The 144,179-nt window shown below is 39.1% G+C and overlaps 1 protein-coding gene and 2 non-coding genes across 4 annotated transcripts; all 3 read left to right on the top strand.

Annotated features, from left to right (window-relative positions):
- Window positions 1–31,549: 31,549 nt before the first annotated feature.
- LOC126177142 (myosin regulatory light polypeptide 9-like) lies at window positions 31,550–133,571 on the top strand. Of its 2 annotated transcripts, XM_049924412.1 has the most exons (6): window positions 31,551–31,761; window positions 72,356–72,802; window positions 98,603–98,725; window positions 123,024–123,160; window positions 124,768–124,816; window positions 133,255–133,571. In XM_049924412.1, exons 1-6 carry the CDS (start codon window positions 31,729–31,731, stop codon window positions 133,399–133,401), a joined length of 936 nt encoding a protein of 311 aa, XP_049780369.1. In that variant the 5' UTR covers window positions 31,551–31,728; the 3' UTR covers window positions 133,402–133,571. The 2 variants fall into 2 exon arrangements, with proteins under 2 accessions (XP_049780370.1, XP_049780369.1); XM_049924413.1 differs by lacking the exon at window positions 124,768–124,816 and having other exon boundaries at window positions 31,550–31,761.
- Window positions 109,351–109,424, top strand: Trnat-ugu (transfer RNA threonine (anticodon UGU)). The gene has a single exon. It is a non-coding gene; the product is annotated as a tRNA-Thr (tRNA).
- Trnat-ugu (transfer RNA threonine (anticodon UGU)) lies at window positions 109,899–109,972 on the top strand. Its single transcript has one exon. It is a non-coding gene; the product is annotated as a tRNA-Thr (tRNA).
- Window positions 133,572–144,179: the final 10,608 nt, after the last annotated feature.

Genomic DNA, 144,179 nt, shown 5'->3' with positions numbered 1-144,179 from the left:
AGATTATCTTGGTGCAGTGCTAAAAGCTAAGCTAAAAGCTGCTAAAAGCTGATTCTACAGAACAGTTCGAGAGTGGTTTTGTAAGGTTTCCCACATTCATCTAGCCGTATATTGGCCCTGGGCTACACTTTAACTAACCAACCCCCCAAATGTGCTTTCAAAGCACATTTTGTTCAACGTCAGTTATGCTTTCCTTTCCTTTCTCTCCCCTTCACCTTCAAGTTACATAACAATAAATCATGGTTTTGGAATGCGACAAACGAACAACTCAGACTGTATGTTTTTCCTTGTTTTGTTTACACAGATATGTTTCGCAATCAGTGTTCAGTCTTATATCGGTAACTACACTCCTGGAAATTGAAATAAGAACACCGTGAATTCATTGTCCCAGGAAGGGGAAACTTTATTGACACATTCCTGGGGTCAGATACATCACATGATCACACTGACAGAACCACAGGCACATAGACACAGGCAACAGAGCACGCACAATGTCGGCACTAGTACAGTGTATATCCACCTTTCGCAGCAATGCAGGCTGCTATTCTCCCATGGAGACGATCGTAGAGATGCTGGATATAGTCCTGGGGAACGGCTTGCCATGCCATTTCCACCTGGCGCCTCAGTTGGACCAGCGTTCGTGCTGGACGTGCAGACCGCGTGAGACGACGCTTCATCCAGTCCCAAACATGCTCAATGGGGGACAGATCCGGAGATCTTGCTGGCCAGGGTAGTTGACTTACACCTTCTAGAGCACGTTGGGTGGCACGGGATACATGCGGACGTGCATTGTCCTGTTGGAACAGCAAGTTCCCTTGCCGGTCTAGGAATGGTAGAACGATGGGTTCGATGACGGTTTGGATGTACCGTGCACTATTCAGTGTCCCCTCGACGATCACCAGTGGTGTACGGCCAGTGTAGGAGACGCTCTCCACACCATGATGCCGGGTGTTGGCCCTGTGTGCCTCGTTCGTATGCAGTCCTGATTGTGGCGCTCACCTGCATGGCGCCAAACACGCATACGACCATCATTGGCACCAAGGCAGAAGCGACTCTCATCGCTGAAGACGACACGTCTCCATTCGTCCCTCCATTCACGCCTGTCGCGACACCACTGGAGGCGGGCTGCACGATGTTGGGGCGTGAGCGGAAGACGGCCTAACGGTGTGCGGGACCGTAGCCCAGCTTCATGGAGACGGTTGCGAATGGTCCTCGCCGATACCCCAGGAGCAACAGTGTCCATAATTTGCTGGGAAGTGGCGGTGCGGTCCCCTACGGCACTGCGTAGGATCCTACGGTCTTGGCGTGCATCCGTGCGTCGCTGCGGTCCGGTCCCAGGTCGACGGGCACGTACACCTTCCGCCGACCACTGGCGACAACATCGATGTACTGTGGAGACCTCACGCCCCACGTGTTGAGCAATTCGGCGGTACGTCCACCCGGCCTCCCGCATGCCCACTATACGCCCTCGCTCAAAGTCCGTCAACTGCACATACGGTTCACGTCCACGCTGTCGCGGCGTGCTACCAGTGTTAAAGACTGCCATGGAGCTCCGTATGCCACGGCAAACTGGCTGACACTGACGGCGGCGGTGCACAAATGCTGCGCAGCTAGCGCCATTCGACGGCCAACACCGCGGTTCCTGGTGTGTCCGCTGTGCCGTGCGTGTGATCATTGCTTGTACAGCCCTCTCGCAGTGTCCGGAGCAAGTATGGTGGGTCTGACACACCGGTGTCAATGTGTTCTTTTTTCCATTTCCAGGAGTGTACTTATTGATTTCTTAGTTCACACCCTCAATATTTACCAGGGACGCACCGAGGGCATGACGAGATAGTCCCCTGCCAAGGGCGCAAGCAAGAGGGGGCGCAAGCAAGAGGAGGCGCAAAAACTGATAAGAAAAAAGGAAATAGCAAGAAAGGCAAATATGAGTTTTGCTATCCCTCGTGTTCCTGTGTTCTGCCTACGAGAAGAAGCCTTTCCCTTTGCCCTAGACTGTAAACGCACGTTGTTGTCATAGTGCCATTTCATACAAGTTACATCATAAAGAACAAAGGTCTATCCTTAACATGTTTTATGTGGAAATACAGCTGCCGCCTGTTCATCTCGCTCATATTCGACAACAATGTTCTTACTGCTACTTCGCTAGGGTGTCGTAGGATCTCAAAGGTTAACGAGTGGGTGCTGAAGTAAATTTGCTATTTGACCGAAAGCTTCGTATTTCTGCCGACTGAGGACTGGAGCGAGGCTGTTACACCTGGAAAACTTCAAGGTATTTATTAGAACAGTAAATGAAATGAAAACAGATTTCACACCGTTTAATCTCACTGACAGGAAACGCCTTAAGTGAAAGCACTACTCTTATCTCGAAAAATTTGCTGGTTTTTGGTGCCAAATGCAGTAGAGATATCGAGACAGCGTAACCAGTTATCTAAATAGCTGCTTTCAAGTTCCAGGTGAAAGAACAGATAAAGATCATTTACAGGGCTTCCCATTTGTATGTTTTGAAGGTTTTTCACGATTATCGAAATAGCTCTGAGGATACATAGGACAACGCCAGCGACTACACCTTGTGAGCGCAGTTGCAGCAAATTGAAGAGAGTGAAAACTGCTTGCTGTTGACTGTGGGTGAAAGCAGACTGTCACTAAAATAAGGAACAGCTGCGAAACTCGATGTCATTGACATACGGAACTGTGATCAACAAGTCTGCTACGCTCCAACCAAGGAAATGGAAAGTAAAATTATAGTACAAACGCTAGTCCTAGACTCTTTTTCTTTTACTTCTCGTTAGAAATTTATACACTATTAATAATTGATGAAGAACAAATAAAATCTGTTCTTTATTGCACACCATACTAAAACCAATGTACAGTAGTTACCATAAACATTCAGATATATGTTTTGTTTTACTTCCAGCCGTTTTAGAAATTTATAAAACTTGTAATTTATTCGCTGCAATGATACATTGAATTTTTTGGCTGTAAGATTTTACATTAACCTCGTTCGTGTAACAATATTTTACTGTAATGCTTCATTTTTGTTAAACGGACTTACAAAAGTATACAACTGACTCAATCTTTTGAGGTAAAATTGCAGAAAGGTGGCTTTATGGGGAAAGGGGCGAAGAAGTGGGAGGGGACACAGCTTTGGCTGTTCTGACAGGGGCGCAGGATCTCCTCGACACGGCTCTGACGTTTACGCAAAAGGCGTATCATGTTCGTGGTTGGACTCTTAGGATTAACACTGTGTAACTGCTTTTGTAATTATACATTGTGTGTCCATTGTGATATGCAATCCTTCATGGATGACGAAGAAGATAAAATACGGTATAACAGTGTGAGATAGGAAATTGTAGTTACAAACGAAAATGGGAGCATATCAAATGAGCTGTTTGTGTGATCACGTGGATAATATATAATGTAATTTGGTACTTTTATTTCTTTAATAACTGTATCTACCTGGGCAAATTAGGCTACACAAGGTGCTGTATCCACAACAGTTGTCCTCCGTTCTTACACAGTGTTTACCCAAGACTTTCCACAAGAGGATATGAAATGGGGTCCAACAGACCACGAAACAGAATCCCTTATCTTGCACACCTACCGCACAATGTTATCAACAATGTTCATTATGAAACAAACAACGATATACACGTTCCCATATTCTGTTGGCGAGTACGTATGAATTCATTATCAATTTGAAGAATATCGAACATGTAATGAATATTGCCTAGTAGCAAGTGCATCCAGAGCAATTTGACGTAAAATCTCAAAATTCTTTGGCCATTAACGTCTCTTCTCCTTGCAGCGGAAAACGAAAGATGGTAATAGGTTCTAAAACTTTCAGTAGTGTAGTACCTTCAGTATTACCAGGCAGTCACAAACAACTAAACTATAGCATGCAGGCTTCCATGGTCGATACTTGCGTCCGTGGTGAATTTTGTTTTATGGGCATCAGGCCGTAATCTAACAGATATTTCTGTGCCTTGGACCAAGGCTTAATGCCCATAAAACAAAATTCATCAAACATTAAAACTATACTTACTCGGTTAAGTTAATTGAAGGCCGTAGATACCTGTTATAAAATGGCAGCATTAATATGTATGATGATTAATAAAAACAGTTTTTTCAATAGTTTTCAGTTTTGTTTTGTAATAAATTGTCCTTTATTGCATCCATTACCCCAATCTACCACGAAACTGAGTTCCTCTCATCCTAGCTCAGGTCCTGGATATGTGCTTTCCACTGTTAGAATCAACCCACAGCACGTTTCGCTTCATATTTCGACTCACAAACAGTCGTTTCCAGATGAAACTCCCTTATATAGAATTGATACGTTTGTACTTTCCCACTGCCTGCCCCTTTATACAGTATATGTAACTTATATATACGAGCGTTGCTCAGAAAGTAATGCACCGCATTTTTTCTTCTTCAACTATTCTTTATTGAACATAATGAGAGTTACACACATGACAGAATGGTGTTTTATCTACAAACTCTATTTTTTCCACGTAATCTCCACCCCGTTCTACAGCCTTCCTACAGCACTAAACAACGGCGTGTATGCCCTGTCGGTAGGTACCAATAATTGTCCTTATGGCGGAGTTAGTGCTTCATTATGCGAATCACCTACTCATCGTCTTCGAAATGCCTTCCACGTAATGCGTCTGTCCTCTCGAATGACATCAGCTCGCTGCAACATGTCAGGTGTGACAGCCGTGGATGGTCTTCCCGACCGCTGCAAATCTTGGAACTCCGCCGAACCGCCTTCCGATGACCTCACCCTCCGTGCCCAGCGACTAACTGTACTGCTGTCGACAGCAGAGTCTCCATAGACTTTGCACAAGCCTTTGTGAATATTCTCCACAGTTTCTTTCTCTGCAATGAGAAATTCGATGACGTCATGTTGCTTGTAACGCACGTCACCTACAGACGCCATTTTGAAACTGTCCTGCAGCTACGCTGTCTGTCGGAAGTGACGGAAACTTGGTGCGCTCACTCAGAAGACTTCAAACAATAGATACATAACGTTTCGCTTTCGTAGCATTGTATTCGGCTGAGAAAAAGAATGCGGTGCATTACTTTCCAGGCAACCGGTTGTTCTGGACAACGCATGACCGCGAATGCTTTACCCACCGGAAATCGCGATGTACCCGCTACCCGGTGGTAGCGCGCCATCCACTCTGGAGGCCTGGGGGCGAATCCGCCAGGGTCCCGACGCATCCATTGTAGTTTCATGATATGACGTACTGAGAACAAACCTGTCAACAGCTGTTAGTTCGAGTAGAGAATGTCTCTTACAAATTGTGTCGGCACTGAAAAGGGGCTTTTTTGTAGCTAGGAAATTGTTTACTTAAAGCAGGTGTTCGAACTGGCGACCCTCTGATGCGACACAAGCTTGGTAACGTCGAATGGTGTTTTGCCAAACTCTTTCAAACATTCCTGGCATTGTCGTGATGCGATTTGCGGCATGTTGAGAGCGATCAAACTAGAACCTTGAAGAATCCCCAGAGGAAAATGTCCGGTGGTGTGAGGTCTGGTGATCGTGGGGGCCATGTCCTAAGAGCACCTCTACCAATTACCTAGCCATCAAAGAGTTCATTTAAATATCAGCACACAGCAAGACTGTTATGTGTGGGCACCTCATCATGCTGCAACCACAAGCGTAGCCGTATGTCCAGCGGAACATCTTCCAACAGGCCAGGTAGAGTCTCTTGCAAGAAGTAGAGATAATTTGCCCCAGTAAGTCGAGGAGGTAGATGGAGAACCCCAATCAGATGGTCACCCATAATGCCTGCCCAAATGTTGAACGAAAATCGTTTCTGGTGTCCGTGGACGTAAGTGACATGATGATTTCCCTTACCCAGAAATGAACATTTTGAGTGTTGTAAACACCACCCCAATGGAAGATGCAACCGTCGCCAAACAACATAATGTTGGGGAAGTGTGGATCTCATGCAACACGTCGCAGAAACCACCAGCAAAACCCTAGCCTGTGTTCATAGTCCGGCACAGGATTTAGGTCTTGGACAAGGTGGAAACTATATGAATGCTGGCCGTCATCCCTCAAAACCTCCCAGTGACCGCCATGTCGTGTCCAACCACTCGAGTACTTGTCGTAGGTACTTCCTCGAATTGCTCGAGAACAGTCTCTTCAAATGCAGTATCCTGTCATGTTCGAGGTCTTCCAGCATCACCATGATATCCTGCTAACGAGCCTGTTTCGCCAAGTCGCCTGTGAATTGCTGTAAGCGTTTGCGGCTGTGGGTGGCGACTTGCTGCCTACCATTCCTCATACAACTGTTGAGCTTCATGCGCATTACCATCTTATACTCCACAAACAAAAACCATATCTCACTGTTCTTCAAACTGTGCCACCATGCTTACTGTATGACTAAATTGCAGGTAATGTGTGTGTGCTCTGAAGCGAAGCTTATGTGTGAATGGCTCTGACGTGAGGTGGAGACAAACAGCAAGACCTATTCGACATGTTTGCGTATCACGTTGGGGCCATGACAGGGCGAGGGACGTTCGTATGTGTGAACCAACAACCATAGCGATGCTCGTCAACTGACGAATGGCAACAAGGCAATTCCACGGCCAATCGGAGCGCGTGGCGCTAAGTTTTCGTAGTTTAAAAATGGTGCGTTGTCGCTCTACACAACATTGGTAATTTTGGTTCCTACTGGCATCAGCTATCCAGGCTTAAAATTTCACGAAATATATATATATATATATATATATATATATATATATATATATATATATATATTGTTGTGGTCTTCAGTTCTGAGACTGGTTTGATGCAGCTCTCCATGCTACTCTATCCTGTGCAAGCTTCTTCATCTCCCAGTACCTACTGCAACCTACATCCTTCTGAATCTGCTTAGTGTATTCATCTCTTGGTCTCCCCCTACGATTTTTACCCTCCACGCTGCCCTCCAATACTAAATTGGTGATCCCTTGATGCCTCAGAAGATGTCCTACCAACCGATCCCTTCTTCTGGTCAAGTTGTGCCACAAACTTCTCTTCTCCCCAATCCTATTCAGTACTTCCTCATTAGTTATGTGATCTACCCATCTAATCTTCAGCATTCTTCTGTAGCACCACATTTCAAAAGCTTCTATTCTCTTCTTGTACAAACTATTTACCGTCCATGTTTCACTTCCATACATGGCTACACTCCATACAAATACTTTCAGAAATGACTTCCTGACACTTAAATCTATACTCGATGTTAACAAATTTCTCTTCTTCAGAAACGCTTTCCTTGCCATTGCCAGTCTACATTTTATATCCTCTCTACTTCGACCATCATCAGTTATTTTGCTCCCCAAATAGCAACACTCCTTTACTACTTTAAGTGTCTCATTTCCTAATCTAATTCCCTCAGCATCACCCGACTTAATTCGACTACATTCCATTATCCTCGTTTTGCTTTTGTTGATGTTCATCTTATATCCTCCTTTCAAGACACTGTCCATTCCGTTCAATTGCTTTTCCAGGTCCTTTGCTGTCTCTGACAGAATTACAATGTCATCGGCAAACCTCAAGGTTTTTATTTCTTCTCCATGGATTTCAATACCTACTCCGAATTTTTCTTTTGTTTCCTTTACTGCTTGCTCAATATACATATTGAATAACATCGGGGAGAGGCTACAACCCTGTCTCACTCCCTTCCCAACCACTGCTTCCCTTTCATGTCCCTCGACTCTTATAACTGCCATCTGGTTTCTGTACAAATTGTAAATAGCCTTTCGCTCCCTGTATTTTACCCCTGCCACCTTTAGAATTTGAAAGAGAGTATTGCAGTCAACATTGTCAAAAGCTTTCTCTAAGTCTACAAATGCTGGAAACGTAGGTTTGCCTTTCCTTAATCTTTCTTCTAAGATAAGTCGTAAGGTCAGTATTGCCTCACGTGTTCCAGTGTTTCTACGGAATCCAAACTGATCTTCCCCGAGGTCGGCTTCTACTAGTTTTTCCATTCGTCTGTAAAGAATTCGTGTTAGTATTTTGCAGCTGTGGCTTATTAAACTGATTGTTCGGTAATTTTCACATCTGTCAACACCTGCTTTCTTTGGGATTGGAATTATTATATTCTTCTTGAAGTCTGAGGGTATTTCGCCTGTTTCATACATCTTGCTCACCAGATGGTAGAGTTTTGTCAGGACTGGCTCTCCCAAGGCCGTCAGTAGTTCCAATGGAATGTTGTCTACTCCGGGGGCCTTGTTTCGACTCAGGTCTTTGAGTGCTCTGTCAAACTCTTCACGCAGTATCGTATCTCCCATTTCATCTTCATCTACATCCTCTTCCATTTCCATAATATTGTCCTCAAGTGCATCGCCCTTGTATAGACCCTCTATATACTCCTTCCACCTTTCTGCTTTCCCTTCTTTGCTTAGAACTGGGTTTCCATCTGAGCTCTTGATGTTCATACAAGTGGTTCTCTTAGCTCCAAAGGTCTCTTTAATTTTCCTGTAGGCAGTATCTATCTTACCCCTAGTGAGATAAGCCTCTACATCCTTACATTTGTCCTCTAACCATCCCTGCTTAGCCATTTTGCACTTCCTGTCGATCTCATTTTTGAGACGTTTGTATTCCTTTTTGCCTGCTTCATTAACTGCATTTTTATATTTTCTCCTTTCATCAATTAAATTCAATATTTCTTCTGTTACCCAAGGATTTCTAAGAGCCCTGGTCTTTTTACCTACTTGATCCTCTGCTGCCTTCACTACTTCATCCCTCAAAGCTACCCATTCTTCTTCTACTGCTTTTCTTTCCCCCATTCCTGTCAATTGTTCCCTTATGCTCTCCCTAAAACTCTGTACAACCTCTGGTTCTTATATATTGCCAAAAATCTGAGTTTCTGGTGTTAGGCATCCCAGAAGGACGTTCTCCTACTTATGAAAAACTCTATTGTTCACTGAGCATATCGTGAATACACCCGCCAAAACCGATTGTAGATCATACCATTTTGAACTGCACTGTTATGTAAAAAATGCTGTTTTGAAGAGCGCACCGCAGCGTGTAGTGTGATGAAGTCGCCCTCCGTTTCTGGCAGTGGCGCCGCTGTGGAAATCGCAGCTTTGGTGTCTCCCTCTGGTGGGAAAGGGGAAAGGTTGCCTGTTCACGTGCATTTAAGGGGCGCTATGAGCTCGCCAGTCGGTCAGTTGGTCAGTCGCAGTCAGTCTGAGCCGGTCAGTCTGGGGGGCAGTCTGGAGGCAATCTGGGTCTGTCTCTCGTCCGAATTTGTGAGGCAGTTAGTGTTTGTCTGTCGGTCGGAGTGCTAGTATGTTTGTCGTTCGGGTCAACCTTTAAGGCTGGCAAATTGAGAGTCTTTCAACTCCGCCAATAAGAGAACGCAGCGAGTGGTCGCCCGGTTGGGGCGTAGTTCCTGCATCTGAGTCTGCGCGTTAGGCCGCCAGTCTGCTCGAGTTTCCTCAGACAATGGTCATTGGCGATTGGATCGATCGGTTGGTCGGTCGCGCACTGAGACACAAGATGACTTATCCGTCTTGAGCATCGGCGCATGTGAGGTCGCCACGTGAGACCAGTGGGCCGCAGCGTATAGCGAGGGGTAGTGATTTCGCAGTCGATAGGAGAGCAACAGGAGGCAACCCACGACATCAGTCTGGCCGGCGCGAGCTGCGACGCCGTGGTGTAACTGTCTCTCCAAATGCTTCTGGGCCCCTTCAGTTACCATCTTGTGGAGCTTGGCTCGGACCTTTCCTGGTGCAGGGATGTCGTTTTACCAGTGGCCTTGTTTCCTCTGCATGATTGCGTCCGAGCCAATATTTCCGCCGTCGTGTGTCTGGAAGTGAGTGAGAGACGTACCGACAGTGCAGCCGCGACGGAGCAGCAGTCGCGGACGGAGCAGCGGGCAGTCGGTCGGTTGGTGCGGACCAGGAGAAACGGGAGATCGGCGCGCCTTCCAGCGTCTGTTGAAGCGGCTGGCCGTGGACGGTTAGGGAGAGCGATTTGGGGGTGCTGCGCCAGGTCGTCTCCAGAAACCGCAGTTTATTAGAAGTTAAGTGATTGGTGATATGTTGTTTCATTCACTTGTTAAATTCTACTTGTTTTCTTGGTCAGTCTCTCGTCCCCAGCTTGCTCGTCTGTCTCTCGTTCGCATTTGTTAGGCAGTTAGTGTCTGTCTGTCGTTTGGAGCTGCCTCTGTCATGTTTGTCGGATTCGGTGTGTTAACGAATTTATTGCTCGGAGTGCAACGGCCTAATTCCTGAAATATGTTTTTATCTTGCCTATCATCTTGAGAAAGGGCGTAGGTGTACTGTAGAGCATGTTTGGCCAACCCTGTATAATTTTATGTAAGATTGCATTTCATGGCTTTTATTTAAATGGTCATTTTAGTATATAAAGTTGCCACCCTTCCACCGTAAGACTTTTCAAAAAATGGTTCAAATGGCTCTGAGCACTATGGGACTCAACTGCTGAGGTCATTAGTCCCCTAGAACTTAGAACTAGTTAAACCTAACTAACCTAAGGACATCACAAACATCCATGCCCGAGGCAGGATTCGAACCTGCGACCGTAGCGGTCTTGCGGTTCCAGACTGTAGCGCCTTTAACCGCACGGCCACTTCGGCCGGCGTAAGACTTTTCTTAGAAGTTAAAATCATGTTGCACCTTTGGTGGCAAGTTAATCTTTTAATTTTACAGTTTTGTACCATTTCCATCCCACCTATGGGGTGCACAGTTTGTGTGCTTGTGTGAATTGTTAAAACTTTTACTTTAAGGCAACCTGGTGTGTTGCAGATTTGCACCTGTGTAGTATTTCAGAGGTTGTTTTGAGCGCTCGTGACTACGGCCGTGTCAAAAGGGAGCGGCAAGGTTCTAAGCCCGAAAGCTCATACACTCAAAAATTTGATTCTTTCTGCCTCTGAATAAATTGTAACTTGATATTTAGTGGGTGCTTTGTGCTTATAATTTTAAATCTGTTTCTTAAAAAAAAAAAAAAAAACACAAAGCTAGCTAGCCCAAACCTTACATCTTGCTACAGTTGGGCTCCAAATGAAGTAAAGAATGTTCACTCTAAAGTTAGAAACCGAAGTCTGCGAGCTCAATTCGAAGTGTTTCTCCTGCAAGCAGAGGCTGAAGTGTCTCTTTAGCATCCTCTGTCCTCTCTCGTAACATTCACCACTTCTTGGCTAACCAGTCGAAGAATTCTTACGAGCAGTTATCCAGTGACAAGGATCAATTTTGCTGGTGCGTTCTCCCCCTCAGTAAAATTAAAAACTGCCCGAAAATCCGGCTGGAGAACGTCTCCCACTTTTCAATAATTTTTCAAAAAGTACTACGTCAGAGCAGTGTGTCTAGTGAAACTCCCGTATTTTCGTGTCCACATGGCTATGTGACTTCACCTAAAGACAGGAGATTGTTTTGGTTCTGTCCTGTTGGTGACTCAAAGAAGCCCATTATTGAACGCAACAGTCCGTTTCCCAAACCTCCAAAAAATTCCTATTTACTTTTTTTTACGAGGGCTCGATAGAAGGATTTTGGGACGAGAATGCTGCAGTCTGACACTTTATGAAACCTTCACTCCTCTCGTAGCGTGTTCTGCCGAGAGTGTAAGGTCGTTAAGTACCTTCAAATCTCTCCCAGTTGCTTTCACAAAGGCCGTGGTGCACAGCGTTGCATTGTTTTCCTATCCACAGTCTGACGCTATGCTCCCACTGCGTTTCTGCGCAAAGCCTGTTCCTGCGTGCTAGCCGAGACATAAAGTGTACTTCACAAAATTGTTTACTAAAGGCCTTTCGCCAAAGGAAGCTGCGTTACCGTGGTTTCGTATTGTCTTGCCTCTCCACAGGCGTCTTTCCAGCCTCCTCAGACCAGCCAAAAGCAATTCTCTAAAAATAAAACAGCTTCAAGTATTTGATGTATTAGCAGTCATTGTTGGTAAGACAATTAAATGAAGTGAGTATGTGGGTAATCTTTAATAAAAATAAAGGAATACGTTATTTGCAAATAAAAGTAATTCGATGCAAATATTTCGGTATATAATTCCGTACCAGACAATGTGCAGAGAGTTAATGGTGACTGCTGACAGATGCATCTCAGTGAACGAATTGACACGCTACGTTGGGATAGGGGAAGGAAGTGTTGGGGTTAAAAAAGGTTTGTGCCAGGTGGGCTCCCAGGATGTTGACAGTGGCTCACAAAGAAACAAGAAAAACGGTATGCAACGAACTTTTGGAACAGTACGAGAATGGTAGAGATGAATTTCTTGGAAGAACTGTGACAGGTGATGAAACATGGCTCCATTATTTTTCACCAGAGACGAAGAGGCAATCAATGGAGTGGCATCATGCACATTCACCCAAGGAAAAAAAAAATTCAAAACCACACCTTCTGCTGGAAAAGTTATGGCTACGGTGTTTTTCGATTCCGAAGGACTCTTGGTTGTGGACTTCATGCCAAGTGGAACCACCATAAATTCTGATGCATATGTGACGAAACTGAAGAAACTTCAAGCTCGACTGAGTCGTGTTCGACCACATCGGCAAAAGCAGGATGTTTTGTTGTTGCACGACAATGCACGGCCACATGTCAGTCAAAACACCATGGAAGCGATCACAAAACTCGGACGGACAAAAATGAAACACCTGCCTTGCAGTCCTGACCTGGCTCCATGTGACTATCATCTGCTTGGGAAACTGAAAGACTCTCTTCGTGGAACAAGGTTTGAAGATGATGACTCCCTTGTGCACGCTGCCAAACAGTGGCTCCAACAGGTTGGTCCAGAATTTTACCGTGCGGGTATACAGGCGCTGGTTCCAAGATGGCGTAAGACAGTTGAGAGGGATGGAAATTATGTGGAGAAATGAAAATATTGTTCCTAAAGGATGTATCTAAACACATTAAAACTTTCAAACATGTAGAATAAAAGATGGATTTAAAAAATAATAGTGTGCATTTCTTTTGGAGTGACCCTCGTATGAAGAAAAGGCCAGAGCACAGAAGTTCATGGGAGGTGTAAGGTACCAAATTTGACGATAACTCTGGCCAACGTCACTGTGGACGTGTCACACGATGGGAAGGTCCTCACAGCCCTCTCTTACCCACAATTCACCGCTTCTTCTGACGCCTATGCGAAGGAGGTCAGAGCCGGCGCGTCATTGAAACCACCTCTTCCCTGTTGGCGTTGATAGCCAGACATTTCGCGGTCGAAAACAACAGTTCGCAGTTTGATCACCAACAGGACAACTTCTTGACAGCGTTCGACATTGCCGACAAGCCCTGGAGGATTCGTTCCTTCTCTAAGAACATCGTGGGGCTACAGGTCTGTTGAACGTGATCTGACACTTTTGAAGTCTACCGCGACCACAGTTTTTGCTCAATCAATCACAATTTTTGCTCTGGTATGCAGGGAGGAGCCACTAGCGACCGTTCAAAACCGTTCCACGAAATTTGAGCGTGATCTGAAGCAGCAAAGGGTGCTTACGATTTTTCAGTCCTCCTATTTTGCTCCCTCATGTGGCGTGATCAGATGGGACTGAGGGAGGTTGGAGGGGAGAACGCAACTTTGATACATGTGTGAATAAAACGGCAAAGGGTCCTATAAAAATCTGCAGTTTGACAACATACTCAGCACCACCCGCGCACCTACATCGAGCAGTTTAAAACTGTGCCTGTCTATACACTTCAACACCCATTCAGCTGAGTGGCACTCCACTGCTGCTTCAGCATACCTGCTTATAATTATCCCCATTCTTCCATGGGAAGTCAAATATTTTCAGTATTTATAAATGTTTGATTGGACTTGTCAATATGTATTCACGTCACATGTGTGTTCCTCATAAGTAATACGTGAAGATAGGGCGGTGGCAGGGGCTATAACTACTCGTGAAAGAAGCTGTATTTAGCTAGGTGCAGAAAGAGGCCAAAGAAGAAACTTCACTATCAAAGCTAAGCTGACGCAGTTTAAATTCACCTGTGTATCTAGACATAATTTTCGCTAGGATCTGCTGGCAGGGACTGTTCAGGAAACAAAACTGGCATTCTGCAGGTCAAAGTGTGGTCTCTTAGGTCCCTTAATGGGGTAGGTAGGTTAGAGTATATAAAAGGGAAAATATAGAGGTTGAAGTTAGATCTGGTGGGATGGTGGGAGTTAGTGAAGTACAGTGACAGGAAGAATAGGACTACTGGTTAGGTTAGTATAGGGTTATCAATACAAAACCAAAAAGAGTGCAGGAGTTGGCGTAATAATTTGTTGTACTGGGTGATCAAAAAGTCAGTATGAATTTGAAAACTTAATAAACCACGGAATAATGTAGATAGAAAGGTAAAAATTGACACACATGCTTGGAATGACATGGGGTTTTATTAGAACAAAAAAAAAAACAAAGTTCACAAAATGTCCGACAGATCTCTTCGTTTGGTGATGATCGTGTGCTCAGCCACCACTTTCGCCATGCTTGGCCTCCCAGGACCCCAGACCTCAGTCCGTGTGGCTATTGGCTTTGGGGTTACCTGAAGCCGCAAGTGTATCGTGATCGACCGATATCTCTAGGGATGCTGAAAGACAACATCCGACGCCAATGCCTCACCATAACTCCGGACATGCTTTACAGTGCTGTTCACAACATTATTCCTCGACTACAGCTATTGTTGAGGAATGATGGTGGACATATTGAGCATTTCCTGTAAAGAACATCATCTTTGCTTTGTCTTACTTTGTTATGCTAATTATTGCTATTCTGATCAGATGAAGCGCCATCTGTCGCACATTTTTTGAACTTTCGTATTTTTTTGCTTCTAATAAAACCCCATGTCTTTCCAATCATGTGTGTCAATTTGTACCTCTCTATCCACAATATTCCGTGATTTATTCAGTTTTCAAATTTATGCTGACTTTTTGATCACCCGGTGTATATAAAGCAGAGTGTATGTATGAGTGTATGTCCGGACTCTCCTCCCAAGCCCCTGGATTGATTTCAAAGAAATTTGACACAGAAACAGCGGACCTCACGAGAATCAACACTATGGGTTTTATAGCCTCTTAGCTCCAAGAGGAGCCGAGATATAGCAAAACTACATTTTTTTCCCCCAGACCCTGGTGCATAAGCTGCCATGCATGACAGTCAGGTTGGGCAGGAACAGTACCGGCCTGCCAGATCAACCCAGTTTACAGGGCAGCCATCATATCAGTGGCTAGAAATGGTTTTATGTGTTTTGTTAGGGTAGTATTGGCCTGCTGCATCGACTTGCCCTCCGTGGTTGCCTGTACATCAGGGACCAATAAAAGATTTTCAAGTCTCTGATGTGATGTTAGTCAAGAACGCCTTTAAGGCGACAAAGACTCCATTTTCTTTGTGGTCAGGAAGATATACAGTCACAAGATGATCGGGCCCAGGACGGCCCTGTGGCATTACCGATAGGGAACACCATCATGTTTGGCATATGGCTATGGCACATCGTATTGCATCTGCAGCAGCAATCTGAGCAGTACTTGGCACCACAGTGACATGACAAACTGTTACAAATCGGTTACTTCAAGGATTGCTCCAAGCCAGACGCCCTGTCGTTTTGCCCTTGTGAACTGGAGGCTGTAGCACAGCTTTGATGACTTCACGCTTTGAGTCGGTAGTGAGGCAGCTGATTCATAAGCAGACGTAAATTAAATTCGACTACTGTGATTGAACTTTCTGACAGAAAATTTGAAATTAACTGCAATTTGTATGGTTTTGCATTCACAATGTTTTGAGTTACTGATAGTAATTTACGTTGGAAATTAACAACATCAACTTACAATGACAGACATTATAGGATAACTCGCTCTGTTTGTCATACATAGTATACATGTATGTTAACTACGTTTTTCGTGTTTATATGCGATTTGATATTGAATACATATATGCGCACATTAAAAAGGAATGGTAAAATACACTTGACAAAAATGGTATATGATTTACAGAACAGTCGTTAGCAGGTCAAGTAAATGACAAAAATTTCATAAATGTGATTTTTCAGGGAAGGCTAAGAAGCATTTATTTGTATAGATATATGGCAAGATTATTCGAAATTTTCGTAGAAGCTTACTAACAGGATTCTGCATGTCCTTACAATACGTACTCTCTCCAGACAAGGGGTAAGGCAACGGACGTTTTGGGTAGCAATTAAACACAAATAAAATTAATAAGACATATTACATGTACATACTCGCAGTTGCTGAGAACTAACAAAGAGTAAACGTAAAGATGTACCACGTGGCTCCATCAGTAAGCTACGTTTCAAATTATTATTGGTAGGCATGCCCATATAATGATGTAAATAAACACCAATTACTTGTCCTTAAACTTTTCATCGGACTTATGGGTCTGTGCATTGTATAAGAGGAGAAATATGCAGGTAAATTTGTAAATAAGCATGGAACATCATTACTTTACAAACTCAACATTTTAAGAGGGATTACTAGTACAGACTCTAAAAAAGAATAAGCCTACGTTCAGTACCAATATCCGTGGTGCTTGTACCTCCGTAAAACGTTGTGGAAGCTAGGCCCCTATTAATAATTATTTACCATCATACTGCGTTGCTCTGATTTCCCAAAAAAATCGAACTTCACGACAATGTAGGATGCAAACTTCTGTGTTCTCTGCAACTACCAGCCGACCGTAGTGGCCGAGTGGTTCTAGGCGCTACAGTCTGGCACCGCGCGACCGCTACGGTCGCAGGTTCGAATCCTGCCTCGGGCATGGATGTGTGTGATGTCCTTAGGTTAGTTAGGTTTAAGTAGTTCTAAGTTCTAGGCGACTGATGACCTCAGAAGTTTAAGTCCCATAGTGCTCAGCGCCATTTGAACCATTTTGCAACTACCAGACTTCCCGTCGGAATTTTTTTATCCACACCTTCCTCTATTCTTCATCAGAAGGAAAAGAAGAAACTAACACATATTTCCATTTATAATAATTAGATTTACATCCGGCTTATACCAAAGGAAAAGAACGCAAAACTTTATAGAAATGCACGCTATTCAGCACGATCCACAGACTCAATGCTTCCGCTCATTTCGTTACTACCATATATGCGCTAAGGCTTGTATTTATCACGAAGGCAGTGCCTGTAGAGTGCATCCCACTGACCCCAAACGCCGCTTTTTGCGACTTCAGTGGTGGCAAGCAAGAGCTCATTGGAGGACGAGGTGCAGGTCTGTTGTGTTTTCTGATGAAAACCGGTTCTGCCTCGGTGCGAGTGAGGGCCGCGTGCTAGAACGAGACCAGTTGGGGGCCTGCAAACAACCTGTCTGTGTGCTAGATATACGGGACCTACACTTGGAGTTATGGTCTAGATTGCGATTTCGTTTGACAGCAAGAGCACACCCTAACTGCAAATTTGTACGTCAATCTAATGATTCGACCTGTTGTGCTGCCATTCGTGAACAGCATTCCAGTGAGTGTTTTCCAACAGGATAACATTCGCCCACTCACCGCTATTGTGACTCAACACGTTCTACAGAGTGTCGTCATGTTGCCATGGCCTGCTTGATGACCAGATCTGTCTCCAGTAGAACACATTTGGCACATCATCAGACAAAAGCTCCAGTATCATCCACAAGCAGCATTAGCTGTCTCTATATTGAAGGTCCAGATGCATCAGGCATGGAACTGTATCCCACAAACTGACATCTAGCACCTACACAACACAATGCATGCACGTTTTCAAGCTTGCATTCAACATTCTGGCAGTTATACCAGTTTTTAATGCACAAGCGTTTCACATTTGCAATGGGTTATCTTGCGCTTACATTACCTGTCATCTTGCAATGCTAATCACTTAAATACAGGGTGTTTCAAAAATGACCGGTATATTTGAAACGGCAATACAAACTAAACGAGCAGCGATAGAAATACACCGTTTGTTGCAATATGCTTGGTACAACAGTACATTTTCAGGCAGACAAACTTTCGAAATTACAGTAGTTACAATTGTCAACAACAGATGGCGCTGCGGTCTGGGAAACACTATAGTACGATATTTTCCACATATCCACCATGCGTAGCAATAATATGGCGTAGTCTCTGAATGAAATTACCCGAAACCTTTGACAACGTGTCTGGCGGAATGGCTTCACATGCAGATGAGATGTACTGCTTCAGCTGTTCAATTGTTTCTGGATTCTGGCGGTACACCTGGTCTTTCAAGTGTCCCCACAGAAAGAAGTGACAGGGGTTCATGTCTGGCGAATAGGGAGGCCAATCCACGCCGCCTCCTGTATGTTTCGGATAGCCCAAAGCAATCACACGATCATCGAAATATTCATTCAGGAAATTAAAGACGTCGGCCGTGCGATGTGGCCGGGCACCATCTTGCATAAACCACGAGGTGTTCGCAGTGTCGTCTAAGGCAGTTTGTACCGCCACAAATTCACGAAGAATGTCCAGATAGCGTGATGCAGTAATCGTTTCGGATCTGAAAAATGGGCCAATGATTCCTTTGGAAGAAATGGCGGCCCAGACCAGTACTTTTTGAGCTTGCAGGGACGATGGGACTGCAACATGGGGCTTTTCGGTTTCCCATATGCGCCAGTTCTGTTTATTGACGAAGCCGTCCAGGTAAAAATAAGCTTCGTCAGTAAACCAAATGCTGCCCACATGCATATCGCCGTCATCAATCCTGTGCACTATATCGTTAGCGAATGTCTCTCGTGCAGCAATGGTAGCGGCGCTGAGGGGTTGCCGCGTTTGAATTTTGTATGGATAGAGGTGTAAACTCTGGCGCATGAGACGATACGTGGACGTTGGCGCCATTTGGACCGCAGCTGCAACACGGCGAACGGAAACCCGAGGCCGCTGTTGGATCACCTGCTGCACTAGCTGCGTGTTGCCCTCTGTGGTTGCCGTACGCGGTCGCCCTACCTTTCCAGCACGTTCATCCGTCACGTTCCCAGTCCGTTGAAATTTTTCAAACAGATCCTTTATTGTATCGCTTTTCGGTCCTTTGGTTACATTAAACCTCCGTTGAAAACTTCGTCTTGTTGCAACAACACTGTGTTCTAGGCGGTGGAATTCCAACACCAGAAAAATCCTCTGTTCTAAGGAATAAACCATGTTATCCACAGCACACTTGCACGTTGTGAACAGCACACGCTTACAGCAGAAAGACGACGTACAGAATGGCGCACCCACAGACTGCGTTGTCTTCTATATCTTTCACATCACTTGCAGCGCCATCTGTTGGTGAAAATTGTAACTACTGTAATTTCGAAAGTTTGTCCGCCTGAAAATGTACTGTTGTCCCAAGCATATTGCAACAAACGGTGTATTTCTATCGCTGCTCGTTTAGTTTTTATTGCCGTTTCAAATATACCGGTCATTTTTGAAACACCCTGTATATTACCTAGACAAATGTATTTCAGAAATTTAATTACTCTATATTAGTTATTTTTTGGTGTTGCAATTTTTTTCCGTCACTGTAGTCGTAGTATCTGGCTATCGTATGTTTGTGAATTGATAGTGTTGTGCCTCGTGTAAGAAGGAAAAACGTTTACACAATACGATCATCTGTAGCTGGCAATGTCGGTAATGTGAACAGCCATCTTTACATTTTTGACATTCTTGAGGTCTCCGTGAAGTCATCTTTTAAGAAGATAACGAGAGACTGTATGTTGCCAGTGTTGTCCTGAAACAGCTCGATGCAAAAGGTGTTCGATTGTTGCTCTGTTGAGCACGTACTCTCACCCGTTGAAAACATACAGATATGTGTTGCTGAGTAACTGGCATGACACCAGTTACTATCCACTGTAATCGATGAACTCTGGTATATTTAGTGAAGCGCGAAAGAAACTGGTATAGCGATTCGTATTCAAATACAGAGAGGTGTAAACTCCCGTTGCGGAGGCAAACTTGCGGGCCGAGGAAGAGACGCCCACCACTTCCTCGCAAGACGAGGAAGAATCTGAGGAAGAAGACCTGCCCCAGTGCCTGCCGCTCCCAGACGCCAGACGAGCACAGCCTGCAGCCCTTCCTAAAGAAGATCGCTGCGTCTCTCAGGGATGGATCGTACGCTCTTTGGGACAATCCATACCCATTCACACCAGCGGACACCCACAAGCCTCCCCTTCCCCCACCATCCGTATGACCTTAGCCACATTCGTGGCCTGTTGTATGATGTGGTGTCCAGGAAGGAACTACGCATAATCAACGCCCTCCCGATCTTCACCACCCCCCCCCCCTACCCCAGGACTGGGAGCACATCTACCAGTCTCGGAGAAGTGGGTGAAGGAAGAGTGGCGCCCAGGCTGGGAAAAGCCTGCTCCCAGAAGAACCTGCCGCCGTCACTTACTTCAACAACCTGAAGAAGCAGAGTTATGGCAATTCACAAGAGAGGTCATCACATCACCAAAGGAGGAACAGCAGCAACGACCAGTCCGTTAGTTAGTGCAGTGCAGTGCAGTTGTTAGATCGATTACTGCTGCTACAATGGCAAATTATCAAGATTTAAGTGAGTTTGAATGTGGTGTTATAGATGGGACACAGCATCTCCCAGATAGCGATAAAGTGAGGATTTTCCCGTTCGACCATTTCACGAATGTATCGTGAATATCAGGAATCAAGTAAAAGTCAAATCTCCGAATCGCTGTGGCCGGAAAAAGATCCGGGAAGAATGGGACCAACGAAGACTGAAGAGAATCGTGCAGCGGGACAGACGTGCAACCCTTCTGCAAACTGTTGTGGTAGATTTCAATGCTGGGCTATCAACAAGTGTCAGCATGCGAACCATTCTACGAAACTTTTGGAGCCGAAGGCCCACTCGTGTACACCTGATGACAGCACAATACATGGCTTTACGCCTCGCCTGGGCCCGTCAACACCGACGTTGGACTGTTGATGACTGGAAACATGTTGCCTGGTTGGACGAGTCTCGTTTCAAATTGTAGCGATCGGATGGACGTGTACAAGTATGGAGACAACCTCATGAACACATGAACTCTACATGTCAGCAGCGAACTGTTCAAACTGATGGGGGCTCTGTAACAGTGTGGGAAGTGTGCAGTTGAAGTGATAAGGGACCCCTGATGCGTCTAGATACGACTCTGACAGGTGACACGTACGTGAGCATCCTGTCTGATCACCTGCACTGAATGCCGCAATATATTATGACTCCAAAGTCGCTGCAAAGCTGTCTATAGTCACGACCAAAGCTACAGCAATTGTTAAAAATATTCTTGCACCACACTCCGAGTCTGAATGCATAAAACAATTTCAAGAAGTTTCATTTTAAGGCACAGGCACAGACGCGTCGAACCACAAGGCTGAAAAGATGTTTCCTTTAGTGGAATCCGGCAGGATGTGTTGAAGTTTGATTTGCTTAGTAACGAAACACCGGAGACAATTGCAAAGTTTTGTGTAGTCATTTCAAGACAACTATAAATTCCATTAGATAAATTAACCGCTTTTTGTGGAGACAATAGCAATACCAATTTCGGAGGGCTTCATCGACGTGGCCACTCGAATGTGTTTCACCAAACTGAAGAAGAAACAAGGAAAAAAAATTTGGAAGGAATTGGACACCCTGCCCATATTCTCTACAATACTGTATCAAGCGCTGCTGGAGTCTTTAACTGTCGACATTGAAGTAATCGTCATGGATATATTTAATTATTTTCCAATATACACGCCGAGGACAGAGAAGCTGAAAGAGATCTGCTTATACGTTGATTTCAATCATCAGACTCTTCTGTTTCATTCAAACACAAGATGGCTGTCATTAATGGCCGCACTTGAGAGAATTCTTAAGCATGGATTCCATTAAAACAATTTTTTGACGCCGAAGTACAATTTTTTGAGGCCGAAGAGGGACCACCTAAAATAATTTCAAATTTTTTTCAGCAGTCCGATCAGTGAAATTCATTTCAAGTTTCTGCAATCAAACTTGGTTCTGTGTAAAAAAAAAAGAAAAAGTATTATAAAAAGCATGAAGAAAAATAAAGTCTCGATAGTTGAAAACAGAAATATACTAATCGACACTCAAAAGATATCACAATGAAAGGGAGACTGCCAATTTTATTGGCATGCAAACCAAGATGAATTTGAACAAATTAAGGAATGAGAAACGTAACCAAGAAATAATTTGGTTTCCAAATTTGAGGAAGACACAATGGCTTTCTAGACCATAGCATTTGATTACTTAGAGAAATGGGCTAGTTCTTTCAATAACTATTAAATAATTGATTGGATGATTGTATCTGAAACTCCAGATTGGGTGATGATCGAAAAATACACTAAAAAAGATGTGAAAATGAGCTTTGTAGAAACTAAACGTGACTCGGAAGAATGCAAGTCGAAACACTCCTTGGAAGTAAGGTGGTTTTACTTACACTGAAAATCTGTGGCAAGATTATTTTTGCTGATGTCGGCCCAGGAGACTGAAGAAAGAACTCGGCTGCTCCCAGGGACTGTGGAATAAATCTTTCAGTGCCAGTTTAAATGCAAGCTGACTTGCATGGGGTTTTATAAACAGAAACAGTATGGAAGGGGAAAAAAGACTTGCTGAAAAATGTGAAATCTCCCAAAAAATATAGTGTACCAACTACTCCTGCCGCAACAAACTTCCATGTAATTGTGCTCTAAATAAAATGTAACTGTATTAAATAAACTTTTTACCTCATTTCTACAACCCCCATCTCAGAGTGTCCCGACAGGGTCCCAGCTAGATATGTCAACCCTACCATTTGGACATCTTCGCAGATTACCCGGTGTATTTATTTACAATAATAGACAAAAAGTTTATTTTGAATAAATATGGTGAAACCAAATCGCATTCAGTGTGTAATTTCAGTACAAGCTGTTCAATCTGCTGTAATTACAGATCACATCCGCATGGTTTTCCGGCTACCACTTCCGCTGCAGGGCTTCAGCAGTATTAGTTTAGAGCAGGGGTCTCCAAACGTTTTAGTCTGCGGGCCACATTGATTCCTCCACAAGTTATAAGGGCCAAGATCTACCTAGTAGGATTAAAGAACCCTAGCACTCTACGATCACCGTAATGTAAGGCTAAAGGAAAGACGAAATAGCAAAAATCTAAGGTTGTGGGAATAGCTAGCACTGAAACGAACTACGATTTTTATTTAATTACATTATTTTGATTGGTGGACGTACCTGACCAAATTTCTGGCATGTTTCATTCTGGCGAATTTCACCGACAAAAAAATATGTCACTGCACATTCTTCACGAAAACGTCCTGCAAAGTTAACGAAATCTCAAAATCATTGTTAGCAACACTATTACTACCAGACGTAACAGAGGTAGAGTATGTCAACGCATTGTTATTTCAAGCAGCGCAACAAAAAGTTTAGTTATGAAGTCTTGTAGCAAGTAGCAGAGCCAGAGCATATATTTGATAGTTCTGTTGCGTGATAGTGTCTGTGTTGCGAGTGTCTCACGAGGTTTTTAGTGTTTTATACGCTGTACTATTTGGTGTGCGACGATTCAAAGTTTGTATTCGAAGAGACAAGGAAAACCCGAAAATCGAAATACGTAAAGAAAGTGAAACCTTGCTTAAGAAGCATCTTCCATAATGATTGATTACTAAGGCTAGTCGCCGAAGTGGCGTCCATTTGAAAGACTTGCACCAGACTCGTGAGTAGAATAAAATGCAAAGAATTTTTTTACTTAAAATGTTTTCGCCTAACTAGTCTGTTAACCTTTTTTTTTCACTATCGCACGGAGAATGGTCTGTCTGTTTATTGTGGATAGCCACAAGTTTAACCATGACCTTCCGCTTTGTAAAGATAGAGCTCCGACAATGTCGCGGTGTATTGGTCACGATAGGCCTCGAAACTCAATTGTTGGCAGTATAGGCACCACCTCAAATATTCGGCGGGCCGGATACCGGGGAAGTCCGGCCAGCTAACGCGGGCCGGTTTGCCGGCCCTAGCGTGGCGGTTTCGGTCCGCGGGCCCTAGTTTGGAAACCCCTGGTTTAGAGCAACAGCCGCTGCCTCATATCTCTGGGCTTCAGTATCCGTTTGCTAAAGCGGAAGAAAAATGTGCGAATCCTTCGGGTTTTTTTTTTCTGTGTTTGGCGGTGGAAGCACGGAGAGAGAAAATGACGTGTCGCAAGTCGGTGGACTTCATTTGAGCGTGGCCTCGGCAGAAATAAACGGAGCATCGAGCGAGGTGCGCGCGCGCGTGGAGAAATGTAGCGTCCGGAAAGATACGGCCGAGGCGTGCTGGAGAGGGACGGAGGGAGCAGACGGCGCTGGACAGGAGGCAGGCGAGGTCAGCTGGTGCGCCGGATCTCAGCCCACGCGAAAGGGCCAGCGGCCAGCGAAACCCGACACCGGGGAGGCACTCTCCTAACTCAGGCACGGCTTCTACCTCGCTTACTACGTTGCTGTACTTGTAGAAAAGTTGGTTTCTAATTGCTTATACTGTGTTTGATTCATCATTTAATTCTGCTTTCATAGAGCTCTCACAATGGAAATGTTGGCCCGGACTTGCCCATCCCAGACTGCATCCAAGCTAGAAGGCATCATCTTCCCTGTCCTCTGTTTCTAGCAGCTAATATGTACACGAGAATTGAGGATTTCTTGGGAGGGAGGGCGCAGCGTATTATCTCGGATGGAAAGTCGTCGATAGATGGAGAAGTAACTACAGGTGTGTCCCAGCGAAGTGTGTCGGAAATCGTGTGTATTAACGATTGTGCAGATAATACCAATATTAATAGTCATAGTAGTCATCTTAGACTTTTTGCAGATGATTTAGTTATTTGTAATTAAGTACCAATAATGTCTGAGAAAAGCCGCAAAGACTAATTATGGTACACCCGGAGACAGTCCGTATGTTACTGGAATGGGAAGAAACCCTAATAACTGGTACAGTGGGAAGTGCCCAGTGTCGTGCATTTCAACAGTCATCTGCAGAATATGGATGTAAATGAGGAACTTTTAATAACCTCCTTCTTCCACTTTCTTCTTTTGGTTAGACACATAGCCTGTACCAGCTTTAAGTCATATCTTCCAATTCTTCAAGTTCCTTCACCAGTACTGCAGCTCCGCCTGTGGTAGCCAGTTTTCTGACATCCTCTGTACGTGTTGCAGCCACTCTCTTCAATATTCGTTCATTCTGCTTAGTTACTGCAACCTACATCCATTAGAATTTGAATTTCTCTCTCTCTCTCTCTCTCTTTTTTTTTTTTTTTTTCCCTATGGGACTTAACTGCTGAGGTCATCAGTCCCCAATGAAGGGATCACTTTGTACAATTGAGTAACGTATGTTCAAATGAATGTAGCATGCAGGAGTTATGTAGGAATGTAGAGACGTGTACAGGGTATATTAGCAATGAGAGCTCCATCAGACAACTCTCTGAAGTGAAGATCTCAACAACGATTCATCATTTACTGTTTCTTTCTCACCTAGTTCTCACTGTGTTTCATGTGGAGCCTTTGGCTGTTCTCATAGTCCTCATTTCCATGGCTTTAATTCATCTTCCATAGTTCTTTCCATAAACCCATGTCTCTGCCATTCAACAATGCTGATAAATGCTGTGTGTTATAGGACTTCTAGAGAGAATTCTTCTGGTCCTACTTTTTGAATTTTAAAGAAGATTTCTCTGTCCACTCCACATGTTGCTTCACATACCAAATATTTAGAATGTCTGACTTGGTCTAAAATTTGAGTTTGAAGTAAGAGCATTCTGTTCTTCTAAAGGCTATGATTTCTGTCTTTTGTTCTAGGATTTTCAGATCATACTCCAATAATAACTTTTTTAGTCTATAAATATATCTTTACGTATTATACTTTATTTCTTATAACTTGATCGTCATTTTATAGCAGTGTTGAAGTGCCTCCCATTACACCAGTGTATTTTTATTGCCTTCCATTTTTTTGTAATATACCTGGTGTATATGCCAAAAAGAGGTGCACTGCTGGCATATTTAATGGCAGTGTAGACCATTAAACAGACTTGGAATCGTACTACCATCTTTGGCCAATTTCTCCATTGAAATTTTAATTAATGGTAAAGTTACCAACTACTGTCATGTTCAGACTATGTGCAAAAATCACAGGTGCAAACTGATAATGGCGGTGATGATGACAATGATGATGGTGCTGACGATGATGTAGTTTAAAAGAAGGAATCAGAAGTAGTTAACTACTTGTTTTGTTGGCTGTTGGAGACATAAAAAAATATAGTGACAGATAAATAGCCCCTGGGAGTTAGTATAGTTCTCTCCCAGCCTATATGTAGCAGTAAGAGCATTAAAAGATAAATGGTTCAAATGGCTCTAAGCACTATGGGACTTAACATCTGAGGTCATCAGTCCCCTAGAATTAGAACTTCTTAAACCTAACTAACCTAAGGACATCACATGCCCGAGGCAGGATTCGAACCTGCGACCGTAGCAGCCGTGCGGTTCTGGACTGTAGCGCCTAGAACCGCTCGGCCACAGCGCCCAGCTCCGTTAAAAGACAACCACTGTTATTGAACAAAGCCACCTTTTGCATGAGAAACCTTTTTTTACACAAACATGTATAATGTCCTTGCAACTGAACCACTTTATTAACCATATAAACACTAATCGAAATAAAAATAACCGAAAAAGTGTTTAAGGGATTTTATGATAATGTAATCTAAATAGCGTAGAGATCATTGGAAAATTATCCAAAGCAAGCTCTATATAAAAAAGAAAAAACATTGCTCATGTGAAAACTAACCTAAGGGTAAGTCTACCAATTGCAATGCCTGTTATCTATGCAAGTGGGAATTAAAAGATCATTATGTCAGAACATTATTAAAAAGAATGTACCTGTTAATAGTTACTAATCTGCTGTTCTTTGTGAACTAAAGCTTGCAGACTAACCTCCATGAGTCATGTTCTATTAGTTATTTTTGAATGAAGTAGTATCGGGTAATTTGGATCCTCAGTTTCTTTAGATGAAGCCTGGCTCAGCCTGTATGTGTACGTGAATTCACATTATTCATAAGAAAATGAGTTGTAGAATGCAAAGTTGCCTTCAAATTGCTGTAGACAGAGGCTTCAACTATACAAGTGTTCAGAGCATGATTTAAAATATCTAAACATGGAGATAAGTTCTAGAAAAGACTCACTTTCCATGATAACAATATTAATTTACAATGTATAAACAAGAACATGCATTCAGTCAACATAACATGTGAATACAAATGTACTATCGGATAATGCTGGCTTGCACCATTCTGTGGGCTACCTATTGTATTGTATTGTATTTTTATTGATCCAGGCAATCATAGTATTGTACAGCTGTACATACGATATTGGATAGGTCAAGAGAGCTATTTATAAGTAATTTTTACAAACTGATTTTTACATTATTTTGTAGCAAGGAAATTATCTATCTTAAACAAAGCAGTTAATACAAATCATAGAATTGTAAGGTTGTACATACCATATTGGACAGGTCTAATATGCTGAGTGTTTACAAGGATGGTTTGATAAGTCTGGTAAATTTCCATGAAAGGATGGAACACTTTTGTTGCACCTAGATGGTTGGTAAGCCTGATTGTTCCATGGATCATATAAAGAATTTCAACAACATACAGCATACGATTCATCGTAGACAGCTGTATGAATTGGTCAGTGTGTTGATTGCACAGAATTGGACTAAGTTCACAGGGACTCAGCACCATTACTGAAGACCATTTAATTTTGGATTAATAAATTTAAACGTGGTCAGACAAGCACTAAAGACAAAGCACACTCTGAGCAATCAGTTGAGGTAACCATGAAGGAAACTGGTGACAAAATCCATGATATGGCAATGCAAGACCACTGAATAAAAATTGGTGCAATTGCTGACACTGTAGGCATCACAGCTGAGCTAGTGCATAATATACCTAATGGTAAATTGGCTATGAACAAAGCTGTGTGCAAGATGGGGGCCACGATTGCTCAGTCAACCAAAAGCACATCTGGCACAACATTTCAATACCACATCTTGTGATGTTTAATCATAACCCACAAGACTTTTTGTGTCAATTTATGGTTGTTGATGAAATCTGGATCCATCATTATACAGCAAAGTGAAAACAGCTGTCAAACCAATGAACAAAAGATGGAGAAAGTGTACTGAAGAAGAAAAAGATCATTTTGTCAACTGGCAATGTGATGGCCTCTGTTTCTTGGAATTCCCAAGGAATAATTCTCATAGATTACTTGGAAAAAGGCAGAACCATAACTGGATCAGATTTTGCTACATTGTTGGATCATTTGAAACTTGTGTTAGCTGGAAAACACAAAAAAGTGCTCTTTCACCAGGATTATGCACCACACCACACATCAGTAATAACAATGGCAAAAGTGCATGTATTGGGCTTTGAACTGGTTCCTCATCCACCCCATTCACCAGTGTTAGCCCCAGGTGACTTTTTCCTGTTCCCTAACTTGAAACTTTAGCTTGCTAGGAAGAAATTTTCACCAAATGAGGAAATGATAAGTATGTTGTAGAGTCTGACAAAACACATTTGTCTGATGAAATGAAAAGTCAGAGGATCACTGGGTCAAGTGTATATTCCTCAAAGGAGACTATGTTGAGAAGTAAGGTGAACTGTTTATTAAACAAAAATATTTTCATGCTTTTTACCAGTCTTATCAAACCATCCTTGAAAATCCTTAATAATGACATTTTTAAACTAAAGATGGAATAAAAATGTGACTGATTTGAGGAAAATGAAATATGTTTTGAAATTCAACTCACATCATTTACGTGAGAACAACTATAAAATAAAATACTGCTTTCTCGTGATCAATCCTGCTGCAACAGTAAATGGCGATATTCTTGCACATATCCAGAATTACTTGTTATGTTCATTTTAAATAGGACATCCGTACACTTGGTCTCATACAATGTTCAATAATTAAAAACCAGTTTGAATTCACAACCTACACTTATGTTTGTGCCCCTGAGCTCCAAAAACACAAATAGATTGTGAGGACCAGTTACTGGAAAATCTGTGATACCTACTAACTAATTTTGCCACTGTGTGATTACATCACTACAAAAATATAGTCTTCCAATAACTAGATGTCAACCAAGAGAAGGGTGGATGTGACAGTGACGGCACAATTGTTTTGCAAGGCTACATATGGAGTTAGTTATTCATATGCTCGGGACAAATAAAAAAAATATATACAATATAGGACCTGTTACAGTCCATAGCACAAAGAAAATGGAGCATTCTGAGTATACAGCACCAAAAATAATTCCAGGCATTATATAGCTACTACTGCTAGCTGCTTAGTGGGTGCCATACTTCACAGACTGGAGCATGTCAGTGTACATAGAGAAAAAAGGAATATATTGCCAAGAAAATGAGGGCACATCATTTTGAAAAACTTGTAATTGTCATTTCAATGACTAATAAAAAATGACTTCCACTGGTGTAATACCTATTCCAATGAAAATATCATTTTTGTTATAATGTTATGCGTGTGCTTCACTAAGACAATCTGAAAAATTACTATGGACGGATTGTAAATAACTGTTTAATTTCCTAAAAACATTGTTATAAGACATGCCTCAAGTCTGCTCACTGCAAACCTTAACAATCAAAAATTACAATGCAGCATTCCATTTTCTTGTTGAATATTCGTGTTTATTATGTAGAGTGCGTGTTCAAGAACTTGCATCCACTGTAAGTGCAACTAACAATCACCTTCTTAAAAAAGAAAGCTCTCTCGACTTGCAATTTAACTAGTGTGCAGAATTTACTTTCAGAGATATATAAACATGTTTTAGAGTGTCAAAGGGGTACTGCAATAATGGACCAGTGCCTAAAACAGCCTATTTCCATTATTCTTATTTTCACTGCAGATACCAGTTCTAGTTTCACAGCTCATGTTGTAATACAGCAATTGTCTTGTGCAGTTTCGTCACTTCAGCAACAAAAGTATGATGTAACAACACAACAGTGAAATGTATGTCATTCAGAACCATATATTCTTCTGAAATGAAATGATCATAGGACATTATTGGACAGGAGACCCTATCCAGGATTGTTCAGCTGCCTGTTGCAAGTCTTTCTATTCGAAGTGACTTCAGCATTGTGATGAAGATGAGGTGAAATGATTGGTACAACGCAGACACTGAGTTCCAAGTCAAATGAAACCTTTGACTCAGCCTGTAATAAAACCTGGGATCCCACAATCTAGAAGCAGTGATAATATCCACTAGCCCATGAGCTGAGGAATATATATTCTTGTAATTCCATTTCACAGTTGTCAAAACATTGCATGTCTATCCTTAATTCAACACTCTCTCTCTCTTCCTGTGCCTTTATCCTACCAGTTCTGGGCCGGGACTAGTATGGTAGTTCTCCAGTTGTGCAGAGAACCCACCATATATGTCTGTACCTGTAGGCTATTATTGTTATGTGGTTGCCACTTCCAAAGGCAGTTTAAAGTTATCGCCATCTGCCCCCAGGAAGGACTTTGTATATTCCTCCTGTTTGCATCTAGTGTTTTGCATAAAATGTGACATTTTTAAAATTGTTTGTTTATTGTGTATCTGAGTCAGGATTTGGGAAACAGCCCTTTATCAAGTAGGTGGATGTGGTAAACCACCTAAAAATACATCTGGCTGACGAGCATACTGGCTCCATTCTTAATCCAAGATGCAGACTCAATCCAGGCCCAGCACACCTTCCCATGTCCTGGAAGTGAGCACTTTAACATGCTCGGCTATCCAAGTGAACTCCTTTATTCAGTTATTCAGTTATCCTCACACAAAGGTTGTAAGGTGATACAGTGTTTCAAGTTGACAGGTAACAATAAAATCAGCTTCCCAATTTCTGGAAGCATTATAAATTTTGTTGCCTGTGATATAAAATTACCATATATGAAATCAGCAAAACACTTTGTATTATGTTTTTGCTAGAGCAAAGGTAACAATAAAATCAGCTTCCCAATTTCTGGAAGCATTATAAATTTTGTTGCCTGTGATATAAAATTACCATATATGAAATCAGCAAAACACTTTGTATTATGTTTTTGCTAGAGGAAAATTATTCACAGATCATTGACTGGACTTGTAAATTACAAAAGCAATCCACAACTCTCTTCACATGACCTATTTCATTTGGGAAAGGAGATACAGTAGATTCTTCTACCAGTGATAAATGTATTATTGATACAGAAAATGAATAACTACATCAAAGAAAATTGGAAATGATTGGGAAGAAGCTGTAACTGTTATTTTGTAATTTTGTATTTTTGTTTTGAACTTCAGTTTTGGAATAGTTTTAGAACATACACAAGTAAACATGACATTACCTATATTAAAAATGGATTTCTGGGATAATAATTATCATCACTTACATTAGTAATAATTATATTTGCCAGTTTTACATCATTAAAGAAAATACTTCATAAATTTTCAGCAAATAAGATGTATCAGGTTAAAATATTCTACAAGTCTGGGAACAGATGCATGAAATTAGCAAACCGTCACAGGAGGGGATTGGAGTCTGGATGGGGGAGGAGCTGGAAGGCAAGAGCAGAAAAGAGGGGAAGTTACGTGGAGAGTGATTCACAAACTGAGTTGGAGGGGGTAACATCAAAACTGCTGTTTCCTCCAAAAACCTCTGATTTGACTGCAAGCTGTGGAAAGTGACACCCAGGGTCTTCCAGCCCTTGAGTTTTTTAATGCAGTGAAAAGTTCAGAAACCACTAAATACAGATTCATAGTAGAAGAAGAAACAGATTAGTTTCTGCTTTATTCATTCATCTGCATTTGAGCCATGGCTGACGCAGCAGAGAAACCAAAGGAAAAAGTGAGTAATAATTTCTGGTTCAGCATAAATGTGAGATTCCAGATTTCTCCTACATTAAGCTACACTTGGTGTCATCACAGTTTACAGGAAATTCGTAATGATTTTTTCAAAAATTGTGTTTCTTACTGACTATTTTCTGTAAAATATTATTAAGATATCTGATAATAAATCCTCACAGTAGATAGATGAAGGCTACAGAGAGTTACCATTGTTAGTATTATACCATATCTTTTCAAGTTTAAGTACTTTAAATTTAGAACTGAGATAGATGAACATAATATTGTGAGCCATTATCATCATAAGGTGCGTTATTTTGACATGCGTTGCATCATTTCTTCCTGTTCCACTTATGAATTTTTAGTATTGCAAATAAATGTCATGAATTCTACAAATTGTTTTGTTCTCTCATGCCATTTGGCTATTTCAGAATAAAAATTCACTTTTCACTATTAAGAGACTCATTGTTTTTAGCCATACATTTTATGTAAGATATAAAAGAGAATGATATAATGAGAAAATGAAACTCAGAGAACTAGTAGGAATAAAAGACTCTGAGACTTTCATTTAAACTGAATAATGACAGCTGCACCAAGAATGGTAATTTCTTCTTATTTTTAATTCAACTTTTTGCATAACTTGCAATTCATGCAAAACTATAGAAACAATCTAAAATTGTACCTACAATTTAAAAACTGTTCATTCAATGCACTAAATGCTAGCTCCATCACTTTCTCAGATACCCAGTAAAAATCATGGCTTCTGTTTTTTCAATTGGTTATGATATGCCTATTTTGTATGAGCTGATTTTTATCATATTCCCCATCACCCTTCCTGCAGATTTTACAGTTTTGCTGTTTTCTGACTTTTGTGCAATGTTTATTCATTTATTTATATTCCTGAGAAGTATTTGTCCTTACCAAATTGTCTCCAGTTATAGCTCTCAAATTCTTTCTTCTTTTTGGACCACCATGAAAAAACTTTCATTGCAGTTTTGATTCACACAAATACTTATTCAGATGAGATTCTTAATCTGTATGTTACCAACTAATTCTGAGTGTGAAATTTGTCTTAGGTCTCTCTCTTCCTTGTTTGATTATCACATCTTAAGTTGTTCTCTTTGTCTGAATTTTCTGCTGTTGAGAAATTAGAAGGAGCTATCTGCTTTACATAATAAAAAGTTTTTGATAGCCAAGATCTTTTGACAGATATAACTGTCATCTCCAGACAGTTATATTTGTTGAAGTCTGTTGTCAAAAATAAAGATGAATCTATGTGGTCTTAGCTACTGAAAGTTTTCTACCAATTGTTCTTTTCGATTCATGTGTCTTGCCTGAAAAACCTGAAGTAGTATATTATTCTATCCAACATCTACTAGCTTCATTCTGCTGTTATATTTCTTTAACCTCACTGTTTTAGTGAAACATAGTGTGAGATTGGTATCTTTTGAAACATATTTCATTCTGTTATTTCTGTAAGTGTCACAATCACTTATAAGAGTGAATTCTTCATTCAGTATGTGTCGTAGCCACACCTAACACTGAATGAATTCTTATAGATATCAGAATCACTAACTTTCTTAGTGTTTCTTTGATTTATACTATTAATGCCAATTGCTAATGCCACAATGAAAAATGTATGCCTAAATTCATCTTTCATTTCTTGCCTCTCACTCTGTGCCATGCCTTTTGTCTTGTATCAGCATTTCTTTTGTTTCACACCAGTACTCAGAAAATACATTTTCTTGTTCATAGTGTATCAATAGTATAATACCTCGCTCATTTTGTGAATATTTCTTTATATAATTTTGGTTCATTGTTCAGTAGTTTTCATTGCATGAGGACACCTGATGTTTTTCGTATTGAATTAATGTGTGTGGTAGGCACATAATACTAAATCACATCCTAGTGACATAGTTCCACTGCAGTTTTTAGCTCAACTGTTTTCAGGGTCAAAGATCCTCTATTACTTTGGAATTAATTACTTAGTTCTTTTGCACCCATTCTCACTCCCACATTCAATAGTTTCTTTCTGTTGCCAGGCAGTATTACTATGCTAGATTTAGGCATGTGTAGCAATGTGATCATGGATATTATACTTTCTTGAGGTCTGCTGCTCTTGTTTATTACATTCCTTTTAGAGAATGTAAGAGTTTCCATAATATAGATGAATAGTAGAGGGGAAACACCTGAGATTTTAAAGAGTGGTTTACATGAGATTCATTGTTTGTATCCTCTCAGGATTCTAAAGCTCTTTTCTATTGCAATTTGAAAGTCCTGCATTTGAGGTTGCCCTAAATATCATATCATATTTGTTATGACAATGAAAATAGGTATGATAAGCACTTTTTAACTTTCCCACTACATCAGACTTTCAATGTGGCAGCTTTTACTTCTACACTTACATCTATTCTCCACAGTCTGCCTTATGGTTCGCAGTGGACGGTACTTTGTGCACTGCCGTCACTTCCCCCTTTTCTGGCTGAGTCATGTACACTTTGTTTGAAGAATGATTGCTGGTACGCCTTGGAGTCAGTTCAAACCTCATTACTTTTATCTTCATGGTCTTTTTGCAAAATATATGGAGGAGGAAGCATTATACTGGTTGACACTCAGCATTTTAACAGTAGACCATGCTGTGATGCAAAATGCCGCTCTTGCAGGATCTGCCACTGGAGTTGACTTAGCAGCCACTGTAGTTGACTTAGCATCTCTGTGAGGTTTTTGCACTTACGAAATGAACCTGTAATGAAATATGCTACTCATCTTTGGAATCAATCCTATCTGGTGTGGATCCCAGACTGACAAGCAGTATTTAAGTGTTGGTCAAACAAGTGTTTTGTAAACTGTTTCCTTTGTTGATAGACTACATTTCTTGGGGATTCTCCCAATGAATCTCCATTTGGCAACTGCCTTAGCCACAGTTAATTTTATATCACCATTCCACTTTAAATCACTCCATAAACATACTCCTAGATATTTTATGGAAGTGACTGCTTTCAGCAATTGTTCTGCAATCATGTAATCATATAATAAAGACCCCATATTAAGAAAACAGTCTTAATCGCAATTTTTTATTTATTTAATGCTGACCGGTTTCAGCCCATTGCAGGGGCCATCTTCAGGGCAAACATATGGTCGACTGCTGGTGGTGTCACATCTACTGAGGTGTCGCAGGAGACTGTCTCCTGCCACACCTCAGTAAACGTGACGCCACCAGAAGATGGCCCCTGCGATGGGCTGAAACCGGTCGGCACTAAATAAATAAAAAATTGCGATTAAGACTGTTTTCTTAATACTGAGTTAATTTATAGCAGTCACTGTTTCTCCACAACAACGTTGTCCAAACATATAGTAAAGGTCTTTATATCTATGTATTCACATTAGATGACATTATTCAATTTTAAAACACTTTGGAATTATAAGCCCATATGAAATTAGTATCTTAACAGTTACCAACTGGTTCCTCATAGACAGAAAGTATGGGAAATGTGGACTATCATTTTGAGCAATGTGGAATTTTTGTGAGACAGTTTTTTACTGTGCACCCCTAATTAATTAGTCTACGAGGTGCAACAATAAAGTAATGAGACTGATTTTCTTTGCAAAATGTGGCAACCCTAGGCTTACGCAGGCACAATATCTTTGACCTTGGCCTATAAGCTGCTTCTAGTCCAAGCGGCACATTGATGCAATTGCACAGTCGTGAATTGTGCTGTAATAAGTTAACATGTGTTTGTGTCTCTCATCATGGAAATGGAACCGCATAGTATTGCACAATGGTATGCCATTTCTTATTGGGTGAAAACAAGACAACAACTAATGGTAAGCTTCAGAAGGCTTTTGGGGAGGAGGTTATGTCAAGAGCTCAAGTTTTTCGTAGGCATAAAATGTTTAGTGAAGGCAGAACGAATATTGAAGATGAATAATGCTGTGGACAACCATCAACCTCACGGATGGATGTCAACTTGGCCAGGGTGTGTGATCTCGTATGATCTGATCGAAGATTACCCATGAAAATTATTGCTGAAGAACTGAACATCAATCGAGAAATGGTTCATGTAATAATAACTGGAGATCTTGGTATGAGAAAGATTTGTGCAAAATTGGTCCTCAAAAATCTCACACCAGAGCAGTGAGAAACAGGGGAAAATGTGGCAACCAATCTGTTAGAGCAAATGGAAATCAGTCCAGAATTGTTGAACCGTGTTATCACTGGTGATGAAAGTTGTTTTTTTTTTTTCAGTATGATCCAGAGACAAAATGCCAAAGTTCGCAATGGTGCTCAAAGGGATCACCCAGACCGAAAAAGCTTGCATGTCAAAGTCAAAAGTGAAATGCGTGCTTGTGTGCATCTTTGATTCCAAGGGAATTTGTCATAAAGAGTGGGAGCCTCCTGGACAAACAGTTAACCAATATTACTACAAAGAAATTTTAGAAAGACTTCATAAAAGAGTTCTTTGTGTCCATGCCAACATTGCTGATAATTGGGTTCTGCATCACAATAATGCGCCAGCCCATACTGCTCTGTCAGTGCAGCAATTATAAACCTGAAAACAAATTTTAGTACTACCACAGCCACCTTATTCACCAGATATCGCTCCGTGCAACTTTTTTCTATTTCCAAGAGTCAAAACAGTGGTCAAGGGACACCAGATGTCCAAAAAGCTGTGATGAGGGTCTTGGAGGGTATTACAGAAGATGAGTTCCAGAAATGTTATAATCAATGGCAGAAGCACTGGAAAAAGTGTGTGCAATCAGAAGGGAACTACTTTGAAGGAGACAACACTAAACTTGACTAAAACGGTAAGCAACATGTTTTTTCACATCAGTCTCATTACTTTATTGTCACACCTCGAATGTCTAGTTGCGAAGTTGTTTTGTGAGAGTGTTTATTGATTGCTGTAAATACTTTGCCGGCCGCTGGTGGCCGAGCGATTCTAGGTGATACAGTATGGAACCGCGCGACCGCTATGGTCACAGGTTCGAATCCTGCCTCGGACATGGATGTGTGTGATGTCCTTAGGTTAGTTAGGTTTAAGTAGTTCTAAGTTCTAGGGGACTAATGACCTCAGAAGTTAAGTCCCATAGTGCTCAGAGCCATTTGAACCATTTTTGTAATTACTTTCTACTTTCTGCATTTGCTAGAATTATGGTACCATCAGCAAACATGATAAGTTCTATTGCAATGCCGGCCAGTGTGGCCGAGCGGTTCTAGGTGCTTCAGTCTGGAAGCGGGCGACCGCTACGGTCGCAGGTTCAAATCCTGCCTCGGGCATGGATGTGTGTGATGTCCTTAGGTTAGTTAGGTTTAAGTAGTTCTAAGTTCTAGGGGACTAATGACCTCAGATGTTAAGTCCCATAGTGCTCAGAGCCATTTGAACCATTTTGAATCTATTGCAATGCCCATTTAAACTTAGATCATTAATTTGTAGAAGGAACAGGAGGGATCTCCATACTGATCCTTGAGGCACACTATATTTAATTAAATGATCACCTGATAAGCATTCTGTGACAGTTTTAAGGCTTTTATCAGTGTGGCTGATGTTTTCTGCATGTTTATGATAACTCAGGAATTAATCCAACTACTGCACAGGCCTTGATCTACATACTGTTCAAGCTATGATAGCAAAAATTTATGATCCGCTGCTTCCAAGGTTTTGTTAGCTCTGTGTATATTTCCATTTACTGTCTGTCAGGCTCAGTATACACTTAATAAATAATACTTATTCTTGATCTCTTATTCCTGAATCTGTGTTGTTTCCAGAATGAGATTTTCACTCTGCAGTGGAGTGTGCACTGATATGAAACTTCCTGGCAGATTAAAACTTGCGCCGAACTGAGACTTGAACTCAGGACCTTTGCCTTTCGCAGGCAAGTGCTCTACCAACTGAGCTACCCAAGCACGACTCACGCCCCGTCCTCACAGCTTTACTTCTGCCAGTACCTTGTCTCCTACCTTCCAAACTTTACAGAAGCTCTCCGCAATATCCTTTCTTTCAGGAGTGCTAGTTCTGCAAGGTTTGCAGGAGAGCTTCTGTAAAGTTTTGAAGGTAGGAGATAAGGTACTGGCAAAAGTAAAGCTGCGAGGACGGGGCGTGAGTCGTGCTTGGGTAGCTCAGTTGGTAGAGCACTTGCCCGCGAAAGGCAAAGGTCCCGAGTTCGAGTCTCAGTCCCGCACAAGTTTTAATCTGCCAGGAAGTTTCATATCAGCACACACTCTGCTGCAGAGTGAAGATCTCATTCTGGAAACATTCCCCAGGCTGTGGCTAAGCCATGTCTTCACAATATCCTTTCTTTCAGGAGTGCTAGTTCTGTAAAGTTCGCAGGAGAACTTCTGTAAAGTTTGGAAGGTAGGAGACGAGGTAATGGCAGAAGTAAAGCTGTGAGGATGGGGCGTGAGTTGTGCTTGGGTAGCTGAGTTGGTAGAGCACTTGCCTGCGAAAGGCAAAGGTCCCGAGTTCGAGTCTCGGTGTGGCACAAGTTTTAATCTGCCAGGAAGTTTCAATCTGTGTTGTTCTTTACTAAGGATTTTATTTTTGATATCTTATAACAAGATAAATTTTTAAAAGGCCTATAGTTATTTACATTATACCTCAGATTTTCAAAATCTCAGAAAAAAATACCTGCCTGGAGTGAACAGTCACCTAACTGAGTCAGTGGTTCAATTAAGTTAAAAGTATTATTCTTTAAGATTGTTTATACACCTTAAATACCTACAGAGTTTTCTTTAATATTTGAGCCAAATTATTGCTTTTGTTACTTTGGCTTGTGTGACAGTGCTGATGTACACTATACTACAACATTTCCTTATTTTATATTTGTTAGGTTGAGTACAACTGTTTGTTTTCTTTCACCATATTTTCTGTGACTATACAAATTATTACTTGATTTGCTACCTCTAACATGTTTGATACTTTTTTTTTAATTTTCTTGTGATGTGATAGTATAATATTTTTACATTATGTTCCACTTCTACCAATTTCTTTGTAATGTTCCACATGGTTTTTGCTTTATTTCTTGAGTTGTAACATGTTTTCATTATCTTGCATTTTTCTCATTTTTCTTGTTACTTGGATTGATATTTTGTAATATTATTTAAAGTATATCATTGTAAAATTATTCAGCTTACATATTTGTGTATTAGTCTCTCTTATTCTGGCAGAAAAATTCATGTTCCACTTCCGATGAAGACATGCTTCTAGAATACTCCTTATGGCAACAGTTTTCAATGAAAACACTATGTTTTAAGTGGTAGGTTATGCTATCAGAAAATTAGCTGAATTTTTTTCTTAAGGTCTTAAAGCTGGAGTTTATGGGATTCCCCAGGGTTACACTACACAAAGGACTCAGCTAGTTGGGTAGCAGAATACTTGTGGAATGCACATGAGGGGGGTTTAGAGTAGGCAGTAGCTTGACGTACTCTGATAAACACTTACCAGTCAATACATAGCAAGGAAAGACAGACTGTATCTATAGTAAAGCCACTTTGTGAAATTTTATCAGTAAGTTGTTCAGATATTCATAACCAAGTTCCCGAATTTATTGGCCTCCAGGAAAGTTCTCAGGCTCAAATTATTCTCAGGACTGAGAGCTGAATTAAACCCAAAGTGGAAAGCTCAGAGACATTCAGCAAGTCATGGGACATGTATCAGAAAGACAGATTAGAGGCCATAGGAGGGGGAGTGTTCATTGCAGTTGACAAAAATATTGTTGCAAGTGAGGTTGAAACTGAGTGTGACAGTGAAGTTATCTGGTCACTTATAAAAGGTCTTGGTGAAACCAAGTTAATTGTTTGATGTTTTCATTGGCCACTCAGTTCTGCTGTGACAGTTCTGGAGGCATTCAAAGAAAGTCTGCCATTTATGTGTAAATACCTAGATCATGCAATACTTGTTAGAGGCGACTTTAATGTACCCAGTACAGATAGGGATGTCTATGGATTCATTGAAGGAGGCATAGACAGACAGTCGTGCAAAATACTTCTGAACATAATGAGATTTTCACTCTGCAGCGGAGTGTGCGCTGATATGAAACTTCCTGGCAGATTAAAACTGTGTGCCGGATGGAGACTCGAACTCGGGACCTTTGCCTTTCGCGGGCAAGTGCTCTACTGACTGAGCTACCCAAGCATGACTCACGACCCATCCTCACAGCTTTACTTCTGAACATGTTTGCTGAAAACTATCTTGAGCAGCTATTTCAACAGCCCACATGCAATGGAAATACCTTAGACTTTGTAACTACAAACAGGGCAGACCTTATCAACAATGTCAGTATAGAAATGGGGACTAGGAATTACAATGTCATTATAGCTACAATGGTTATGAAAGTTAATGAATCAGTCAAGAAGGCCAGGAGAGTGTCTCTGCTAGAAAGGGCAGATAAGCCTTTGTTTGCGTCTCACATAGGCAGTCAATTGACATCATTTAGTTCCAGTGAAATGGACACAGAGGAATTATGGGCAAAGCTTAAGCAGATTTTAAATCATGGTCTTGGGAATTACATGCCTAGTAAGTGGATTATGGATGGAAAAGACCCATTATAGTTTAATAACAAGGTTCAGCAATAGCTGAGAAATCAGAGGCTGTTGAACTCTTGGTTCAAAGGAGAATGCACAAATGATGAAACCAAGTGTTAGTAGAGATTCATGTACCTGTGAAAAGATCTATGTGCAAATTATACAACTACTAGTATGATCATAATTTAGTAAAACATCTGGCAGAGAACCTGAGAAAATTCTGGTGCTATGAAAAACTGCTAAGTAGGTCTAAGGCTTCCATCCAGACACTTGTTGACCAGTCTGGTGTGGCAGTTGAAGATAGCAAAATGAAGGCCAAAGTTTAAATTTCACGTTTAAGAAATCATTCACACAGGAGAATCATACAAACACACATTGCTTGACCGCCGAACAGATTACCATATGGGCAACAGATTAATAAGCATCCCTGGCATAGGAAACAACTGAAAGGGATTCGAAACAAATAAGACATCCAGTCCAGATGGAATTCCAATTGGGTTTTTCAAAAAGTACTCTACAGCATTGGTCCCTTACCTAAATTGTATTTATCATGAAACTCTCACCCAGCACAAAATCCCAAACAACTGAAAAAAATGCAGGTGACTCTTGTATATTAGAAGTGCAACGCATTCTCAGTTCTAATATAATAAATTTTCTTGAGGCCAAGAATCTTTTGTCTATGAATGAGACATTTAGAAAGCATTGCTCATATGAAACTCAGCTTGCCTTTTCCTCACGGGGTATACTGTGAACTATGGATGAAGGGCAACAGGCAGACTCCATATTTTCAAGAAAGTGTTTAACACAGTGCCCCATTGCAGGCTGTTAAAGAAGTTACAAGTATTTGGAATAGGTTCACAGATATGTGGGTGGCTTCAAGACTTCTTAAGTACTCAGTATGTTGTCCTCAATGGCGAGTGTTCATCAGAGCTAAGAGTATCATCAGGAGTGCCCCAGGGAATTGTGATAGGACTGCTATACCTCTCTATATACATAAATGATTTATCTAAAAAGAGAGATGATGAGACTTACCAAACAAAAGCGCTGGCAGGTCGATAGACACACAAACAAACACAAACATACACACAAAATTCAAGCTTCCGCAACAAATGGTTGCTTCGTCAGGAAAGAGGGAAGGAGAGGGAAAGACGAAAGGATGTGGGTTTTAAGGGAGAGGGTAAGGAGTCATTCCAATCCCGGGAGCGGAAAGACTTACCTTAGGGGGAAAAAAGGACAGGTATACACTCGCACACACACACATATCCATCTGCATATACACAGACACAAGCAGACATTTGTAAAGGCAAAGAGTTTGGGCAGAGATGTCAGTCGAGGAGGAAGTACAGAGGTAAAGATGTTGTTGAAAGACAGGTGAGGTATGAGCGGCGGCAAATTGAAATTAGAAATTAGCGGAGATTGAGGCCTGGCGGATAGCAAGAAGAGAGCATATGCTGAAGGGCAAGTTCCCATCTCCAGAGTTCTGACAGGTTGGTGTTAGTGGGAAGTATCCGGATAACCCGGACGGTGTAACACTGTGCCAAGTTGTGCTGGCCGTGCACCAAGGCATGTTTAGCCACAGGGTGATCCTCATTACCAACAAACACTGTCTGCCTGTGTTCATTCATGCGAATGGACAGTTTGTTGCTGGTCATTCCCACATAGAAGGCTTCACAGTGTAGGCAGGTCAGTTGGTAAATTACGTGGGTGCTTTCACACGTGGCTCTGCCTTTGATCGTGTACACCTTCCGGGTTACAGGACTGGAGTAGGTGGTGGTGGGAGGGTGCATGGGACAGGTTTTACACCGGGGGCAGTTACAAGGGTAGGAGCCAGAGGGTAGGGAAGGTGGTTTGGGGATTTCATAGGGATGAACTAAGAGGTTACGAAGGTTAGGTGGACGGCAGAAAGACACTTTAGGTGGAGTGGGGAGGATTTCATGAAGGATGGATCTCATTTCAGGGCAGGATTTGAGGAAGTCATATCCCTGCTGGAGAGGCACATTCAGAATCTGATCCAGTCCCAGGAAGTATCCTGTCACAAGTGGGGCACTTTTGGGGTTCTTCTGTGGGAGGTTCCGGGTTTGAGGAGATGAGGAAGTGGCTCTGGTTATTTGCTTCTGTACCAGGTCGGGAGGGTAGTTACGGGATGTGAAAGCTGTTTTCAGGTTGTTGGTGTAATGGTTCAAGGATTCCAGACTGGAGCAGATTCGTTTGCCACGAAGGCCTAGGCTGTAGGGAAGGAACCGTTTGATGTGGAATTGGTGGCAGCTGTCATAATGGAGGTACTGTTGCTTGTTGGTGGATTTGATGTGGACGGGCGTGTGAAGCTGGCCATTGGACAGGTGGAGGTCATCAAGGAAAGTGGCATGGGATTTAGAGTAGGACCAGGTGAATCTGATGGAACCAAAGGAGTTGAGGTTGGAGAGGAAATTCTGGAGTTCTTCTTCACTGTGAGTCCAGATCATGAAAATGTCATCAATAAATCTGTACCAAACTTTGAGTTGGCAGGCCTGGGTAACCAAGAAGGCTTCCTCTAAGCGACCCATGAATAGGTTGGTGTACGAGGGGGCCAACCTGGTACCCATGGTTGTTCCCTTTAATTGTTGGTATGTCTGGCCTTCGAAAGTGAAGAAGTTGTGGGTCAGGATGAAGCTGGCTAAGGTATCCTCAGAATCTTCGTGGCAAACGAATCTGCTCCAGTCCGGAATCATTGAACCATTACACCAACAACCTGAAAACAGCTTTCGCATCCCGTAACTACCCTCCTGACCTGGTACAGAAGCAAATAACCAGAGCCACTTCCTCATCTCCTCAAACCCGGAACCTCCCACAGAAGAACCCCAAAAGTGCCCCACTTGTGACAGGATACTTTCTGGGACTGGATCAGATTCTGAATGTGGCTCTCCAGCAGGGATATGACTTCCTCAAATCCTGCCCTGAAATGAGATCCATCCTTCATGAAATCCTCCCCACTCCACCTAGAGTGTCTTTCTGCCGTCCACCTAACCTTCGTAACCTCTTAGTTCATCCCTATGAAATCCCCAAACCACCTTCCCTACCCTCTGGCTCCTACCCTTGTAACTGCCCCCGGTGTAAAACCTGTCCCATGCACCCTCCCACCACCACCTACTCCAGTCCTGTAACCCGGAAGGTGTACACGATCAAAGGCAGAGCCACGTGTGAAAGCACCCACGTGATTTTCCAACTGACCTGCCTACACTGTGAAGCCTTCTATGTGGGAAAGACCAGCAACAAACTGTCCATTCGCATGAATGGACACAGGCAGACAGTGTTTGTTGGTAATGAGGATCACCCTGTGGCTAAATATGCCTTGGTGCACGGCCAGCACATCTTGGCACAGTGTTACACCGTCCGGGTTATCTGGATACTTCCCACTAACACCAACCTGTCAGAACTCCGGAGATGGGAACTTGCCCTTCAGCATATCCTCTCTTCTCGCTATCTGCCAGGCCTCAATCTCCGCTAATTTCTAATTTCAATTTGCCGCCGCTCATACCTCACCTGTCCTTCAACAACATCTTTGCCTCTGTACTTCCGCCTCGACTGATATCTCTGCCCAAAGTCTTTGCCTTTACAAATGTCTGCTTGTGTCTGTGTATATGCGGATGGATATGTGTGTGTGTGTGCGAGTGTATGCCTGTCCTTTTTTCCCCCTAAGGTAAGTCTTTCCGCTCCCGGGATTGGAATGACTCCTTACCCTCTCCCTTAAAACCCATATCCTTTCGTCTTTCCCTCTCCTTCCCTCTTTCCTGATGAAGCAACCGTTTGTTGCGAAAGCTTGAATTTTGTGTGTATGTTTGTGTTTGTTTGTGTGTCTATCGACCTGCCAGCGCTTTTGTTTGGTAAGTCTCATCATCTTTCTTTTTAGATATATTTTTCCCACGTGGAATGTTTCCCTCTATTATATTCATACATAAATGATTAGGTGGACAAGGTGGGCAGCAATCTGTGGTTCTTTGCTGATGACACTGTGGTGTGTGGAAAGGTGTCTAAGTTGAGTGATTGTAGGAAGAATCACGGTGACTTAGACAAGATTTCTAATTGGTGTGATGGATGGCAGCTAGCTCCAAATGTAGAAAAATGTAAGTTAGTGCAGATGAGTAGGAAGAATGAATCCTTAGTGTTCAGATACAACATTGGTAGTGTCATGCTTGATGAAGTCACATCATTTAAGTATCTGGGCATAATACTGCAAAATGATATAAAAGGAATGAACATGCAAATATTGTGGTAGGGAAGGTAAATGGTGACTTCAATTTATTGGGAGAGTTCTAGGAGATGTGGTTCATCTATAAAGGAGACTGCATATAGGATGCTAGTACAACTTATTCTTGAGTACTGCTTTGATGTTTGGAATCTGTACCGAGTCGCATTAAAGGAAGACGTCAAAGCAATGTAGAGGTGGACTACTAGATTTGTTACTGGAAGGTTTGAACGATATACAAGTGTTATGGACATGCTTCAGGAACTCAAATGCAAATCCCTACAGGCAAGGTGACATTCTTCACAGGGAACATTATTGAGAAAATTTTAAAAACCAGCATTTGAAGCTGACTGCAGAATGATTCTACTGCCTCCAACATTTATTGCACATAAGAACTGCAAAGACAAGGTATGAGAAATTTGGGCTCATGTGGAGATGTACAGACAGTCATTTTTCCATTACTCTATTTGCGAGTGGAACAGGAAAGGAAATGACTAGCAGTGGTACATGGTACCCTCCTTCAAGCACTACACAGCAGATGTAGATGCGGATGTAAAGTTTGAAAATGGTTTTTTAATACTTTTGTTTTTGTAGTAAGCTCTCAAAATTTTACACATAACATTATATATACATTATACATATTCTGTAGTTTCTTTCATATGTATGAGACACTAGGATGAACAAGATAAAGAATACACAAATGTAGATTACTTAGAACATAGTTATTCTATAAAAAGGGTTGCAAGGAAATTACAAAACATATAATTACAACAAAACAGAAGGAAAGAGATGAATGAGATCATGCAAGGATTAACATATTGTACAAAACCTAACAAACACACAATAAAAATATGTGCATATGAAGTCTATACTTCTCAGTTGAAAAATTCATCTCATGAAAAGAAAAGTTTTTCCAGGTAAACACAACTTTAATATGAGGTCTGTTTAAAAACTTGTGGAACATTTACAATTTCATGCCAAAGGTGTGTTGGGAGCAAAATGCGGTTGTCATCCCTGCAGATGCCTGTGTTTAATGTGTAACTGCTGGAAGCTTCATTGGTTATGTCTTCTAGTTATTGTTCAGTGATGTACTGAGTAGAATGTTGTGTCTCACAGTTTGTGAATTTTGAGACAGCAGAGTTGCATTAAATTTTGTGTGAAACTTAAGAAAATCCTTACAGAGACACAATGATGCAGGAAGCCTATGATGAAGAGTACTTAGGCCATATTCAGTGTTATGAATGGTTCACAAGATTTAAAAATGGCTGGACGGAAGTTAAAGATGACCTTTGTTCAGGATGCCCTTCAACATCTAACAAAGATGCTCAGGTCAGCAACATCAATGAAATTGTGCATGAAAATTGAAGACTGACTGTCTGAGAGATTGAAGAAGAATGTACATTTCAGTTGGATCAGGCAATGAAATCATGACACAGCATCTTGGAATGCGGCATGTTGCCACAAAGTTCGTCCCACGGCTCATAAGCTAAGACCAGAAAGACCTTCACCTTGCAGTCTGTGAGAGCTTTTGGATTGCCTAAATGAGAATGAGGTGTTCCTTAAGAGAATCATAACTGGTGATGAGACATGGGACTACAGTTTATGACACCCGCATTCCTCTCCAGGTGGTAGGCTAATTAAAGAATTACTGTGTTGCTAATGGTTTGATATTAATTTTTGATGGAGCATCAAATACAAAGTCACAGTATTATCTGGAAGAAGTCAGTGCTGTCATAACTTGATCAATATTGTACTATTTACTTCACAAATAACAATTGGTGAAATAAAAAATACACAAAATAATACAGAAACTAGCTAGTGAAATTTTGATCCAAAATGATGAATTGATTTTGACTCTGTTTGGAAAATTAATGTAAACAAACAGTTGCCAGCTCACTTAGTGTGAGCAAAATCAATTAAAACTCCTGACTTTGAAATTAAATTGCGTAACTATTGTAGAATGTTGGCAGGCGTGGGCAGTCGCAAAGGCACTAACTCACGTTCATTATCAAAACACAATGATAACTCAGAAAATTTCACTCATGCACAAAAACAAACCTGCAACTACTTCATGAAATTAATTGATAGATCTTTACACTACCAATTATATAATAACTGAACTGCGTTTCTCACTGTAATGCTAATTGCTATTAAACTGTTTTGCAAAAAGAAACTTTTCAAAAAGAATAATTATAGTATTTAAATTAAATTGTGCACAGTAATAACTGGATTTTAAAATGATTACAAAGTCTGCTTCTTTGACTTATTGTCATGTGAATTACTTCTCATATAAAATTGTCTGAACATGAAGTATTCATAAATAAATTACTTTGTCAAATTACTTGTCAGTAATCAGCATTTAATTAGCAAGTCCAAAAAACTAAATTTTTCCTACATAAATTACTTCTCACACAAAATTGTTTGAACATGAAATATTGTTAACTGGTACTGCTTTGTTAAGTTGTTTGTCAGTAATCAGCATTATATTAGCAAGTCCAAAAAAAACTAACTTTTTTGTTCACTTTCACTTAAACTATTAATCAATTTGATAAACTTCACTCTTCTTATCATTTATTTGCAGTTCATTAATGACACACTCGATTAATTATGGATGTAGAGAGGATCCATCAGATAGTGTTACTGATGATTACACACATTAACACATATAAGTTGCTGAAGTATTTGTTACTGAATGATTTGCAGGTGACACTGGCAAGGCTTTTACAATTCTAAATGATGAACTGGTCAGGTCTTACTTCATAGCAGTGCAGTCGGTGCGACAAGGTCCATCATACCACTATAATGTATGGCCACAGGCTCGTCACCACAATTGACTTTGGGCTCCCAGCACTCTTCTTAAACACTGGTTAACCGTGATGCTTTATGCTGTGCTCAATTACTTCTCCACATTGTACCTGGTCATACTGTACTTGTGATTTTGCAGTAAAACAAGTCTTGCTTCCTCTTGCAGCAGAATTCCTCCTTTGTGTCCAACCCTCTCACTCGCTACTAACTGACTCTTGTTACCACCTGACAGACACTGCGCGACTGTGCTGTGCTCCTGTACCCATTGACAGTATGACAAAAACAATAACCTCTTTGGTTTACATAACGATATTCCCTGACTTGGACAGTGCATCTAATACAATTCTTTACATTCTCTTTCATTTGTTACTTTGCATACAGGAAATTATTGAAATGTATATATGTCACAATAATTGTTGTTGTTGTGGTATTCAGTCCTGAGACTGGTTTGATGCAGCTCTCCATGCTACTTTATCCTGTGCAAGCTTCTTCATCTCCCAGTACCTACTGCAACGTACATCCTTCTGAATCTGCTTAGTGTATTCATCTCTTGGTCTCCCTCTACGATTTTTATCCCCCATGCTGCCCTCCAATACTAAATTGGTGATCCCTTGATGCCTCAGAACATGTCCTACCAACCGATCCCTTCTTCTGGTCAAGTTATGCCACAAACTTATCTTCTCCCCAATCCTATTCAATAATTCCTCATTAGTTATGTGATCTACCCATCTAATCTTCAGCATTCTTCTGTAGCACCACATTTCAAAAGCTTCTATTCTCTTCTTGTCCAAACTATTTATCGTCCATGTTTCACTTCCATACATGGCCATACTCCATACAAATACTTTCAGAAATGACTTCCTGACACTTAAATCTGTACTCGATGTTAACAAATTCTCTTCTTCAGAAACACTTTCCTTGCCATTGCCAGTCTACATTTTATATCCTCTCTACTTTGACCATTATCAGTTATTTTGCTCCCCAAATAGCAAAACTCCTTTACTGCTTTAAGTGTCTCATTTCCTAATCTAATTCCCTCAGCATCACCCAACTTAATTTGACTACATTCCATTATCCTCGTTTTGCTTTTGTTGATGTTCATCTTATATCCTTCTTTCAAGACACTGTCCATTCCATTCAACTGCTCTTCCAAGTCCTTTACTGTCTCTGACAGAATTACAATATCATTGGCGAACCTCAAAGATTTTATTTCTTGTCCATAGATTTTAATACCTACTCCGAATTTTTCTTTTGTTTCCTTTATTGCTTGCTCAATATACAGATTGAATAACGTCGGGGAGAGGATACAACCCTGTCTTACTCCCTTCCCTACCACTGCTTTCCTTTCATGACCTTCGACTCTTATAACTGCCATCTGGTTTCTGTAAAAATTGTAAATAGCCTTTCGCTCCCTGTATTTTATCCCTGCCACCTTTAGAATTTGAAAGAGAGTATTCCAGTCAACATTGTCAAAAGCTTTCTCTAAGTCTACAAATGCTAGAAACATAGGTTTGCCTTTCTTTAATCTTTCTTCTAAGATAAGTCGTAAGGTCAGTATTGCCTCACGTGTTCCAGTGTTTCTACGGAATCCAAACTGATCTTCCCCGAGGTCCGCTTCTACTAGTTTTTCCATTCGTCTGTAAAGAATTCGTGTTAGTATTTTGCAGCTGTGGCTTATTAAACTGATTGTTCGGTAATTTTCACATCTGCCAACACCTGTTTTCTTTGGGATTGGAATTATTATATTCTTCTTGAAGTCTGAGGGTATTTCGCCTGTTTCATACATCTTGCTCACCAGATGGTAGAGTTTTGATAGGACTGGCTCTCCCAAGGTCGTCAGTAATTCCAGTGGAATGTTGTCTACTCCGGGGGCCTTGTTCTGACTCAGGTCTTTGAGTGCTCTGTCAAACTCTTCACGCAGTATCATATCTCCCATATAATATACACAACAAATTTATACACTTCATTTAATTGTCCATAGTTAACAAAGTAGGAAAGAATTATACATGGGCATTGTGTTGTAACATTACACGTGCCCCACCTTTCATTGATGTACATTGGGAAATAAACACTCAAGGAAACATTCAGAATGTAACAACCAGTCCCTGAACCAACCAGCTTCTAGTACCATGGAATTAAAATTTAATTAATTATTTATAACTGTCCAAAATATGCTATTTATTACTAATATGAAGTCTGTACTATATAGCTCATCAGAAAGTACTTTTTTACAAAAACAATTACATACACAAAAACATTCAATCCGATAGGAAATTTTTGAGTCCAGCAGAGTGCTGTAAAATATGCAATAAAAAATGAAAACATTTGTTCATTAAACTATTAACAATTGACACCAATTAACCAACATGAATGAACACTCATTAATTAAAACCGATTAAGAAATTTTCACACAACAGTTATAACATCTGTGTCCACATAAAATTTATAACTCATGTAAACTAAATATCATGAGTATTCATTACTCAAAAGTGATCCAAAAATTATTTTTCCATAGCATTTACATTATATGTATCCACACAAGAAACATTTGAATTACTATTTACATTTTTTGCAGCATACTATTCACATACGCACTATCTACTCATAAGCATTTCTTGTATAGCTGAAACAGATTGCTGGTGCACTGCCTCATGCATGTCCTCATCAGCTTTCATTATTGTGTGGGTGCCTGCATGTATTCCATGTCCATAAACACCTCTTTCATAACATTTTTTACTTTTTGTCAGGTAATAATTTAGTGTCCTGTGGGTTAATTAGCTTCCATTTTACAGCATTTGTACCTGCAACTTAAATGACAAGTCTGAGTTCATCTGAAGTCACCAGTTACATAGGCCTACACTATACATCTCCTAAAATTAATTACAATATAATTAATAAGCTTATTACAAGTTACATGCCAAATTAAACACTGATTTATTCACACAAAACCGTTATCATCATTATTTGGACATGACAGCCACATTGTGTGATCATTAATTAAAAAAGTAGTTTTTTAGTACTCAATTAATAGTAACTACTTACATGCAGAATAACATTATTTGTCTTTGCTCCGATAGAGCTTTATTTCTACTAATTCCGTACACCCAATACTTGACCTGGTTGATGGCATTTCAGACAGTAAGCATTAGGGTGAGGAACGCTTTCAATTCTGAATGGTCCATTACAAATAAACTTGAACTTGGAAATTTCATTATATTCATCACTGGATTTCTCATGTGTAGAGGCACCTGTTTGTGGTGAAAAATTTTTGTCTGATTTCGTCATTTTTAAAAAGTTATTTCGGTATATTTTTCACTAGTTTTTTTTTTCCATTTCATCAATAATTTCGCTAAATTTTATTTCCACTTTTCAGCAGTAAAAGGTAAAGGAAATACATTTATGGGAAATTTGCAGTGAAAAATCTTTTATTTTACATAAATTGAAAAAGCATAAAAATTATGAATCTTATTAAAACACAAATACCAAATCATGAAAGTTTGGAAAACATTTATCCTGTCCTAGTCTATGTACACAACACACAAGTCAGTCTGAGAAAGACAAGGATACCATGACTTCCATATTGCTGGGAGTCAGAGCTGTTCTCCTGTCAGACATTATACTGCAATATCTAGAAAATGATCTCTCACTATCAACATTACTGGCTGGGAGCCACAAAGCCTTCACTGCAGCTTCCACAAAAAGTCCATACTCTGCTTTCAGGGAAAGAAGAATACCAATCACATCAACATCTTTACCAGCTCTACAAGAACTAGCTACAAAATCCCTAAACAATATGTATGGTACAAGAAATTCTGACACTGGAAGTTCTTGTAGAATGGGAATTTTCTTTATCAGCTGAGAGATTTCAGCACTGTTTAAGTTGCCTTTTATTATGTTTATCGGATCAAACAATTTATCTATAGAAGAAATGACAATTTTTCCTGTATCACACTCCATCAAGCAGTTCAGTTTTGTAAGACTTGCTCTACCTACAGACTGGAAGAGTGATGTTAACTGTACTTGCATATGCTCTGGCAGTTTAAGAAATTTTTCTGAGGTTGTCTCGATAAAAAAATGCATCCTCTAGTAACTTAAACCTTTTTGCAAGGTCACCAAGCTTAGACTGCAGAAGATGAATTAATGGTATCTTGGAGCCCTCTAATGTCAGCAGCAAATTGCAACATTTTGAGCAGTGCTCAACAAGAAAAATAGCTAAGCATTGAATTTTTTTGCTTCAGCAGAAGTCAAAGCTTTAAAATAATGGACAGCTACACTCTCATCTTCAACAAATTCTACTATATCACAGAGATATTCTCCAAGGTACTCGACAGTTTCAAACCACGAGTTCCACCTGGTGATGACAGGAATAAAGAAAAGTTTAGCTTTTGTGGGTACACCTACATATTTTTGAGCTAAGAACTGAATGTATGCATGCTTTCTCTTTTGGGTATTAAGGAAGATGTGTTTTGTCTGCAAAACACAATGGTTCAAATAACAAAGTTCCACAGCCCACACATTGCCAACCAAATTTAATTTATGAGCCCAGCATTGCGCGTATACCAACTCTTCTGAAACTAAAACCCTAACTGCATTTATACACTTGCCCATACAACGGGCTGAATCTGAAGTTATAGAAACTACATTTCTGTACTGAATTTCAAGTTTCTGTATTACACTCATAATAGCTTGCGCACATTCTGTAGCATTTGCATTTGCAATAACTTTCACTCCTCCGACAAATAATTTCTGAACTGCTCCATCACCACAACTAAGTACTTTTATCAGAACCATGAGAACGCACTGCCCTTTTCTGTCTGTCATTTCATCACAAAGAACTGAAATGCTTTCATCTTTCATGGCTCCTTTTAATCTTTCCTCTTCTTCTTTGATGATTCGAGGTATGTAACCTTCCCGTAGTCTTCCAGCTGAAGGTAAGTCTCCAGCACCTTAATAATGTCAATAGAACTGCTATTAGAGTACTATGTAACAAATTAAATTACCACATTATCCAATTATAAGACTTTTTTAAGAGGGTTCTCGAGGAAAAATTATTTTTAATATAGGCCTATTCTGACCAACAAAAATTATTGGCTATCAAAATTACCTAATCTTTGCTGCGATTAGCAGACGGTAAATTAATTATTACACAAACGTGGTATGTATTTGTTCATCCATTCTCTCAGCTTCAGATGATCAACTTTTTCCATCGGGATGTTAGCCTCAATGAAAGCTCAAAAAATGTTCAAATGTGTGTGAAATCTTATGGGACTTAACTGCTAAGGTCATCAGTCCCTAAGCTTACACACTACATAACCTAAATTATCCTAAGGACAAACACACACACCGATGCCCAAGGGAGGATTCGAACCTCCGCCGGGACCAGCCGCACAGTCCATGACTACAGCGCCCTAGACCGCTCGGCAATGAAAGCTCGAGTAGTCAATAAAATGAATTCTTCTTTAGCATTTTTCGCTCGTTTTGCCGCTGCAGTGACTTCCGTGACTGTAGCTTGTCTTTTTATACCAGTAGTTGTTAGCACCTTTTCCTTGTTCTTCTTATGGGAAGAACTGTTATTAATGTGTTTCAGGCACATGCCCTTCCTCTGCCACTCAATACGCACATTGCAGTATTTGCACATAAGTATCTTCCTACTTTTGTCGAAAATAATAAAATCCTTCTGATGAAAATTCCAATTCTCGGTCAAAAACTGTCACTACCATATTAATCATCTGTAGCACGAAAAAAAAACAACACAAAATACCACACTCAATGCACCAGCGATCCACAATGATTTCCAACACGCAATACTGAATTCACCACCAGAACATTGTAGAATGTCTTTGGAATACTCAATATATTATATATATCGAAATGGTGTACAATCAATACCCAGATCGTATTACCATAACTCAAATTGAATTTCCGCAGTTAAGTTCAAATGAGGAGATTTTGCAACGTTTCGTCAATTATTTCACGATTTGGCTTAAAAGTAAATAGTTTTGCATTTTCAGCAAAATGTGTAAAATTTCGCGATTTCGTGCTTTGCGAAAAACAGGTGCCTCTACTCATGTGTTTTGATGAGGACACTGTCTCCTACCATGAAGTTTATTGGTATTAAATTGGCATCGTGCTTTTTAATTTGTGCTTCAGGATGTTTTCTCATCTTTTCCCACAGCATCTCTTTCCTTTGACTGATGTCTAAATTTTGCTGCAGTGGGAAATCAATTTTCTCCTCTATTATACTTTTCAACTTAACACCAAACATGATTTTCTCCAGTGTGAAGCCTGTACTCTTGTGAGACCACAACTTCATGATCTTTTCAATATCAGCTACATACTTGACTCATGCCCAATGGTTGTTATGGTAATACATTCTGAAATATTTACCAAATTCAGACATGTATGCTCTGAAGGATTGCTTGATAGATGGTAAGCCAAGATATGAATGACCTCTACTCCTCTTTCTTTCATACCTTCATTTCCATACCTTGGATATAAACTGCGGTCCATTGTCGGATAATACTGCCTTCGGTTTTCCTACTTTCACTAAATAATCATCTGAAATTTTGCTAAACACCACTTTAGCTGTGGCCTTACACAAAGTATACAGCTTTAAAAATTTCGAAAACATATCCAATACAACCAGAATGTATGCGAAATTACCAGTTGTTTTAGGTAACAGACCAGAATTTCTAAATTATCCTTAGGTTGTATACTTTACATAGGACCAGGACTAGTCACGTATGTCACCTTAATTTCTTGACACCTATCACATGTTTGAATTCTTTCAACCACCTTCCTATTTCTGTTGTCATAACTCACAGATTCAGCTAGCTAATCCACAAATGTTTTCACTCCACAGTGATCAATAGCTAAATGAAAATAATCGATCAACTCTGGGAAATATTTTTCTGGCCACTTAACGAGCCACTCTTCTTTATCTGTATTCTTTCATGAGTGTAAGATACCTCCATAGATTTTATAATACTGCCACAATTTTTCATCCCTCTCTTTCTTTACATCAAATTTAGTTTTAACTGACCTCAAGCGCTTGTCCTCGTTTTGGCAACGATGCATGCTTCGACACACGTTTCCTATTTTTCTTTCTCCATCAACATCATTGATGTAGATTATTTTAAACATACGCTCTACACCCTCCTTGTTAATTATTCTACCAGGATCATAAGGCAGTCTAGACAACACATCAGCTACAAAGTTGTTTACACCCCTCACATGACGTATTCCGAAATCAAATTTTTGTGTCTACAATACCCACCATTTCAACCTATCATGCAATAACTGACAATTTTCCAAAACCTTCAAGGTCTTTTGCTCATTATTTACTATGACTTTGTGCCCCCATAAGAAATCTTTAAAATTTTTAAATCCCCATACTATAGCTGTAGCTTCTTTTTCCGAGACTGTATAATTTCTCTCAAGTTTTGTTGGAGTTCTCTGTTTCTTGAAATATGTGCACCCCATTACCATAATTGCATGAGTTGGTTCCCATATGAAAAGGTATTGTCAAATCTGGGTGATGTAATACTTTTCTTTTATAAGTTCATCCTTTAGTTTATTAAATGTTATTTGACATTTATCTACCCAAAAAAATGCACTATTTTTCTTTAACAAACCACACAAATCTAGGTCATTAAAAACTTGATCTTCTGCATATTTGTGACAAAAATTACAAAGCTCAAGAAAAGCCTGCAATTGTTTTTTGGTTCTTGGTGGTGGAGAGTTTCTTGTTGCCTCCACTTTTCAGAGGTCTTCCTGGTGTTGTTGTGATATGGCCTAGAAATTCTACTTCATTTTTCACAAATCCACATTTCTTTAACTTCGGTGTCATTCTCCTGCATCTCAGTGCTTCGAGAATTTCTGTTAGTAGTTAACAATGCTCTTCCCATGATGTTGCTATTAACAAATTGTCAACATAGATTGCACTTCTGGCACCAAGTACTTTCTCCAGTACACTATCAAGCATGTGAATGAGCACTCACACTGACATGTTCAAACCGAAAGGGGTAACTTTATACTGATACCATTTCCCAGAAAACAGGAATGCTGTCAGTTTTTGCATTTTTTTTATTGAGGGCTATTGCCAATAGCCAGCAGTCAGATCGAGACTTGTCTTATACTGCACATTGTGAAACTTTTGAAAAACATCATCTAAACACTTAAGACAATCTGTCTCACACTTCACAACCTTGTTAAGATTGTGTGCATCTATCACAACCCTAACACTGTTATATTTTTTATTCATCAAAACAAGTGAGTTGTTATATTAGCTTTTAGAACATTCTATGATTCCCCACTCCTCCATGTGGTTTATTTCTATTTGTACCACTTCCCTCCTCAGTATTGATACTTGATAAACTGGTCCAAAAAATTGGTTCATGGGGTGTCATCTCAGATTTATACTCAATATCACGTGCATGACCAAGTTTATCTGAAAATATGCTCTTGTTATAAATCAAAATCATACAGCTCCATCTTTGGTCGGAAGCTATGTCTGACACATTCTCCAATATTGCTGCAAACTCATCATTGGAGGGTAATATATTTACCTTCCTGACATGGTAACACTCGGACCCTTCACTCAACCCTTCATTCATAGGTAATGTAATTATATTCAGTCTGGTGTCATGATCACTGACTTCCTGATCGACATCATCAAAACCCTCCTCTAATTTGTTTTCTCCTACAATACATACCATCATTCTCCTGTCACAATCAATGATTACTTTATTCTTTATCATCCAATCTATGCCCATAATTATTTCTGTGCTCAACTGAGACGCCACTAGAAAACCATGTTCAAATGTAACACCCCTAACATAAAAATGCATCAAAATTTGAATCTTAATTGGTTTACTACAAGCACCAGCAGCACTTACTACTTTCACTCCCATAACAGGCATTTTGACTATATCTGTGAAGGTTTTAATTTGCTCATAAAATGACTGTGACATAACATTAATCTGACTTCCGTTATCAATTAATGCCTGAGTTTCCATTCCATATATACTAATGGGTATCATAATTTGATCACATCACTTCAATTTATTGCACTTCCCTTCTCATAACAGGTCTTGATCAACTTCCAAATTGATCCACAAGGTGTCGTTCCATCTACATAACTGATCTGGGGGTTTCTTCCACCTTCCCCTGTTCCCTTCTTCCTTCTGACACGAAACATACCTTAGCTCATCATTACTCAACTGATCGGCAGGTTCACTTTCATTGTTATCATTGCCCTCACGAATCACATCTGCTTTGACTTTGTATAAATTACAACCATCTGTTTCGGTCGTTAATTTTATTTGGCTGTCGTAAACTACATAATCAGGCTGCACACCACAGTCTCCAGTTGCTCAATCAAATATGCCAAATTTGGCTGAATCGGAAATGGCATCTACCAAAGATCTACTCATCTGTACCTCACGTGCCCCTTCGTCTCCACTGTACTCATTAATCTCATCAACAGTACGCATTATTGATGAAGGTTTCTTGGGTCTACAGCTAGGTGGTAGCGCTACCACCCAGCTGGAGACACAAGAAACCTTCATCAATAGATTACGCTGGGAAAGCCTACAGTCACAAGTACTCATTATATTCTTATTAACTTCATTTGCTTCATGCAGCATCTCCCTCAGATCACTCGCCCACACCATTACACACACTTTACAATTATTATCATCCTCCAACTCTGACTCCTGTTCCCACCAAAACTTACCTTCCTATTTTTTTACCAATGCTCTATCCCATCATACATTTTGCCTAATTGCCTCAGCCAATTCCTATCATTGCCTACTGTTCTGACTTCATTAACTACAATAATATGCATCTCCACGACTGGACACTGCTCTTTTATTGACACCACTGTACCACGTGTCTGTGCCGTACCCTCTGTCACCTTAGCATCACAAACAATTTCAGGTGCTATTGCTTCTGATTTGTCCTGTACACAAAGTTCATTGCCCTTGCATTGTTTCCTAAACACCTGATTTCTTATGTGAGCCCGCCCGTGTTCACTTGCTTTGTTGCCACCACCACAGTTATATTGTTTCCTTTGATGAGGGTGCATACCACCAACCCCACCAGTTTGCCTCTTTACTGTTGCAGACTCACATTTTCTGAGCACAAATTTTCACAAACTCGGCTGCTAAGACTACTTCTTTCATGACCACCACCTCTTCCTCCTCTCCTACCTCTATCTATGTGAGCACATCTCACATCGTAATCATTGTGATGGTTATTGTTTTGGTTGTTATTGAAATTGTTTCTGTTCTGGTTATTATTGTTTCTGCTGTGGTACCCTCTGTCACTGTCATGATACCACATGTCAGTATCACTAACTTTCTTCAGAAAAGATTTTTTGTTGTTTCTGTCCATAAGATAGCATCAGACTCTCCAGTAATTTTCTGCAAAGTACAGTTAACATACTTCTTTCTGACATCTGACCCTTGATATATTCCACTTTTTTAAATAGCTCCTTGCAATACCATTTTTACATTTGTCTCTTTACTTGGTCGGTATGGAGAAGCTTGCATAAATTCCTGCAAAACTTCATCCTATTTATCAATAGACCAGTATTTTTCTTCAAATTTCCTCAAAAATTCCTTCAAAGTTTGGCCATTATCAGTGCCATGCACTATCCAGCTACTTGGGTTCCCTACTAACTTTGTCCTTGCTATTCTGATTTGGTCATCTTCAGACAATGCTGAAGGGATTATCTTTCTGCATGTGTCCATGAAAATAACTGGGTGAATCCCTCCCTTAGGTACAAACTTTTCAATTCAGGAGCTAGCATGACTGGGATAACCCCCTTCTAATGTGAATGTAGTAGCCAAATTCTTTGCACTTTCTAGATTTTTTACCTGCTCTTTGATTTTATTAGTTTCAGAACTCAAACTTCTACTTCCTTGTTTTTTAACTCCACAAGTTTGTGATTTACATCAGCTTCTAACAAATGAGTTTTGTCCTGAATGTCAGTAGTAATCACCTCTGCTGTTTCTTTTAATTTCTTTTCTGTTTCGCTTTGAAACTTCCTGACCTATCCCTTCGATGTATTAATAGATCGATCCAGTTCAGTGTGGATTTTCATCTGCTCATCGCTCAGTGTTTTAATTTCCTGGTTTACTTCAGTCTCTAAATCCCTACAGATCAAATCAATATCTTCAGTTAATTTGCTACTCATTACATTATACAAATCCTTTTTTGCTTTTTTATTTCACTGCTTATAGATTTCTTTGAAGCCTCCGTTTCATCATCGAGCTTGTCGCTTAACTCACATACTTTCTCTGTTAATTTATTGTCCAAATCTTTGCATATTGAAGATGATGATATCAGTTCTAAATCCATTCTCCATCAAACTCATCCTATTGTTCATTGAACCCATATCAGTTTTTAACTCAGTCTTCATTGAACTCATCCTGTAGTTCATTGAGCCTACATCAGTTTTCATCGAACCTGTCATTTGAAATAACTTACTTGAATTGTCCAAATTCAAACCGCATGCCTGATTTAGTACTGATTCCACTTTTGTTTCTGTCTCAATCTTCTGTACGTAAATTTCACCCTCTGTGAACATTTGTCCCAAATACTCCTGCTAGGGATCATCAGCCTCTTGCTTTATAGCCACACTGTTTATTTCTTCCATGTTTATTGAGATACCCAACCCACTGTCGCTACTTAGCTCACTATTAAAAAATTCTGAACTTGGCCCATGCCTTTGTGGCTGCCGCCATGCCGGGATTGTCTAGTTCAACATTTTTGGTTTTCTATTGTTTGATCAAAGATTCCACTAACCAATGTCAATTTTAAAATCAAATTTGTAAGGTCCAGGCCACTGGACAATCACAAGATTGAAGTAGTCCTATCACGTGGCACCATGTACATCACCTTCCTTCCTCGCCAGGTGATAGACTAATTAAAGAATTGGTTCAAATGATTCAAATGGCTCTGAGCACTATGGGACTTAACATCTTTGGTCATCAGTCCCCTGGAACTTAGAACTACTTAAACCTAACTAACCTAAGGACATCACACAACACCCAGCCATCACGAGGCAGAGAAAATCCCTGACCCCGCCGGGAATCGAACCCGGGAACCCGGGTGTGAATTAAAGAATTACCGTGTTGCTAATGGTTTGCTATTAATTTTGGATGAGGCATCAAATCCGAAGTGACAGTATTACCTGAAGAAGTCAGTGCAGTCATACCGTAACTTGCTCATTATTGTGCTATTTACTTTGCGCAGTAATGATCGGCAGAAATAAAATAATGTACACAATACTACAGAAACTAGCTAGTGAAATTTTGGTCCAAAATGATGAATTAATTTTGACTCTGCATGGATAAGTAATGTAAACAGTCACCAGCTCACTTAGTGTGAGCAAAATCAATTAAAACTCTTGACTTCGAAATTAAATTAAGTTAATATTATAGCACGCTGGCAGATGTGGATAGTTTCAAAGGCACTGACTTGGGCTCATTATCAAAACACAATGATAAACCCAGGAAAATTCCACTCATGGACAAAAACAAACTTACAACTACTTCATGAAATTAGATCTTTACACAACCAGCTAAGTAACAATTGAACTGCATTTCTCACTGTAATGCTGTTGCTATTAAACTGTTTTGCAAAAGGTAAATGTTTTGAAAAGAATAATTTTAGTATTTAAATTAGCTGTCCTATAATAATAACTGGATTTCATATATAATTACCGAGTTCGCTACTTCGACTTATTGTTATGTAAATGACTTCTCATATAAAATTGTCTGAACATGAAGTATTGTTAAATATATTGCATTGTCAATTACTTGCCAATAATCAGCACTTAATTAGCAAGTCCAAAAAACTAACTCTTTGTTACATAAATTACTTCTCATACAAATTTGTCTGAACATGAAATATTGTTAACTATACTGCTTTGTTAAATTATTTGTCAATAATCAGTACTACATTAGCAAGTCCAAAAAAAACTAACTTTTTTGTCTGCTTTCATTTAAACTATTAATCAATTTGATAAACTTCACCCTTCTTATAATTTACTTTCAGTTCATTAATGACACACTCAGTTACTTATGGATATGGAGAGGATCCGTCAAGTAGTGTTACTGAGGATTACACACATTAATACACATAAATTGCTAAAGTATTTGTTACTGAATGATTCACAAGTAACACTGGCAAGGCTTTTACAATTGTAAATGATGAACTGGTCTTGTCTTACTTCGTAGCAGTGCAGTTGGTGTGACAAGGTTCATCAGACCACGATAATGTACGGCTACAGGCTCTGCACCGCAATTGACTTTGGCCCCCAGCACTCTTCTTAAACACTGATTCACCTCAATGCTTTGCACTCTGCCCAATTACTTCTACACATTAAGCCTGGCCATACCATACCTGGGAACTTGCAAGAAACAAGTCTTGAATTCTCTCACAGCAGAATTCTTCCTTTTTGTCCAAACCACTCATTCACTAGTAACCAACTCTCGTTACCACCTGACAGACACTGCCTGACTGTGCTGCACTCCTGCACTCAGCGACAGTACAAAAACAACAGTAACCTCTTTGGTGTACGTGACACTATTTGCTGACTTGGCCAGCGCATCTTCTACAATTCTTTACATTCTCTTTCACTGGTTATTTTTCACACAGTAAATTATTAAAACATTTGTACAACACAACAAATTTATGCACTTTATTTAAATATTAATGGTTAATAAAGCAGGAAAAAATTTATATGTGGGCACTGTGTTGTTGTGTTACAAGTTATGATGTTGAGACAAAGATTCAGTCTTCATAATGGGTCAGGGAAGGTTCCCTAACACCAAAAATAGCTCTCAGGTCAGATCAAATGTCAGAGCCATGCTGATAGTTTTCTTTGACTTTGAAGGATTATTTCATCATGAATTGGTGCCACTGGAATAAACTGTTAATCAGAGGTTACTATCTGGACGTGTTGTGATGCCTGCAAGACAATGTGAGAAGGAAATGGCCTGAAATGTGGCCATGCATTTCATGGCTGGGGCATCATCATAATGCACCCACACATTGATCCCTTTTGGTGCATGACTATTGCACAAAAAACGAAATCACTGTGCTGCCTCATCCTTTGTACTGCCCAGACTTGGTGCCCACAAACTTATTTTTATTTCCTGAGTTGAAAACCCCATTGAAAGGTTGAAGATTTGCAACGATATATGAGATAAAAGAAGATTCGCAGTCGACACTTTGTGCGAACCAGCAAGAGGCATACCAAGATTGCTTCTGGAAGTTCAAACGGCATTGGGAGTGGTGTATCATTTGTGGAGGAGGGTATTTTGCAGGAGACCATACACAATAAGTAAAATGTAAGCGTTTAAAATTTTGTGGGCAAAGTTCCAGAATTCTTGAACAGACCTGGTATAACGTGCGTCTGCAAAAGTCTCCCTGCAGTGGTGAGCCTCATGTGTCTTATCATGTGGGGCACGTAAGATTGACACCACGTTCAAGTCTTGCCTGCATGTGTTCCATAGATCTGCAGTGGAATGGTGGGGGTAGCAATGTTGTGTGTGCATTGCAGTTATTAGTTGTGTTATTATCTAGTCCTTGTGCGGGCTGCATGTAGTGAGAGTGCTTTCTATTGCAAAGAGAGCTTTTTTAGTGGAGGAGGTTTTCCATACAGAAGGGAGCTTTACAGAACATGTGACGAGACAATTTAGATTGTGTTTTCCTGCTTCAAGGTGTCCACATTGTGACATTGTACATGATTTAATTTGCATATGCCATGCAACAGGTCAAGTTCATGATGTGCAACGAACTGGTAGGCCCACTATTTTAATAGAACAAAAGCTTGATGACATTTCAGACATCAGGTTGCAGAGTCTAACAAAATCATTGAGGAGATTACTGCAAGAGGCTAGTCTTGCATGAAAGCCCATAAGACAGTAACCAAAAATCTGGGGATGCATCCATATAAAATTATTGCTGTGCAACAATTACGGTATATGGGTCATACAAAATAAATCGCATATTGTGGATAGTTTCAGTGATTTGGTAACTGACATGAAGCTGGCATTTCAGATTGAACCTATTTGACTGATGAGGCTTGGTTTCACCTATCTGGCTACATTAATTCCCAAAATTCACGAATTTGGTCATCAGAAAATCCACATGCCTTAAGAGAAACGCCAGTGCACACAGAGAAAATTGGAGTATTGGTTGCCATAACACAAGTGCGAATTTCAGGGACAATCTTTTTTGATAGCACCGTCACTTCTGATGTCTGTTGACCCTAGATAATTTACCCATTTATTGCCCTGCTGAATGAAAATTAAAGCAATCACTCATTTTTCCAACAAGACAAGGCTATTGTTCATGTGGTACACCAGTCCCTATGACTTTCAGATGGAATCTTTGGAGACAGAGTAATTTTGAAAGATCTCTGCCCCCTGCAATCACCAGAATCTATCTCCACCTGACAATTTCCTTTGGGGTTTGGCTAAAACATTTTTGTACAAAAATAACCCAAAGGCAATAGATGAGCTGTGAAGACAGTGGTAATTGATTATCCGCATTCAATTACATGTGAAACATTGGTAAAGGTGTTTGCAAATAAATATAAATGTACGATAATGTCGGAAGCTGAAGAAGTGAATTAAAATTTGTGCTGCGGCTGGGACCTGAACCTAATTCTTCTTGCTTACTATGCAGATAGGCTGACCATTACACCACCACAGCATTAGGGTCAACAGAGCTGCCCACTGAAGTCAAATATCCTCCCCATCACAAACTCCAATTCACATCTCCCCTTATATTATCACTATTACCAGGGCTCTCGGACATTGGAATAGCACTCCTGTATTGGACGCAATGGGGAAGTGCTGTACTACATGTGAGCGTATAGGTCTTAAATTAAATTTTCCCTGAGACATTTAAGTCTCTAATTTATCTATGATAAGAGGAAGAGGAAAACATTTCCAGCACATACTGTGATGTTGGTGAGTACAGTGTATTAAAATGTAATTCATATAATTAATTAATTTCATTGTTTCAACTGTAACAATGTTGAATCCCATTTCCCTTCGTAACAGCAGTCACTATGAGTGAATCCCAGCCCTTAGCTTATACAGTGACATGAATCTGCTGTCAACCTTATGCACCCCACAAGGTGAGACACATGGAGCTCATTGCTGCAGAGAAACTTCGTGGATGCACTATATTTATAAATAATGCACTGTTACTACATAGGCCTTTGATGTAGTTTGGCAGTGAATTAAATATCTTAACTGGGAATACTGTACACCTTTATGTACCCGAGTTAGATTTCTGAGATCACAGTGGAGCTCAGCCTTCCTTCTTGCATTGTGGTTATGATACATCTCACCACTTTCATACTCCACAGGACTGCCAAACATGAAACTCATAATTTGATAGATATAATGAGAAGTTGTAGAAAGTACCCCAAGTTTCTTGAAGAAATTACACCACGAGATTCTCGAGGTACTCTGCACCTTATTCAAACAACCTCTTTCTACAGAAGGAAAATTTTCTTTGATGTGGGTTATTTGCTCCAGAAGATAATTCCAAAGCACACAGCAGAGATGAAGTACATAAAGTAAGCAGACTTGGTCACTATGATGTATCCAAATTGTGAGATTGTTCTAATGGCAAAAATTGTGAAGACAATCTTTATGGTCTGGAGGACATGATGTTCCCAGCTAACCCTACTGTCTATGTGGAGGCCTAGGAATTTGATGGTGTGCACCTTTGGTATCTGCTAACTCTCATGAACAGTTGGTGTCTCCTGTGGGAATTTGAGCTATAAGAGCACTGAAAACATAGGTGAAAATCTATAGTGATGTATTTTATAAACGCAACTTGACTAGAAATTGACCTAAAACTGTTTTACATGTTGTTGTTGCATAGGTATCAATATTTACTTCTGCTTTTAAATTGTAGGTTGTTTCATGATTGAGAAAACCTCTGTGTTCCTATTTTTAGTAAGGAAGCCAAATTTAAAGTCTTCACAGATCATCAGATCATATCTCATTTGATTTACTTTGTCTAGCACTGATTCCAATTTTTTTTCCAAAAAGAATCAAATATTTCATGCATTAATTAGTAAATAGTAGCAGTAACTATAAGTGTCAAGTGAAAAAACTACAAAGAACGAAACTTGTCTAGCTTGAAGGGGAAAACCAGATTGCGCTATGGTTGGCCCACTAGATGGCACTGCCATAGATCAAACGGATACCAACTGCATTTTTTAAATAGGAACCCCAATTTTTTATTCCATATTCATGTAGTATGTAAAGAAATATGAATGTTTTAGTTGGACCACTTTTTTCACTTTGCGGTAGATGGTGCTGTAATAGTTACAAACATATGGCGCACAGTTGTAGATGAACAGCTGGTAACAGGTAGGTTTTTCAAATCGAAATACAGAACATAGGTACATTTTAACATTTTATTTTGGTTGTTCCAATTTGATACATGTACCTTTGTGAACTCATCATTTCTGAGAATGCATGCTGTTATGGCATGATTACCTGTAAGTACCACATTAATGCAATAAATGCTCAAAATGATATCTGTCAACCTCAATGCATTTGGAAATATGTGTAACAACATTCCTCTCAACAGCAAGTAGTTCACCTTCCATAATGTTCGCACATGCATTGACAATAAGCTGACGCATGTTGTCAGGCATTGTCGGTGGATCACGATAGCAAATATCCTTCAACTTTCCCCACAGTAAGAAGTCCGGGGACGTCAGATCTGGTGAATGTGCGGGCCATGGTATGGTGCTTCGATGACCAATCCACTTGTCATGAAATATGCTATTCAACCACTTCAACCACATGCGAGCTATGTGCCGGACATCCATCATGTTGGAAGTACATCACCATTCTGTCATGAAGTAAAGCATCTTGAAGTAACATCGGTAGACCATTACGTAGGAAATCAGCATACATTGCACCCTTTAGATTGCCATCGATAAAATGGGGGCCAATTATCCTTCCTCCCATAATGCCGCACCATACATTAACCCACCAAGGTCACTGTGATGTTCCACTTGTCGCAGCCATCGTGGATTTTCCGTTGCCCAATAGTGCATATTACGCCGGTTTACGTTACCGCTGTTGGTGAATGATGCGTGCAAAAAATCTGTCATCATCCTGTAATTTCTCTTGTTCCCAGTGGCAGAACTGTACACAACATTCAAAGTTGTCGCCATACAATTTCTGGTGCCTAGAAATATGGTACGGGTGCAATCGATGTTGATGTAGCATTCTCAATGCTGACATTCTTGAGATTCCTGATTCTCATGCACTTTGTCTGCTACTGATGTGCAGATTAGCTGCAACAGCAGCTAAACACCTACTTGGGCATCATCATTTGTTGTAGGTCATGGCTGATGTTTCACATGTGGCTGAACACTTCCTGTTTCCTTAAATAATATAACTATCCAGCAAACGGTCCAGACAATTGGATGATGTTGTCCAGGATACAGAGCAGCATACATAGCACATGCCTGTTGGGCATTTTCATCACAATAGCCATACATCAACATGATATCAACCTTTTCTGCAATTGGTAAATGGTCCATTTTAACACGGGTAATGTATCATGAAGCAAATACCATCTGCACTTGTGGAATGTTACATGATACCACGTACTTATTTGTGACTATAACAGCGCCATCTATCACAAAGCGAAAAAAGTGGTCCAACTAAAACATTCATATTTCTTTACATACTACACGAATATGTAATAAAAATGGGGGTTCCTATTTAAAAAATGCAGTTAAATCCAGTCGACCTATGGCAGGGCTATCTAGCGGGTCATCATAGCACCATCTGGTTTCCCCCTTCAAGCTAGATGAGTTTCGTTCTTTGTATTTTTTTCATTTGATGCCTATTTCATGAGATATTTGGCCCGGTCACTATCAATGGACCACCCTGTGTAAAATTTGTTGTCTGTATGTTGTTCTGGATATGTTATCAGGAGAAAAAAAACTGGCATTCTACAGATTGGAGTGTGGAATGTCAGATCCCTTAATCGGGCAGGTAGGTTAGAAAATTTAAAAAGGGAAATGGATAGGTTAAAGTTAGATATAGTGGGAATTAGTGAAGTTCGGTGGCAGGAGGAACAAGACTTCTGGTTAGGTGACTACAGGGCTATAAACGCAAAGTCAAATAGGGGTAATGCAGGAGTAGGTTTAATAATGAATAGGAAAATAGGAATGTGGGTAAGCTACTACAAACAGCATAGTGAACGCATTATTGTGGCCAAGATAGATACGAAGCCCACACCTACTACAGTAGTACAAGTTTATATGCCAACTAGCTCTGCAGATGACGAAGAAATGGAAGAAATGTATGATGAAATAAAAGAAATTATTCAGATAGTGAAGGGAGATGAAAATTTAATAGTCATGGGTGACTGGAATTCGAGTGTAGGAAAAGGGAGAGAAGGAAACGTAGTAGGTGAATATGGATTGGGGCTAAGAAATGAAAGAGGAAGCCGCCTGGTAGAATTTTGCACAGAGCACAACTTAATCATAGCTAACACTTGGTTTAAGAATCATGATAGAAGGTTGTATACATGGAAGAACCCTGGAGACACTAAAAGGTATCAGATTATATAATGCTAAGATAGAGATTTAGAAACCAGGTTTTAAATTGTAAGACATTTCCAGGGGCAGATGTGGACTCTGACCACAATCTATTGGTTATGACCTGTAGATTAAAACTGAAGAAACTGCAAAACGGTGGGAATTTAAGGAGATGGGACCTGGATAAACTGAAAGAACCAGAGGTTGTACAGAGTTTCAGGGAGAGCATAAGGGAACAATTGACAGGAATGGAGGAAAGAAATACAGTAGAAGAAGAATGGGTAGCTTTGAGGGATGAAGTAGTGAAGTCAGCAGAGGATCAAGTAGGTAAAAAGATGAGGGCTAGTAGAAATCCTTGGGTAAAAGAAGAAATATTGAATTTAATTGATGAAAGGAGAAAATATAAAAATGCAGTAAATGAAGCAGGCAAAAAGGAATACAAACGTCTCAAAAATGAGATCGACAGGAAGTGCAAAATGGCTAAGCAGGGATGGCTAGAGGACAAATGTAAGGATGTAGAGGCGTATCTCACTAGGGGTAAGATAGATACTGCCTACAGGAAAATTAGAGACCTTTGGAGATAAGAGAACCACTTGTATGAACATCAAGAGCTCAGATGGAAACCCATTTCTAAGCAAAGAAGGGAAAGCAGAAAGGTGGAAGGAGTATATAGAGGGTCTATACAAGGGCGATGCACTTGAGGACAATATTATGGAAATGGAAGAGGATGTAGATGAAGATGAAATGGGAGATACGATACTGTGTGAAGAGTTTGACAGAGCACTCAAAGACCTAAGTCGAAACAAGGCCCCCGGAGTAGACAACATTCCATTGGAACTACTGACAGCCTTGGAAGAGCCAGTCCTGACAAAACTCTACCATCTGGTGAGCAAGATGTATGAAACAGGCAAAATACCCTCACACTTCAAGAAGAATGTAATAATTCCAATCCCAAAGAAAGCAGGTGTTGATAGATGTGAAAATTACCGAACAATCAGTTTAATAAGCCACAGCTGCAAAATACTAACACGAATTCTTTACAGACGAATGGAAAAACCAGTAGAAGCTGACCTTGGGGAAGATCAGTTTGGATTCTGTAGAAATACTGACCTTACGGCTTATCTTAGAAGAAAGATTAAGGAAAGGCAAACCTACGTTTCTAGCATTTGTAGACTTAGAGAAAGCTTTTGACAATGTTGACTGGAATACTCTCTTTCAAATTCTAAAGGTGGCAGGGGTAAAATACAGGGAGCGAAAGGCTATTTACAATTTGTACAGAAACCAGATGGCAGTTACAAGAGTCGAGGGACATGAAAGGGAAGCAGTGGTTGGGAAGGGAGTAAGACAGGGTTGTAGCCTCTCCCCAGTGTTATTCAATCTGTATATTGAGCAAGCAACAAAGGAAACAAAAGAAAAATTCAGAGTAGGTATTAAAATCCATGGAGAAGAAATAAAAACTTTGAGGTTCGCCGATGACATTGTAATTCTGTCAGAGACAGCAAAGGACTTGGAAGAGCAGTTGAACGGAATGGATGGTGTCTTGAAGGGAGGATATAAGATGAACATCAACAAAAACAAAACGAGGATAATGGAATGTAGTCGAATTAAGTCGGGTGATGTTGAGGGTATTAGATTAGGAAATGAGACACTTAAAGTAGTAAAGGAGTTTTGCTATTTGGGGAGCAAAATAACTGATGATGGTCGAAGTAGAGAGGATATAAAATGTAGACTGGCAATGGCAAGGAAAGCGTTTCTCAAGAAGAGAAATTTGTTAACATCGAGTATAGATTTAAGTGTCAGGAAGTCATTTCTGAAAGTATTTGTATGGAGTGTAGCCATGTATGTAAGTGAAACATGGACGGTAAATAGTTTGGACAAGAAGAGAATAGAAGCTTTTGAAATGTGGTGCTACAGAAGAATGCTGAAGATTAGATGGGTAGATCACATAACTAATGAGGAAGTATTGAATAGGATTGGGGAGAAGATAAGTTTGTGGCACAACTTGACCAGAAGAAGGGATCGGTTGGTAGGACATGTTCTGAGGCATCAAGGGATCACCAATTTAGTATTGTAAGGCAGCATGGGGGGTAAAAATCGTAGAGGGAGACCAAGAGATGAATACACTAAGCAGATTCAGAAGGATGTAGGTTGCAGTAGGTACTGGGAGATGAAGAAGCTTGCACAGGATAGAGCAGCATGGAGAGCTGCAACAAACCAGTCTCAGGACTGAAGACCACAATAACAACAACAACAACATGTTGTTCTGAGAAAAAATGCTAGTTTTTAAAGTGAGATACAATATTCATCATCTTGTTTGTGTGCCTGTCCACTGCTCAACAACTGCATCATATGGTGAATGATAACCTTCAATCTTACCACAGTGAATATTGTGAAAGTACATAACAATCTCCTTGAAGACCTCTCTTTTAATCTAAAAAAGAATGTTACAGTCCATATAGAAACTTCATCTGTGTGTAAGGCACTGTTTAAAACGCTACTAGTGCTACCATTCCCATATATTTTAGTATGAAAACACCAGTATAATTGGGGTGTTAATAGTTACACAAAAATGATGAAATATACAGCAACACAACATTAAAGATACACTTACATGAAAACTCAGTTAATATAAGTTTTTTGAAAGAAGGATACATTCTATATTGGAATAAATTTGTTTAACAAATTGTCCCAGAGCCCTCTCTGTTCAGTAAGTCACTATATGATTTTCTTGTACACATACATATAAAAATTAATATTTTTTCCTTGGAAACATTAGATATAATTCAGATATCTGATGTCATCTATTACAATCAGCTCCATATTATCAGATGAGCCAAATAAAATATAACAAACCATCTGCTGCTTCACACTCTGCTTAGATGGCAGTGTAAAAATGCCCAGCGCATCAATTTCATAGTCTCGTTCCTGCACTTATCCATTCACTCACAGTATTTAAAAATCATGTACTATGGGAGTATCATGGTGAACAACAATCCATCAGTTATACACTACTCAAGAAGCTCAACTATAGTACGTTACTAAAGCACACTGGATTCTGACTAACGTTATTGATAAAAAATTCATGTTACTTGTCAGGAGCACCCTGTATACACATACACACATACATACCTAAATCTGATGAAAAAGCTGTTACTTTTCTGGTTATTATCATTCAGTCACTGTTTGCTATCAGTATACATTCAAAAATTATGTGACTATATCAGTTATTAGGGTGTGTGTTACAGGTAGCTTGTATTTAAAATGAGCAATGGTCCCTCAAATATTACCAGAGACTAAAATTAGGTAATTTATAGAAGAAACAGGTAGTGTAATATGCTTATAAGTTATATTTGAATTTCTGGTCATTTACAGTTTTTAACGTCTGTTTTATCATTTACCATCATATCAATGAAGAGGTATTGAACTGAGTCATGGAGACAAGATAATTATGATACAGTATGTTTAAAAAAGGTAGAATCTGATAAGAGACAGCCTTATCATTAATTTGGTAATGGAGGAATGAGAGAGAGAGAGAGAGAGAGAGAGAGAGAGAGTGAGTGTGTGTGTGCATGTGTGTGTGTGTGTGTGTGTGTGTGTGTGTGTGTGTGTGTGTGTGCGTGTGTGTGTGAGGGGGGAGGGAATATCTTTTATCATTCTCTGGATGATTTTGTTTCCTGATTAGATATCCAAAGAATGAGATGTAAATCTTCCTGATCATGACCACTGCTGGTTCTATTTCCTTGTAAAACACTACATTAGAAGCTAGTCTCCTGTGACAGTTTTCTTAGTGTTTTTTACGCATGTTACAAATAGCTGTCTTTTTATGTTGATTATTCTGTCTGTTTCTGAAAAGTTTGTTGTTTTGAAAATAATTTCACTTTTACTATGTGGTAAGTTTACACTGTTCCTTTTCCACTATTTTGCACATATTTTCCTCATTTGACTTATGAAATTCATAAACTTACATTAAACCTCTCCGTGACAGGAATATGCATTTCACCTCATTCAAGAGAAGAAATAAAACCTGTATTAAGACAAATTTCGCCCGACGATGGACCCACAGAGTCCGAAATGCAGCGTGTAGTTAATAAAACACGAAAAAGTTGTGACTGAAGGCGTAGTTTAATTCATACCTCCAATGTTTTGAATATAGTCACATTTTAAGCTGCAAAAATGGAATAAATTTCACTTGTATTTGTTAGTTCTAGCTGTGCAACTGTTTTGTAACCTTTTAGTTTCTGAATGAGAAATTTTCTTGTCATAAGTATTTCTTATTATGTATTGTTGTTTTCACAGTCTGTTAATTGAATTATGCCAAACAGATTTTTTGTCGGTGTTGTGCATATGATTTTCCCATTTATGAGTCACTAAAATTATGACTGCACCTTGTCAGTATGACCTTCCCCTCTCCAAAGACCTTTCTCACTTACCCATACTCCGATAATCATCAATGTATTAGAACATAACCTCAAGTTACTCATAAAATGACAACTTCAAAAAGTAACTGAAATGTTTGTCATAGTAAATTCACCAAACATTGTTTTTATGGGGCATTATTTATGTGTAACTTAAACAATCATGCCACACAACAAAACTATTCTCTACAGAAATTTTTCTTTCAACTTCAGCAGTACCTGTGTTACAAATGAGTTGTCTCTTGTATTAGTCTTGTCATAGTATTCTTTGTGATTCACTATTCTTTTTATCACTTTTCTCATGTTCATAGACTTTCCCTTTTCTGTTTGTTTCTCCTTTCTTCAGAAAACTAGCTGTTTTCTCATTTAACTCAGGGTATTTCAAGCAAACAACTCAAGTAAAGACAAACACTTTATGTGCCACAATAAAAGCTGTCTCAATATTTAATTTTTTTATAAGAATTCAAAAACTTTTCTGTTCTTGCTCCCCAACAAATTTTTTACATCTTCTATTTTGTCTCTCAAATGTTTGTAATATTTGATATTGTAATGTGAGGGAGGCACAGTGATCTGCATTACTTACTGTAAATTTTAATGATATTGGTTGCAATAAGATGTAATTACAACTCGATAATTGTCAGTTTTGGTTGACTAGCAACAGTCATCAGATCATGCTTACACTAGAATGGGAAGCTAGTCCAGTGCTGACCACAGCAACATTGTTAGTAAGTGAACTCGCCAATTTTAAATGGCTGGCCAAAGCACTGGTGATATAATACAAAACTAGCAGTAGTCTCCTACTAGTTTTAGTCTCTGACATTCATGCTTTGACCAGTCTTTTAATATTGCAGAGCCACAGTAACGATACTACTTTGGTCAACACTGTATTTCAGAACTTGTTCCAGTCTCACTTTTTTCATGTCAAATACGCACATTTCTTACTTCAAATTTCAGTGATAAGTTCATTCTAAGAGTATTATCTTTTCACTTATCATTTTTTTAACACTATCTATCTTCTCAAAGCCAAAGAAAAAGAAGACAACTGGATCAACAAAGGAGAAAGAAAAGAAAACAACGGAAAAAGTAACTGGAACAGACCCTAATAAGAATGAGAAACAAGATGAACAAACAGAACAAGTAAAGACAACTCCACAGAAAACCAAGGGACAACAAAATACTGAAGAAACTAAATTAACTGATCAGCCAAAAGCAAATCAACCATCTAAAGAAATTCAAAAAAGTAATGAGCCCACTGTCAGTGGCATTTCAGATGATCCAAAACCTACAACAGATAAATCACAGGCAGAAAAAGCTCCAGCACAAAAGATAATGGAACCAGAATTTGTGCCTGCAGACATTTCTGAGAGACCACTGGTTAAACCTGATTATGTTCCACCACCACCAGCAACAAAGAGAGATGTTGACCTGCTCAAAGATATGGATGAAGCTAAACTTGAAGAACTGCGAGAGGTAAGATGTTATCTCATGCTGTTAGTTATTTATTTTTTAAATTATGTCCTTATTAATTAGATCATATTTAGACATGAAGTTCTGGAAGTGATGAGCCTTACTGTTGTATTTTGATATTACTAATATGATGACCAGGCTCTTTCTGTGTTGTATTTCACTGTGAAACATCAGGGAAGGCAACAAAAATACTATTCACTTGGAATTCTGCAATATCGCAGGAGGAGCATCCAGCTTCTCATATCATCCTACATGCTCTCATTCAAACTCATTGAGGTGTGTCTTTGTTGCCTTAAAGACATTCTTGCCTAACATCAATTAGTCATATCCAATCTGAAAGGTAACTAACACTCATGACCATTACAGTGTGTATTTAAAGCAAACCTGATTTGCTTCCTCATAGTGGCACTACTAGCTCCACTCTTATGCAACTAGCATGAATAGATACCATCTTTCAGATACAGAAGCACACCTACCAACTTTTGTTTATGTTGCACAACACCTTCTTGGTGTTGCAATTTTTTTCCATCGGTATATATAATTAAATATGGGAATTAATGATGTTGGATTATAATTAGAAACATCCTCCTCACTTATCTCTTTATGTATTAATTTTATTATGCTCTATTTGTGACTCTGTCTTATACAGTATATATTATACTTTTATTTCCCAATTTAAAATATCTGCACACAAAAAACAGTATTTCTTTATGTATGCTTGCAAAAGTTCAATAGCTCTTATTGACAGATCTTAAGTAACTCCAGCTCATTTTCAGCTAAGTATCTGAAATTACAGACAAATGATATTATTTCTTTGACATAGAAAATTTGTTCGTTGAATCATGCGCACGTTTATAGGTGCAGGGAGACCACATGTGTGCTAGTGTAGAGCTGTAAGTGAAGAGTGGGTGGTAGCTGTCATATTGTATGGAAATTGAAAATCAGTGAAATAATAACTTCCCCAAATATGGCAATGACCATGATGCAGGTTTGTACTAGCCATCCATCGTACATCTGTGCCTAAGGTCCACAAACTGTCATTAATAACATGGTGAGAGCATGGTAAAAAATTACTGGAATAATTATTACAAATGTACCTTGAAATTATAATTATATTCTCCAATAATATTTATATACATTACCTATCCTTTGACATCAATCACAATTGAAATGTTGTTCACATAAGGATGTAGCTTTACATTCAAATCCTTTAATGGCAACTAAAACAACACTAGTTATTACATAAAAAGTACTCACAACCATTCTCTCTCAAGTTTACAACAAGAGTTCCTCACCATTTCCGTTTTGTGAAATCATAAGTTCGTGGAACAGTGCTGTCACCAGCCACAGATCACCTGGTTCTCTCACTATGCATATACATTATTGTAGGTGTGCAGTTTGTGTTTGACATAATGTTGCTGAATGTATTTACAGTATTCAAAAGACACGATACAAAAAGGGACATTACTCTCTCTCTCTCTCACTCTCTCTCTCTCTCTCTCTCTCTCTCTCTCTCTCTCTCTCACACACACACACACACACACACACACAGAGAGAGAGAGAGAGAGAGAGAGAGAGAGAGAGAGAGAGAGAGAGAGACATACATATTTACACAAACATAGCATCTGTCACTTCTAAAACTTGTAGTAAATATGAGAAAGTGGACCGAGAAGGATCTAAAATAATATAGCATGGAAACATAGCTGGCTGATCACCAAAGTAAAAAGGGATGATGCACACTGTTTACAAGATACTAAAACATCCAACCCAAAAGCTTAAAATAGAGTCTAGACAACATAAAAAATTTTAAAAGTTTGGACACCTCCCCTCGCCACCAAATAAAATAGAGAGCAAGTCCTCACTAAAGTTCACTTCTGCTATCTTGTCAGGGTACAAAATACAGTCTTAAAATGTGGTATATGGTGCCAGAGGATCTCACTTTGTGTATTCTTCCCACTGCATCATGAACGAATGGATTACTGGATTATGCATTATAAGGAGACATTTCAAGGGTACTTCATCTCACTGGAGTAACCTGTGTGAGGTATTCCATGGCTGGATATTTGGTTTCACTTATTGTTGCTCACCATCAACCACACCTTGTCTAACAACTGCATGGTTCTTCAACTGAACAGTGAGCTGACAACCTGTATGAGAATGGCACATTGTGTCCAGTGTTTTCTGTGCTGGCCTCCACTGTTGCTATATCTGCATGTTCATTTGCTGGAATTCCCACATATTCCAGTTCCCAGTCAAATTATACGCATATCTCATCTTGTAAGAGAAAAAGGGAGTTTTCAAACAATGGAAAATCCACTATGGAATTTAACAATATTATGAGAAGGAAAGTTGCTACTCACCATACAGTGGAGATGCTGAGTTGCAGATAGGCACAACATAAAGACTCACAATTATAGCTTTTGGCAGTTAAGGCCTTTGTCAACAACAGATTGACATATGCAGGCAGGCGCGTGCACGTGCGTGCGTGTACATGCACTCACTCACACACACACACACGCACACACACACACACACACACACACACACACACACACACACACACACAAAGACATGACTGCAGTCTCAGGTTTCAGTTGCCTGAGACTGAAGTCGTGTGAGAGGCTTTTTGTTGTGCCAAAATGCAACTCAGCATCTTTTCTGTAAGGTAAAAAGGGAGTTTCGTGTTTTTGGCCACTATTCCACTGGTTACATTAGCTTTGTTGCATGTAGGATACTAAAGGAAGGGATTCAAAGCAGATGAGAAATTTGTTCATGTCCTGAAGACATAATGAGGAGGGTCTATGGTACAGTCAATGGTGTCTGATGTTTTCAGTCATCAGTATACATTATGATAAAATCATTGTCCTGATCTATAATATTGTAAGGAGTCAAGTTGGAAATTACATTTCAAGTGCATTCTGTTCTTAATCGAGTCAAGTCTTAAATAAGGAGCCAAGGTATAACATTAATATTTGATATTTGGAAAAAAGTATATACACTCCTGGAAATTGAAATAAGAACACCGTGAATTCATTGTCCCAGGAAGGGGAAACTTTATTGACACATTCCTGGGGTCAGATACATCACATGATCACACTGACAGAACCACAGGCACATAGACACAGGCAACAGAGCATCCACAACGTCAGCACTAGTACAGTGTATATTCACCTTTCGCAGCAATGCAGGCTGCTATTCTCCCATGGAGGCGATCGTAGAGATGCTGGATGTAGTCCTGTGGAACGGCTTGCCATGCCATTTCCACCTGGTGCCTCAGTTGGACCAGCGTTCGTGCTGGACGTGCAGACCGCTTGAGACGACGCTTCATCCAGTCCCAAACATGCTCAAAGGGGGAACAGATCCGGAGATCTTGCTGGCCAGGGTAGTTGACTTACACCTTCTAGAGCACGTTGGGTGGCACGGGATACATGCGGACGTGCACTGTCCTGTTGGAACAGCAAGTTCCCTTGCCGGTCTAGGAATGGTAGAATGATGGGTTCGATGACGGTTTGGATGTACCGTGCACTATTCAGTGTCCCCTCGACGATCACCAGTGGTGTACGGCCAGTGTAGGAGATCGCTCCCCACACCATGATGCCAGGTGTTGGCCCTGTGTGCCTCGGTCGTATGCAGTCCTGATTGTGGCGCTCACCTGCACGGCGCCAAACATGCATACGACCATCATTGGCACCAAGGCAGAAGCGACTCTCATCGCTGAAGACGACACGTCTCCATTCGTCCCTCCATTCACGCCTGTCACGACGCCACTGGAGGCGGGCTGCACGATGTTGGGGCGTGAGCGGAAGACGGCCTAACGGTGTGCGGGACCGTAGCCCAGCTTCATGGAGACGGTTGCGAATGGTCCTCGCCGATACCCCAGGAGCAACAGTGTCCCTAATTTGCTGGGAAGTGGCGGTGCGGTTCCCTATGGCACTGCGTAGGATCCTACGGTCTTGGCGTGCCTCCGTGCGTCGCTGCGGTCCGGTCCCAGGTCGACGGGCACGTGCACCTTCCGCCGACCACTGGCGACAACATCGATGTACTGTGGAGACCTCACGCCCCACGTGTTGAGCAATTCGTCGGTACGTCCACCCGGCCTCCCGCATGCCCACTATATGCCCTCGCTCAAAGTCCGTCAACTGCACATACGGTTCACGTCCACGCTGTCGCGTCATGCTACCAGTGTTAAAGACTGCGATGGAGCTCCGTATGCCACGGCAAACTGGCTGACACTGACGGCGGCGGTGCAGAAATGCTGCGCAGCTAGCGCCATTCGACGGCCAACACCGCGGTTCCTGGTGTGTCCACTGTGCCGTGCGTGTGATCATTGCTTGTACAGCCCTCTCACAGTGTCCGGAGCAAGTATGGTGGGTCTGACACACCGGTGTCAATGTGTTCTTTTTTCCATTTCCAGGAGTGTATATTCTTTGCACATATCCTAAGTGGACTTGTTGCTCATTAAATGTTGTGTTGTTAAAAGGCAGTTAGACAGAGGTGTGGGCAATGGTATGGTATACAAGTGGAATGGGACATGACTATATCTTGTTTGTACTTGTTGCATCATTAAGAGTAACTGCCTGAAGTACAAATGTTGCTCACCAGCCTCAATAAAGGGGCTGAAATGAAATGACATGTGACTAGAGCCTCCTGTCAGGTAGACCATTCGCTAGGTGCAAGTCTTTCGATTTGATGCCACTTCAGCAACTTGCACGTCGATAGGGATGAAATGATGATGACAACACAACACCCAGCCCCTGAGTGGAGAAAATCTCTGACTCAGCCAGGATCGAACCTGGGGCCTTAGGACTGATATTCTGTCTCATTGACCACTCAGCTGCTGGGGGCGGACAATAAAGGGCTGAGAATGAGGTTGCTTCTAAGCACTGAAGTGAACAGCTTAATATACATTCATGGCAGACTGCATCTAATATTTCTAATATGATGATCTGGTGCATAGCCATGGCAAAGCCGTAACTGACAAATTTTTGTTATAACTGGGGAAAGTAGTTTCTTCTTGCTGAGCAAGTCATATGTCTATCAAACATGTTAAGCAATTTGAGAGACACTACTATCCAGTTCTTCAAGTGTGGAAGCCATTTAAGCTTTTCAGAAAAAAAATAGTCCAAGAAACCTCTTTCTGTAAGTTTAAATGGTGCCCCTGTCTCTCTGTATTGAAAGCCAATAACAACATGTGAATGGTTTGAAACCAAAATAGCCGGCTGGTGTGGCTGAGCGGTTCTAGGCGCTTCAGTCTGGAACCGCGCGACTGCTACGGTCGCAGGTTCAAATCCTGCCTCGGGCGTGGATGTGTTAGGTTAGTTAGGTTAGTTAGGTTTAAGTAGTTCTAAGTTCTAGGGGCTGATGACCTCAGATGTTAAGTCCTATAGCACTCAGAGCCATTTGAACCATTTTGAAACCAAAATACATAAATTTTTCAGTGAAAATTTTACATTTCAAATTGTATCTGAAGCCAGTTTTTCTATACTCTTAACTGTCAGCTGCAACTGATGTACGGTTGCTGGAATGTTGGAAGAAGAGCATAAAGCTGAAAAGTTATTCACAAATAAGTAGCACTTAACAGGGCTATTGGCAATGAATAGAAAACCAGGGTAGCACTTTTGAAACTATCTTAAGAAACATCATTCTCTAAATTGGTCTGATAGTACATCACCACTCTATATTAAAATTAATGTGAGAAATGGGAGATCTGTAAAATCATCATATGACATCCCTGGAGACCACATGCACGGAGCAGTCTGAAGACATAGAACTTCCAAGTTTTGCTTTAAGCCTATACAGTACCAAAGAAAACCCATATGAGATGATTTCTACCAGTAAGAGCCTACTGCGTAGCTGCCTCCCATGTAGTCATGTTACCAATAGTGAACGATTTCCCCCTAACCATCACTGAAAGTGACTATGGATCTATTTCAACTGTAAGGTTCAGACAAGGTGGAAGTTGACCACCTGCCCAAAGGTCTTTCCTATTCAGCTAGTGAGAGCAATTATTTTGGTAACTCTCTTGCTTTTTTTATGGTAAAGATATCGAGGACTTGTTTAGCATTTCTGATATTGTTCCACATCATGCTACAACGGACTTAATCATGACCATGTGACATGTGCCACAGACATGCTTACTCCAGAGCTAGTGTACTGAATGGGCAGTTTTAAATAAACCATTACTACAACTGAAATCCCAATAACTTCTCTCTCTTGGTGTTGATTGAAAGCTGGATGCTGATTGATGGTCATGGTAACACAACCAAAATTCTTCATCATGTCATGTCTCCATGTCTCCTTTGCTGGTCTAAAGAAGGGCTTTGAACACTTTCATAATTAGGTGAAAGTATAGATTTTTCACCATGGAATATTTATTAGTGTTCAACCAAATACTACAGAGTATCAGGAGCTGTAGAACCTGAGTTCCCTGGAATGTTTTCCTCATTGCAAGAACATTTTTTTATGTAGACACATATTATTGCAGCCAGTCAGAATTTGAAAAGAGCCTCAATCAATCAAATGCAATGAGCAAACTATAATGATCAAATAGAAACTACAATTTTAAATGCTTTTGTGGGCTGAATTATGTGTATATACCTAATTAGGCATGTTAAAATGTGTCTTACCCTCCCCCCCCCCCCCCCCCCCTTTTGCTTTGCTCCAGATGCAGAAGTGAGGAACCACATATTGAGGAAGTCAACTCTGTCACAGTATTCAGCTCCCCTGAAACAGTTACTTTAGACATCACACCACCTCCCACAGGGTCATCAACTACTCTGTGGGTAGGGTGATCTTGTAAACACCCATGCCAGTAACAACGAGCTGTGTCAGCAACAGTGCCACTGCCCTGTAGTAAACATTGTTTCCTTTGCCACACACACATCCCACTAACACACAACATCCTCCAGGTGGGTAAGAAAAGGACAACTGCAAGAAGCACACTGCTGCAGAGCAGTTCTAATGCAGATATGTCCCGACCTATGAAAATATGCCAAGTAACTGACAGAACTATAGAAGCATAGACTTCTCAAGAAAAAACCTAGCAAATGTACTTAGATGTGTTCACAGTCAAACACACTGTGAAATTACTTCTGGCCACTGGTGCTTTTATATTCTTTCTAAACCAATCTACTTACTTAAGTTTAGAGGTGCCACCCATGAAGGCAGGGGAGAGAAGCCTGTAGGCCTTAGGATGCTATCAGGTGTTCCAACAAGAAAAACTTACAGTTTTACTTACAACAAGTAACTCATCCAGTAAATGTTCTTGTCATAGCTAACCACACAGTAAGCAGTATTTTGGAACAAACTCTTTTCTTGCTTTATGATTCATGAAACAGCAAAAGGACTAAAATACAATTTGCACAATTATTCTTTCAGGCAACTGCCAATGACAGCCATGGTTTTCAGTCCCTTGGCCAATGGACTTGAACAAGAAGAAGATGATGTTACAGCTACTACCTGAAAGGAAATGATGTCCACCACTGCATTTAATACATGTTGTGGTCTTCTAGTAAATTTCAAGGCTGCTCTCACTAAAGGCTGCAGTCCAGCAGAATGGGCCATCCATCAATGCACCCTCTTGGATATTTCGCATCTGCCAAAGTTGCATGTTGTTATGTTGTTGTTCAGGCTTCTCCTTTCCAGATGGGCACCCCAGTGTGGACCCATGAGCTCAGATTCCACCAAACTTGGATCACCAGCGCAAGCTCCAATGCCATCAAACCTGGATCCATGGGACAATCTCTGTATGCCACACAACCTGGATCCATGGGATGATCTCTGCCCAACAAGGTTCCGTGATCTATCCCATGGCCTCCAGCCATGAGCAGCACAACCAATGTCAACTTCACCTCCTCCATCCTGGTCAGTGGCTGTCAGTTTCTCCATCCCTGGCAGACCCTCTGGTTCTGGGATGAATCATGCAACTCCCACTGAGCACCATTCTGCCCTGGAGTTTCACAGCAGTGCCCAGGGACATTTCTCTGCCACCTTCCCCAGTAGTGGCTTCTCTGGACCATACATCACCTAGGTTCTTATCCTTTAGTGGCCACTAATTGCTACATTAACAACATGTAGTCTTTGGAATGGCTGTATAGTGTGTACTGATAAATGTGTGAACAAAATAAGTTACTTTGATCGTTTAACGAGCTTAAGTTAAACATATTATGGTGTGTATATGTGGATTAGTAATTGTTCTCGGTGAGTAACTAAAAATACGGCGATCTGTTGAAAGAACAGGGACATTTTGTGCTTTGAAACTAACTAGTGCACAATGCCCGCGACCAGTTTGGAAAATTTTAATTCTATTTACGAAATAAGTGAGGAAGCGTGGAATAAACCATGTTCCTGTAACAAAACAGCAAGAAAAGGTGTGTGTTGTGTAAAGTGTAACAGGAAATTCCATTACTCATGTGTAAATTCAACGAATAGAGTGAAAAGCTGGAAATGCAGTGATTGTTTTCGTACTGACGGTGACGATATGGACGAAATCAAAACAGACCCGTTAAAAGTGTGTCTATGCGAAAAGTTACAGAATGAACTCAGAATAGTAAGAAAGGAACTTAAGTATTCAAAAACAATTATATGTTTGCTAACAAACGAACTACAGAAGCAAGAATCAGGCAAGATAGAAATGTGCAAAAACTACAGATTTGATGCACCCAACATAAATCACGATTCACAACACAGTGTGCATACCACAACACAGAACGCAGTTCAAAAAGGAAATCAATCTATGGGTGCACCAATGAAAATGCAAACCTTTGCTCTGAGAGTCAGTCAGTGAATAGGAGACCCAAAATATTCGTTGCCTCAGATAGCCATGGCAGAGACTGTGCAAGAAACATTTTAAACTTAGCTTCAAATAAATATGATGTTGAAGGGAAGGTGATACCAGATGCCCCCACTAGTGTAATACTAAAAAAATGCAATGAGATCCATAAGTTGACAAGTGAAGATTTTGCAGTTATCTGGGCAGGGGCTAACGATGTAGCAAAGAATGAAACCAAGTTGGCAATTCGTTCACCACATAAAGCCTTGTCAGCATTACAAAATACAAATACAAAAGTGATTGTGGTTGGTGTACCACATAGACATGACCTGCCTAAATGGTCTTGTGTAAACCAAGAAATTCAATCTGCAAACAGAAAACTAAAAAAAACAGTGAAAGGCTTCCATAACACTTGTTTTATTGATACTCCGAGTAACAAGGAGCTTTATACAGCACATGGACAACACCTTAATGCAACTGGTAAAGAACTAATTGCCACAAGGATTTATGAATCAGTGGAAACAAACAGGAAAGTGTACAAACCAGCAATAGAACTTCAATGGAAGGATACTGAAGTCTCAGATAAAGAATCAGTGAGAATTGTTATTGACACAACTCAAGCACAAATGACAACAGAATCCTTAAAAGTGAACTCTGTTTGTGGGGAGAGGACAATTACTCAAGCAATAAACTTACCCAAGAGGACAGTGCAAAAGTCTGAAGAAGCAGCAAATAAGGTGGCAGGAAAGAAGGCACCATATAAGAAGAGAGACCTACTTGTAAAAAGAAGAACAGCAAATCAAGCTCAAGGGATGAGAATACCAACACGTGGAGTACGGCAGTCAACCCGAAAAAAGAAACCACAACCGAGGGACCAGGCTTTTTGGTGGGATCAGCAGTGGTTTCACAGACGAAAGCAGTTAACAAAGTGAGTCACGAAGTGGATGAACAGGTATGTGACTATCATAACACACATGATCACAGTGCATCAAGATTAAAGACATTAACGGAACCTACAACTTCAAATATAAAGTCAAATTGCTCTCAGAGGAATACAGGCAGAGACAAACTACTTACTTTTCTACAAGTTAACATATGTTGTATTAGAAATAAAATTTTAGAATTAGAACATTTATGAACACTGAGCATGTAGATGTTATATGTGTATCTGAGCACTGGTTAACAGGGTATGTTGTGGGAGACATGATATGTAGAAAACAGAGAAAGAATGGTGGGGCGGGAATTTTTGTCAAAGAAGGAATAATGTTTTCCAGAATTGATGTATCTACATACTCCTCAGAGCTATATCAGGAGTTTAGTTGTGTAAAACTAATGAATGAAAATATAGTGGTAGTTAGTCTATACAGGTCGCCAGATGGTGATGTAAATTTGTTTATTGAAAAATGTGAATTAATAATTAAAAAAATATTGAAGAGTAAAACGAGAATTGCTATATGTGGTGATTTCAACATAGAAATGGTAAACACACAGAGACCAGTTGCTAGGACATTTTTGAATATGCTAAGATCATTAGACCTCTATTGTACAAATAACTGTGCCACACGTAAGATGGCCTGTATAGACAATGTTATTGTGAATTTCCATAGGGAGGATTTTACAGTTAGACTTGCAGGAAGTGGACTTGCAGATCATGAGCCACTACTTCTTACCCTCTGTAAGAGGCAGCCAGTTAAAACTGAAGAATCTAAAGTAGTAGTGGTACGAAGACAGAAGGAAGAGTACATAAATATGTTTGTTGATAGATTAGGAAGTGCAGATTGGGACTTTATATATAATTGTCAATCTGTAAAAAGGGAAGCTGAAATTAGCTTTGGTAACTTCTTTAAAAAGTACACAGATTTATGGTATTCTTGCTCACCAGTAAAAAAAATTAGATATCCAAATGAAATGAAAAAGAAAAGCCTGAACTGGTTCACACAAGAGCTAGTAGAAATTAGAGGAAACTTGCATATGCTGTACCAGATGCATAAAAAAGCCTCTGACCAAGGGGCAGAACAGAGTGTGAACATTCATAGGTCATATCTGAAATGCAAAAAATACTATAAAGCTAAACTTCTTCTGGCAAAACAGCAAGCAGTGGAGAACTATATAGAAAGAGCTCCCAATAAATGCAAGGCAGCCTGGCAAATAATAAAACAAGAGAATACACCGAAACACACAGAAACAGCTCTGCTTGATGCTGAAGAATTAAACGAGTACTTTTTAAACTCAGTTAAAGAAATAAGTAACAGTATCAAAGCAACAAATTCATCTGCAATGAACCTTGTTGGAACACCACTGCCTGTTAACCTGGCATTTCAATGGAGGGCTGTCACACCTGCTGATGTTATAAAAGCTGTATCCAAATTTTCAGGTTCTAAAAGTATGGACTGTTATTGGTTATCAAATAACATAATTAAAAAGACAATACACTCAATCGCCAAACCATTAGCTTATATTTTTAATAAATGTGTAGAATTTGGAGTTTTTCCAGATGCACTCAAGGTATCAAAAGTTGTCCCAGTTTTTAAAAAAGGAGACAAACATCTCCCCCAAAGCTACAGACCAGTCTCCATTGTTCCAATATTCTCAAAGGTATTTGAGGCGCTGATACACACACAAATAAGCAACTTCTTTGAAAAACACAATATCCTATGTAACAATCAGTTTGGCTTTCGAAAAGGGAAGAACACAACAGGGGCCATCTTGGAAATCATTGACCAAACCTTAACAGCTTTTGAAAATAATAACATGGTATCACTGGTATTATGTGACCTAAGCAAAGCTTTCAATTGCATTCCTGTTGACATACTACTGGGGAAACTAGAGTTTTATGGGGTGAGAGGGAGCACTTTATCTGTGATAAATTCTTATTTAAGTAACCGAAAACAATTCGTTTCAGTCAGAAATTTAAATTCTTCCATCATGGAAATCAGCACAGGTGTACCACAAGGGTCTATCCTTGGACCCTTCTTCTTCATTGTCGCTATTAATGATTTACCTAAAAATATAGCTCACCCTGTTGTGTGTTATGCTGACGATACAACACTACTTACCACACATCAGAACATTTCAGATCTGAATAACCTAACAAAAGAAACACTAGATAAGGCCCTGGACAGGTTTGCAGCCAATAAGCTCCTATGCAACCCTGACAAAACACAACAACTTTTAATGGGAACATCAAATGAAGTAGGCAATAAGTCGGTAAAACTCTTAGGTATTCACATTGACTCAAAACTATATTGGGATGAACATGTCAATCATGTATGTGAAAAAATATCTCGGGTGGCATACCTTCTCTTGAAACTAAGGGAGGTAGTGAGCTTGGAGTACCTTAGGGTGACATACTTTGGGCTATTCCAGTCACATATTTCATATGGTCTTATTATATGGGGGCACTCCCCTCACATCAAAAACGTATTGAAATTACAAAAAAAAGTCATACGTGTAATATGTAAAAGAGGTCATAGGGAGCACTGTCGTCCTCTTTTTTCCAGACTCAGAATACTTACAATTATAAATTTATACATCTATGTGTCTGTACTCTATATTAAAAATAATATTTCAGAATTTATTGCCAGAAAGGAAATACACGAACACAACACCAGGGTGAATGGTAATTTAGACATACCGCGCCACAGATTAGCGAGAACAGGAAATTCCCACAAAGTTAACCCACTCAAAATGTTCAATAAACTGCCAATTCATGTTCAGTCTATGGATACAAATTCTTTTAAAATTAAGTGGTACAGCTGGCTGTCAGATCATCCATTCTATGACATTAAAGAATTCTTTGAGATGCCTGAGGAGAATATAAGCATGTAAAAGTTGTCTGTAGTTAAACATATTATTTTGTGCTGTGGTTAATCGTGTGTAATTACAAAGTTTATACTATAAACAATAAAATACCATATTATATTAGATTATAAGATAGCTTGTTGTGTTACCTTTTAAAAGCTATCCTTTGTAATTTGGTACACTGCCATGCTTCAAATGTATTTATACTGTATTGACAGAAGTTTATTTTGTTATTCTGTATGTACTAGTACATCTTGTATGACGAAGCCAATATCATTGTAAAATGATCTATGGTGAATAAAATTCTTGAAATTCTTGAAATTACTGTAGAAACTGAGAAGCTGGCACAAAATTAGTATAGATAACATTACTACGACACCATCACTCAGGTGGTTCTGATCCTCAGGCATGTCCTCTGATGGGATTCCAGCATATAAGTCAGCACAGGCCAAGATGACTCTGGCCCCTGTGTGGGTTGATGCGAGCAGTGGAGTGCATGCCACAAGTGTTACCATGCTGCCCATGGTGTTATATTTGCTTGGACCGGACTTTGCTTTATAATATGGACTTACTATAGTTTGCACTGTCCCCTAGTAGCATCTGGTGTGTGTGTCTTGTTGTGAATAAACTTCATTTTTTAAGGGTGTAAATTGACTTTTTACGAAAAACATTCTCAGCAAGTGGTATGCGGTTGTGACACTACTGAACCACACATCTCCCTCTGTTTGCAAAATGACACCTGTTGCTCCACAGAGTGAGTCCTAAAAATGGGATAGGGATACATAAGTGGCATGGTAGATCATGCTGGTGAAGTAGTCCACCCATCCATGGATACTATATGTCCAATCTATGGCTGACCACTGTGCAGTTCATCTTACAGAGTGCTTATCATGGTGGCTTTGTTTTAGGAAATGCTCTGTCTGTCAGATTTGCCAGATCAGGAAGTAGTCACTAGAGTAAAGGTCACAAACCAATGTCCACTAAACAGAGTGTGAAATATCTTGCAGTAGTGCTGAATTGTGCACTTTGCCACATTATGAAAATATAAGAGATCTTCTGACAACATGAGGCTCTCAAATCCAACTACACAACAGATCACATATCCTTTGTTTTATTTTAAGGCTTGATATTGCTGTAATACTTAACACAATTCTTGGCCTATTTCTTGATTATTATTTAATCTATTCTGTCAGAAGATGTATGTGTTATCCTGAAATAAGAGCCCAGTGTATTTATAAGAGTACAGATAAACAGTTCAGATAAGACAGAACAGAAGCTTTTGAAATGTAATGGCCAGCCGAGGTGGCTGAGCGGTTCGAGGCGCTTCAGTCTGGAGCCGCGCGACCGATACGGTCGCAAGTTCGAATCCTGCCTCAGGCATGGATGTGTGTGATGTCCTTCGGTTAGTTAGGTTTAAGTAGTTCTAAGTTCTAGGGGACTGATGACCTCAGATGTTAAGTCCCATAGTGCTCAGAGCCATTTGAACCATTTTTTGAAATGTAGTGTTACAGAATAATGATGAAGATTAGAGGGATTCACATATGAAGAGTTATTGAATCAAATTTGGGGAGAAGTTTAGTTAATTTAGACATTTGCATGTTCCACTGATCATAACTGCAGCCTCTAATGATGATGTGGAACAATTCAGTTTTACAAGTATAATGTATTTTCTCACTGAAAAACATGAACACACTGAAAAAAAATCGCAATTTTCAATATTGCTTTTCCTCTTTGAAACAAGCATGTTTGTTTTTGAAGTTGTTTTTATTATATATCAAACTATTTACACACTGGGTAGATGTTAAAAGGTTTTTATATCTTAATACCTCACCCCCTAACATACCAAATCAAGGCTAAGGAAAGGATTGTGGAAGTAGTTTCTCATTTTAATATTATATTTCTGAATGTTACTATTGATTTTGAACTATTAGTGATTTTTGTCAGTAAACTTTATAAGAGAATAATTGTACTGTGAGGCTGTTGTCACTTTACCCAACTGTTTAAAGGTCTGTACAACAAATAGTTTTCTTCAATGATGAGTTACCGTGAATTAAAATAATGGTAGGAAATGATGAGGGAGAACAACTGTGCAGGGAGACCAAGGCTTGATTACAGCAAGCAGGTTCATGCAGGTGTAGGCTGCAAGAGTTATGCTGATATGAAGAGGTTTTCAGTGGATAGACTGTCATGGAGAACTGCATCAAACCAGTTTTCAGGCTGAAGACCACAACACCATATTTATATATGTGAAAAGGATTTCAGTTAAGTAAACAGAAGCAAGCTTTTTCCAACACCATGGAAAAATGAATGTTCCCCATGTATTTAACAAAATTATAGAGGTTTTATACCATCACATAGAAATTATAACAAATACAGACAAAGAGAAAACAGGACCATTATGAACACAGGATTGAAACAAACAGTTTAATGTTTCACTTACTTTTTGTAGTGGTGGCATAGATGACAATGGATATGTGAAGTTAAGCAAGGTATCAGAGTTACACCATGACACATAAATTAAGACCTTTACTCTTTTCTGACAACCAAAAATAATTCAACAGACAGAAAATGATCTTCATTCTGCAATACCACACCTGAGTGAAATATCTGAGAACTGTCTTCTAAAAGTTTCAATAAAAAAGAAGAAAAAAGAATACTGAACTCATGGTCTTCAAGTGGAAAGTTCCAGTATGTTCTAAAATAATAATGTGTGAAAACCCAATAGAACAGGTGACACACTTTCCATTGTTAGGCTATGAAATTCACATAGAAGATGAAAATATCATCAGTAATAAACTACACAAGTCTTTAATGATATGTAGCACAACGCACATAAGACTTGGTGGACAGATAAGGAAGAATACAGAGCTGTAATTTTATAAAGCAATTGATACTCCTATAATAAAGTATGGAACCGAAACCTGCACAGGAGCTAAGATGTTGTTGTTGTTGTAGTCTTCAGTCCTGAGACTGGTTTGATGCAGCTCTCCATGCTACTCTATCCTGTGCAAGCCTCTTCATCTCCCAGTACCTACTGCAGCCTACATCCTTCTGAAACTGCTTAGTGTATTCATCTCTTGGTCTCCCTCTATGATTTTTACTCTCCACCCTGCCCTCCAGCTAAGATTGACAAAAGAAAACTACATTTGTCTGTAATAAAATTTGTAAGACAAGTAAAAGGATGTATGCTTAGAGGTAAAAACATAACAATATTATATGAGAAATCTGTAATACACTGTCCAGTCACACTAATGTGAACTCCCATCAAAAGGCTGAATAACCACCTTTTGCAGTGCAGTCTGCAGTGAGATGAGCAAAAAGAGAGGCAGTGAAGGTCTGGAAGGTGTTGACAGTGATGTGGAGCCATGCTGACTCTAGTGCCGTAGTCAGCTGAGCTAGATTGAGGTTGCACAGCGTGAACAGCCTGATTGAGGTAGTCCCAGAGATTCAGGTTTAAATCTGAGGAGTTTGGTGGCCAAGAGAGTACAATAAACTCATCTGGTGCTCTTTGAACCACACTTGTTCACTACAAGCTGTGTGACACATTGCATTGCTCTGCTGGTAGATGCCATCGTGCCTAGGAAAAACAACCTGCATGTAGGTTGGACATGGTCCCCAAGAAAAGAAGCATATTTGTATTAATTCATTGTGCCTACCAGAATTACAAGATTGCCCAGGGAATGCCCTCCAACCTCGACCCTTCTGATCATTGTTGCAGGGTGTTTACTCTCAGACTTTTCATGCTGTACATGCCAACTGCCATCTGTCCAATGAAGCATAAAATGTGTTTCCTCTGTTGCTACTCAGTGGACATCCAGTTGTGGCATTGGCATACAAATTCCAGCTTTCGTCACTGAAGAGCAGAAGTCAGCATGGGTACCTGAACCAAGTGCCTACTGTGGAGACCCATACTCAGCAACATCCACTGAATGTGGTTGAGGAGACACTGTTGGTAGTCCTTGGTTCACTGTGGCCAGTTGCTCAATAGTGGCATGTCTGTTCACCCATTTACATCTCCGCAGCCATCGTTCACCTTGTCATTCATGGCCTCGGCACCAGTGATACCTAATGCCGTTTTGCCATGTACAGTATACTTTAACCACGGTGGCATGTGAACAGTTTACAAACTTAGCTGTTTCAGAAATGATGCCACCCTTGGCCCTTTCAGAAATGATGCCACCCTTGGCCCGAAAGCCAATGATCAGGCCATTTTGGACATGAGATAAATTGTTCTGTTTTCACCTTACGACAATGACTGCATTGTTTTCCATGCCCACCAAAAATGCCCCCCAAAATACCTTATATACCTTCCACTGCTAGTGGTGCCACTTGCCATCTGTGAGTGGTTATTGTTCATTGCTATCAAAGACAGACGGTGGTCATATTAATATGACTGGACCATGCATTTCCTGTAAGAAGCAAAAAAGTAGAGCCAGGATGTGTAAAAAGGAAAAAACACATCAACAGAATGGGGATGACTGAATAGTGAAACAAGCAAACAATAATTATGAACCATTAGGAAATACTGGTAGACATAAAAATAGCACCTCACCATATAGTTGAGGTGCTGAATGGTCAATAGCCATAGAAACAATCTGACTAAATACGTTGCTAACCTTTTGGACAATGTCCTTCTTCAGAGATAATTGATGCAGAACACACACACATACACACACACACACACACACACACACACACACACACACACACACGTTTAACTAATACCAGTGCTGTAGTCTGAGAGAGGTAAGGGGTTGTATTAGGTGGAGTTGGTGAGAGGAGGAAGAAGGTGCAGAGGGGGAGCAAAGTGAAGGAAAAGGGAAATCAAGTGTAAAAATTAGAAAACTGGGGGACATTGGGATGCAGTGTGTGGAATGGGTGCTACTGGAGATCAAGGTTGGGAGGATTGTAGGAGCAAAGGAAGTGTGGTAAGGATAGTTCCCATCTACATAATTCATGGAAAATGGAGAGAGGAGACAGAGGAGGGGGTACAGTGAGCCCATATGGCACAAGTTGTGAACCAGTCATTGGAATTGAGTATTTTGTGCTCAGCAGTGTGTTCTTTCACTAGATGGTCAAATGTGTTCTTGACCCTAATTTGGCAGTGGTCATTTATTTGTGTGGAAAGGTGGTTGTTGGTGATTCCCACATACAAACAATTGTCATATGTTATTAAAGGTATGATAATGACAATATATTGGTGTAATAAGTAGGCACAGGATACAGGAAGGATGATATAAGTATAAAATAGACAGAACTGAATGCATAAAATTGTATCATAGAAGACTGTAATTACATATGTTCCAAGATTAAATTAAAGGCACTGATGTTAAATGAACAACAAAGGAACTGCACAGTGGCTTCTGAATAATAGATAGCTAACCATTTACACAATAAATACACACTTTAAGGTCATATACCAACATATTTTCTAATGAGGATAAAAATGAGAATACTGAATGTCTGACAACAATTGATCATACATAGGTAGACACTTGTAGATACACAGAACATATATTTCTAGATACATAGAAAGAACAAAGAGAAAATGAAACACAGAAGAACAAAATAAGGAAGTTATACTACATGAATCTGAGCTTTGTGGTCAGGTAGCGTATAGCTCACAAAGAGTGAGAATACTCATGGGGATACATTGGGGATACATAGTTGTGTGATAAATTTTCCTTTAGCATCAATAAAATTATATCAAGTGTGCATGATTAATCCTACTGGAGATATACTGTTAACAAATTGTAACGTAAGGTTTCAGTTTCTATAATGTTTGTCAAACCAAATCATTTTCTGGTCTTTGGATAAACTAACTTATATGCATTAGGAAATGGATTTTCCAGAGCTTCAAATAGCACTGTATATCTGAAAAAGGATTTCTTTCATTCAGTAGTTACGAATTTAGGTTCGCCATGTATTTTTCCCAAAGCTGCATCCCCAATTTTCATCTATTTATTTATTTATTTATTTGTTTGTTTTGATCCTCTGAATCATACATTGTACATAAATGCACATCATGATATAGGACAGGCCATTTGATACATATTAGGCATTTATAAGAAGAGGTACATGTCTATGAATCTATAAAATGATTACATATTTATATCACATGTGTAATGTACTTAGGTCTTATATTTATTCTGTATCAGAATTTAGCATTAATACCAATAAAACTTACATTCAGTTATATATATATATAAAAAAAACAAAGATGCTGTAACTTACCAAACGAGAAAGTGCTGGTATGTTGATAGACACAAAACACACACAAACACACACAAAAATATGACCGTGGTACTTGATTGTCGGGAGTATGTGGCTGAGGGACTGCGTCAGCTATCAGACAACACTACATACAAAGTATGCCAAGGTAATCCCATTCCTGATGTCCAGGTAGAGCTTCAAGGAATCCTCAGAACCTTAGGCTCCCTACAAAACCTTTCACCTGACTCCATCAACCTCCTGACCCCACTGACACCCCGCACCCCTACCTTCTATCTACTTCCTAAAATTCACAAACCCAAACATCCCGGCCACCCCATTGTAGCTGGTTACGAAGCCCCCACAGAACATATCTCTGCCTATGAAGATCAACACCTTCAACCCACTACATGCAGTCTCCCATCCTTTATCGAAGACACCAACCACTTTCTCAAACTCCTGGAATCCCTACCCAATCTGTAACCATTGATGCCACTTCCTTATACACAAACATCCCGCACGTCCAGGTCCTCACTGCAGTGGAGCACTTCCTTTCACACCGGTCACCTGCTACCCTATCTAAAACCTCTTTCCTCATTACCTTAGCCAGCTTCATTGTAACCCACAACTTCTTCACTTTTGAAGGCCAGACATACCAACAATTGAAGGGAACAGCCATGGGTACCAGGATGGCCTCCTCGTACGCCAACCTACTTATGGGTCGCTTAGAGGAAGCCTTCTTGGTTACCCAAGCCCGCCAACCCAAAGTTTGATACAGATTTATTGATGACACCTTCATGATCTGGACTCACAGTGAAGAAGAACTCCAGAATTTCCTCTCCAACCTCAACTTCTTTGGTTCCATAAGATTCACCTGGTCCTACTCCAAATCCCATGCCACTTTCCTTGACATTGTCCTCCATCTGTCCAATGGCCAGCTTCACAAATCCGTCCACATCAAACCTATAACAAGCAACAGTACCTCCATTATGACAGCTGCCACCCATTCCATATCAAACGGTCCCTTCCCTACAGCTTAGTTCTTTGTGGCAAACGAATCCGTTCCAGTCCTGAATCCCTGAACCATTATACCAATAACCTGAAAACAGCTTTTGCATCCCGAACTACCCTCCCGACCTGGCACAGAAGCAAATAACCAGAGCCACTTCCTCATCCCCTCAAACCCAGAACCTCCCACAGAAGATCTCCAAAAGTGCCCCCTTGTGACAGGATACTTTCCGGGCCTGGATCAGACTCTGAATGTGGCTTTCCAGCGGGGATACGACTTCCTCAAATCCTGCCTTGAAATGAGATCCATCCTTCATGAAATCCTCCCCACTCCACCAAGAATGTCTTTCCGCCATCCATCTAACTTTTGTAACCTCTTGGTTCATCCCTATAAAATCCCCAAACCTCCTTCCCTACCCTCTGGCTCGTACCCTTGTAACTGTCCCCGGTGTAAAACCTGTGCCATGCACCCTCCCACCACCACTTACTCCAGTCCTGTAACCCGGAGGGTGTACACAATCAAAGGCAGAGCCACGTGTGAAAACAGCCACGTGATTTACCAACTGACATGCCTTCACTGCGAAGCCTTCTATGTGGGAATGACCAGCAACAAACTGTCCATTCGCATCAACAGACACAGGCAGACAGTGTTTGTTGGTAATGAGGATCACCCAGTGGATAAACATGCCTTGGTGCTTGGCCAGCACATCTTGGCACAGTGTTACACCGTCATGATTATCTGGATACTCCCCACTGACACCAACCTATCAAAACTCTGGATATGGGAACTTGCCCTTCAATATATTCTCTCTTCCCATTACCCACCAGGCCTCAACCTCCACTAATTTCAAGTTTCCGCCCCTTGTACCTCATCTGTCATTCAACAACATCTTTGCCTCTGTGCTTCCACCTCGACTGACATCTCTTTCCAACCTCTTTGCATTTACATATGTCTGCCTGTGTCTGTATATTTGTGAATGGATATGTGTGTGTGTGTGCGAGTGTATACCTGTTCTTTTTACCCCCTAAGGTAAGTCTTTCCGCTCCCACGACTGGAATGACTCCTTAACATCTCCCTTAAAATCCACATCCTTTCATCTTTCCCTCTCCTTCCCTCTTTCCTGATGAAGCAACCTTGGGTTGCGAAAGCTTGAATATTTGTGTGTGTATTTGTGTATTTTTTTGTGTCTATCAACATACCAGTGCTTTCTCTTTTGGTAAGTTACAGCATCTTTGTTTTTTAAATATATTTTTCCGATGTGGAATGTTTCCCTCTATTATATTAATTACATTCAGTTATGTTATGTAAGGTCAGTAGTTTGGGATTCATTAGCTGATGTTTTTGTTGAGGTGTTCCTTATAGCAGTTCCTTAAAGCAGGTTGTTTTCGAGGAATTCCTGTATGCTGTAGAGGCAGTGTTTAATTAGGAGTGACCATAGTTTTACTTTAAAATCCTTCACTTATGTAATGTTCTTCACTGGTATTGGCAGATGATTGTAGAGTTTTATTCTCATATATTTGACATCTTTACTGTATAGTTTTGTTGAATGAGGAATTACTCGTAGAGAGTTCTTTGACCTTGTATCATGTTGGTGCCAGTCTGAGTTTATATCTAAGTTGCTAATATTTTTCTTGGTGAAACATAGTAGGTCCAGTATGTACTGACATGGGAGGGATAATATGTTCAGATTCTGGAACAGTGGTTTACAAGATTCTTTCTGCTGTCTGAATAATATTATTCTAACTACTTTTTTTTGTAGTTTAAACAGAATCACTGCTTCTGTACTGCGGCCCCAAAAGATAATTCCATAGCTTAATATAGAGTAGAAAAGAGCATAGTACATTGATGTGAGGGTGTTGGTATTAACAATATTCCTTATTTGTCTAATCATGGAACATACTTTACTCAATTTGGTGCAGATTATATCAATATGACTTTTCCATGTAAGTGTGTCAGTAATGGTAACCCCCAAAAATTTGGTTTCCTTTACATAGTTGATTTTATCATCACTCAGTGATATATTTGGTACTGGTGGGTTTTTATTCTAGACTGTGTGGAAAGTAATACCAGCTGTCTTTTTTTATATTTAGGAGTAGTCTGTGAGTTTAGGCGTGCTGTGCTCCTGTTTATTGCATCTTAAAGATGTTCATTTGAGTCAGATATCATAATTGTGTTATCATCAGCAAAGAGGAAGGTTCTGTTATTGTGTAAATTTAAGAGGAGGTCATTTACATAAAGTAAGAATAATAAGGGTCCAACACTGAGCCTTGGGGAACTCCATGTTCTGTGATTTGTGTAGTACAGTATTAGCAATTCCTGGTCAATCGGTTACATTCATTTGGACATATTGGTTTCTGTCTTTGAGGTAGCTTTTAAACCAGTCATGGCCAGTGCCCCTTATTCCATGCGAACAAATTTTTTGGAGCAGTATATTGTGACTGACCATATCAAATGCCTTTGTTAGGTCAAGAAAAATACCTATGGCTGCAAGCTTCTTGTCTACTAGTGTTAAGGTGTAATCTAGGAGTTGCTGTATTGCATCAGTTGTGGTTTTTCCTCCTTGGAAACCAAACTGAGCAGGTGATATGGCATTTCTTTTTTTCAGAAATTAATTTAGTCTGTCTGCCATAGTATATTCAAATTTTTGCTGAATACTGAGAGTACTGCTATTGGCCTGTAATTGCTGATTTCATCTTAACTTCCTTTTTATGAATGGGTATGATTTTTGCAGTCTTGAGTTTATTAGGAAATATGCCGTTGAGGAATGAAGAGTTTCTTATGTGAGTGGTTTACTTATGAGGTTGCTGCAGTTATGGAGAAGAAAGCAGGGGATCTGATCTTGTCCTGCATAGGATTTTTTCTTAATTTTTGTATGAATAATTTTTTCTGTTTCTGCCTCTGTTGTTGGTAATAAGAACAGTGTGTTGGTGCAGTTGTTTTGTACTAAGTTTGGGAGATGATTATTTTTAAGGTGGTCTGTGAGACTTTCAACATTTTTAATAAAATATGAGTGAAATTCATCTGCTATTTCTTTTTTGTTTGTGATTGATTTTCCATTTATTTTTTGGTTCATATTACTTGTCAGCTGTTGATTTCTGCCAATATCTGTATTAATGATTTTCCACATGCATTTACTTTTGGTAGCTGATAATTTGAGCATGTTATCATTTTGCAGCTTTTTGGCTGCATTAACTACATTTCTAAAGATTTTTTTATTTTTGGTAAAGTAATTCTTAAATTTTTCAGTATTGCCAAATTTGGTCTTGCTCAGGTTGAAGAGTTCTCTTTTTCTTTTTGCTGAGGTGATAATACCTGGGGTCATCCACTTGGAGAAATTTACTGTTATTGGAAACATTTTTTGTTTTTAAGGGGAAGTGGTAGTTGAAATAATAACTAAAGGTATTTAGAAAAGTCTCAAATTTGTCATCTACATTTTGAGACTGATATATATCCTGCCGTTTTCTGTTTGCATGTGGGACAGAAAGGTGTGGATATTGCTTTGACAGAAATTTCTAGTTTGTGTTGTAAGCTTTTTTGAGGGGGCTTGCTTACTGGTGTCCATATAATTAGGACATTGTGGTCAGAGAATCCTAGCTTTACAGAGCATGCTGTGCCTTCTGTGTTAGTAGCTATTGGTCAAGACAAGATTCACTGCGGTTGGTTATTCTGGTTGGAGATTTAACCTTTAGTTCCAGATTGTAGAGATCCAAAGTTTTTGAAGTTTACATGGTCACTATCTTCTACTAGGAAATCTGTGTTAAAATCGCCACAGTTTACAATTCTGTAGGATTTCTGTTTAGTTAGATTTTCTAATACTAAGGCCAAGTTCTTATAGAAACAGTTTAGGTTGCCTGAGGGTGATCTGTTTACTGATATTAAGTAAATACAATGTTCAGTGACTTCTATACCCGATAATTCTACGTCTTTTTCAATGCTGTGAGAGTTGCGTATGTCCAGTGGTAGAGCAATAGCATTGTTTTTTTACAAATATGCAGCTCCCTCCACACTTGAATTTTTTCCTTGAGAAATGATTTATCAGTTTGAGCTGTGGTATCATAACACATTCAATTTCAGAACAGCTCATTAAGTGCTCAGTAATACATAGTATTTGCATATTTGATAATTCACTGTTACTATTTATTAAAATTTCTATTTCACTCACTTTGTTTCTGAGTCCTTGTACATTGTGGAAGTAAATTTGCTGATTGTAAGAGCCAGAAAGTACTGAACACTGTTGAGAAATTTTTGGTTCTACCTTACTTGCTGCAGCTGAATGGGTGGCAGCTTTTTCCTCTTCAGTCCTGACCACAAAAAAATCATTGAATCTGGGATGAGGAAGAATAGTTCTTCTGTTGACCACTGTTTTCTCTGCTGTAGGTGTCATCTTGTTTATCACTGCTGGTGAGACTTATGACGGGTTGACTGATTTGGTTGCTGTTGGTGTCTCTTTTTTTATTGCTGGTGTAAAAACTGATTGTTAATTGACAGTTTTTGTTGCTGTGGGAGTCTCTTTCTCTGCTGGAGAAGCTAATGGTTGCTTAACGGTTTTTTTTTTTTAAATGGGTTGTGCAGTTGCTTTTGTTATTTTTGTCTGTGTTTGTGCATCTGGTAGAGTAGTATTTGCAGTATCATCGCATTTGTATTGACAGTTATTTGATGTTGAAGGCTGTTCTTCTGCTCCTGAGAACATCACTGGGATGGTGGAACCATTTTCTTGTTGTGTCTAATTACTTTGGTACATAAGTGGAATGTTAACTTGCTGCTAAAAGCTGTATATGACAGAAACGTGTCACCCCCTTACAGCTTCTGGAGCAAATTTTCAGAAAAATCTATACATATTACCTTCTACTTGTGTAAAGAGCCTGTACCAATCATAATCAAAATGGTTTGAACATTAAATGGTATCTCACAACACTTCTGACAGATATTTGCTGTAGTATACCTTTTCTGCTTGCTTTTCAGTTTCACTTATTGACTACTTCCCACACATTCTCAACTTGCTCTGCTGCAACTGTGTGAGAACTCTCTTCTCCAGGTGCACATGTTAAGTAATAACTAACTAAATTGCACTTTTACTTAATTTTGCTGAGGAAAGTAGCACAAACACTTTTTAAGAATTTTTATTTATGTTTATAAAACATTCTCATTGTTAACAACGAAAATAATCAATTTTTGGCCATATAATTTAATAAGATCTACTCATCAAGTGGTGGAAAGGGAACACACACATTAAAAAAATGTTTTGTTGCTGTTACTTACACAAGCTTTTGGAGGTAGTGGTTCCTTCTTCCAGCAGAAGGGTTGAAGGGGAGGAAGAGGAGCTAAGGAAAAGGACTGGAGAGGTTTAAGAAAAGGGGTAGAGTTTAGAAAAGTCATCCAGAATCCTGGGTCAGGGGAGACTTACAGGACGAGATGATGAGGAGTCTTTCCTTCTCATTTTCATGGTTAAGATTAACAATGTCATTTTCAGATTCTGGATTCTGCATAATGTCAGGAGACATCAGTGTTCAGTATCAATATTTCAGGTAGATCATTCACGCAAACTTTCCCAAAATAGCTACAACTGAGTAAAGTGTACAAAACTAAAGCTAGCTTCATAATGTTTTAATAGAGACTGACTGAATATTCAATAAAAATTTACTGGCACTGTCCATTTTTTTACAAAATATTATATTATAATGGATTACACATTCAGTAACAGTATAAGAGACTGGAATTATTGGCCACACTTCCACCTAACTGACAAATGCTTGAGCTCACAGTTCTCTTTGTCATTCAACAATTGTCATATTGGAAAAGACATTATATCTTGGAGAGAGTATTAAATAAAGATTATCCAGACTAAATGTTTTATGCAACAATAAAAAGTGTTTTACTAACTAGTATAAAGTCTTGTTGCATCTTTTTTTCTAACAGTTTATGAAAACCTGCACATGTCTCTTTCAGTAGTTCAAAATATGATCACACAACTATACAATCAATGTTTCACTCTATTATGTGTCTATCTTTTCAGGCATTTCAACTGTTTGACCTGGATAAAGATGGTGTGATTAGTTCTAAAGACCTAAGGCTAACATTTGCTACATTAGGACAGCCTGACATACCAGACACTGAAATTAAGCAAATGTTGTCAGAGGTAAGTTTTGTGGTAGTATTCAGCAGAGCACAGTTACTAAGAAGTTGATCCTGAAACACAAGGAAACAATAGCTCTTGCAATTATTAGATTCCTTGGTTTATTCAAAATTTCCCATTCGAGTTGCAGCGTACTGCAACAGCAGTAGTACACAATTGGTTGATAACACACTTCATAAGGACGATACTCATAATATCAGCTGCAAGGTAATCATACTCCAGGAAATGAGATTAAATGAAGAAGTGCTTTATAAGATCAGTTTAAAATAAAGGAAAGGAAACTATTCCGCTGTAGCAGATCAGTGCATAGAGCACAATAACACAGAAAACAATATTCACATGAGCTTTTGAGCACTAGGTCTTTTTTCTGGCAATAATACACACACTGCCTTTTCCTTATTTTATGTATTGCTCCAACCAGGAATTTCCATTATTGTTATAAGATCAAGTTATTAGGTTTAAAAGGTGAATCATCAGCTGTAATCCTTCATTAACTTATTGGGGTGTACTGTAATCTTATTTAATCATCAGCTGTAATCCTTCATTAACTTATTGGGGTGTACTGTAATCTTATTTAATAGAAGCAAGTATGACTCTGGTTAATAATAATGTCTAAAAATAAAAGTATAAATGTTCATTTGTTCAAAATCATGTATCTCTGAATTTTTTTTTTTACTGACTGCTTTGAAATTCTGCATGTTATTATAAAACTACAGGAGTGCCATATGGGTATAAATAAACATATATTAGATATATAATAAATAAAACTGTAAAATATACCACATGACACTATCATAGGTATATAAAAATGCACATATTTGAATGCAATATTGTGTGAAAATTTCAAAGTGGTTGGTGAAGAACTTTCAGAGATTTCAGATTTTGAATAAATGAATATAAGATCTTTGCTAACATCTTTAAAAATAATCGCTTTTGAAAATATAAGGTAATTGAACAGATAAAAAATCTATTCACCCAGCAGTGGCAGGAGAATGCTCATAGGAAGGTATTTAAGTCTGTAGGTTTCTGGAGGCAGTGGTTCTTCTTCTGACAGAAGGGTTGAAGGAAGAAGAGTGAAGAAAAAGAACTGGTGAGGTTTAGAAAAAGGAGTAAAGTTCAGAAAAACTGCCCAGAACCCCAAGTAAGAGCAGATCTACAGGACACAATGAGAAGGATATTCGAATAATAAATAAATAAATGCAACATTGTCTCAAAATTTCAAGGGACTAAGTTTTTGAACAAATGAACATTTATAAATAAAAGTGTAAAAGTTCATTTGTTCAAAATCGTAAACCCCTGAAAATTCTTCCCTGATTAATTTGAAATTTTGACACAACATTGCATTCGAATAAGTGCATGTTTTTATGTACCTGCTGGAGTGACATATGTAATATATAAATCTATATGTAATAATTATTGGGGGAACTCTATATAAAAACGTAAATAATCGTTTGTCAAAATGTTAAAATCTGTAAAGTTCTTCACTGGTTTCTTCAAAATTTTGACATACCTTTGCATTTGAATGCATGCATGTTTTTGTATACCTATTTTTTAAATATATATATAACTTCTTTGAATTTTACATACAAGTTTGTATTCAAATACTTGCATGTTGTTGTTTATCTATTTTCTTAATAAATAAATAAATCTGTCATATGTAAAGGGAAAACATTACCAAAAATCTCAGAAAGTACTTGAGCAATTTGCTTCAAATTTTTACATGTTAGTGTAATAAATGTTTGGACACACGCATACATACACATATTTATGGCTCATCAGCTTATGATTGTTATTAACCATTTTGAATGAAAATAGTGGTTTACACAGGCACACACACACACACAAACACACACACACACACACACACACACACACACACAAACACACACACACACACATGGAGTTATGCTCTTCGAAAGTCAGAATCACATGGTCTCGATAACATGCAGATATGGTACACCAGACAGCCTCTCTGGATGTATTTGAAGCGGGTACGTGTGGTATCTCCGCTTACAGTCACTCACGTGCAGTGAACCGGCTTTATCGCCGCGCCCACGCACTATGCTCAAGGGAGAGGCTTGGTGACAAAAAACGACTAAAGCAGTTTCGGGACAGGACACATTTATTCTTCCTACCGTTACAATAAATGACAAATACCATTTATCGCTTTTGTCCGTCCATATAGGTGTATTGCACTGGCGGCACGGCTTGATCACCGATCCCAGAGGGTATACACTCCAGTGATGAGCCGTGGCGCGACTGCGTGGACCGAGCGAGACAAAAGGCTGCGTCACTGAATGTTCTGCTCCTGGAGCGACCGGGGGTGCCGTAATGTCCGCAAAGAGGAGCGAAAGACGCTTTAACAGTACGGTGCACACTGCAGAACGGTGACTGCATTTACGACCATGCATACGCATTTACGGTGGAGTCACGTTGACTCAACACATGTGGTCCGCGGCAGGAGAACTGAGAGACGTGTGTCGCGTCACGTCGACTAGCTCGCACTGTCCGCCTGCTTTTGTCCCCGTGCGGTCCGGTGTGCCACGCACCGTTGCCAAAATTCGGCGTAACGGTACAGCTGCCCCTACTTGTGTCAGCAGTGCCGTAGTTCAGCCCTTCGTGCATTGGATGGTGCTGCCGCCACATATTCTCTTAAAAGAAGAATAGAATGAATAAAGGTGCTTGTGAATAGTCACATATGGCAAGTGCAACAGCGATCTGAATTTTCAGTAACAATAAAAAAGCCTCTAGGTCATGGGAGGGGGGGAGGGGGTACAATAGGAGATGGACAGAGCGATTGGAGGAAATGGGACAAATAAAATGGAAAAAATGAGCTGGATAGAGAGAGGGGGAGACAGAGGGGGGTAGGAAGAGATGGAGTAATGGGGGAGGTGAAGATGGGCAGATACAGGGGGAAGGAGGTAATGGATGGAGAGACAGGGAGAGAGAGTGAGAATGTGGAGATGGAGATGGGGAGTAGAAGATGGACAGAGAGAAGTAGAGCAGGTGATGGACACAGAGACAGTGAGAGGGAGTGGGCTGGAAGGGACTGAGAGAGAAAGGAGAAGATGAACAGAGAGAAGGGGGAGAAGGTGATGGTGAGAAGAGGGGCAAGGAGGAGGAACCCAAGAGATTAGGATGTATATGCAGCTCGCATGCATATTGGAAATGTGTGCTTTGCCTTTTCTTTCTTTTCCATTTAACCAGACTGAACCATAGCAATGTGTGGCCAGGGACAGTTAGTAATAACTTTAATAATAATATGTGTGAAAATGGCATGATAGATTTATATGATAGGTGACAATGTAATTAGAACAAAATGCCTTTTATAGATGGGAAAAATTATAAATGTTCTGCATATAACCATATTTACAAATTAATTTGTAATGTGAATGTAAAATGATTCATTTAACATAACTATGATTAGTCTATGGAACATGAAACTAACCAACTAACTGAGTGTACCAAGCAGAGGGTGTGGTTCAAGCTAATCATTGATTTGTATTGATGGCCTAGGCAATAATAAAGTCAAAATCTCTATGGGAAGTACTCAAATTATTTATTTACAGTTCATCATATTGAAGCCATATTAACAGCTGAGTGACAACACAACTCACAGATAGGCACAAATCATTAGAATAGGCTTTTGTGTCACATCTCTCTCTCTCTCTCTCTCTCTCTCTCTCTCTCTCTAAAATAGGAACTCTCAATTGTTTAACAAATACAAAATACAAGTAGTTCACTTTATGAAGATAAAGTAACAATGCTGGTCTCTTGGAATGATAAAAGTTTTGTTTCATTTTATTTCCCCTGTGTAGTTATGGGAGTATTTTACAGCAGACAGTCTGATAGTTGATGGAGAAGAGAAAAGAATAAAGAGTAAATGATAACAAAAGACAGAGAGAATTAACTACACTGAAATATTCAGAAACATTCATGAGAAGATGTCAGACAGTATAAAGAGAAGATTACAAGGAGAACAGTCAAATGCATCCAAACTATGAAGAAAACAAAACAGATAGTTATATTGGGTAGACATCATATCACATCAGTCAAGGTATCAGATGACTCTTTGATGATGAACCTTTAGATCATATTAATGGGGTTCAATGATGTTTTCAAAACTCTACATAATACACTAAAGGAAACAAAGACTCATATAATATCTCTTAGGTTTTCTCAGTGTAACTGATTAATGGTGTACACATGGGTGCTCTGCCAAGTTGTTGTTTCCATTCGATGCATGATATTTCAACAACTGACCCAGTCATCTTCTTCATATGCTGTAAAACCCACAGCACCTGGAGTAAGTGGCTGGGTTAGTGACTGAAACATTGTGCATGAAATGGAAACAACAAAAGAAGAAAAACCCCTGGAAATAATGGAATAACTGCAGATATTATAAAAGAAAAGGGAAAGGTGTTCAAAGCAAAACTTGCACAAATATCTATATGTGTCTCTTTATAAGGATGTCATCATATAATTTGATCAATACCATAATTGTTGTGTCAAGTGTTTATAATGAAAGTGAAGCTACTCACAGAGGTCCAGTGTGGGCTGTGGTTATCATATAGCAGTGAAACTTGGTAGATATGCATACATTAATGCATGACCAATTTACTCTGGAAAAAAAATTATTTCAGTTTTGGCCACCAGGTGCAAATCTGGTGCTGTGCACTGTTTGTATGGCAATATGACATTGACAGTGTCATTTGACAAGCCATTATATGAGTGAACATTGGTTACAGAGAAGAGCGACCATGTGCTTTTAGTGAAACTGTTTTATGTGAATAGCACCACTTACAGTGATGCACTGAGATAGGACCACTGGATGAAAGGTTTGAGGAGATGCCCTATGTCATTAAATGGTTTAACAAAGATGATCATGAAATTCAAAAACCTGTGTGACCTTGATGTGGTACCTGGAAATGTAAGGCTTCCTATGCTGGTGAAAATTATTGACAAGGTTGCTGTTGCTGTAACTGATCTTGCAGCAAGTGCTCCAGATAGTGCTAGTGCTCATGCAGTGTCACAAGAATTTCCTATCCCATGGTCAACACTAAAAAAAGTTTTGCAGGTTTATTACACTGGTAACCATACAAGATAAAGATGGTGCAGCACATGAAACCTCACAATCTACAGCAGTGTTCTCAATTTGCTCTTTGGTTTCTGGCATGGGTTGAAAAGTTGATGGCATGTGATCAGGCAGTATTTTATGCAGTGACCAGACACATTTTACACTACAGGGTGCAGTGAATACACAGAACTGATGAATTTGGGGTATTGCTAAACCATGTGTTGTGCATGAAGAGACCCTGTACTCACTGTGTGTGACTGTGTAGTGTGGATTCACTAGCACCTTTATTCGGTCCATTCTTCTACGAAGAGAATACACCCATAGGGACTGTCAGGTGTACTGTGATGTCTGCACATTATTGAGACCAAGTGATTCTCTATGTGTGTGTGTGTGTGTGTGTGTGTGTGTGTGTGTGTGTGTGTGTGTAAACCACTGTTTTCATGGAAGATGGTTAGTAATAAAATCAGCATTCTGCCTTTGTCACTTCTTTGACATTTTCTGCCCACATCCTGTTCTTCATCCATTACAATGGAAAAATTTCTATACATCTTTCTTACATTCACAGCACCCGATGTACACCTGTTGGCCAAAACTTGAACTATTTTTTCAGCAGAAATCAGTTCCACATTTAACACACTAGCATATCTAACAAATTTTGCTGCCATATAACAATTACAGCTTGCTCTGGACATCCATCAGAAGCTGCACTTTAATTACAACCATCCAATATTTTACATGAATTGAAGATACTCATAACTATAGGCCCATATGTCTTTTGTCAGTGGGATACAGAATTTAAAAAAAAAAATCCTTATTAATAATTTATACAAAAACTTCAGACTTTAAACAGGCAACATAAGCTGATTTCAAAAGTAGGTGTAGCACAATTGGCCATCTTCAAGCTGTCAACAATGCACATCAGTTACTTCTTTATATGGGGCTCACAGACTGTAAGAAATTAAGCTAGCAGCACTGCAGAACAAAAAAATGCAAACCACTGACATCAGTTTGTTGAATGACATGCACAGCAAGGTTAGAACTTCCACTCAATTACATCAAGCAAATATAATGATCAAAATTGAGAAAAGTATTAGGTGAAATGAGTCCACTTGCCCAACACTGTTTGTGCCACCCTTGGAAGAGGTTTTCAAATCATGTAACTGAGATCAAGAAGGAATATACATAAATGGATCTTATCTGGACAGTCTTCAGTTTGCACATAATAACTGCAGATAAAGATGTAGGAAATAAACACAGCAGGTATACCATTAGACCAAAGATTAACTAAAACAAGAAGAGGATAATGTATAACCTGTATCTTATAAAGATAGTCCGCCCCGGTAGCTGAATGGTCAGCGTGACAGACTGTCAATCCTAAGGGCCCGGGTTCGATTCCCGGCTGGGTAGGAGATTTCCTCCGCTCAGGGACTGGGTGTTGTGTTGTCCTAATCATCAACATTTCATCCCCATCGACGCGCAGGTCGCCGAAGTGGCGTCAAATCGAAAGACCTGCACCAGGCGATCTACCCGACAGGAGGCCCTAGCCACACGACATTTCCATTTGTCTTATAAAGATAATAGTGAAGATTATTAACAAAGTTATAGAAACAACAAATTTGTACAGTTAGTTGAGCTGAAATTAACAAGCAGATGGATTCTTCAAGAAATAAGCAGGCGAATAAAAATTGCTTAAATTTCATTTGGGAAAATGTATTTTCTATTCAGAAGTAACTGTGCAAATGGTGAGAATGGAACTAAGGAAATTCTGGGTCACACATCTCATAATATGAAAAAACCTACAGACCAATCTAATGGAAGACTGATAACATAAGGAAACAAGCAGCACAAATGTAGATCCAAAATTCTGATGATAGTAATGTATGGAGAAGTTTGAAAGAGGCCTGTATATAATAGTGGAGATAAATGTCTGATAATATTTATATAATATAATTGGATGGATAAAAAAATTTAGTCCCAAGCAGCAGCAGGAGAAAACACACATAAAGGTTAAAGAAATGTGGATGCTTTTAGTGCCAGTGACTCACTTGGAGGGTACCTTCCTGGGATCCATAAGCCTTCAGCCCCTGGTTTGGTTTAGATACATTGATGACATCCTTCCCACATGGACTCATCCTGAGCCTGGACAGTTAACATTTTTGGAATTTATGAATACATTCTTCCAATTAAATTTCATATGGTCTTCTTCCAAATCCCATGCCGCTTTTCTTTATGTTGACCTCATCCTCACTGAGGCTCAGCAACACAGTTCTCTTCACATTAAACCTACTAGCAAACAACAGTTCTTACATTCTGACAGTTACCATCATTTCTAAGTCAAACAATCCCTCCCATACAGCCTGGCCATTTGATGTCAGCATATTGTTCAGATGTAGACTCTTTAATGTAATACACCACCATCCTCACCTCAGCATCCACTGGACATAATTACCTCACCAGCCTGGCCCAAAGCAGATTTCTCAGGCCATTGTATCCATTCCTGGTATTGCTAACCCCTCCAAAAAACAACTTAGGGGTTACTTCTCATCTCTCAGTATTATTCTGGTATTGTATATATTAATCAGCTACTTTATCAAAGCCATGGCTTCCTAAAAATCATGTCGTATGATGAGATCCAGATTCTGTATGACATTTTGCCCACCACACCAATGTGTAATTTCAAACCTTTTTCTTTTCAGTTAAAGTTGTTTATGTGCTTTTTTTTGAGTTTGTAACTGCTTTCTCAGCTGTCACAGCCTCTAATGATATCTCCAACATTGGAAGACAGAATATTAGGCAGAGAAATATACCTTCAATCACACCCTAATGCCCATAAGACAAATACCATCACAAATTTGAACTCTGTAATTCCTTATATTGTACTCTGAAATTATGTGTGTGGAAGGATCTAAAATGTATATACATGGAATAATTTGTCGCAAAATTAAAGAAAGAAGAACAACACAGACAATGCAAATGAAGGATTGTAAACTTAATTTAGAGTTAGTTTACTGCCAAACAATTGGTAGGTGTAAAGCTGTAATTTGTTTTATATTTTTCTCATGTTTCATGAGACCATCCTAAGAAAGCTAACTGATTATGAAATGGGTTAGCTTTTACATAACTCGCACAGTGATTACAAACAAATTAAAATATGAGGCCTGCATATAAGTAATAGAATATAGTGGGAGAAGGCTCTAAGATACTGTGATGATTTTGTTTGCAAGATACAATGAATGTGTCACACAGAATCCTTTCAATTTGAAAAATCTGTTTTTTATCTCCTACCTCTTTCAGTTATACTGAAAACCTATAAGAAACTGAATCTATAAAATAACGTACATCTTTTAAAAGTATGGTGAAGGAAGTGTTATCCAAAATGAAAAATGTTTTGTGTTTAATGTTCTTCTGTAAATGCTGCAGTATTTAATTCCATAATGCTTCAGACTGTGCATAAATATTGAATATTCCACACAGTCAAATGGTTTTGTTTAAACAAAGAAAATTCACACTATCTTCAACTTATCACTTAGCACTGTCTGTGCCTTACCACAAAATAATAAACTGTTTTTGCTGTTGATCCAAACTGACGACACAAGTAACTAAGTAGTGCACAACTGTATGATGTACTGCTTTTCATTAGCCAACTTGACAGTTCATCATACTTGTATCAACCTGTACGCTTCATTGATTAAACAGCTGATTCTTACTCCTTATTACTTATTTCCGGTAGGTACATATGGCATAACTTGTAATGGTGGTCGCCTGCTTTGTTTCTTCGTTTGTTGTCCTTGGTGTCGATTTACTGGCTGAAAAAATAGGGTGTGGAGGTGCAATACTGCCCACTTGAAATGATGTAGCTGACAGATGCACAGTTGCGTTTCACAGTCTTTTACTTTCACTTTTCACAACCCCCCATATACACATTTAACATAGCCAGTTCACTATTGCTTAACTTTTAATAAGTCTCATTAATAGGTAGCAGGTGAACATCCACATAGTACAACAATAGTTTACTGTTGAACATCTACAAGCAGTTAAAACCTAACCACAAAGTTCACAGTTCTTGAAGAATAGAAAGGTGCATATGGAGCAGACGCTGTCATTGTTTTTACACACAGCCTAATTGTGTAACACTTATTCCACAGTTAAGATGAAGCGTTGTTGTTGTTCTAACCAACACAGGTTTTTCATCTGAAACTCCGCCATGGACTGACTGTCTCATGACCAAAAATTGTGCCCTTATATATCCTCACAATAATAGCTACTGAAACTATACATTGTCTAAGTTAAATTTACAGAAACTACAGTTAAAACTTAACTCATTAAATTAACCGAATACATCGAAAAATTGGTTCTTTTTAGCAGTTTGTTCTCATATAAGAGTTAGGCTGAATTCTTTGTTTAAATGATGAAATTAACAGATATAGTTATGTGAACAATAGTTTTGACAAAACTGATAAATACTTTGCAATTAATTAAGGGCTGGCTTTGCTAACATGTTTTCGAAGAGAGCCAAATGGATACTTTAAGATTATTAGCATTTCATCTTCCAAATGTTTACAATTAGTACAGAATTTATATATGTTTATATGTCAACAATAGAATTTAAGTTACGAAACAATCACAGATTTCACCCTATGATGAAATATACTAACTAGGAATAGTCAAAATAAATTAGAAAATCAATTACATACCTAAAACTAAGCACAAAATTAGATCTGGTGTTATATTCTTTAAAACTGAGAGTCAACCTTTCTCTTTTATGAAAATGCAGATTATATTCACATATGTTAATGGTAATTAGTTAAAAGTGAAAAACGAATTTAAGGAGGCAGATGGTAAAAAAAAGAGGGGAAGTGAAAGTATCCCAGCTTGCTTCGTCACAAACTGTCATTGGCCACCAGCTTGTAAAACTTCAGCATACTTGTCCATACCAATAAAGTACTGATTTAACTTATTAACAGAAAATGGGTATTGAAATACTCTGGATTACACTAATAAATTGCTAACAGGTTGGCGAGCACTCATATTATGCTCCAATATTATTTTCACAGCAGACAATCCTTATCATTGCCACAGTCATTTTCATCAGCCACTTGACATCCACTATTCGATGATGGCCACCTCCAGACTTATTGCTAATTATATATATATGAAGACAGTAACTTGTTCTCGCAAGAACAGTTACTGTTGATGACCGTGCTGCTTTTCCTTGGAATAAATGATGACTAACTGACAACCTCAGCTGCCGACAGGTGTTGTTGATATACCTCGATGTGGACAGCTGAAAATGTGTGCCCCGACCGGGACTCAAACCCAGGATCTCCTGCTTACATGGCAGACGCTCTATCCATCTGAGCCACCGAGGACACAGATGAATAGAGCGACTGGAGGGACTTATCCCTTGCACACTTCCCATGAGACTCACATTCCCAACTGTCCACAATTCTACATATGTATTGTACCTTATAGACATTTGCCCACCCACTCATAACTTGCGCATGGGAAGCGTGCAAGGGATAAGTCCCTGCAGTCACTCTATTCATCTGTGTCCTCGGTGGCTCAGATGGATAGAGCGTCTGCCATGTAAGCAGGAGATCCTGGGTTCGAGTCCCGGTTGGGGCACACATTTTCAGCTGTCCACATCGAGGTATATCAACAACACCTGTTGGCAGCTGAGGTTGTCAGTTAGTCGTCATTTATTCCCAGGAAAAGCTGCATGGTCATCAACAGTAACTGTTCTTTCGAGAACAAGTTACTGTCTTCAGATATATATATATATATATATATATATATATATATATATATATATATATATATATATATATATATATATATATATATATATATATATATATATATATATATATATATATATATATATAGTTAAAGGCTACCCAGCCATTGACCTACGTCTGTGCAAATGCGTACAGGTTGCCCAAACTCTTACGGAAATCGCCAAAGCGTGCGGGAGTAATGAGTGGGTGGGCAAATGTCTATAAGGTACAATACATATGTAGAATTGTGGACAGTTGGGAATGTGAGTCTCACGCGAAGCATGCAAGGGATAAGTCCCTGCAGTCGCTCTATTCATCTGTGTCCTCGGTGGCTCAGATGGATAGAGCATCTGCCATGTAAGCAGAAGATCCCGGGTTCGAGTCCCGCTCGGGGCACACATTTTCAGCTGTCCACATCGATGTATATCAACAGCACCTGTCGGCAGCTGAGGCTGTCAGTTAGTCATCATTTATTCCTAATTGATTAACCTTCCACTTTTGAATGGGTTTCATTTCTCACCACTATAAACCAAAACTGGCAAAACATAGTGAAAATTAAATTTAAGTTTTAGACTCACCAGAAGCTTAGTTTTGAGAACTGTTCAGTTTACTAAAAGCACTAAAGGCCAGTTTTACGTTTCTGCTTATTTCTTTTCTTATCCATCCCACAGTTGTCTTCAACTACTATAACTACAGGAACTCATCAACTAGTTCTATGATTTTGTAGTTAATTTCTGCAATTTTCTTTTAGAAGTGAAGTTATATATTAATTTAGTCTTTTTGTAATTGATTTTCTGTCCTAATTTCAAACTCTATTAATTATTATAAGTCTATTAATCAATGGTACAAATTAATTTATGAATTTATCTGGACTAAAGGAAAACTGTATAATGTTATCAAAAAACTCAAGGGCGAAAAGCAATGGTGGTTTAGGGCAGGTATTCCTTCTACATTTCCCCAGTTTAAGAATCTAAAAACATACCCCAGGACTGCTGAGAACAGTTTTGATGGTACGGAATTTTATTTTCCTTCATACCACCTCACATTTCCAAACAATTTTGCATAATGCGTGTTCCTATTATGTAAGGGTGAAACTCTCATTTTTCATTAATAGTCACCACATTACATTTGAAATTTCTTTAGATTTGCCTCCTTCATGCCTCCAGCATCTTCTGCTGGTTGCCACAATATTTCTTTCTTTTCCCTAGCATTTACACCATCTACTATAGGGTTCTTTTCTTTCTTTCTTTTTTTCTTAGAATTTGACAAATTTTATTTTACTATTAACATTGTGGATGGATGCCCTTCCTGTTGCCAAATCCATCAAGATTACATAATGGAGGGAAGACTTATGTACCATCTGTCTGTGAATCATGTAAACTTTCTTTTGTATGTTATTATATGAGGGTCGTTCAATAAGTAATGCCCCACATTTTTTTTCTCAGAACATATTGTTTGTTAAGAGTCAGAATTCAGTGGCAATATACATCACCATGTCTTGTCCATGTCCTATTCTTCTACATAGTCTCTATCACTTTCTACGGCCATACGCCAATGTTGTGGAAGAGCACGTATTCCCTGCTGGTAAAAGCTCTTGTCCTGTAGGCGTAGCCATGTTTCCATTGCATGACTGACGCTCTTATCTTCAAAAGACAGAAAGGGCTCTCCTTCAGTCTCAGAATGCTCCAACAATTCAGATTAAATGGACTTTCTTTGATTTATGGTCCACTGTGAGCATTCATTATGAGCACCTCTTTGAATATCCGAGAGTCTCAATCATTGCAGACACACTTCCAATGCTGACCAACAACTGTAGAGCCAATTGTCGAGTTGTGATGCACTGGTCAGCACAAATAATGGCTTCCACATGATTCAGCATGTCTGGAGCAATGGCTGTGACAGGATATCCCAAGTGTGGCTGATCATGGAGCTCTGTTTCGGCATGTCTTGAGGCTGTAACTTTCTTTACCCATTGCCCAACTGTACTCATATCAACTGCAGCATCACCATACACTGCAAACATTTAATTTCTGATGTTCACCACAATTTCCTTTTCTGCACACAAGGATTCAATAACAGCACACTGCTTGTAATGTGAGTCATATGTAGACGCCATTTTGATGCTGTGCTATGGTTCTGCTATCCGCCAGAATGATTCGAAACTTCACTGGCTCACAGAACAAACATCAAATGTGAAGCACCAACAAGGATGTTTGTCTACATATATTAATGGCTTATTTAAAAAAATGTGGCGCATTACTAATCAAATGACCCTCATATTTTAACTATTTATTACTGTAGTCATCTACATTTCCCACACATAACCTCAGACTTCAAGAAGAATGTAATAATTGCAATTCCAAAGAAAGCAGGTGCTGACAGATGTGAAAATTACCATACTATTGGTTTAATAGATCATGGTTGCAAAATACTAATACGAATTCTTTACTGGAGAATGGAAAAACTGGAAGATCCAGAACTTGGAGGAGATCAGTTTGGATTCTGGAGAAATATAGGAACATGTGAGGCAATACTGACCCTTATCGTATCTTAGAAGACAGATTAAGGAAAGACAAACTGACATTTACAGCATTTGTATACTTAGAGAAAACTTTTGACAATATTACTGGAATACTCCCTTTGAAATTCGGAAGATAGCAGGTGTAAAATACAGGGAGTGAAAGGCTACATACAATTTGTACACAAACCAGGCAGCAGTAATAAGAGTCAAAGGGCATGAAAGAGAAGCAGGGAGTGAGACAAGGTTGTAGCATATCTTCAATGTTATTCAGTCTGTACATTGACGAAGCAGTAAAAGAAACCAAAGAAAAATTTGGAGTAGGAGTTAAAGTTCAGGGAGAAGAAATGAAAACTTTAAAGTTTTCCGATAACATTGTAATCCTGTCAGAGACAGAAAAGGATTTGGAAGAGCAGTTGAATGGAATGTACATAGCCTTGGAAGAGGATATGAGATGAAAACTGACAAAAGCAAAACAAAGATAATGGAATGTAGTCGAATTAAATCAGGTGATGTTAAGCGAATGAGATTAGGAAACAAGGCACTTAAAGTAGTATATGAATTTTGCTATTTAGACAGCAAAATAACTGATGATGGCCAAAGTAGGGGGTATAACATTAGACTGGCAATGGCAAGAAAGGAATTTCTGAAGAAGAGGAATTTGTTAACCTCAAATATAGATCTAAATGTTCATATTTCTTTTCTGAAAGTATTTGTAAGAAGTGAAACTTGGATGATAAGCAGTTTAGACAAAAGGGAACAGAAGATTTTGAAATGTGGTGCTGCCGATGAATGTTGACTATTAGATGGGTAGAGCATGTAAATAATGAGGTGGTACTGAATAGGACTGGGGATACAAAAAAATTTGTGGCACAAGTTGACAAAACAAAGGACTCAGTCGACAGGACACATTCTCAGACATGAAGGGATCACAAATTTAAAATTTAGTATTGGTGGGAAGTGGGGGGGGGGGGGTTAAATATTGTAGAGGGAAACCAAGAGATGAATACAGTAAGCAGATTCAGAAGGATGTAGGCTGCAATAGCAGTTCAGAGATGAAGAGGCTCACACAGGATAGAGTAGCATGGAGAACTGCATTAAACCAGTCTTTGGACTGAAGACCACAAGAACAACAACATTACTGTATCCTATGAGGTGAAATTTGGGACCAGATCAGCATTTGCCTAAACAAGCATGGAAAACCACCTAAAAGCCACACACAGGCTGCCCAGTGTACCCACAAATAGTTGTTAATCCGCTGCATGGATTAAGTCCAGGTCTGGCTCACCTCCATGATTCACAACCTATCTCACTGAATGTTACGCTATATGAGCAGGTCTGTTGGTTACCACAATACATTTGTGAAATAATCACACCTTTCAATTGTTGAACTTGCTGCTTAATTTAGTCTTGTAGAGCTTCCCATTTGTAGATAAATTCTCATAATCTGCATTTCTGATTTCTTGTCTGATGAATATCATTCTCTCTTGCTTTGCATCTTTCTTTACTCAGCATCTCACTAGCCTATAATGATTTGAAATTTAAAACTGATTTAGGACAATCACAATCTGTACAATTTCATTAGCAACTGACAAAATGTAGGCAATCTAACATTTAGTTGGCTCCTGTTGAGATTATTTTCTATTTCTTTTGTTGCGAACAATTTTTTTTAAAGTTCTCACCTGTTGCTCTTTATGTTGAATTTTAATAAGTCTTAACACTGACTTATCTGTAATGTATACTGTGAGGTGGGGTCTCTGAGACCCCTGTTGTAACTGAGACTTAATGTGCAAATAATTTTAATTTTTTTATTTAAGTTATTTAATATTTATTTTTAAATTATTTAAGTGTTGTTTAAATAATCATTGTTGACATTACTGCACTAAATATATCCTGCAGTGCTTTACTTTTTATCATACCGAAATAACATGTTTGTGCAGTTTTTTACACATTACATAAACAAACTGTTAGAGAAGTGAATTTTACTTTCTGAAAAAATGTAGTATCTTTGTAGCAAGTAAATTTTAAAATAAAACTAAATTTCAGGTTTTGAACACACATACAAAAATTGCCCCCATATACATTTTTCTTTATCACCATTTGAGAGAATTTGATTTTATTGGAGAAACAGAAAGTTCCCGATCACAATTTTCCTGAAGTTCTTCCTCTAAATAATCCTCCGCTAGAAGAACTGTGATTACTGGCTATTGTATTAGGTTGGTGCATAAGTTCCTAACATTTTTCCATAAGTTTAATAAACACGACAGATACAGATAACAGACTTTAGTCATGAATAATATATTCTCCTTCACTATTTACTACAGTCTGCAATTCTGGAGTAACTTTTTGATTCCACTATGGTAGAAATCATGTGGTTTTGGGGTGAATAACTCATTGAGCCATGTATGGAGCACATTTTCATCTAGAAAGAAAATTCCTTCAAGGTTGTTTTACAGAGAGTTGAAGAGCTGAACACCTGAAGGTGCAAAAATCAGGTGAACAAAGTGGGTGTGGAATGAATTCTCTACCACACTCCTGCATAGTGTTTTCTGTCAGTTTAGCAGAATGCGGATGGGCAATATTGTGAAGTAGCATCTCTTCACACAACTTCTTGGTCATCGGTCTTGGATTGTGTCTGCAAGACATCACAGCTGTTGACAATAAATGTCAGTAGTAATGGTCACACATAAGGAGAGCAATTCGTAATAAACCACAACAGTGGTCCACCAGATGCATAACATTATCTTTTGTGGATGCACACAGATCTTTGCACGGGGAGTTGCTGCTTTGTTTGGGCTGAATCATTCCTTTCTTTTTCTTATGCTAGCATAAAGACACCATTTATCATGACCATTAATGATACAGGATAGGAATTGTCAGTGTTGTTCTTAGTAATGAGTAAGCAGAGATATACACATGGCCACCTAATGATTTTTGTGATTTTGGTTTAGAGCATGCAATTCACATACACCAAATTTTTTAACCTTCCCCATCACATCCAAATGTCACACAATGATAGAATGACCACAGTTTGGCAGTACTTGAGTACAATGATGTGGATCATTTGAGTACTGCATTTAAACGATATTCATCAAATCTCGAAGGTCTTCCTGAATGTGAACAGTCACTAATGTCAAAACAATCCTTCTTAAAATGAGAAAACCATTTTCTTGCCATGCTCTGTCCAATGGCATTATCCTCATACATGGCAAAAATGTTTCTGCCTGCCTCTGCTGCAGTCACCCCTCTGTTGAACTCTAACAGAAGCATATGTTGGAAATCTTCTGATTTCTCCACTTGGCACTCCATTTTCTAATATCCACAGCTCCACTCACCATCTCCAAATGACAAAATGACAAAATATGACAGTGAATTACAAATAAAAAAGACAATTGATAAGTAAACCCACAGTAAGTGGAATACTAACATGCAAAACAAAAATGCTTCGAATTTTTGCACCAACCTAATAAAATCTTCATCTTGTCCTATATCACTGATATCTTTCTGCATCCACAGACCAATAATTTTGTCAAACTTAGGATTGTTAAAATTGAAATGTTCCTGCAGACACATTTCATATTATACTGAGCAAAACAGGTATGTAGTTCACAAGGCTCCGTCTAGGAAACCCAAAAACATGTCAACAACAGACAGAGAAGGCAATAATGCAACTGACAATACAGTATTGTAGGATTGGTTATTTAAGGGAAAAAGGAAGTGGAGGGTTATAGAAGCATTCCACCAGAATTGATCTTGGAGAGTGAGTTCAAAAATTTTCATGCTTTGTGAGAGACCACCCTTTGTGAGTCAATGGTTAATGTACAACCTCAGTTCTTTCTATAATCACACCTTAAGTTCCCCATTGACAACTCACTTTTTAATGTTTGTCTCACTTTTGTATTAATATCCCCTGTATCACACTGTAGTGGTATTTTCTATCATTTTTGTTTTGTAACTGTTTGTAGTGATCCTCTAACTCCTCATTACAAAATCAGCACATTTGGTGCAAAAACCTGAACATATTTTGTTCATGATGAATATCTTCCTATTATTTCTGCAAGACCCCTGTAATGCTGTAAATCATTTTTTATTTACAATTAAGCCTGCACCTGAATTATATCTCTGATATTCTCCTTTGTAGTAAAACAAATATCATTCTTATTTGATTTAATCTTCATTATCACTGCCCTTCTGGTAAATATCCCATGTGATGTCATTTTACACCTCTTCCTGCTCCACTGACTCGTTTTCAATTCCTAAAGTTCATCTACTAATTTTTATTTAGGTGCACTTACTTGAACTAGTTGGGTTTTCAGCTCCTTTTATTGTTTATCCAGCCCAAATTTCATGTAGCAAGATTTGGGGAAAGCAGTAGCAAGATTTGGGGAAAGCAATGGCTGGGTGTTTTCCATGGCCTAAAGCCACCTATGCGCTCCCTCATACCACTACTCCCAATATTTTTTCAAATGGGCTCGAATACCAAAAGATCAGTGTCCAAAGAACTCACACACATGACCAGCAACAACCCTACCTGCAGTACAGTAGCCAGCCAGTATCCAATGAGTTTGACAGGGTACATGAACATTGCCAAACTTTGACAGAGCTATGTTAACATCAATCGATCCCAGGCCTCCTGCCACTTTCAAACGTCAGTTTCTCTAAATTTTCTCAATAGTGTATGTTGAAAAGAATGTTGCCTTCACTCCAAGGATCTCCATTTGAGTTCCTGAAGCACCTCTGAAATTCATGCATGTTGTAACAAATCTAGCAGCTTTTCTCTGAATTGCTTGGATATATTCCTTAAATCTACCTTGTTGGGGATGCCAAACACTCAAACAGAACTTAAAAATGTGTCACACTAGTGTCTTATACTGTTTCTTTTACAGATGAGCCACATTTTCCTAAAATTCTCCCAATAAACTGAAGTTGACCATTTGCCTTCCTTACTACAGTTCTAATGTGTTTATTTAATTTCATATCGCTTTGCAACGTGTCATGAAATGAAATGATCATATGGCATTTTTAGCTGGGATACACCATCTAGTATAGTTGGCCATCTGGTGCAGGTCTTTTTATTTGACACCGCTTCAGCAACTTGCACATCAATGATGATGAAATGGTTATGAGGACAACGTGACATGCAGCCCTCAGGTGGATTAAATCTCCAACCCAACCAGGAATTGAACCTGGGCCTCCTGCATAGCAGTCAGTTGCCTTTACCACTCAGCTACAGATGTGGATGCTTTGCAACATTATGCCTAGTTATTTAATTGGCGTGGCTGTGTCAAGAGCACATCACTAATGCTGTACTCAAACATTATGGGATTGTTTTCCCTACTCATCTGCAGTAACTTACAATTTTCTACATTTAGAGCTAGCTGCGATTCATCACACCAACTAGAAATTTTGTCTAAGTCATCGTGTATTCTCTCTAATGAACAGTCATTGTCGAAGACAACTTACTGGGTTTCTATTATGTGAGAGGTCCTTGAAGCACTCACATACCTGGGAACTAATTATGTATGCTCGTACCTTCATTAACAATCTGCAGTGGAGCCCCATGTCAAACACTTTTTGGAAATCTAGGAATATTGTACCTGCCTGTTTCCCTTCATCTATAGTTTGCAGGTTATCATGTGAGAAAAGGACAAGTTGACTTTTGTATGAGTGATGCTTTCTAAAACCATGCTGATTTGTGGACAGAACTTATCTGTCTCAAGGAAATTTATTATATTCAAACTGAGAGTACATTCAAGAATTCTGCAGCAAACTGATGTTAAGAATATTGGTCTGTAATTACGCAGGTTCATTCTTTTGCCCTTTATGCAGCAGTGACCTGCACTTCTTTCCAGTTGCTTGGGACATTGTACTGGCCAAGAGATTTGCGACAAATGCAAGCTAAAAAGGGGGCAGTGCCATTGAGTACTCTTTAACCCAATCATAATTTCATCTTGACTTGGTGACTTATTTGTTTTAAACTCTTTCAGTTGTTTCTCTATGCCAGGGATGCCTGTTATTATGTCCTCCATGCAGGAATCTGGATGCTAGACAAACAATGGTATGCTTTCTATTTTCATGTATGAACAATTTCTTAAATGTGAAGTTTGAAACTTCAGATTTCCTTTTGCTACCTTCTTCTACCGCACCAGACTGGTCAACAAGAAGTGGGCAGAAGCATTTGACCCAATTAGCAACTTTACGTAGGACCAGAATTTTCTCAGGCTCTCAGCAAGATCTTTCGCTAAGGTGGTAGTTGCACACCAATCTTATTATAGATGCACAAATATCTACAAACTTTTTCCTGTCATCGTTTGTGTATTCTCTTTTGAATCAGGAGTGCAACAGCCTTTGCTTCCCCATCATTTTCAGAATTTTGCCATTCACCCATGATGGGTCTTTTCTGTCCTTAATCAACTTATTCAGCGCATACTTCTCTAGAGCACAATTTACAATCCATTTAAACTTTGCTTATAATCATTCCCATCACACTGGAACTAAATGATGTCTATTCATTGTCTAAGTGGGATGTTAACAACTGCCTATCTGCCCATTCCCCCAAAATACTCTACCATCTTTCTTTATTTGTTTATTAACTTCCGTAACCATCATGACTATGACAACATCATGTCTGCTAACCCTGTTTCTCTGCTGAAACCATCAATAAGGTCAGATCTGTTTACAGCTACTAGGTTTAAAATATTTCCATTGTGTATGGGCTGTTGAACTATCTGCTCAAGATAAGTTTTGGAAAATATATTCAAAAACACATGTTCAATAGTATTGTCTGTCCATACCCCCTGCATTGAATTCATAGAGATCCCAATCTGTAGTTGGTAGCTTAAAGCCATCTCCAACTAATATTGCATGATCTGTGTGCTTCCACAAGTCAGTATGCAGAATTTTACTTTCAAATCCACTGAAAGCTGCATGTTGATTCTCCTAACACTAATTTTGGCTTTCTTTGGTTTTTGTTTGTCTGTGAGGCTTTGGCTGTATTTAAACTTTTGCCTTTCTTGGTTTTTGTTTGTCTGTGAGGCTTTGGCTGTATTTAAATTTGCAGTGATGCTCTTTCTGCTTAGGGAGCAGATTCATAAAACAGCTGTCAAACCACAGTTTGCCTTTTCCATCCCTCACAACTTTGCTCAGCACACTAAAGCATGTTATATAATGCTATTAAACTTTGTCCATCAATACTCAATGTTGTTAGTGCTGGATATAAAATTTTCAAACTGACAACTCAAGTAATCTGAAATATGTTTCTTGTCAATCTTGCTCAGCAGAAAAATCTTCCTACATTTCTTTGTTCCTGTTTACAGCCATTTTCAATGATGCTGTAACAGCTTCCACTCTTTTACACTAACTGAGTTGAAAACTTAAGGTCTGTTTGCCACCAGCAGCTCTACAATATTACCTGCAGAAGTTGGTTCTCTGATGAATTGCACAACAAAATTCTTTGATAAGGCATTAGAAAAATTTCACATGATTCCCTGTCCCTACTACCTACCCTAATCACCACCTAATACCACAAAATGACCAGAAAATTTATGCAAAATATTCTCCAAGTTTCCCCTCAAATGTTACACCACTAATGTTCCTGAGATGGGGGTTGGAGGAATCTATAAAAGTATCTAATGAGAACATTTGACCCAACTTTAACATTTGTCTTCATCCAAATTATTTTGCATTTGTAATCTGTACTAATCTCACAAGAAATTATCATATTTTAATGGCTATAAACACATCTATATCATAAACATTAAAATTATCTTAGTGATATACATACCAATTGCAGTTTGGAATTCTTATAATGAGTTCAACGCTACCTGGAAGCAGGATGCATTTTATTGGATCTGTGGGGGGGGGGGGGGGGGGGGGGGGGGGGACTTCTCTATCCTAAACATCCACATGTGCATGCCACACTTACTCCACTACCCTACTAGCCACTTCCCACGCATAGTGCACATCTGATCTATTCTCCCCCTTAATAGAGGAGGCCACAAGACCTGCATTCAACATAATCATATAATCATCTGAGACACTGTTTTAAGCCTTCCACTCAGCTCAAAATGATAGTTCTGGTTCCATTCCACAGGTAAGCCTAGCTGTCTTCACTAAAGCACCCAGACACCTGCAGGACCTGAGAATGGCCTTTGAAACAAAGTTGCAAGCATCACTCATGCCTACATGAGGCACAGTTTGCAGTTATGTGCACCCACTGTGCTAAATCACTGCTGACAGAGTCTCTTCCACATTTCAGATTAGACTCCCCAGTAGGAAACAGAGTAGACACTGGCCTTCTTTACTGACCAGCCTGCTGTTTCCCTTGAGAGCTTCCTAACATTGTAGCTCCTAATGACATGCAGTCCCACCCTCTGCACTTATCTGGACCTCTCAGGAAGATCAGCTACAGTCCCAATGTGCAAAGCATCCCATGCTGTTCAGATGTACTTCCAGCAGTAGGCATATTTTTAAGACATGTGGGGGGGGGGGGGGGGCTACTGTGCAGCTGGTACCCATGCTTGCTTTCCACCCCAAGATACATGATCTCACCACTGTTCACCAATCAGGGTCAGGTAAGTGTTGTCCAGCCAGGAAGTGCAAATCAGAGGGTGCAGTGGCATCAGGGACTCCAGGTATCATTATAGGCTCCAGCTGGACAAAGTCTTCATATCAGGTGCCCAATGCCACCACAGCCCAGGGTAGCTGCTTGACACCTGTCTATTGTGGCCAAAACATCTTTCAGCTGTTTACAGACAGTGAACAGTTCCCCCAGTACCCATGTACATCAGGGGCCGTCTCTATCCATCTGATGTCAGTTTTTTGTATGTACTGCAAGTAATGTAACACTAATACAAGAAGCTGCTGGGTGCAATCTAAGGTCTGCCGCTATGCTACTTCTTTCCTGCCTTCCACCAGTTGCACTAGGTGCATTCACTTGGCCCCTTGTCAGATACTACACATATCAGATATCAGATGAGAGTTTCCGATTAGAGTTTGTTGACATCTCACAGTTCTGGACAACTGTACCTGACATAAAACTATCTTCTGACCTTGCTGATGCAAATCAATTGGACTTCTTTACCATTGCAGTCTTAAATATGCTGGAATCAAAATACTTCAACACATGTTCAACTTTCTCAAATAAATGCAAAGAGTTTCTTCTGCAATAATTTTTGCATATTGTCCAGTAAGATGCAACTTCTCACATTCATTATTCACAAGTTAGAGTACATCACATGACAATACATCTCAAGTTCTGACATAAAACCTACATTAATTAACATTCAATATTCTTCTTCTGTTTTGCAATGACATCATGCCATACTGTTACACTGTGTACATTAATTCAATGGCAGCCAGTGTTACTCAAAACTGGGACAACAGTGCAAGGAAAATACACAAAGCCCTCGAGGGTACATCATCTCCTGGTGATAGTGTGATCACCTTGATGACATGCAGTGGCCCTCTGTACAAACATTACACGCAAAAACAGGTAACAAAACATCCAAATAGTTCATATTCTAAATCACTATATAGTGATATAGGTAACTATATAGTGATATAGGTAACAAAACATCCAAATAGTTTCATATTCTAAATCACTATATAGTTTAAATTCATCACCATCATTCATCCGCTAGGTAGACATAGGGTTACAAAAAAATGGTTCAAATAGCTCTGAGCACTATGGGACTTAACAGCTGAGGTCATCAGCCCCTAGAACTTAGAACTACTTAAACCTAACTAACCTAAGGACATCACACACATCCATGCCCGAGGCAGGATTCGAACCTGCGACCGTAGCGGTCGCGCGATTCCAGACTGATGCCCCTAGAACCGCTCGGCCACTCCAGCTGGCAGACATAGGGTTACAGATCACTCTACCAGAATGATGTGTAAATCATGTATTCTACGACTCAGGCAAAGTCGTTGTGACAAATTCATTTATCATACTTTAATTACATATTAAGTCCTGCATACAATTAATTGCTTTCACAAGTACATACCTATAAGAAGTTCATTTATTATACTTTGCTTATATATCAATTCCTGTACATAATTAATTACCTTCACAAGTGCAGTTCATACCTTATTTTAAATCTCCATCACTTCTGCCTTATAAAATAATATTTTCATTAACAGAATGTAGTATTTTGATTCTTGTTTTGAATCATCAGTTATCTAGATTTTTTTAATACAAAATACAACAGTCAGTGCTTACAGTGCTTCTACATACATTTTTCTGACATAAGTTACATAAAAAATTAAAGCTTACCATTTCTTCTATTTCATTTGTATCTTAATATCATTTAATCATCATAACTTTTTCCTCTCTCCAAGCAATTTCAATATTCTTCTCCTGTTCTGCACTGATGCCATACCACATTGTTAACACTGCATACTGTTATTCAGTGACACGCCACTTTACTGCAGCCTGGGACAGTGATGCAATGAACACACACAAAAGCCGGACAGGTACCTCATTTCTTGATGACACTGTGATTGCTGCTCCACCTTGAAGACATGTGGTGGCCTTCCATACATTTGTTACATGCATAAACAGATAGCAAGACTTCAAACAGTTTCATATTCTTAATTACTAAATCATTATGTAGTTTTAAGATTGTGACCACTTTTATAGCCAAGCAGACACAGTGTTACACATCCCTCTACCAAGAATGATACGTAAATCCAAAATAATCAGTGAAAATATTATTTGTCGATGTCCTGATGCATTCTCAGGTGACTGCAGTAGCTATACAAAAAGTAAATTTATTGTAGCATTTGTCTTTTCTTTTTCTTCCAAACATGAGTGGTGAAAAATAAAAGCTACATTGAGTGGCAAATGCACTGAATAAAATCATCAAATGAAACCCAAAATTGATTATTGTAGTACAAAGAATTTATCTAAGGTGTTTAACATTTCAGACAATTGGTCCACTTGATTTTGAATCATTTGTTATCCTATTGGGGTATAAAACGGTAGAGATGGATCCAGAAACTGTACTAATTGATGCTCTCTCAAGATGGGACTATGACAATTCTGGCTTGATTTCTGAAGAAAGGTACAGTAACAGTAAAAATAACAACAACTTTCAGAATAATATTTAGGTATGAGCTTGCATTAGCATTAGTACTACACTCCTGGAAACGGAAAAAAGAACACATTGACACCAGTGTGTCAGACCCACCATACTTGCTCCGGACACTGCGAGAGGGCTGTACAAGCAATGATCACACGCACGGCACAGCGGACACACCAGGAACCGCGGTGTTGGCCATCGAATGGTGCTAGCTGCGCAGCATTTGTGCACCGCCGCCGTCAGTGTCAGCCAGTTTGCCGTGGCATACGGAACTCCATCGCAGTCTTTAACACTGGTAGCATGCCGCGACAGTGTGGACGTGAACCGTATGTGCAGTTGACGGACTTTGAGCAAGGGCGTATAGTGGGCATGCGGGAGGCCGGGTGGACGTACCGCCGAATTGCTCAACACGTGGGGCGTGAGGTCTCCACAGTACATCGATGTTGTCGCCAGTGGTCGGCGGAAGGTGCACGTGCCCGTCGACCTGGGACCGGACTGCAGCGACGCACGGATGCACGCCAAGACCGTAGGATCCTACGCAGTGCCGTAGGGGACCGCACCGCCACTTCCCAGCAAATTAGGGACACTGTTGCTCCTGGGGTATCGGCGAGGACCATTCGCAACCGTCTCCATGAAGCTGGGCTACGGTCCCGCACACCGTTAGGCCGTCTTCTGCTCACGCCCCAACATCGTGCAGCCCGCCTCCAGTGGTGTCGCGACAGGCGTGAATGGAGGGACGAATGGAGACGTGTCGTCTTCAGCGATGAGAGTCGCTTCTACCTTGGTGCCAATGATGGTCGTATGCGTGTTTGGCGCCGTGTAGGTGAGCGCCACAATCAGGACTGCATACGACCAAGGCACACAGGGCCAACACCCGGCATCATGGTGTGGGGAGCGATCTCCTACACTGGCCGTACACCACTGGTGATCGTCGAGGGGACACTGAATAGTGCACGGTACATCCAAACCGTCATCGAACCCATCATTCTACCATTCCTAGACTGGCAAGGGAACTTGCTGTTCCAACAGGAAAATGCACGTCCGCATGTATCCCGTGCCACCCAACGTGCTCTAGAAGGTGTAAGTCAACTACCCTGGCCAGCAAGATCTCCGGATCTGTCCTCCATTGAGCATGTTTGGGACTGGATGAAGCGTCGTCTCACGTGGTCTGCACGTCCAGCACGAACGCTGGTCCAACTGAGGCGCCAGGTAGAAATGGCATGGCAAGCCGTTCCACAGGACTACATCCAGCATCTCTACGATCGTCTCCATGGGAGAATAGCAGCCTGCATTGCTGCGAAAGGTGGATATACACTGTACTAGTGCCGACATTGTGCATGCTCTGTTGCCTGTGTCTATGTGCCTGTGGTTCTGTGAGTGTGATCATGTGATGTATCTGACCCCAGGAATGTGTCAATAAAGTTTCCCCTTCCTGGGACAATGAATTCACGGTGTTCTTATTTCAATTTCCAGGAGTGTATTTGTTGTCACATTTGAAATAAAGAACTGTCCTATGTACACAAGACAAAAAAATTGTGTGATTATGTATGTTGGGCATCACATATGACCAGTTTCATCTTTTCTTATAGGATAAAACATGATCTAGTCACATGGGGTGACAGATTTACTCCTGAAGAGGTGAGCTTTTCTCACTTTATTTTTCATCTATTTATTTAAGCTTAATTCTTCTTTGGTATAATTATGTTATAAGTTTTATACCCATGAGTTTAGTTACAAATTTGTCTTGCTAATTTTTTACTCTTAATTTTGGCAAATATTTTTTGATGAATTATGCTTCAGAACATAAAAGATTAATTATGTGGAATTTATTGTGTTTCCTTTATATGAAGTCCTCATTTCCCTCGAGCAAAGGAACTATTTATACAAAGAAAAACAGTTTTGTGAGTTCAGCTATGATTAGGCATGGAAAGTATATTTTATGACAAACCTGTATACTTAAGTTTAGTTCTAAACCAGTTATTGTATAATTTTTGCACTGACAAAGGGCAAGAATCATTGTGTACTACAGCAGAGAAAGTGCTCTCATGATTACTGTCATGGTTTTATTCAAATCAGCTGACTTTAAACACAAAAGCACCTAACTTTATACAGTACAGAAGTAAGTATCAACAGGATAATATGTGCATAATGCCAGAAAACAAACAAATAGAAAAGATGTGTACTAAAAAGTTTCTGGGAATGTAGATTGATCAACATTTTAACTGGAACGAACATGTGCATGTTACTCAGAAATTCAGTTCAGCATGTTTTGCTTTGAGAATAATATCCAAGGTACGTATCCCAGAATGCACTAGAGCTATGTAATTTGGTTATTTCCAGTCAGTTGCAAACTATGGCATAAGTTTTTGGGACAAAACCAAGTCAAGATCAAAAGAAATTTTTATTATGCAAAGAGCTATCCATATAATGACTCATGCACACCACAAACACACTGTAGACCCTTATTTAAACAGCTAAAAATGCTAACATTACCATCTACATATATTTTAAAATTCCTGGAAATGATCACAAAAATCACTGTAATCTTCAAATCAACTATAGCTACCATAATCACAATACAAGGCATGGTAAAGACTTCCACATTAGCTATGTAGCAAAATCCAGAAGTTAGAACCATGTGAGCACTTAGGAATAAAGCTTTTAACTGTGCTTCCATACTAAATTAAAGAGCTGAAAGGCAAAAGTAAATTCAAGCATGAAGTAAAAAAATACCTGGCATGTCCTGGCAGATTAAAACTGTGTGGTGGACTGAGACTCGAACTCGGGACCTTTGCCTTTCAGAGGCAAGTGCTCTATCATCCGAGCTATCCAGGCACAGCTCACGACCCGCCCTCACAGCTTCAATTCTGCCAGTACCTTGTCTTCTACCTCCTAAACTTCACAGAAGCTCTTCTGCGTACCTTGCAGAACTAGCACTCCTGGAAGAAAGGAAATTGCAGAGACATGGCTTAGCCACAGCCTGGGGGATGTTTCCAGAATGATATTTTCACTCTGCAGTGGAGTGTGCACTGATATGAAACTTCCTGGCAGATTAAAAGTGTATGGCAAAAAAGACAAAGATCTCGAGTCTCAGCCACGCAGTTTTAATCTGCCAGGAAGTTTCATATCAGTGCACACTCCACCGAGAGTGAAAATATCATCCTGGCAACATCCCCCAGGCTGTGGCTAAGCCACATCTCCACAATATCCTTTCTTCCAGGAGTGCTAGTTCTGCAAGGTTCGCAGAAGAACTTTTGTGAAGATGAAGTACTGACAGAATTGAAGCTGTGAGGATGGGATGTGAGTTGTGTTGGGTAGCTCAGATGGTAGAGCACTTGCCATGAAAGGCAAAGGTCCCGAGTTTGATCTCAGTCCGCCACGCAGTTTTAATCTGCTAGGAAGTTTCATATCAGCGCACACTCCACTGCAGAGTGAAAATATCAGTCTAAAAAAATACCTGATGGATAAATGCTTCTACGGTGTCAATGAATATCTGTATCAGATAATAAATTGAAGCCTTTACATGCTTTCAATAATTTAAATGAATTTAAATTTATTTTCAAATTATGAAATACTTATAGAAATTCTGTTACATGCTCTCAGAACATTTTGTGTATAAGGCACAGTTAATGCCCTATACATGTTCCGCATGAGTATGTGTTTTGTCTGTGCACTAAGTGTTTGTTCTCTATTTATATACTATGGGTATATAATTTGCTTTGTTTGGTTATTATGTTATGCATTGTTGTCATGTGTTACATGTAAACATTCTAATGATGAATCATATGTGAGATCTTTTGGATGATGAATAAAATAAATAAATAAATGAAGGCAGTATTTTGAAGAGTTATATTATGGGATTACTAAGCACTACATCCTGAATACAAAAACACTGACCCTGTAGCAACTGTCTTGATTTTTAGGTAGTAGTCTAACTACAGAAAACCCAGGATGCACCTACTCACACAGTTATATCTAGCATATAATGCTCTTTTGTATACACATACTGAAAGCAAGTTAGCTTGACAATGTGAGACGATAATTAAATACAGCTCATTTAGTCTCTCAACACTTGTCATGGCACACACCACATATCCTTCTAGATGACTTAGTACTGTGACCCTATTGCAATACCTCTGTTACATCTCCATCACTTTCCTTTTGCCTGTCTGAAAAACTTAGTAGCATCTCATTATGATGAGTACGATGTTGAGATTAGAAAAAGGTGAAGCTTTAATATTATAATGTATTAATCTTACTTGTAAGATTTTCCATTTGAAAACATTATATTGTGAACATATAATTTGACAGAGGTGGTTTAGTTGTTGTCAATTTTTTTTATTAAACCCTACTTTAAGTTCTTTGAGTAACTTTTAATTGTGTAGCATGCATTACGAGGTCTGATCAAAAAGTTCTGGAACATTTGCAATTTTGCGCCAGTGGTGTGTTGGAACAAAATGTGATCAGAATCCTTGCACATGCCTGTATTTAGTGTGTAACTGCCAGAAGTTTCATTGTTGTATGTCTGTTAGTTATTATTCAGAGCTGTATTGAGTACAACATTGTGTTGCACAGTTTGCAAATGGCAGAGTTACAGGAGTGAGTCTGCATTAAATTTTATGTGAAACTCCAGAAAACCTTTACAGAGACACACCAAATGATATAGGAAGCCTACAGTGATGAGTGATTAAGCCACACTTGGTGTTATGAATGGTTCACATGGTTTAAAAGTAGTCAGGCGGAAGTTAAAGATGACCCTCACTCAGAGCGCCCGTTGACGTCTACCAACGACGCTCATGTCAGGAAGGTCAACAAAATTGTGCATGCCAATTTAAGACTGACTGTCCAAGAGATTGTAGAAGAGTGTAACATTTCAGTTGGATCATGTCAGGGAATCCTGACACAGCATCTTGAAATGCATCTTGTTGCCACGAAGCCCCACGGCTCATGAGTCAATACCAGAAAGACCTTCACCTTGCAATCTACGAAGAGCTTTTGGATTGTGCAAATGAGAATATAATCATAACTGGTGATGAGTTGTGGATCTATGGTTATGATGTTGAGACCAAGGTTCAATCTTCACAGGGGGGCAGGAACAGTTCTCCAAGACAAGAAAAAGCTCATCAAAGGCATGCTGTTAGTTTTTTTGCCTTTGAAGGATTATTTCATCATGGATTCTTGCTACAGGGATAAACTGTTAATTGACTGTACTATTGGAATGTTTTGTGATGCCTGTGAGAAAATGTGTGAAGAAAACGGCCTGAAATGTAGTGAGAAAATTCATGGCTCTTGCATCACAATAACACACCTGCATATTTATCTCTGTTGATGTGTGACTACTGCACAAAAAATGAAATCACTGTGCTGTCTCATCCTCCATACTCTCCAGACCTGGTCCTATGGAATTCTTTTGATTTCCAAAATTGAAGGTCCTGTTGAAAGGACAAAGATTTGCAACAATAGATGAGATAAAAGAAAATTCACAATGGTGCTTCGCGCGATTGAGGGGGAGGCATGCTGAGACTGCTTCTGGAAGGGGAAATGGTGTTGGGAGCAGTGTATCAATTGGGAGAAGAGTACTTCAAAGGAGACCATGCACACTAAGTAAAAGTTAACTTCAGTAAAATTTTGTGGACAAAGCTCCAGAATATTTGAACAGACCTTGTATTTAAGAGGTCTGCTTTGAGTGCATTTCAAATAAATGTACTTTAGCTATCTTTTCCATCTCCTTGGATAAATTATTACACAATTTTAACTCATATGAGAAAACACTGTTCAGAGACTTTAATTTTTTTTTCCCTATGCTAACTGCAAATTCAAAATACTACTTTTTCCGTGATTATGCATAATTATTGCTGATATAATTATTAATGTTTTTCGTAATGTGCACAACAGACACATAGGTAAACCTACTTGGCACACTGAGGACACCTAATTCTTTTAAATATTTCCTTACAGTGAGCCCAGCTACTACTTTTAGTTATTTATTATTCTTATGGCCATTTTCTGCAGTTTGTAAATTGTGTCCATGTTTTGTGCATTTAATTCCCAGAAAAGAATACAATAGCTAATAATTATGAATGAGTGTACATGTGAATAATACATCACCCAAGGTACTGGCTGTTATATACTAATGATAGAATCCTACTGGTATAACATGTTGATGGCATTCTCTTTGCTGGTATCTTGACATGTTCATTTGATGTCATCTGAAAATCAATTTTCATTCCTAAAAACTTGGTTTCTGCTACAGTCTATAGATTCATCATTTATATTTAGAGTGGCAGAATTGTTTTCCTTCTTTAAGTGAATTTTACAGCTGTTTGTTTTCTTTATGTTCAGTGTTAATTTATTACATGCTGCCCAATTGTAAACATCCTTTACAGTTTCATTTGCCTTCTCAACTAGGAGTTCTGTTGTTTCGTGAGTGACTATAATGTTGCCGTTATCAGCAAAGACAATTCTTTATCCATACCTAATACTGTCTGTTAAGTCATTTATGATTTAAGAGCAGAATTGGCCCTAATACACTACCCAAAGGAACATCTATGTTAATATGTTTTGCATCTGATAGTTGTTCCACTAAAAATTTAGCGTCATCTGATGTGTAGGCTATTTCTACTTTTTGTAGTCTATTTTCCAGGTATGACTGGAGCCACCCATTAGCTATTCCTTTTATATATAGTGCTTCTAGTATATTTAGTAATATTTTGTGGCTAACATTTCAAAAGCACAGACAGGTCTGGAAATAAGACTATAACACAGTCATCACTGTCAACAGCTTGAGGTAACACTTTTGCAAGCACATTTATGTCTGATACTGTTCTTCTGCCACCTTGGAAGCCAAACTGTAATCTGATAAGAAGATTGTATTTATTCATGTAACTCATTAATCTGTCTTTCATAACTGATTCTGCATCTACATCTACATCTATACTCCACAAACCATCTCACAGTGTGAGGTAGAGCATATTTCTAGTACCACTATTTTACCACCTTTCCTGGTTCCACTTCAAAATGAACAGCTGTAGATGCCCAGTACGTAAAACACTTTCTGAATGTACAGTGTATTTCTTGTTTTTGTTGACTGCAGAAACAAATGGAAGATTGTAATAAAAAATTTGAGAGTATTACTAGAAAGCAGTAGAATTAGACCAAAATTATTTATAATCAACATACCGAGTATAAGGAATCAACATATAAAATGTAAGAAAAAGCTGATAGAATGAACAGTATGTTTAAAAATTTTGGGCTGAAGATGAGCAACACAAAGACTTTTAAAATGACCATCAACAGGGACCAATTTCCAAAGACAATGCTATTAACCAGGAAACACTTGAGGGACACAGAAAGCATTCAATTATTGTAATTAAGTCCGAAAACATTCATTGGACTGCAAAACACCACAAAAAAGGAAAAACAACCCTATACAGCACATAATTTGTGCCAATTCTCACTTGTGGTTTAGAGCAATGAACCCTACTGATATAAGATAATGGCAGAATTAAGGGGGGGGGGGGGGGGGGGGGGGGGGAATGAGATTCATAAGACCTATGAAGCAAACTACTAGAAAGGACAAGATAAAAAATAATCTGAACAGGAATGTAATTGGCATTGAAATCCCTGATACTAGTGCAATAAAGAAACACAGACTGCAGTGGGATGGGCATTTTATGAGATTGGAAAAAAAATAACAGCCAGATGATATTTTGGGATAAATGAACAGCAACAGTAGATCTATGAAGGCAGGAGGAGATAGTGAGGGCTTGTACATCACACCAGGGAAACTGGAGCTGGGAAATGGTGGTGGTGATGATAATGATGAGATAGAAAATAAAGTAACATTTAAGTCAGAGGACTAGTTGATGGGTCTTTGTATGTCAAACAGTTGATGACAAATATTAAATTTCTGCAAAAGTAAATGAACAAAAGAGTAAAAATGGACTGGGGTTTTTATAGTCAACTAAACAACTATTTTCATTTTCTGATATACCTAAAACATAAAATTTACAATCAGTGTGTATTACCAGTTCTGCTTTGTGGGAGTGAGATATAAGCTTTTAATGTGAAAACCATTAAAAAACAAGACCTCTGATGTATCTAAAACAGACAATTTATAATCAGTGTGCATTACTAGTTTTGATTTATGGGAGCAGATATGGATTTTTAATATGAAAATCATTAAAAAACAGAGACTTACTCAGGAAGCAATGGAGAAGTGCATTATGAGAATTACCACAAGAAACAGAAGAAGGGATAAGAGAGAGGTGAATTGTACAATTTTTTGGGGGTAATATCATGAGCTGGAAATGAAATATAAAGCACTCAGCTGGAAACATCACACAGCCCAAACTGAAGGCATTACTAAGGATCATTCCATGTAGAAAATGTGGTGAGTGCTGAACAAAACATGCAGCAAGCTCAATATGTAAGTACACCTCCAGTGACATTTTTGTCAAAATTTTGGCACTACAAGCTGGATGTGGTAATACAACCAATATAGGTAAACCGAAAAGCAATGGCAAAATCTACAAAAAATTCTAAAATTGAATTTCTAATGCAAAGATGCACCAAAGGGCTCCTACTATGTGCTGACTGCCATGGAGAAGACCTCTATACATGCATTTGTAAAAATATACATTTAAAACATTCCATTTTTATTAAGGCTAAGCCTGGTTGCCACATTAAATGCATTAGTGCAGAATGTTTTAATGGACAAGTCAACAAAAAAGATTATCATTTGGTGATTATAGGTGGTGGCAACAATGTAAATAAAAATGAAAGCAAGAGAGCCCTTGATATTTTTGAAACTTTTTCCCAAAACTAATTATTACGAATGTCATTAGCATAGATATGCCGCACAGCACGGTCTGCCACACTGGTTATTGGTTTTGAGTTAATAAAGTAGTACAGTTCTACAATTCTGAGCTAAAAATTGTGTAATAAGTTTAACTGTGTACATTTGCCAGACCTAAGTAAAATGACTTGCCATACTAATATGAAAAGGTTTTGCATTATGCAGATGAGAGCCTTGAAAATCACACTGTAAGTGAAACAAGGAACAGCTTGTAAAAGCCTGTTTAACAGTTTCTGTATTCTGCCAGTTAGGCTATGTGCATGCTAGAACCATTATGCTAGTGAAAGAAGACACTAAGATCACAAATTGGAACATGCAAATTCACAGTCATGATACAAAGCATGAAACAGACTTCCATATATATGGCTGATTGAAGGTTAACATTATGACCAAAAAGCTCATACGTCCAAGGGCCTGTTTTTTATAATTTTCTACCAAATGTTTTAAGATGAGACATGAGACACTTGTAAAAAATAATTCAAGCAGCAGCTTATCCACAAATGACCATATAACTTAGATATAAAATAAATAATAATTAAGTAAGAATCCTCCCAAGAAACAAGTATAGGATAAATTTCATAACAAACCAACAATGTGCTATGGGTTTATTAGTGTCCTACTGTTCAAATTATTTTATTGTAGCTTATTGTAAAAAATAATGCTATAATTTATGCTTTGTTGATACTGCCCTTGCATGTGAAATTACATGCTATGAACAGAAAATAAATTTGAAATGAGAAGGTAATTTTTTGTTGGTCATAATATAAACACTCCATCTAGTGACTTGTGTATAGCAGTAAATCTGCAGAAATCACAAGACGAAGTGCAGACAGAGCTGGAGGACTCTTAAAATCACTTTCATTAAAAACACAATAGGAAATTGCTTACATATAGCTGTTACTGAATTTGACTGAGTCAGCCATCTTCACACACCTAAATTGTCACAGCTTTATTGCTTATTGATCTTTGTCCATCATCTATCACAGGTGTCAACACTCTATTTAAAGCTATACATATGCTTCCTTTTTATTGCTGTTCACCATTTCCCCTCAATAATATAAATATTTTATGTTGTTCAACACCCTAGTATTCAACTTCAGTTTACTGTAATTCATATTCATTTTTCGATAATGCAGTGTTATAAGTTCAACAAATTTAAAAATGCTTACTTGGTGATACAGTGGAGATAATAGCTAACAGCATGTCAATTTTTTCACAGGCTGATCTGGCTCTTGATGATGCTCCAGTTTGCATGAGGAAAGGAGTTGCAATGATAGACTACATTAAATTCTGTAATACATTAAGTGGATTACGCAAAAAGACCAAAACACCTGGACCTGAAGATTTCATGAGTCACGCACATTAGTGGTGGACTTCCCTACATGTCTGTGATTTCACCTAGTCTTAAGGTGATAAATGTTATCACAATGATTGCAACTACGCAGTATGTAAATCAAGATTTTGTACAAAATGTACAAGAATATAACTCTTTAAAATATCAGTTCAAAAAATAAAAGGAAGACAGTATGCATCTAGTATTTGTATTAACAACAGTTACTCAATGGATTGGCCTGAAAAACTTTCATATATCATTTATAGAATTATTTATACATCCATTACAACTATCAGCAATTGTGCAGTAATTGATGTTGTATTTCCAACGTACATTCAATATCAAAACATGACCCCTAGATTTTTTTGAAGTTTCATTCCTTCATTCATCATGTTACACATATCCTGCAAACAAGTATAACCTTTAAGTATGTGAAAATAGTCAAAGTGTACAATAACAGATTTCAAGCAGCCGATGGTATGGTATTAACAATTAATCATCACAATACTGCTACAAAAGTATTTATGTTGAGCCAGCACAAACTGAACATACAAAAATTAGCAGCAAAGCTGACATTAAATCAGTGCTGTGTATCTCCTATTGCAAACTTACTACCTGCATGACTGCATCAAGGTTTATCATAGAACAGTCTATGCACCACAAAATTTGAGCCCTGCATCGCTACTTTTCATGCAGCAAATAGAAATATTACATTTTTCAATCTACATGATCAGGCGATTTAGAAGGAGTGGCTAGCAAGTTATATAGTTAATTTTCTTTTGAATCTGTAGGAATTCTAAATGTGTTACTTCATATATGATGGGAGACTTCTGAAGACCCTTGCAGTCACTTTGAGTCCTGCAGCATGATGCAAATTCTAGATGGTGAATATTTTCCTGTTTCCTTGTAGTTGCATAAATTACAATTCAACTAAAGCTGGATTTTATTATTAGTATCAGAGACCATTAAAGCATTTTTGGTCCATATCTTTTACTCTCCTCATAACAGGATGTCAGATGTATTAATAGTTATGACAATGTGGTAGAAGATAACTTACTATCAATTTCTTAAAGAAACACTTAAAGTGATGAACATTTCACCAAAGTTCAGGTATAATATTTAACACAAAAAGAAAGAAAAAATTAAAAATATACTAAGACACCGAAAGAGGTGATACAAAATATTAGACAGAAAGCCTTCTGTTTCAACTCAAAAGAGAATAAAGGAACAAATGCAAAACCACATTAGAGAAGAAATGAGCTTAAATTGCCGCCTGCTGGTACGTGATTCATTAGTTCCATTACACAGTACTTTCAAATTTTTAGGGCAGTGAGACAAGATATAAAATGTAAAAACTATTCAGAAACTGAGGGTTGCTCAGCAAATTACGAAGTATCGGATTTATGACACTCAAGAAAGTAAACAAAAGGATTAGGAAATGACTGGAAGACATAATTACAATTATTCCAATGAGAATGAAATGTAAATGGGTGGGACACATAATCAAACAAATCCCAGATGGATCAAGGAAGTTCTTTACTGGATTACAGATAATGAAAAGACTAAGTTATTAACTTAATGGCAGATGGATTGTTGACATTAGCAAACATGCAGGAGTGTCATTGACGTCTATATTGGAAAACAGTTTCATACCTCCCCCTTCATACCCATTATCTCTACAGTTAGGTCCCACTCATCCTGGGGTCTGAGTGACTAGTCATTCCTTTTTAACTTCATTAATCTACCCCTTTCTCCTCCCCGATGAAAGAACTCTTATTTCTGAAAGCTAGGTAGTGCGTCCCTTTTACTTTTATATGTCTATCATCAATATTACATATTTTGTATCCTAATGGTAAGTATATAAGAGAAGAAATGAGCTTAAATTGCCACCTCCTGATATGTGATTAATTAGTTCCATTACACAGTATTTTAAAATTTTTAGGGCAGTGAGACAAAAAAAAAAAAAAAAATATTTAGCCAAACAAAGTACTCCTGTCCATTTTCACTCTTATAATTATTTATAGTAGTATGTGTGTGTAACAATAGTACATGACAAATATTTACAACTAAAACAAATACGCTAATGTGCCTTCCACAGGTCCCAAGTGGAATGATCATCTCTCTGTCTCTCTCTCTCTTCTTTAATGAACACTCATTTACTAAGATCACCTTAATGCACTGAATTTAAAATTTGAAAAAAGTGTTTTTTTTATTTATAAGGTAATAAACAAATAATAGAACTACTACAGTACTTATTTACGGTGAAAATCCTTTAGGCTTCTCTTAAACTGAATTTCATTGGTTTTTAAGCTTTTTATGGTTGCTGGGAAGTTATTGAAAATGTGTGTTCCTGACACATATGACATTATGGAGTGAAACTAAGCATAGTATGCCAGCTTTTTCATTTTTATATCCCCTATGTCTGACAGAATTTGCATTGCACAGATAGATTTGATTAGATGCTTCAGCAGTTCTGTGGTGTGCTCCTCCCAGGTGAATTTATTATCAAGCTGTAATCCCAAGAATGTAACACTCTTCACTTCTTCTATCTGCGTGTCATCATATGTTAGGCATACACTCATGGGACACCCCTTACAAGTTCTGAACTGCATGTAGTGTGCTTTTTCAAAGTTTAGTGACAAAGAATTGGTTAGGAACCAGTGATTAATGTCCACAAATATTTTATTAACTGATCTTTCTAAAACTAGACTTGATTGCATGTAGTGTGTTTTTTCAAAGTTTAGTGATAAAGAATTGGTTAGGAACCAGTGATTAATGTTCACAAATATTTTATTAACTGATCTTTCTAAAACTACACTTGATTTGCTATTTATTGCAATGTTTGTATCATCAGCAAGCAAAAAACTTGGCCTCTGGTAATGTAACTGATGAAAGGTCATTGATATACACAAGAAAAAGTAAGGGCCCTAAGATGGAACTTTGTGGGAACCCACATGTAATTAATTACCATTTGGATGATGCCTGATAGCTCAATACATGTCTCTTTCCTAATAACACCCTTTGTTTCCTGCCAGAGGTATAAGATTTGAAGCATTTTGCAGCATTTCCTGTTACACCATAATATTCTAATTTACTGAAAAGGATATTGCGATTTACACAGTCAAATGCTTTTGACAGATCACAAAATAGACCAGCTGCCTGCACTTTTTTGTGTAATGAATTAAGTATATTTTCACTGTAAGTGTAGATAGCCCTCTCAATATCAGAACCCTTTAGAAATCTGAACTGCGACTTCGGCAGTATGTTATTTGTGATAAGATGGTTATTAAGCCAATTGTACATTACCTTTTTTAAAATTTTTGAGAATGCTGACAAAAGTGAAATTGGACAGAAATTCGATGCTGTTTCTTTATCTCCCTTCTTAAACAGTGGCTAAACTTCAACATATTTCAACCATTCAGGAAATAGCCCACTGATAAATGACTGGTTACACAGATAGCTTAATATGTTACTTAACTCAGAATCACATTCTTTAATTAACTTTGTTGATATTTCATCATACCCACTAGATGTTTTTGATTTTAAAGATTTTATGATGGACATTACTTCTGCTAGGGTAGTGAGGATCAAATTCATATTATATAAACGATTTATTGCAGCAAAATAGCCATTATAGTTATACATTAGAATACAATCATTTGGGAGTGAATTACAAGGATTTATTGAGTGTCTGCATAATTCTTAGTAGTAGATTACATTCAGTGCATGTATTGTAACAGATTATCATTTGAACCATATATTGCACAGTCTCTAATTGATCTGGTCCTCTTGTTGCATATTTCTATATGGTATCTCTCACAAGGTTTGACGGTTCATGGTATGTTGTATTTGCACAAATTTCATGGTGGAATCCGGGTACTGCGAGTCTTGTAAATACGTGTCTCATCTCAAAATTTGCTGCTGTCCAAGTGCAGATGATCATGGCCCCGGATCCATAGAATTCCGTTGGTACTTCATCTCTTTTCTTGAGTAGTGATCTTAGTAGGTTCTCTGATGCTGATGTGTTGGGAAGTAAGAACCTTGTCCTTAGATCCTCTATGAGCAAAGATTCTCGGGCAAGAAGGTAGACTAATCTTGATCTCGTGGTTTTTGCTACCCCTGATGCTATTTTGATATAGGTTACTTTTACTCTTTCCAATGTTTCTAAGTTCTTTTCATTTAGGTGTATCCATATGATTGATATCCCATAAGCCAGTATCAGTATTATTTTTGATTTTGAAGAGTGCCATAGCTGTGTCTAGATTTAGTGTTCTGATGGAACTTATTTTGTTTATCGCTCTGATGGCTTGTGTTGAATTCTCTGTTGTGTGTTTAGTGAAGCACTTTGTGGACAGTTGGAGTGTTATCCCTAGATATTTGTAATCTTTTGTGATAGATATTTGCTTTCCTTGTAGTGCAATTCTTGTTGTTTTTGGGTTTTGCCCACCTGGTCTGAATACCATCATTTCTGTCTTGTCGGTGTTGATTATGAACTTGTGTTTTGTGCACCATTTTTCCACGTCTTCTATAGTCTCCTGTAGTTTCTTTAAGTTTTTTGAGGCTATCACAATGTTGTCGGCATAGGCATATGCTTCAACATCTTCATCTTGAGCGATTTCCATAATGTCCTTTGCTGCCAGAATGAACAGGAGCGGGCTTAGTAGGTCTCCTGGGAGTACTCCATTTGTTTGCCTTATTGGTTCAGACAGGTCGAGGTTGTCTGAGATCCTTATCTTGTTCCATTCATTTATGGAGTTTATGATCCTCATCCAGATGCTGTCTCTTCCCAGGGTTTCGTCGAGCATCCTTTTTACTAATGATCGATTGAGGAGGTCGAAGGCCTTTGTGAGTCTATGAATGCAGCATAATATTTTGCTTCTTATCGATGATTCCCCATATGTTTTTTAAAAGCAGCTCCACTGCTGAGATAGTGGAACTTTTATGGAAGTTACTTGAAATGTCTGGGCTGAGGTATCTCATGGCAGCATCTACAGAACCTGACAACCCCATCTTTTCAGTAACAGTTATAAAGTGTTTGTTAAAAAGTTCTGCAATACTATACACATCTGTCACCAATGTATCATTTACTCTTAATGCTATTTGCCCCCCCTTCATGTCTGGTTCTACCGGCCTCCCCCTTCACTATATCCCATATTGTCTTCATTTTGTTATCTCATCTTTTCCTTGTAATATATTTGTTTTGATGTCCATATTACAGTCTTTAATATTTTGCTGTATTTCTTGTAATGTGCTATAGCATCAACATCAGAACTGTTTCGGATAGACAGATACAGTTTTCTTTTTGTTTTAAAAGATACCTCTATACCTTGAGTAATCCATGGCTTCTTTGTAGACTTTGCTCTAACCTTGGTTAGTGTTGGGGGAAAACAGTGTTCAACTAAGGTAAGCACTTGATTAGCAAAAGTGTTATATTTTTCATTCATGCCATGAGCACTGTAAACATCACTCCAGTGAATGTCTCTGAGGAGTGTCCTAAAATAATCAATTTTTTGTGTATTGAGTACCCTCTTGAGTTCAGATTTAACAGATTTTATATCCTGTTCAGTATTAACATTTAACAGAAGGAACTGCATGTCATGGTCTGAGAGGCCATTGACTATTGGTTTTGTACTAGGATTTTGTTCATTGGACTTTTCTATAAAGATATTATCAATGGCTGTTTGTGAGCAATTGGCTACCCTGGTTGGGAACTTTACTGTAGGAATTAAGTTGAATGATAGTGCTACTAACTCAAATAAGTTCTCACTGGGAGAGTCTTTAAGGAAATCTACGTGGGAGTCATCAGCACCCACTATTTCTTTGTTTTTGGTTGTTAAATTGGCCAGTACTGTTTCAAGGTGGTTTATGAACAGATTAAAGTTACCTGCAGATGCTCGATATACACTTAATATTATGAAGGATTTTTTATTAGATTCTACTCCTGTTGCACATGCTTCCATATGCTGTTCTAGGCAATTTATGAATGTCTATGTTACTTAATTTATGACAGTTCCTGATGAATGTGGTAACTCATCCTTTCTCCATTTCTGCTCTACAAAAGTGAGATGCTAACCTAAATCCTGTAACACTTAAAAATTCTATACCAGTGGTCACATGAAGTTCAGAGAGGCAGATTATGTCAGCTGGGTTTGAGGACTCTAATTCATTTATGCATATAATTAATTCATTAATTTTATTTCTCAGTCCTCAAACATTTTGATGCGATAAAAATAGCTGACATTTCACGCTGACTGAGTTAAAATTGGGTAAAGTTGAAATTTCTGCTGATTGTTGAAAATTCTCAACCAAAAGCTGTTTATGCTGATGTAATAAGCTAGAATTATGTTTTTTTGGTTTCTTTCTCAAACTGAACGTTTGTCTCAATCCTAACCCCTCTTAAAACTTTCTGTCCTCCCTAACACAAAAAAGGTTCTTTTCTGGACCCTATGACCACTGGTATTTTATCACTCATGACTGTGCCTCCCCCCTTGAACTTTCCTGCGATTTTCCCAGCCAGTTTACCCTTCCCTTTCCTGTTGAGGTGAAGGCCATGCCTAGTATAATCCCACCTACTGGGAGAATCAACAGGAACCACACCAATATGTGATCCTGCACCCGACATAAGCAGCCATTTCAACTCAAAATTAATTCTCCTGACAAAAGAGTTCAAATGAGGTCAGTCATGGAACAGATACAAACTCAAAACTAGTATGCTTTGATGCTGATGCAATCTTTGCCAGTTCAGAATCTATACTGTACCCAGGATCTCTGTCAGTACTATTACCTGGCCCACCCACTATAACCATGGTGTCTTCCTTAGTGAAATCTTTGCAAAGTGACCCTAAATCCTCTGTCACCTGCTCCATACCAATACTAGGTTTTAAAAAATTGGTGACCTGATTATCAAGCCATGTTCGCCACTACGCCATGTTTTGGAAAGCTGTGACAACTTAAGTCGGTTTCTCAAATGCAACTAACGTGGCATCACAGCTTGTGGCTTACTATACTGGCATCATGAGCTACCGTTCACGATGGATGCCACAAATTCTACGTAGCTGCACAGCTTTCAATATGGCATCAATTGAAATCATATGGACGAGTATCAGTGTTATACTGCAGGTTATGGCACTGCTTCTGTGACAACAGTTAAATACAAGAAAGATGAAACCCAAATCTTGGATCTGAAAATAGATTTTGCACAAAAATAAATCAGGGGTCACAAACAAATTTATAAAAGAAATAACACTCAGAAGATGAAAATGTTGTATGAAATGGCAAACTAACGAATGGCTATCATACATATATCATCTGAAGACACAGCAATCTCCCAAGATTTTAGAATATTGTTGTATTTGTTGATGTAGCCATTTCAGGTAACTAACTTTAACAGCTCCCACATCACATTCGGGAGCTATTTCCATCATTTAATACAAAATTTATGCAATGCTTGGACTCACAAACTGCGAAGTTTATATGACTCACTTTTTTGCTTATTTATTCATCCAAAAAAGTCTTAAGACAGAAGGATACAATATTGGTTTGTAGATATTGCCTCCTCTTCCTCCCCCCCCCCCCCCATACACACACACACACACACACACACACACACACACACAGCTGCAGAAAGTCAAATATAAGTTTCTGTTCTTGTAGTTCCAGAAGCTGCAAAAACATACCTGCCGACCACTGTTTTCACTTTTTCAGTAATATCATGAAAACACACTGTAATTGAATGGATTACAGCAGCAATTACTCCACGATAAATGTAACAGCATGCTCCTGTTTCGAAATACTACCACCAGGGAACAGTGATGGAAAAAAGTGGCACAACAAAGTAAAACCAAGTTGAACTTTTTGTGGCATGATAATAGTTGCATCTCTTAAGTTGTGCCACTAAAAACAGGGAGTTCACATATGCAAATGCATTGCAACTGCAATACATCACTAGCTGTGGCAACACTTTTGTTGTGTTTATGAAAGCGGCTTTACTGATGACTGGTAACAGTTGCATCATAATCGGAGGTGCAGACGATATTTATCACAACAAAACTTTATGTGCAATGAGAATCTTGAAGGAAACAATCAAAAGAATGTCATCAGGCTCTTTTCTAGATTGTCATTATTCCACAGAGGCACGATTTGACAGAAAACTCATGCGTAAACTTTGACATTTTTACAGCAAATAGGATATTCGAGAAAATCTGTAGATGTTGCCTGAATGCAATGTTTATACAGATAAACAGTGGGAACAAGGAACTCTTTACAATATACAGTCTCCACGTGAAAGCAAGAGGGGAAAAAAGAGTGCAGAAATACTTAAACTCATTGACCTAGTAGACAGTGTCGGAAGTTCCATGCGGCTTTTCGCGGATGATGCTGTAGTATACAGAGAAGTTGCAGCATTAGAAAATTGTAGCGAAATGCAGGAAGATCTGCAGCAGATAGGCACTTGGTGCAGGGAGTGGCAACTGACCCTTAACATAGACAAATGTACTGTATTGCGAATACATAGAAAGAAGGATCCTTTATTGTATGATTATATGATAGCGGAACAAACACTGGTAGCAGTTACTTCTGTAAAATATCTGGGAGTATGCGTACGGAACGATTTGAAGTGGAATGATCATATAAAATTAATTGTTGGTAAGGTGGGTACCAGGTTGAGATTCACTGGGAGAGTCCTTAAAAAATGTAGTCCATCAACAAAGGAGGTGGCTTACAAAACACTCGTTCGACCTATACTTGAGTATTGCTCATCAGTGTGGGATCCATACCAGATCGGGTTGACGTAGGAGACAGAGAAGATGCAAAGAAGAGCAGCGCATTTTGTCACAGGGTTATTTGGTAACCGTGATAGCGTTACGGAGATGTTTAGCAAACTCAAGTGGCAGACTCTGCAAGAGAGGCGCTCTGCATCGTGGTGTAGCTTGCCCGCCAGGCTTCGAGAGGGTGCGTTTCTGGATGAGGTAACGAATATATTGCTTCCCCCTACTTATACCTTCTGAGGAGATCACTAATGTAAAATTAGAGAGATTAGAGCGCGCATGGAGGCTTTCCAACAGTCGTTCTTCCTGCGAACCGTACGCGACTGGAACAGAAAAGGGAGGTAATGACAGTGGCACGTAACGTGCCCTCCGCCACACACCGTTGGGTGGCTTGCGGAGTATAAATGTAGATGTAGATGTAGAATAAGTTATCTGTAGAGCAAGGGTCTCCATTCCCAATTCCGCCCAAAACAAGAGTCATCTGCAGCAGTAGAACCACTATTATAAGTGACAGTTGTGAAGTCACCATCATTATTGGTAACAGCAGCAGAACAACAATAACAACCACCATCAGCAGAGGAACCACACTGGCAGCAGCGGATCAACAAAAACACACATTAGCAAGAAAGGCTCTGTCAGCATCAGCACCAGTAGCAGAACAACCAGCTGCACTCTCACCACCAGCAGCAGATCTGTCATCAGCAGTAGCAACAGCATCCAGTCCATCAGTAGCAATTAGTTAAGTGCCAATCAGAAGAAGAGCCATACAAACATCACACTTGAAGAATTCTTCTCTGCACAGTAGCTTGAAGAGGACACCAAAGTGAGCAACTCATCAAATCTAGATGTCCCTTAATTTTTCTGTATCAGAAGAGCAAGGATTATGCAACAATCTTTGTGAGCTGGAAGTCATTTTAAATTTTTATCTTAAGGACGTTTGTGTGAGGTGTACTAATGAGCACTGGCTACATGACGCACAGATTTGTGCTGCAAAAACACCAGACTTTGACCTGATAAGTGGCTTTTGCAGGGAAAGTTATAAATGTGGAGGTGATCTTTTGAATGAATTGAAAAGTAGAACAAAATGTGTAATAGTACTTGATGACTTCAACATTAATTTTAAAACAGTTAATGGGAAAAAGGTGCAATTATTAAATCTGTTTAGCTCATAAAACAGGCAGTCAACTGTACAGTAAATTACCAGATATGGGGATGGGTCCCAAACAACACTTGACCAGACATTTATCAACAAAAAAACTGTGACTATAATATTGAAGTAAACATAAGGGTTTTTAATAGTAAGCTTCAAAAGGTACATTGGGACAGAGAACAAACTGATGATGTTGTCAAGAAGTATGAAACAATTCACTGATTATAAATACTGCTATGATATGAGATTCCCATTAAAAGTAATTCAAAGAGAAGTCATATATATATATATATATATATATATATATATATATATATATATATATATATATATATATATATACACTTACTTACTTATCGCGAATGGACCCAGAAGGATCACGCAAAGCTTTCTGACGTCGTTTCTTCCATACTTCTTTCATTCGTTCTCCATGTTTTCTTTTTCTTTCTTCTGTCCATTTTGTTCCTGGTCTCTTTAGTGCTTCCTTCTCCGACAATACAATCCACTTTTCTACCTTATTTCTAAAAGTTTTTCTATCTTTGACATCTTTAAGTTCAATATTTGCCTTTTGTAAATCTAATATATTGGATGTGTGTGTGTGTGCGAGTGTATACCCGTCCTTTTTTCCCCCTAAGGTAAGTCTTTCCGCTCCCGGGACTGGAATGACTCCTTACGCTCTCCCTTAAAACCCACATCCTTTCGTCTTTCCCTCTCCTTCCCTCTTTCCTGATGAGGCAACAGTTTGTTGCGAAAGCTTGAATTTTGTGTGTATGTTTGTGTTCGTTTGTGTGTCTGTCGACCTGCCAGCACTTTCATTTGGTAAGTCACATCATCTTTGTTTTTAGGTATATTTTTCCTTCGTGGAATGTTTCCTTCTATTATATATATATATATAT

This window comes from Schistocerca cancellata, chromosome 3, assembly GCF_023864275.1.
Source record: "Schistocerca cancellata isolate TAMUIC-IGC-003103 chromosome 3, iqSchCanc2.1, whole genome shotgun sequence".
In the NCBI taxonomy this organism is placed as follows: Eukaryota; Metazoa; Arthropoda; class Insecta; order Orthoptera; family Acrididae; genus Schistocerca; species Schistocerca cancellata.
This window is presented reverse-complemented; position numbering and strand designations above follow the sequence as displayed.

What these genes read in the sequence shown, in the direction of transcription:
- LOC126177142 (XM_049924412.1), top strand. Translation starts at nt 31,729, where the DNA reads ATGGCTGACGCAGCAGAGAAACCAAAGGAAAAA. An exon ending in AACTTGAAGAACTGCGAGAG is followed by an intron (nt 72,803 to 98,602) that starts GTAAGATGTTAT and finishes CTATCTTTTCAG; the next exon opens with GCATTTCAACTGTTTGACCT. An exon ending in ACAGATTTACTCCTGAAGAG is followed by an intron (nt 124,817 to 133,254) that starts GTGAGCTTTTCT and finishes ATTTTTTCACAG; the next exon opens with GCTGATCTGGCTCTTGATGA.